This window comes from Amphiura filiformis, chromosome 1 (assembly GCF_039555335.1).
Source record: "Amphiura filiformis chromosome 1, Afil_fr2py, whole genome shotgun sequence".
In the NCBI taxonomy this organism is placed as follows: domain Eukaryota; kingdom Metazoa; phylum Echinodermata; class Ophiuroidea; order Amphilepidida; family Amphiuridae; genus Amphiura; species Amphiura filiformis.
The window spans coordinates 77,657,656-77,771,865 of record NC_092628.1 but is presented as its reverse complement, the minus strand read 5'-3'; the positions used below and the strand labels follow the sequence as shown (position 1 = coordinate 77,771,865).

Here is a 114,210-nt window from a genome sequence, read left to right as displayed (position 1 = left end):
TACTTGATTCGCTTGTGCCGCCATTTGATTATTTGACTCATCTTTAGATACTATGTCGCGGTTACTCAACCTGCGGATGATTTTGTAGTACATTATAGTGCTCACAACTAAGGCAATCAAAAAGGGAACACTCTGAAGAACTTCCGCCATCACGTAGGCTTCCTCTATTGCAGGAACACAGAAACTTACAGTAGATGGAAAGTTCTTGTACTTGTCAGAATCAGGCCATGTAACACAGAAAGTGTCACGCTTAGACCATCTACTGACTACAGAAGCACTTAAAATCATACTTGATATCCAGTCGAATGCAATTATCTTTAGCGTGCGAGATATGGTGTTGATACTTCTATGATGAAAAGGCTTGCAAATTGCTAGGTATCTTTCCAAAGTTACCGAGGTTACGATACCAATGGAAGCAAAATAACATGTTAATGAAATCCAGAAAATCATCCAGCAATGTTTCCATGGAAAATCATTACGAACTGGAGTAAGTAAAAGGAAGGCCAAATATGTACAAATAGGTAAAGTTATAAACAATATGTCAGCTATTGCCAGATTAAAAAGATAATAATTGGTAATAGTATGAAGTCGTTTTACCTTGACTACTGCGAAGAAAACCACCATTGCCACAAATTCCGATACACAACACAATCGGGTTGATGACTCGTAATATAAATAACTCTTCTCCAGTAAGTAATATTTCTTCAGCGTCTGTAACTTTTGAGAGATTCATTTGCGGCAATTTTTCACACATTTTCGGCTTCTTGTCACCAAATGTAAGCTCGTGATAAAATGTGTTGTTTTTATTTAGATAAATGCCTTAGCAAGTAATAAAAATGACGAGCAAAATGTTTTGAGGTGTTCTATTTATGGACGTTTCGTCTGTCCGTTATGGTTCGTCAAGATATATTCTGTCTTAAAAATGGTGAACGTAATAAATACGAATTACAACTAGAAGAAAGACGAGCAACCAAAAGTATATTTTTCTCCAGAAGTCAGCATATATTTTTAGGAACGTGCATCTGTTGAAATCAGCTAAACTCTCATGTCATGTGTTTTTAGAGGAGGTAAATAATAATACTCCAGTTGCTAGCAACAAACGTCTGAGATTTGACCGATAAACTGAGTGGTTTTATGATGGTTTTGAAAGAACAATTTGGTTTATTATGTAAGAATCAATTATTCTTCACAACTGGCGGGCCATGTATTGATATTGGATAATTGATATTTGATTTGATATGCGTTAAAATTTAATTGATCTTCAATGGATATGACAAACAAATGAAATTATACCTTATTGTTATTATTGAAAGGTCTTTCAAATAATTGAATTACACACATTGTTATAAAGCAGAGATATTCTTTCTCGACAAACGGAAATAATCAACAAATGTACACAATGACAAGAATAACATTGCCTACAGATATTTTTGATGATTTACTTTATGTCTTTACAATAGTTATATTTTCGTGTCAGTAAAGATAATTAAACCAAGTGGAAGTGTAATATTTTGCTACAGTCAATGACAATAGACTACCAGTTATCGTGAAAAAGATCCCTATAATCAATTCGATTATAACATTACTTCTAAAATTAATTTTGCAAATACACACACACTGACCAAAAGTAATCAAATATCTGATAGATGCAGAATTCGGTAAATTGTAAGTTGAACCTTCATCCAATATCCTGTCGTATTCACGAACTAGACTTCTCCGTAGTCCACTTGCCTATTGTGCATACTCTGGCTATACGCCGTAGAAGTGACGTCATAATCGGATTAACTACCACAGCAATAGACGAATACAATGTTTTGAATAGACCGCCCTGCACTACAAGCAGATTGCACTAATCACCTGTGTATGTCAGCAAACATAGATTGAATACAATACCACTCTTTTTAAAGATACTTATCTTACAGGTGCGAGTGATCAGATCTATGGTTCAATGCTACTCCTCTTTTCGCCAAACGCCAAGTGTTTCTGGAATGATGCTAAAATAAGAAAACTTTTAATGCTAATTTATTGCACATTCTAGGGAAGCGTGGCTACCTTTTTTAAATAGCCGAGTGAGAGGGTTTTCAATGAAATATTTTTTGTGTCAAAATTGAAGCATCCTATGTATAAAAGAATATATGAATATCAAAGTAAATTTAGGTAAACAAATCCAGTAAACTACTCACGTCTTTAGCTTTCGCCATCTCGGATGATGGCTTTCTCAAAAGTGACTTGGTTCACTGCTTCTCCCGCGGAAAGCGGCTGTAGCCTCATTCCCAGAGTGTGATGGTACAAGCAGTGAGTCATATACGTGATCTAGAGTGTATGAGCCTATGTCCCGGTTCATGGTGGCGGCCCCCTTTCTCCTGATCCATATGGCCTCCCTGACTTTTCTTTTGAACTGATTCGCTTCCTTGTCAAGTATTGTAGCTCCCTCCCAATCTATAACATGGTTGTCGGCAGCTACATGGTCCGTGATTGCTGACTTGTTGAATTCTGTGGTAGATTCTTTCCGTCTTGCGCGGGTGTACTTCTTGTTTTCCGCTTTCTCTGCATCTTTCTGGTGCTCTTTTAACCGTGTGCCAAACGCTCTCCTGTTTCACCTATGTATGATTTTTTCACAACCCTTGCAGTCAATGTTATAGACCACCTCGCACATCTGGTTGGTTTCTCTCTTGTCTTTAGGGTGCACTAATAAGCTCTTAATAGTGTTATGAGGTTTCATGGCTGTTGCGATTTTGTGCTTCCAAAAGATGCGCTTAAGCTTCTCTGAGAGGCCTGCAACGTACGGTAAAACTACCATACCCTTAGACGGGTTATCATCGGTGCTCTTCTTTGAACTGTTACTCTTGATCTTACTTGTTGACATTTGCTGCTTAACACGGTCCATTGCCCACCTTGGATAGCCACAGTTTTGAAGCGCGGTTCTGATCTTCTTTTCTTCTTCCTTTTATCTTCCTCCTCTGTCACTATGCTATCCATTCTGTCAAACAGTGTACGAATGACCCCGAGTTTCTGATGTAGGGGATGTTGTGAGTCAAAGTTCAAATATTGATCCGTGTGGGTTTTCTTTCTGTATATGAGAAGCTTTATGCTGCCATCTTGTTTACGGACCACTAATGTGTCAAGGAACGGTATGCTACAATCCTTCTCCTCCTCATACGTGAATTTAATATTCCCCGTTTCGTCCACCATGAACCGGGACATAGGCTCATACACTCTAGATCACGTATATGACTCACTGCTTGTACCATCACACTCTGGGAATGAGGCTACAGCCGCTTTCCGCGGGAGAAGCAGTGAACCAAGTCACTTTTGAGAAAGCCATCATCCGAGATGGCGAAAGCTAAAGACGTGAGTAGTTTACTGGATTTGTTTACCTAAATTTACTTTGATAACCAAACCAATCCTACAGATGAAACTGTTCAGTGAATATATGAATACTTTTAGTATTTACTACACATCATATATACTGCGCCAATAAAGTATCCTTACACTTGGAAAAATAATCACAATTCCCAAACTGAACAATATTGGGGTAAATTTGTTTTTATCTAATCCTGCACATTATGACACCACATTGAATCCAATGTGACTTCAAGAAGCAAAGTTACAAGCATTTGATAAGACTTTAAAAGTCACAAACTGGCCTATTCAAAACTCCACAGACGAGACATCTGGTTTGAGAGTGGTGACACCACTGGTGAATGGCTAATTTATGCGTTTGGCTTTAATTTAAAACAAAAGGAACAAAAGAAAACTGAAACAAAAGAACTGACAAATAAAATGAAAGTTATGAAAAGTACAGAGAAGTAAAAACTGAAGTAAAAATTGCTTTAAATAACGCTTCATTGAAGAAACTGTATTGTCTCTTTGTTTCGCTTGTTGGAATCTTTTTGCGCCTTGTATAATTTTACAAAAATTACATTAGACCCCGCCAAAGTTTTTATGGTAATCTAATCTTTTATTTCCTAAAAAAAATTTGAGGTCTAATGTGGATTTTCATATATAAGATAAAAACATCGAACGTGTATACAAGAAAAATGGTAGGCTCCACTATTATACTGATGTATAATACGAGCACGTGCCCTGCGAGTCAAAATCGATATAATGTATTGTCCATGTAGAGGCCCATTTATTTGTCGGATTTTTGTATGTAGAACACGCAGTTAACAACAATTGAGCGCTATTAATACACATTAATGTATTTAAGCAAATAAAATTCCAAAATATGGTACGTTTTCTGCCTTTGCTTGTCACGTGGTAGGCCTATGTTGAAGTTCCGATTATATGTTCAAATAATTTTCAAAATGGATACAAGAGTAGTGGCCGAGCGGTCTAAGGCGCTAGGCTCATAGAGTATCTATGATAGCGGCGCGCGGTGAGTTCGAACCCCGCCTCTGCCAAACTTAATTTTACTTTTTTTTAATTTCATATTAGGGAAATGTGGCTGGGAGAATGTATGTATGGCATGGAGTGGTGTGGTTCAATGTATCGGTACCGCGTGAACGTTGTAGTGCAGGGCGGTAAATTCAAAATTGTATTCATCTATTGCTATGGTAGTTAATCCGATTAACTACGTCACTTCTACGGAGTATAGTTTACATTTTACATTAAACACCAATTTGTATTAGTTTGTGTACAATTGATAGATTTTCAGAACTTATCTTTTCATCGCCGTACTCCCTCTGTTTGCTATTTCGAGTTCGACCGAATGCGTTCACTAAGATTAATAACATTTTATCGAATATCGACTATGGCATAGTCTTATAAAAATTTATGAACAAGATAATAATACCATTTGCACGAAATAGGTAAGATCAGGCTAATCAATGGGACGGAAGGTATCACTTGTAGTGACATCATGGTCGTATTGAAATTCCCTGGACAAGGAACTTACTATTAATTGTCTCGTTGTAACCCGTACGAAACTCGGGGAGCTGATCCTGGTTGCGAAGGTTATTTGTGGAATATCTAGGGTGTGCGCTCGTGTTGCAGCAAAGTCCCTGAATTGTTGTTAAATGGTTTATGGAATGATGTGGACCGTAGTGGTCAGCGACAACCTGTAAAGTGTGCTGAGGCTTGTGGATCAACGTCTAGGCGTTGTGCCTGTGCGTAGCGCACTATAAATCACTACACTTTTTTTTTTTATTCCAGTGCTTTTAAAACAAATAGTAAAGATGCGTTTGATCAAAGAGATGAAGAAGATTTTAATCCACAAAATGAATGGTCTCCAATTGGATTGATTTGGTTTTGGCAAGGTTGCAGGAAAGGAGCTACAGGAAAAGATATGGAAGTGTTGCTGGACAAAATTATAAGCGTCTTGAATGAACAGATTTATACGTGTTGGGAATATTTTAAAACTAGTCAACAACACTCCCTTTTGGAACCGAATATTTCAGAGAAACCATTCTTCGTCATCACCGGTGTAATGCTGTTGGTGGACTGACTGATGATTCTCCAGTGTTTCTAGATGTTGTTGACGATGTCTTTTTTTGTCCTTTGTGATGGTATTTCTAGAAGAGAATCATATATTCTAGAAAGATATCGGCCCCCGTTCCTATTTAGGCTGGGCTGGTCTCTTGGTCTCTTTGCCGAGGCAGGCAGCAGGAAATTCGGATCTGTCCTATAGACGAATCCAACGAGCCAAGTGATGATCATTCTGCCATTACTGCAGGGGTCCCCGGCGTCCCCGGCGCACCAAACTGGTGTTGTGACTGCCCATTTGGGTGGATTAAGGCCGCATAAAAATGGATGTTATATTATATTGTGTTGTAAACTTCCATCATTCTTTTGTCTATATGTAACACGGGTGATGAAATGCAGTTCATATATAATTCCCGCCTAGGCAGCATCATTTCACATTTCAGCTATGGCTGCCATTGAGGTGTAGGAATGCGTGAAATTGGATTCGTCTATACATGATGCAGTCATGTCTACAGTAGAATTCATCTCGACCTTTGCAGGACTTAAACCCCATTAAAAGCTATTAAACCAAGATAACACTCATTGAAACAGCTCAACTGATTAAATCGGATCTTCTCTGGTTGTGCACATGTGTCTGTTTTATATGTGCGATATCGCTATGAGGTGCTATAATACAGCTTCAGTTGGGTAACTGATTATAAAGGAAACGCAAGTAAACAATGGTATGTGGACCTTTGTTCACGACCTGAGACAATGGCCTGCTTTTTGTTAACCAGCATTCTTGAAAATGAGCAACATAATGATTGTTGACTTAACACGGTTTGGAAATAATTTCTTCATATTTTTGGTGTTATCTGTCGTTTACATATCCTTCCTAAAACACAAAAGTGCGACTATTTCCAAACACCTAAATTAGCTAAAAATTTAGGACATGTTACAAAACTATATTTTCTAGAATTTCATAGAATAGTTTAAATGTAGCTTGTACCGTTTTTTTGTGGCATCCTTCAGAACGGAGCGGTCCGTTACCAATATAGCTCAATATTTTCGGTCAAATCTCCATTCAATTAACACGGGGAGTTGGCTAGCTATGAGCTAGCTATGCTTTGCCCTCACTCATATTCTACGAAAGTGCGACTATTTCTGAACATTTAACCTAGCTGTAATTTTAGGTCATGTTAGAGAAATATATTTGCTAGAAGTTTGGAGAATAGTTTAAATATTGGCCGGTTATTTTTCACACAGTGATGTTAACTAGGCAAATGCAATATACTTCTAACATACACTATTTGTAAAGGTCGCGCGTCAATGGTGAGAGCACTGTGTATTGTGTATAGGAAAACGGACAGTAACTGCAGTATGATTAGAGACGTGTATAACTTACGTACACGACAAGGATAATGCCGTCAGGTACGCCTGAATTGTTGTCCTTCTCAAAGGACTATAATATTTTGCAGTAAACCTTTGACGAGAGCGTATTTTAAGCGTACATCACGTATTTACTGCGTTGCCGCTGCACTGCGTTGTCTACTGTTGCCGAGTGGAAATTTATGAATGAACTTTGCTTCCGTATGCGTAGTTAGCTCAGACTTTGCAACCAGACGGTACTACGCGCACGTCAAAGGTTTACTGCAAAATATTATAGGTTGAATTAGCGGCCACTTTTGTAAGGTAATAGCGCCACATTTATCATAATTTCACTTTATATATACATGCAAGATGGAGTTCCGTGGACAGTAAATAAAATGTGCTGTTTACTAAAACATGTCGATCATTACAGGAGCAACGTGAGCTTTAATATAAATTTAAGCCGACTACCACATACACTGAATTTGATATTTGGCATTCCAACTTCCTTGGTTTCTTCTTCCTTAGTTTTGTCCTTGACATGATCTTTTTCTCCTTTCCCTTTACTTTTCTGTGCCTTCCGTTTTTCGCTTTCCTTATAACCCCCCCCAAAAAAAACCCCAAAAAACAACAACAACGATGCGGTAGATACGCAATAAGACATATTTGAACCGCAATGTGTGTATCTTTAGATCTTGTTGCCTACTTGCACTTTTGCTTCATGCCATGTTTAATGTGAAATGACAATGTCAATTAAAATTGTCATTAATGTAAATTAAGGTACTTTTGGGTCTGGTAGATATAAAGACTGTAACTGAAAATGAACGTATTTTGTGTTAAAGTGAACAATAAAGTTAATCGAGAATGACTCTTGAGCTCATAGCATTAAAAGAAACCAACTAAAATGCAAATGCGTTAATTCTTCTTTACCCTGTATATTGATAATAAGAATAATGATTACGCATCATTAATTTGATCGTGCGCTAGCTTGTAATGTTTTAATGTTTCCGTGTTCCAGTTTATTGATGCGTATAGTAAGCCTCTTCCCATGCTTGTTTGATTATATTAGGCTTTCGGGTAAGCATCATTAATTGATCTCGTACACTGGTATGTAGTGTGTTGTTTGTACTGTTTACCCTGACTGCTCATATCCATAAGTACCCGACTTGAGTAGGGTCTGTGCAATAATTAGCCCGGGGAGGGGGGGGGGGGCAAGACAATTTTGGCGAGCCGAAAGGGGCCAGGCAAATTTGGGCCAGCCGAGGGGGGGGGGCAAGCGATTTTTGGCGCACATTCATAGGGCGCCTTTTTAAATAAAACGCTCTGAAAAGGATTAGGAAAACAGTAAGGAAACGCTTTAATATGCAAATTTTCCTACTCACTTCGCTCGCAACATATGTGATGCGATCAAGGAAAATCAGTCGGAACTCGGAAATATTGATTTTGAGATGTAGCCAAACAAAGGAAATATTTCCTCTTGTTTTGGAAACCCTTTAATTGCTATATTTCCTCTTGTTTTTGAAACCCTTTAATTGCTTATATCTTTGGAACTGGTTGTTCAAGTTCAATGGGGTTTTCTGCAATTCAGCTTTGTAAATGCTTTTTACTATCCTGTAAGAAACTGCAAATTTAATATTTCCGAGTTCCGACTGATTTTGCTTGATCGCATCACATATATCTAGACCATTTAAGGTTTGCAAATTGACATCCCAAAAATTTGGCATGTGCAAGAAGGGGAGCAAATATTTTATGGCGGGCCGAGAGGGGGACAAGCGATTAATTATTGCACAGCCCCTTATCAAGGACAGTCTGTAGTGGTTAGAGCGACAAGCGAGAGGTCTGGGGTTCATGTCCCCGCACAGGCAGGTATGTCCGGAGTTTATACTCTGGTATATCTGCCTATCTGTGCAATCAAGACCAACATTCTTACAAAACTATGATATGATGTGCTAAAGTAAGTTAGGAAATATCTTTCATTTGCAAATTATGTTACTTTGAAAAGCTACAAAATTTACCCCAAAACAATCTCAAGGGCGAAGTTTAGTCTTATCAAAATCGAAAATCGTACATTAAACGACTAAATTTCACACCTAAGTTTAACATCAGGATTTAAAATAACAAATATAATATCAAGCATTGTGGTTTTCTTCTGATATTTACTGAAAGAATGTACATTACGTATTGCTTTTTATTTGGCCGAGAAATTTAATTTTAAAGGGAAGAGATGTAGCTCACAATTTCGGTCATTTCAACTCCGATCGATGCAGTGCCAAATCAAATGACCTTGTATAACAATAGCCAGTGAGTGAATAGCGTTCTGAGTGAATTAAGTGTAAGTTATTTGATTTTAGAGTTCATCCAGGCAAAATTTCTTTAAACAAAAGATGACATTATACATGGGCAAAAACCTCTTTTGTTCAAATTTGATCAGGGTCGTGTTATTAAAAGCAAATCCATGAGTATGAGATTAATTTTGTCTATATCTTAAATTAAGTCCAGTTCAGAGCACATCTTACGACCCATTTATTATGCTACAAAAAAAGCTTTTAGACCTTGGTTTATTCCTCACATAAAAAATACGCTTAACAGTGAGAGTGATAATTAAAAACGTCTCTGCATACAAAAGCTGCCATATGAAATTTTATTGTATGTCGAGGTTTGAGAGCCAGAAAGCCTCAACTCACAATCACCTGCTCCCACAAAATGAGCATAAGCAAAATGAGAAAACAACAGACATCGTGGAGGAAATATTAATTTTTGAAGAAAAAAGCAAGGAGCCAACTTTATGCTCATTTTGTGAGAGCTGGTCATAGTGAGTTACGGTTTTCTGGTTCTGAACCCTCGATGTATAAAATAGCATTGCGATCTGAAGTTCAGAATCAATGATCACCATTGTTGTTGTACATGTCAGAAGTTCTATATATCTTTAAAAATTAAAATCGAGATTTATATGTGTTAGAGGTAAGTGAAAGTTTTAGGTTTAAGAAGCCCAAAAGTCCAAATTGTCCGGCACTCCTCGTTCTCCCATTTATCCCAGTGGCTGTCAGAATACTTTGTCATAGTCCGCATCTAAGCCATTCTAGACATCTTTTTATGAATACAATATCCTAGATATAAACACTTCCCAAACAGTAGTTACTCCCCTTTATTTCGAGCCAATAACTTAAAATCTATTTGTATTTTACAGGGGACAACAAACACATTTATCCAACTAAACTATTGTTGCAGTACAGATAAACGGATTTTACGATGGACATACTCTTTCCGCAGTAACAAAAAACATCTTTGAACATTTACGCAGTTGTTGGTCCCCTGCAAATACCTTCAGATTTGACAATTATTATTCTATTCCATGTTTTGCCAAATGAAAAACATTGAAAATTTACCTACCCATTTACCTGCCCATCACGTTTTCTTGCCCAGCGACGTTGGGTAATTTAATTATGCAGGGGATGCAACATTCACAGTTGCACCTCTTTCATCGTATGCTTATAATACCGGTATTGTATTTTTGTTGGTCATTTTGACTGATTGATTGATTGATTGATTGATTGATTGATTGATTGATTGATTGATTGATTGATTGATTGATTGATTGATTGATTCATTGATTGATTCATTGATTGATTCATTGATTGATTGACCCCGTCCCCATTACCTATGATACCTGGGTTGTTGTTGCACTTGTGTTCCTTTTAAGAACATTATTCAATGGTTAGTAACATGATAATGCTTACATTATAGGGCATTGCAAGACATTAGGGAGTTTGCGATTTTTACGTGGAACGTGCATGGTAACGGGATTTAACATCAGTCCAGTCCTAGTGGGTCCACTGTAAGTATGCCCTCTAGGTGGTGATATCTATTCTGAATCGGTCAATCGTAATACTGATATCGGGTACACATAACACACTAATACTGTGATTTGATCAACATTTCTTGACGGGTAGCGTAATAATTATGTTATACATCCTAGTCAAAAGGTTTAATGACATCTTTGATTTTTAAGAGGAATTAAAATTCAAAATTGATTACTGTTAGAAGATTCATACCATAAACTTTCAAAAATAATTTAACAAACTTAACCAGTAAACCTTTCTTCTATTTCACTTTATTTCTATACCACCCTGGACGTCACTGCCCATCGCAAAATTTCCCATCGCTTCCTATAGACGAATCCAACGAGCCAAGTGATGGTCAGAATTCAGTCGGCCATTACTGGGTCCCGTCTGCACCAAACTGGTGTTGTTACTGCCCATTTGGGTGGATTAAATCCGCTTAAAAATCGATGTGGAATTGTATTGTATTGCATTGTGTTGTAAACTTTCATCATGCAGTTTAATATCCCCGCCAAGGCCACATCATTTTAGCTGGGATAGACCTAAGGGGAGACCCAGCTATGGCTGCCATTGAGGTATAGGAATGCATCAAAATGAATTCGTCTATATAGCCAGTCCGCCTATGGTTGCTTATTCTTGCACTTTTATTCGTTACCATGTCCCATTTGACACGTTATTTAAATATTGGTCAATTAAGGCTATAAACACATAATCACCAGACATAATCATCAATAATGAAGAAATGCAATAATGAGCACGCTCTTAATATTAAAGGCATCATTGTATGTTTATCCTTGGTTTGTTTCTGTACTCAGCATGAATAGTAGCAAACATGGACACATACTGTATTTCTAGACGTTGGTGTTTTATCTGGAGTAGTATTATTTTCGTTCTCATACAATGTAAGTATACATGACATAACTTATTACTTTGCTTTGTACTTTGCTTTTTAAGTATGTTAAAGTGACCATTCAAAAATGAATGCTATAATATATATGCCTGCTGATGTTCCGTGGAGAAGATGATAATGTTTTGGACTGCTCTGTGATTACAAATAGTATAGTGTATTGAATAATACAGTTGGATTTAGGTAGGTTTTTTAATATGTTGTTAATTTCTTTGATGTCAATCCAGTTTTGTAATTGTAATATTTTTTTACGTTTTCTCTTGTTTTTTTTGTTGTTGTTTTTTTCTTTCTTTTTTCATTACAATTATTTTATTGCGCAAATTCAATTCAATCTAACTGTAGGCTTCTCCGTATAGTCCACTTTGCCATACTTTAGCTTATAAACTCTGATTTCTAACATTTGCGGTTGGCGTTGACTGATTTAACGTTGTCAGCAATTATATGATCATGATGGATGATATTGTTCAGCGCGATCCAGAAACTGGATCGACGCTTGTGATTGGTCGTCCAGATCTCGTGATGATTTAAATTCTCCATAGACGTGCTATTACTACTAATTGAATTTGTAAATAAATAGATGGACTCGTTTATAAGCAGGTGTGTTTTTAGTTAACATGTTATAGTATGACAATAATAATAATATTTGTACTTATTTATAGGTTGCAAATGTTCACCACATCGTGCTCTGAGGAACCATTTACTGCAGGATTATGGTGTAAAAATCAGACCAGTATACCGAACTCAGACTCGAACCAATGTGACATTTAGACCTCTGTTTGTTAATCTAGTTGAAATGGTAAGCTAAAAGATGGCAATAATCTGTCATTATTGAATAAACCTATGTGATAAGATCAAGCAAAATCAATCGAAACTCGGAAATATTAAATTTTCAGTTTCTTATAGGATAGTAAAAAGCATTTACAAATCTGGATTTGGTGGGGTTCTAAAGATATGAGCAATTAAAGAGTTTCCAAAACAACAGGAAACAAAAGGAAATATTTCCGTTGTATGGTACGGCTATAGACGAATCCAACGAGCCAAATCATGGTCAGGATTTGGTCGGCCATCTTTGGGTCCCCGCAACACCAAAAAGCCGCTTAAAAATCGATGTTAGATTATTTTGTGTTGTAAGCTGTCATCATTCTTTTGGCTACATGTAAAACGGGTGATAGAATGCAGTTTAAAATACCCTCCAATGCCGCATTATGTCACATTTTAGGTACGATTGAGCCGACGGGGAACCAACTTTGGCAGCCATTAAGGTATAGGAAATTGGATTCGTTTATATCTCAAAATCAATATTCCTGAGTTCCGACTGAATTTGCTTGATCGCATCACATGATAATGAATTATATCATATGAAAAGTTTTGACTCCAAAACGTTTCTCTTATAAATGCATCTACGCACAGTTTCCACCTCGATACATCCGAGTACACATAAATTTCCAGCACGGCGAGAATGAGCACTCTGTGCGTTATACTACACGGTTGAGTGCATAGCATTTTAAGAGCTGTGTGAGATCTAGTGGAAAATAAACATCTGAAGTTGGTTTTGCCAAAACATCAAGTGTTCCTTCATCCAATCAGAATTTTTTATATCGAACGAAAGCTAACACTTCCCCCTAAAAACACTCGTCAACAGATGTCGCAATTCAATTTTTTCACAAAGAACGACGTCCAAGTAGATTTTGATTCATTGAAATAATATTATTGCCAAAGTTATAAACTGTGCTCGCATTTTAAAAGATCGCTATTTTTTTTTTACTTTTCAGGACATCAAAAACCAACAATTTACACTTGCATCAGAAGTGAAAACAGTAAGTTTGTATTTACTAAATTGTCTACGGTGATCATCTCGAAATGCTACAAATAAAAAGATTACACATTTATTATACCTTCTAGACAAGCATTTTTACTAGATTTATTTCTGCGCGTACAATTATTCTATTTCTTCATGTCTTCATAGGTTTGGAAAGATGAATTTCTGACATGGAACACCACAGATTTTGACGGCACCAATATAATATATCTTCCTGCAGAAAGCATTTGGGTGCCAGATATCACATTGTTTGACAGGTATAGCTGGCTTTTTACTAATTTAAAAGAAAATATTTATTTTTTAAATCTAATTTCATAAGTGGCAAACAATTTTAAACATCAACAGTTTGTAGTTTATGTAGAAAATATGACGTAATTATTGTATTGAAAGAATTTGAGAACCAGATTAAAAATGGACCTGCCTGTAAGCTTTATGACGCGATCTACATGTAGCAGGTTACAGTCTGTTACAGATGTTCGCTTTAAAGTGAACAATAAAATAAACTTTTGAGCTGGAGCACTAAAAGTAACCAATAAAAATGCTCCTGGTAGTCAAGACAGTAATGATTTTGTTGCGTGAAATATTATGCCATAGCCCTGTTTAATCTGACTTTTAAAACAAAAGTGACATTAAAAATGCTTTCTGTTACAGTTTACAGATACTCAAAAACAAAAACTCTTATCTTTAATTCTCTGAATAATTTTTTTCTCCCCGGCTTCCGTATATTTCAGCCCAGCTTTCGCCCAGTACCTGCCTGACTCCAAGGTAGAAATTCATAACGATGGGACGGTGTATTGGTTCTACCTAGCGATTTTTACCAGTCGTTGTGCCGTATATGTTAAATGGTTTCCCTTTGATACACAAGTGTGCATAATGTCTTTCACATCTTGGACATACAGTGGAAAGGAGTTGGACTTATCTCCTGATTTGTCAAAGGATGGAGCTCAAAATAAGTCAGTACATAATTTATTTAATAATCATATAGATCATCTTATAGTTATAGTACACTACTAACATTATTATATTCCGAAGATGGGTTCACATATGTAAAATAATCAAGCAAGATCAGTCGGAAGTCGGAAATATTGATTTTCAGATACAGCCAAATGAAATACTTTCTTTTGCTGTCTTTTGTTTTGGAAACACTTCAACTGTTCATATCTTTGAAACTAAATGTTCTATTTCAATGGAGTTCTGCAAAAATGTAGCCTTATGCATGATGTAGAAACCTGTAAATTGAATATGCCCAACTTCAAAATGATTTTACTTGATCACACCACATATAACAGATTGAAAGATTGAAACCACGTAGGCTATACGATAAAGACGTATGTAAACCAAAGAGTACAAAAATAGAACAATAGAACAAAACTAACGGGACCAGTATACAAAACTACTTGACATCACTGTTTATCAACAAAGGCGAGGGACTCGTCTATCGATATGCTCGAACGAGCCGCTACACTGTTCAATGGCTTTCCTGTACTATAGACCTTTTTCCCTCTTTCCCATCATGCACTATTCCAGGGGGGTATGAGTGTCGCAAAATACATCATCTCCCCGGGGAGTACAGAGTTATGTTCATCACATTCTGGAATACGGACATTTCGACTGGTGCCTTCATCACAAAAAAAGGAATCCCCGATAATGATGATAATGGCGCCACCGTCACTAATACCTTTCGGGGGCAAAAAACAACATTTCTATGCCTTATGGACATGGTGTATTCACCCAAAAAAGTTTCCTGTTATTGAAACCTAACTTTGCATACATTTTATAGACCTAATGGTGAAAAACTGATGACGGGACACGCAGTGATATTTTACCGGCATCCGTTTCACTTTTTTTTCGGAGTTGAAAATAAAACGAACACAAAATCTCTTACACAGATGTTCTGCATCGCTCCGTAACTGCATCACTTGTGTATTCAATTATTGCATAATTAGTAACATCGATGGCCTTTACGATAATCCGCATATATGGAATCAGTATGCCCATATTAAGACAAAATAATTGCAAAGGCCTGGCAAAGACCATCGGATGCACACGATCTATGAGGTTGATGAACTACGTCATACCCCCCTGGAATAGTGCATTGTGGGATAGAGGGAAAAAGGTCTATATGAAATGTGGCGGGCGATTTAAAATGCACGTGTCCTTAGCAGACTACGATGCGTACGCACACTGCAGGGCAAAGAACAATTGAAATTGCCATAATGCGCGCGCATACTGCCGGGCAATGACGTCAGATGCCAAGTGGTCTAAGAATATATATATATATATATATATATATATATATATATATATATATATATATTTTAATGTAGTGAATTTATTATTTACATCATCATTCAATACAGAACTGTTTCGTATAGGTGTTGTCACACCTACACTCCTCAGTTGAATGAGAGCACAAGCAAAATATACCTGGCCATGACCTGGCTGGGTGGGCCAAAAACACAGCATTGAGCTAATTAAAGTGTCTATAAAAAGTTTGACATAAATTATGAGCGACTATAAAAGTCAATGATAAAGTGCCAATAAAAAGGCATAGGCCTTGGTAAAAGTCAAGGTATCAAATGTTACACAATAAGTACTTCTTCTTATGTCTACAAGCACTCACAAGTTCATTTCTATTATTAAGAGTTGAAATAAGTGGTTTACACATGATATAATATTTTTCAGTCAAGCACAAATTACATCTCTTTGTATTTGGAGAGTAGGCTTTGGCACGTGTGATTATTCTCCATGCAATTGAGTAATTAATATTCTTGTCCTTTAAAGACCATATATATTGGCTGAGAGTGGTGGCGTTACGTTGTTTTTCATTCTTGAATGAGCTGGTATGGCAGTTGAATCTAGTTTTGAATGGTCCTTCCGTTAGTCCAACATAAGATTCCTTTGTTTGAGTATCATCCCGAGTTACAGAAGCCTGATAAATGACTGATGGTGTAAGACAATTGCCATCTAGGGGCATGCGGATTTGCGCCTACAGTTACATGGTCTAGAAGAATCCGGTGAAGATACATTGAGATTAGCCTGAATGGATTTGTTATGTCCAGAAATGATCTGATGCACATGTTAGGCATGCAACTGTAGCTGATTTTTATGGTATTTCTGTTATATATATATATATAAAACAAGTATTTGTTGTAATATTTTCAATTCGGTCGATTCACAATACAATGTGCATCCAGCGCGGTTGCTGTGAGTGTCCTATAACGCCTGTCACGAGGATTATCTGATGTAATGTGATATTCTTGTTTGTCTCTGAGGAAGGTTAGTATCTGCTAGAAACGGTCTGATTTAATTACTTTGTCTACTTGTCCCTTGAAGTTCTGGTACTCTTCTATGATTTCTTACTAGTTCCCCCAACAAAGAGACAGGAAATTTCTGCTATCATATTCTAGGCATCCTCTTGTATCATCTTTAGATTTATAGTGTGATTTATACCACTTTCCTTAGATACACCATTACCTACTTTTTATTGCTTCAAAGGTGATAAGACCGTGTAGACATTAATAACGTTTTACTTATTACTCATTTTCGACAGCTATTTATACGATGGCGTTTGGGACTTGGTAGATATAGATGTTAAGAAAGTAACAGCCAACTACCTCTGCTGTGAAAACGATTTCTATATTTTGAAATATCGTTTGGTCTTCAAGCGTCAGCCTGCATTCTATATCAACTATATGGTTGTCCCTGTCATGTTACTTTCTGGTTTATCAGTGATTGTGTTCTTTCTCCCACCTGATATGCCAAGCAAACTACCGTTTTCTATAACGAATTTGTTAGCTTTGGCTATTTTTGAGAAATTGATAGCTGAAATAATTCCACCTGCTGCCACGAATAGCCCAGTAATCGGTGAGTAAAATCAAACAAACCGTAGCACTTTGATATGTTTTCACCCTGATATACCAGTGACGTCAACGCGTTGAGGCAGCAATTTCGCACGTGCATCTATGCGGCGTCTTTAAGTGCGTGCGTACACCGGCGCATTGCGCTTCCGCTAGCTACTTGCTGCTGCGCCTAGTGAAATGCGCACTGACGTCACTTGCACATCAGGGTGAAAAAGGTATAGACGATAGATTAAGAAATAATATTATACGATCATCAAAATAGTAAACTGCGCGCGTATCATCTATCGGAATTTGCAATGATTGTGATGCTCCTTCTAAGCGAAAATACGATTAACGGTCAAACCAAACGTACCCTCCTGTATTTCTGCTTATAACCCAATTAGAGGAATATTCCTTCTTTGAGATTGAATCTGTTTCGTGTGAATTGTAATGAATTGTAAAATTAACCAGTACAAAATTGCTACTACTGTTTCATTTCTACGTGGATACTTTTTTTACAATTAATTTTAATGTCCGTTTTGTAATTTCAGATTTATATTTCCAAATGATGATCATTATGGTGAGTTTATCAGTTCTTGCTACGGTGACAGTGGTAAACATAAGTAACAGATCACGTGAAGCTATCCCTGGCTGGTTGGAAACGTTGGTGTTAAAGTTTTTGTCGCGAGTTGTCTGCTTACACAAAATAGCCGAACAAGTTCAACAGTCTAAAAAGGTTCAGACGGATGTAAAAGATGAAGACCGTGCTCACATACGAGAGATTTCGCTTGCTGAAAAGTGGCGAGTGATCGCTGTAATAATATCGCGATGTTTTGCCGTGTTATTTGCAGTCATTATAATTACTTGTACTACCTTGATTTATTTATATATTAGGGTAAAAAGTCAAATAAACTTTGATAATACCTTGGGTGAAGAGAAGCAAAAATGGTTACAAGATACTTACTTAATTTACTAATTTTTTTTAATTATAAAAAGTGTAGAATATTCTTCTTTGTCAATATTGAATGTGCATATTATCTACAACAACAAAGTTAGCTCTTTTTAAGGCATTCAAATGTACGGTGTCACTGTGAATGAAACCTTTGAAGCTGTACAAGAGCAATACTGATTTTCTTGTACATAGACGTTGATGATCAATAGGTCGTGATCCAAGGTTTACGTGCCCAACACGCTGAGAACTTTGTTCTTGCACTTGTAGTTGAGTTGAAATAAAGTGCTAGGGTGCACCCTCGGAAATCAATTTTTAATCTGTATCTACGTCTGTAGATCGAAAAAAAAATAGGTAGAAAACGATAAGTTATGTTTTAAAAAATTCAAAAATTGTCCCATGGGGTTATCGTGTCGAGCACAAAGATCTGGGATCACAAACTATTGATCATCCAACTAAACTATTGTTGCAGTACAGATAAACGGATTTTACGAGGGACATACATGCTATACTTACCAATAAAACAAACACATGTGGATCAACGCACAGTGTAATTTACTCATTACCAGGCTGCTCATTACCAACTTCAAAGTAATGCGCCATATTGCCTTAGCTCCAAAGCTGCAGCACCCATTTTATCCAACAGTCAAATATGTTGTAAAATCACTCATTAACTTTTATGTTCATTTATTTTTCAGATTCAAATTATTGTTAAATTATTCAAATGCTTATATTTACCCAATAACGTATTTGAGATTAAACATTGACTTTGTTGTATATTTTACACCCTGCTACGATTGGTACACGCAGTCAGCAGTACTCAGCTGAGTACTAACGTTTATGCATGCAGCGCGTGCATAGCTGAACCCCGTTCCCACACACACACCCCCACACACAGCGGCCATGCGAAAGATGGATTTTTAATGTCACAAAAAACAAAAGATCCGCCAAATTTGCAACGGATCCGCCTCACAAGCTTCAGCGCATTCAACGCTACGATAATACACAATGTTAATTTGAGATAGAGAGTGACATTCATGATTACAAAAAAATAAATATTTGCAATTAAAAACTCGTGTTTTTGAACGATTTTGAATTTCATCAATGAAAATGCAGCGATGACGTCATTGGGTTAACGATTTTCCAACTGCTGATTGGTTGATTGCGTCACTGTCTGTGATCTGTGCATGCACAGTACGGTCCGTACGGAATGATTTTTCGTATGGGTAAAATACACTGTGCAACGGTAATAACATACCATACCCTATATCCGAATAGAAAATTTAACGAATAAAAAACTTCTCAAGAATCCAGTGGTTGTAAGCACTGCATTTGGCAAATTTAGCTAGTGTCACGAATTGTTTAATCTTTTAGATACTCCTAAAATGTGCACTTCACTGTAGAAATGGGGCCGGGGTTAATGCTGATGATATTAACTATCATTATATAACCTTTAATGACGAAATAAGCATAAACCCCTCAAATAAAGAAAGTCAGCACTTATTTAACCTGTCCTACACCAAAACCTGATCTTGTTATGATAATTTTAGTGATAAGGTCGTGTTTAGAATTTTGTTAGCTCCAAGTTGATACCAAATTTGCTAACAAACACTCCAAAATTGACAAAGATTGATACTTATGATTCCAAGTGCCGGTACAATGCGCGATTTATTCAATCTTTGTCAATCTAGAGCGTTTGGTAGCAAATTTGGTAGCAAATTGGAGCTAACAAGATTATGCACACGACCTTATCAATCAAATTGTAATAACAAGATCATGTTTTGGTGTAGGATGGGTAACATAATCTTTTACACGTATGAAATACTATCTAAATGAAATGAAATTGCCGAAAGGTTTTGGCAATATTATTGCTTACGGTACATTGTTGCAGTCTTTTCAAGAGAAAATCGAATATTAATAATTTTAATAATTGTTTATAGTGCTCGTTCTCTCCACAGATATAATGTATGTGATAGGGAAGTAATTAGACGCCTCTGTAAACTGGTCATCAATCTAGCTTTTCAATAATTAGCGCTGATGAGTTATTCTGAATTAAATATATTTAGCACACATTTTAAGAGTAAATTTGTATTTGCATTTCCTAGTATATCCTTGGTAGTATTTACCAATAAATACCCATGTGTCCCATCCGGTTAATTAATTTACACACAAAATAACTTACCAGCATATCATATTTATTTCTTTATTTCTTTATTTTTAATTTATGATACAGCATAATGTTGGCCTTCATTTGATTTTTTTCACTTAAATTTGACATTTAGATCAGAAGTTAAAGTTTAAACAAAAGCACAGCAATAATGTTTCATCTATACAAAATGTATGTTGTATTTCTTTTGTATTGTATTGTCTTTAAAGGTGCGATATTCAAAAAAATTATCTAAACCTTAATATATCCAATTTTACTGATGTTTGGTCCAGAATGTTTATTTCTTGATGGTGGTGACAGAAATAAGATTTTTATCCATCTCATTTGCATAATTTCGTATAAATTTACAGATTCATGGATTCTAAACATAATGTTTTAGTCACTTGTCATTTCGCGTCATTTTAAACTTTAATTGCGCGCAGAATTTTACCCATAAGTACTCGTCCGATTTTGCATGAATATTGAAAATATAACGTCGGGAAGCGAATCAAAAATTTATTGGCTTTCTGGTTGAAAATTGCCTAAAAAACAGAAATGTAAGAAATGAACAATTTAGGGGACTTTTTAGAGCTGAATTATCAAAATCAACGGACTTTCTGAACTTCATTATGGTCAAATTTAGGGGCCTTTTGGAGCTGTGAAATCCAGAAGAGGAAACATATCCGTGTGGTCATTTGTGTTATGTTACCCCCCCCCGCCCATTGTGGGGCTATGCGGCACAGTATTGTCCTCGGGTGGGGGCGTATATTTATTTGGCAAAAATCCAGGTCTAGCAATGCCCCCTAACGATCTTCTAGATACACCCCACGATTTATACGACCCGTAATTTTTGTATGTCAACAAATGTCATGATTCCCGGCATATTTGAGAACACCCTTCAAAAGTAATTGACAGCCCTAATGTCAATGATATTCTGCCCAGATCCAGTCCCCTAAGCCTGAACGCCGAACACACAGGTCAACCAACATGGAAGTTGAGTTTCCCTTCCCCCGGCACATTGAAATATTAGAGAGCTTGCGGAATGAAGTTACTGGAACTTTAACGGCAACTTCAAAAATATCGATTCGATTTCACGTCAGATTGGTTTCTGTACCAACAGCGTCTTGTTGTTTAAACTAGGCGAAGTGTATCAATGGGTGATCAAAAGAAGGGTATGTAAAAGCGACTGCATCAAATTTCTCCCTTTTGTTTGCTGAAGTGGTTTGTTGGTAACACTTATTACAATAGGCGCTTAAGCGCGCTTCAGACTCCGAGTATTGTACGTACAATATTGTATGTACAATATGTACGTTATTTAATCTATTGCCATTCTATTTCCAGTAATGTTTAAGTTCTAACGAATGTTTGATGACGAAAAATCGATAATATGTTACATACAATATCTAGCAGAAATATATTATCGATTTTACGTCATCAAACATTCGTTAGAACTTAAAACATTACTGGAAATAGAATGGCAATAGATTAAATAACGTACATATTGTACATACAATATTGTACGTACAACAAAAAGTCTGTATACTGCTTTAGTTTGAATAAACATGGATTACATCTCTTGGCGATGACCAATGCAATGGGAATTAGGCCTATGTTATGAGCTATACGCTAATATTATACTTCTAAACATGTTTCAATTAAATATTCTTGTGATATGCCTATATTATTGTCCCGGATTATTATAATAAAAGCTCAATTATTATTCCAGTAAACGTCAGCTTTGTCAATTTTATATTTCCATCAGGACACAAGCCCATTTTATCTGTTTCCTCTCCCTATCCCCCCCACCACCACCATCACTACCTCTCCATATCATCCCCTCCCTCCATCTATTCATCTATCCTCACTTTCCCACTCCCCAGTGGCGTTGCCAGGAGTTTTCTTTTAGGAGGGCAAGGACTCCTCTTTGCATTCTGATCGAATTAAATATATATCCCCGAATGATCCTCATTTTGTTCTTTAAAAACTTCCAGAATTTTGAATTTCAACCCACATATTTCTGGATGCTCCTTTTCTGACATTCTTATTTTTGTAACAAATAGGCCTCCTCTTTTAATAATGAATAATTTGGTTGACATACAATACCCATAGGCCTATAATATGCGTATAATAGCGTGGCACATGTTAGACCAGCTTTCTGCTGAATTGGGGTACATAATGTAGGCTTAAATGAATAAAATAATAATTAAATAAAATACCTGAACAGTACAAACATATTTGGTTATATAGAGGTGTAATTATAAGACACGCAACGTTGTAAAAAATGTTCACAGTAGCTGCAATTCGCAGAAGTTCACTACACTGCTGGGTCGCGTAAAATCAGTCCATTTTACTGGAACTTAATCCCCTTGGCGTTGAAGTCAAGCCAAAAACTTGGTTCCGCAAGCTGATTTGGTGTACGTCATGAGCACACACAAATGTATATATATCAAGTGTGACGTTTGGAACAAAATTTATTTTGATCTAATTCAATCAGTAATTTTTAGCATCATGTGGCATGTTTTTTACCCAAACCAAATTAGATTTCCAATAATTGGTCTATTAACTAGACAATACATAAGTGGTAATTATGTAGTCTATGAGGAAATATGCAAACCATTGTTTTAATGGTGACATCCCGCTATCTCTAAGGTCCGCTATCTCTAAGGTTCGCTATCTCTAAGGTTCGCTATCACTAACGTGTAAAGTCTATGGAGATCAGAATCCCGCTATCTCTAATAGAGAAAAAGGTTCGCTATACCTAAAAAAGGGTCCGCTACTTCTAAGGTTCGATATCACTAATTTAGAATAAGGTTCGCTAGTTCTAAGGTTCGATATTACTAATTTAAAATAAGGTTCGCTATCACTAATTTTGAATAAGGTCCGCTATCACTAATTTATTGAAGGTTCGCTATCTCTAAGGTTCGCTATCACTAATTGCAATAAAGGTCCGCTATACCTAAGGTTCGCTATCACTAATTTTGTTTAAGGTTCGCTATCCCTAATTTATCAAGGTTCGCTATCTCTAAGGTTCGCTATCACTAATTTCGATTAAGGTTCGCTATACCTAAGATTCGTTATCACTAATCTTAAATAAGGTCCACTATCTCTAATTTTAAATAAGGTCCGCTATCTCTAATTTCAAATAAGGTCCGCTGTCTCTAATTTTAAATAAGGACCGCTATAGCGAACCTCATTTGAAATTAGAGATAGCGAACCTTATTTAAAATTAGAGATAGCGGACCTTATTTGAAATTAGAGATAGCGGACCTTATTTGAAATTAGTGATAGCGAACCTTGGAGATAGCGAACCTTAGAGATAGCGAACCTTAGATATAGCGGACCTTATTTAAAATTAGATATAGCGAACCTTAGGGATACCGGGATTGTTAAAATTAGAGATAGCGGACCGTATTTTAAATTAGTGATAGCGAACCTTAGAGATAGCGAACCTTCAATAAATTAGTGATAGCGGACCTTTTTTAAAATTAGAGATAGCGAACCTTATTTACAATTAGTGATATCGAACCTTAGAAATACCGAACCTTTTTCAAAATTAGTGATATCGAACCTTAGGTATAGCGGACCTTTTTCGTAATTAGTGATAACGAACCTTAGAGATAGCGAACCTTAGAGATAGCGAACCTTAGAGATAGCGAACCGTAACCGTTTTAATTATGACGTATTTTCATCATAATTTACGGCACACTATAGATTCTGGCGTTAACTTTAACTTCAAGCGGCTTTAATGGCAGAGTGGTTTTGAATACATAATCCTCTATAATCCTCTAGACGTTAAAGTTAAAGTTAAAGTAACTCCATTTCGCAAGCTCTCTATTGATACATATCCCCAGCGAACACAAAACGTTTTCGACATCATTCGCAAAAGGTTATAAAAAGTCGGGTTATATAAAGGGTATATTAAGAGTATAAAACGGTTTCGTAACCTTAAAAAACATGTTTTGATAATCTACTGCTCAGCAAACAACAATGATAACATTTCAAACGTTTTCATGACCTTTATATAAACCGACATTTAAATGTTATTAAAATGTTTTGAAAAAAAAACATTTTAAGAACATTTCTGTGTTTGCTGGGTTCAAATATTTTAACATAATGTTATTTAAGTATTGACAAAATATTTGGCAAAAATGTTTGCAAAAATAGTTTACAATAACATTTTGTGAAAACATTTAAAAATATTGTTGTAGTGTGTTTTCATACAAAACGTTTTAAAACGTTATCATGACCTTTATATAACCCGACATTTTAATGTTATTAAAACGTTTTTACCTAAACCAAAAGCCAAAATATAACTTATTTAAAACGTTTTTAAAATGTTTTGTGTTTGCTGGGATCAAATCAATGATGTTCATGCAATGTCGTGTATTCGGGCATTGGCATGAAAAATGATTGTATTTGTAGTATTTTTATAAGCTTATGTTGCACTGCTAGTACTGGACTGCTATGCCAGCTGCACTTGATATGTTGGCAGGGATGTTATAGAGCTTTATAGCGATATTCTTACTACCTGTACCCTTCTATTTCAATTTTATAGTAGGATAATTTGGAATTGTCATGTATTGACATTGAAATCATTCAACATGTTCAATTTTCTTCTCATTTTTCTCACAAAAAAAAAAAAAAAACCTGTGCATATCAGCTGTCACATCGCTTCGTCGGCACATGAAACGGAAACCTGGAAGTGGGTGTCGAATTGTGAACTGCTTCCCTGCTCCTATCCCACAATGCATTTCGTGCCGATTTCGTGTAGAAAGCCCATGCGATTAAAAAAAAAACTTTAGTTCTCTTCACGATTTGTCAATATTAGTAAACAGAAAATAGTCCAAAGATATTTCCTTGATTTAACAACCATATTTAGGTGAGTTCTGAAAAAAATTTGGAGTCGTCGACCAATCTCTGATGGGCCATTAAAGGCATGATTGAACAAACCCGGCTCTCATTACTTTGCGATGGTAATCAGCATTAATAGTAGCTAACATGGACAGAATATATAGACGCATGCTTTTCATCTGGAGTGTTGTTATTCCTATTTTGATTCTCATCCAATGTAAGTATGACATTAACATTTTCATGTGATTTCTTATTACTTTGATTTGTACCTATTTTGATACAGTGGCTGATATATGCTGCCTAGTTCTTCCATTGAGAATATAATGGAAGATGATATGATTCAGCGTATGTGCAATAATATGTTTTAATGTGTTCTTTAAATATGTTTATAATTCTTTTGATACAAATCAATTTTCTTACATTGATATTTTGTTTGTTTATTAATACAGTATATGACTGGTGCAATATATATGCTTCAAAAAATTAATGTTTTGCAATTATTACATGATAAATCTGCAACTTTAAAGGGCATTTCGTGATCCACAACCTCACCCCTACCCCCCACTTTTCTTTTTTTTAAAGTTGAGATTTTTGATACCACTGGATACCTCTGGCTACATAATGTTAAGTACCACAAATTTTTTGCAGATTAATTCATTTAGCAAAAATATCGTCAAATTTGAATTTCGTTCTGGTATACCAGAACGAAATTACAACAGTGGTCTATGGAGCAGTGTAATACGCATAATCATGCATAACTCGCAAACGCAAAATCGGAATTAACTGAAAGTTTGGGAGTAAGCTTTTTTCGTGGATATCTACTGGGAAAAAAAGCGGATGCTAGGATCACGAAATCCTCCTTTAATTCCTCTACTGTGACATTTGATATCAACTTTGCATGGGTCATTCATAATAGCATATATTTCAGAATGTGGTAGAAGGAGGATTAACAGTAGCAGTAAATGACAATAATAATTAATTATCATTCTACTACTTTCTAGGTTGCAAAAGTTCACCTCATCGCGCTCTAAGGAACCATTTACTGCAGGATTACGGTATAAAAATCAGACCAGTAAATCGAACTCAAACACAAACCAATGTCACCTTTAGACCTCTGTTTGTCAATCTAGTTAAAATGGTAAGTGCAGATCGAGGTGTCAATTATACATTGAAGCCATGTTTAAACATTTGCTGAGGAGGACGCCCTCAATATTATTTAAAATACTAATTCGTACATGATTGTAACGTACTTTTATATACTAACGTAACACTGTATGTTTATGGCGTACGGGATGGTTATGTAAATCAGACATTCATTATATTTTGTACTTGATGTGAAATTTTTGTAGCAAATGACATATATTTCATCCTTTTATAACTTTCAAAAGAAATAAAGACATTATTACTAGTTACTTATTATTACTAGCAAATTGTAAACAATAAGTACGTCAGTATGGAAAACACGAAAAACACATTTAAAGGAGGATTTCGTGATCCTAGCATCCTCTTGTTATGACATTTTTCAGTAGATATTCACGAAAAAAGCCTATTCCCAAAATTTCAGTTGATTCCGATTTTGCGTTTGCGAGTTATGCATGATTATGTGTATTACACTGTTCCGTAGGCCACTGTTGTAATTTCGTTCTGGTATACCAGAACGAAATTCAAATTTGACGATATTTTTGACAAATGAATGAATCTGCAAGAGATCTTTGGTATATACATAAACATTATGTAGCCAGAGGTTTCCAGTGGTATAAAAATCAGAAAAGGGGGGGGGGGGTGAGGATGTGGATCACGAAATGCCCTTTTAATTAATCATTACCGGGATCATTACATAATTAGCTAATTTTTGCTGCTGAGACTTGGGAAAATAAAGGAGTACATCATTAACCTGAAGCCGACGAATTACCGTTATACAACCTAATTTTTGTATTTTATGAAAGTATGGATCCTTTTTTACCAATGTATGGAGTTTGATGACTTTTTTAACACTTTCCCCTTGTGAGATAATCAGGACACATACATGTACCTTTATACCAAAATTAGCGTTTAGTACAATAGTACCCGATTCCACGGTTTTAGAGCACTTTATGGCCATCTGCTACTAGTCTATTCCTGTGACATCTTTAAGAATGTGTCCATGGCAACATAGCCGTCGTGACCAAGCTCAATGTTTTTAAAGGCATGAATCTTTGCATTGCCTTGGTTATCTTCAATATGCCTAATGGTCACGTTTGAATATTCTGTAAATATAGTATAGCAAAATATCAATATGCATTACACCAGCAAATCTGCGCGTAATACACAATCTTTTAATCACGTCGATTTTGCCCTACTCGTATTTTTACAATTAAAATTGTTTTATTGTTTTAATGCACTTTACATGCTTTATGTTATTATGTTAGAATTTGCAATGTATTGACATCACATTTTATGTGTCTTTTGTATAACAATTTGTTTATACGATTTACGTAGCGTCCCAATTAAAAAGGCACCGCCACACGCACAACCCCCCCCACACACACACACACACCCCCACCCCCCCCAACCCACACCCAGACACACACATGTTTCTGTTTGCCAGCAACCGTGGACATTATTTATTGCTATCAAAAGGAAGACGTCTGAATCAACATTTAATAGACAAACCGAGGACCACAATACGATATATGCCTACCAACTGAGGTCGCTATTTTTAATACACAATAGCGGACGTGTCTCTAAAATGCATTCGGCATGCAATTGGGGCCTATTGCAGACCTCCTCAGACCGAGGACGGTGCTCGTATGCAGGTAATCCACAGTTTAAAGTGAATATCGTGTATGTGCCTCTCTCACGCACACACACCCAACCGCCTTTACTGCAAAAAGACCCAACTGCAGAACACTATAGAAATCCTTGTTAATTTCCTTGTCTGGTTGACAAAAGTTGTTATCCCACATCCCCCTACCCTTTGCATTGCGTGACAATATTGCATAAAACATCATGATTTGCAATACCGTAATGTTATTGTCACAATTACAAAATGTCCTGGCATTTTGAAAGACCACTAATTATCACTGCCTACTACTTTTCAGGATATCAAACACCAGCAGTTCACACTTGCATCAGAAGTGAAAACAGTAAGTTTGCATTTACTAAACTGCCTACGGTCTTCACCTCGAAATGCGACTAATAAAAAAAATACACAAATTGGTCTCCCGTGTCCCGCATTTTAATACATTCTATTGCATTCTATTACGTCTTAGGTTTGGAAAGATGAATTTCTGACATGGAACACCACAGATTTTGACGGCATCAATACAATATATCTTCCTGCAGAAAGTATTTGGGTGCCAGATATCACATTATTTGACAGGTATCAGTTTTTTCACTACTTTTAGAAGATAAGTATTTTCGAAATCTACTTTCATTTAAGGGCAGAGTAATGGGAGAAAACATGGACCTTTTCGAGCTTCATTATTTCTGAATTGTATGTCCAAAGAATATAAAACTATACATTTTTGGAAAGGAAATGAGTCAAGAAATCCCATGGTGACGTCAGGTTTGTTCAAAAATCTCAAGTTTTTGAAAAATCACAAAAATTCATTTTTTTACCCCAATTTTTTTGTGAGAACTTAGAAAAAAATCCGTTCGGAGTAAAAACAATTCAGTTAGCTTTTCATGAAGAAGAGACATGAACTTAGGGAAGGTTTTTTTTATTTTTTTGAAATTCGTCTCTTTTTTCGAAATATTGAAAAAAACATGTGAAAAAAGCCATTTTGTCACTCTATTAAGCTAAAAATTGCACATAATGGTGTATATTTTTGTTTAAAAAAAATAATAAAAAAAAATGAAAAAACCTTCCCTAGACCTTGATGTACTCTAAAGGATAGTGCAAAAGTTAACCCCTTGCTTGCATATTTTTCGAGTTATCTTGTCACAAAAATCGCGCAATATTGTCAAAAGTGAACTATGAGAAATCGACGTTTTAGTAAAAAAATGTCAAAATTATGCACAAAACGTCCTTAAATTTTAAAACGGTAAGACTGTCACACTTGTAAACGCTGTATCTGGTGCATGGTCTAAATATGCATCTTTTTCAGTGCGCCAAAATTCAAAATAATTAAAAAATCTAAGTGGCATTTTAACTGCAAATTTTTGTTTTGTTTACACCACATTTGCTGGCGTTAACAACATACCGAATGCGCCTTGACTGCGCTGGACATACGCGCAGAGTTGCGCCGCGTCACGCGACACGAATCGCGCGCGTAATCACAATATTTCGCATTCGCGCATTTCTGACTCATTATTTCCCGCCAATTTACTTAGCTGTCTTGAGCCATGTGACTTTTTAGAGTTGAAAAGAGTGAAATTAATCAAGCAAAAATACGAAGAAATATTAGCAAGTTGTATTTTATCAGTTTTAAGTGAAAGAATACATCTTAGTGTTGATAAATATCAAAAAATCTCAAATTCGGTCGTGGACGAATGTGTCTTCCATTACTCTGGCCTTAAGTGGCAACTAATTTAAACATCAATACATGTAGTTTGTAATTTGTACAGAAGATATCACATTGAACAGAATTGTTCAGATTATTGATCTTCACGACGCATTCTAGTAGGCTACAGAAATAATGTACAATTTAAGACCTGCGCGCAAGAAGACCGATAGTCCACTTGGCCCCTTAACATGTATACACTAAATGGAACATGAAATATTATAAAACCCTAAGAAACTATACGTAACTTTGGTGTATACATGTTGAGGAGCCAAGTGGACTTACGGTCTTCTTGCACTCAATTGGTCTTTAATTGCATTTTCGTTTTAAAGTGAGCAATAAGATTAATCGGGCATAACTTTTAAGCTCCAGCAAAAATAGAAGAAAAAAACAAAAATGTTCCTTATCGTTTATTCTCTAAATTCCATTATTCCTGTTTCCGTATAAATTCCAGCCCAGCATTCACCAAGTACCTGCCTGACTCCAAGGTAGAGATTCACAATGATGGGACGGTGTATTGGTTCTACCTAGCACTTTTTACCAGTCGTTGTGCCGTATACGTTAAATGGTTTCCCTTTGATACGCAAGTTTGCATAATGTCTTTCACGTCTTGGACATACAGTGGAAAGGAGCTGGACTTATCTCCTGATTTGTCAAAGGATGGAGCTCAAAATAAGTCAGTACATAATTTAATCTTTAGATCATCTTATAATTACATTTCACTTTTAAATTACTTGCACTAATTATAAACAATTAACTTTACCTGATTCCGTATTTTCGTTACAGTTAAGGTGAGCCCAATGTTATGCTTGTGGGCGTGTGGGGTTGTGGTCTGTAAACGGGGATGTTTGCGCGGGTGTGGTGCATCGGGTGGTGCATTTCTTGTGCTTATTCAAAAATTTGAAAATAGACTTGTCCTTAGAGTATATTTCATTACGAGCCGTAATGACTCAAGGTCAAAATCACCTTTCCCAAATTCACACGAATGCGCTACAATAATACACTGTTTGATTAAGTAAACAATATCTTTAATTAAAAGTAAAATAAAATATGCTTGGTACATGAACAATAAATGCACATACAATATAATCACTCTTTTTAATTATCACTACTTAACCGGCAGTCTTCTTCTTTATTTTCTGCTGGACCACTGATGTATCCTCGTTCACTTGTTCTGCGAAAATCTATTCTTCTATGATTACCATACTATACTTTGATCAGCTCGTAATTGGCGGGAAATATTAGGCTTTTACCACTACGCCGAAAAATAGACCCACATTAAGAGTGATATAGCTGACCTGTCTGGTCTATATCGTGTTTGTTAAATAAAGTAGGCAAAGTATAGGACTTTAATTAATAATAACTTTCGACGAGTTGTCACAAGACAATTCTCAAAAGAAAATATATTGATATTAATTCGCGTTGTTATAAGACCCGCCGATTACGAACTAATCAAACTGTAATTCTTTTGTTTTGTCCTCATCTTAATAGTTCAAAAAAATCAAGTTGATATGCCGGAATATATCTGCTTTTATTATTCTAGGTATCCTCTTGTATAATCTTTTGTTCCTTGATGTAATTTGTACAGCTTCTTTTCCTTTCATTTGTACCTCCATTACCTACTTTATACATGTATAATTATATACAGACCGTGCAGACATTAATAATTACTCATTTTCCACAGCTATTTATTCGATGGAGTTTGGGACTTGGTAGATATAGGTGTTAAGAAAAAAACGGTCAACTACGCCTGCTGTGAAAATAATTTCTATATTTTGGATTATCGTCTGGTCTTTAAGCGTCAACCCACATTCTATATCAACTATATGGTTGTTCCTGTCATATTACTCTCTGGTTTATCAGTGATTGTGTTCTTTCTCCCGCCTGATATGCCGAGCAAACTACCATTTTCTATTACGAATTTGTTAGCTTTGGCTGTTTTTGAGCAATTGGTAGCTGAAATCATCCCACCTGCAGCCACGAATAGCCCAGTAATCGGTGAGTGAAATCAATCAAATAGTAGCACTAAACAGCAGATAAGAAATGCGATCATCAAATGTCTTTAAAGACATTTGATGATCGCACAATTTCTTATCAAGTATTAAAATACTTGCTTATCATCTATCGGAATTTGCAACGATTTATAAGCTCCCTCACGGCGACAAAATGTGATAAACGACCACACCAAACACACGACATGTAATTTAATGTTTTAAACCTAAACGCATGCCTATTCTTTCTTTGCAATTGAAGTTGCTTCGTGTAAATAATTAAAGTTCATTTCTATGATTCTTAATAATTACAGAGGTTTTATTGTCCCTTTTGTGCTTTCAGATTTATATTTTCAAATAATGATCATTATGGTGAGTTTATCAGTTCTTGCTACGGTGACAGTAGTAAACATAAGTAACAGATCACGTGAAGCTATCCCTGGCTGGTTGGAAACGTTGGTGTTAAAGTTTTTGTCGCGAGTTGTCTGCTTACACAAAATAGCCGAACAAGTTCAACAGTCTAAAAAGGTTCAGACGGATGTAAAAGATGAAGACCGTGTTTACTTGCAAGAGATATCGCTGGCTGAAAAGTGGCGAGTGATCGCTGTGATAGTATCACGATGTTTTGCCGTATTATTTGCAGTTATTATGATTACTTGCACCACCTTGATTTTTGTGTATATTAGGGTGAAAAGTGAACTAGTCTTTGATGAAGCATTGGACGAAGCGAAGCAAAAATGGTTACAAGATACTTACTTAATTTACTAATTATTTTTTCTTAATTATGAAAAGTCATGAAAGTGTAGAATATTCTTCTTTGTCAATCTAAAACAACAAAATTAACTCCTATTCGATTACCCCCATATGCATATAAAAAACATTTACACAAATAAGGTCTTATCTTTTGAACAGTTATGATAATTTATCACTTCTCTATCAACAACAAAACATTTTCCTAATATATCTACCATTTACACATCATGAAATGGTTTAAATGTGAGAAATTTGCATATTTCAACCATTTTAAGGCCACATTTTGCCCTAAAAATAACCCATCCATAAACTTGTCAAATATTTGCTCTGATTTCTTTTATTATTTGTAGAAACACGACAGTGTATATAAAACTGCATGAAAATACGATATTGATGTACTCATATACTTCAAAAATGTAAATCAAAATTTGTTTTCATCATATTTGGCGATGGCCTCATTCATTATTCATGAACTAATTTGAATGAAATTTACATAATTAATTATTAAACTTGTTTTTCTAAAAGCTTACAGTCCAAGCTTACCAATGGTTTGCCACTTAATGGTTTTTACCCAACCGATAACACTGCAACGCAGTAGTTAATATGATACCTCCACATCACTCGAATATACCACTTTCGTATGGGTTACAGTGTCCCCGTGAATTGTGAAAGTTTTGAAGCTGAACAAGAGCAATACTGATTTTGCTTGTACATAGACGTTGATGCAGTTGTAGTTGAGTTGGAAGAAAGTGCTAGGGTACACCCTGGGAAATCAACTTCTAATCTGTGTCTCCGTCTGTAGATTAGAAAAATATGTAGACAACGATAAGTTATGTTTTAAAAAAATTCAAAAATTAGGGGTTATCGTGTCGGGCACGTAAACCTGGGATCACAACATCTTTATTCAAAAGTTGCAAATCAAAACGCGAGCGAAATTGCTAAGCGTGATCAAGCTTGCTTGGCCCCTGCCGACTATTCCATGTGCCGGTACAATGCGCGGTGTATTCAATTGTTAATTTGCAACGCATACTGGTATCAATCTTTGTCAAACTACACCAGGCACAAAAAGAAACTCGTCAGTTATATTCATCCTTGTTGTTCAATAACTTGATACTTTTGGATTATTCTGAAATATACATTTTGTTAACATAACAACGATGCGTTCCCATTGAAAATCGTTGAAAATGCAACTTTTGATTTTGGGGTTTGAGGCTTTGAAGGCAAATATCTTGGTCAATTCTTGTTCGTTTTTCACGAACAGGGTGTCAAATGAGAAAGCAAAGTCCAATTAACAAAATGTTGATTTCAGAATAATCCAAAATTATCAAGTTTTTGAACAGCAAGGATGAATATAACTGACGAGTTTCTTTTTGTGCCTGGTGTAGAGTATTTGGTAGGAAATTTGGTATCAAATTGGAGCTAACAAGATTATGCACACGACATTAGTAATCAAATTGCCATAACAAGAGCAGGTTTTGGTGTAGGATGGGTTACATAAGTGCGGACTTTCTTTATTTGAGGTATTTATTTCAGTATATTAATATTTTAAATTTTACACGTATGAAAATACAATTTAAATGAAATGAAATTGCCAAAAGGTGTCGGCAATAACATTGCTTACGGTACATTGTGCACATACTGTGCGAGTCTTTTCAAGAGAAAATCGAATATTAATAATTTTGTTTATAGTGCTCGTTCTCTCCACAGATATAATGTATGTGATAGGGAAGTAATTAGACGCCTCTGTAAACTGGTCACCAATCTAGCTTTTCAATAATTAGCGTTGATGAGTTTCTTTTTCATGTCTAATGATGCATATGGGGCATGTCAGTGTTTACATTGGCTGGCATGCTTATTATTCCAGCAAGTGCAGGGATTGCTTTTATTTATTATTTATTTATGTATTTATTTATTTATTTATTTATTTATTTATTTATTTATTTATTTATTTATTTATTTATTTATTTATTTATTTATTTATTTATTTATTTATTTATTTATTCAATTATTCATTCATCTTTGCGGATCAACTAGTTCTCTTTTACAGATATTCTTATGGGAATTATATTTTAAGTTAAGTTGGTGTATAATGCGCTTTAAAAATGAAAAAGAGGGTCATAACAAAATCCTCTTTAGGGGAAACCTAAGCATGATTAGTTTCAAAAAATTAAAAAAATATCTATTTTGACCCATTTTGCCAATTTTGTTTTCTTTTAATTACAAATTTTGCATAATTTTAAGAGACTTAGTAAATGTCGTAATGTGATAATTTTGAGAGAACAAAATATAAAATGTGGTTCATGCATGCATGCATCAGGTACGTAATCACCCTATTAATTCGTATTATTCTCTTTAATTTGTATTATTATCATTTGTTCTTGTGCACAGATTAGTAATAAATATGTTTAAGTTCATGCTCGAATCGTACTTTGTTCTCAAAATTACAAAAAAAAAGTTTTTATTTCTAGAAGGTTAAAATTATTGTTGTAGCAGAAATATGGTTTTTATCAATCTCATCATCCATAAATTCGTCTACATTTACATAATCATGTATCAAACTGAAAATTATAATCTATGGAGTGGACTTACCATTTGAACTGGCGACAGTTACACATTCATGGTTTCTAAACGCTTTTTGAATCACTTGTCATTTTGAGTCATTTTAAACCTTAATTTGCAGAATTTTACTCATAAGCACTCATCCGATTGACTTAAATTTTTGAATGAAAGTTGACAGTAAATTTATCTGATAAAGAGAAATTTCGACATTTTTTTGCCTACTTTTTGGAAACGACGCATTTGCGTTAATGTACATAATTTTCAAAATTGTGCGCATCGGAAGCCCACCTATCGAAATGAAATCTTGATTTTTTTGCGTCATAGGATTTTAGAACACGTATTCATTCAAGTTTATGCAAAACAAGAAACCAACCAAAAGTGAGCAACGTCATCCTTAAAATTCCAATATGGTCAGTAGCTACGGTTGGAGAGTGCCAGACAATACTCAAAAGTCGTGAGAGATAATCTTTTATTATCATTTATGATGTGTGGCGTTATCGCATTTATGAACGGTATTGTAATATGGTATGTGGATGAGGCACATCGTCCACGCCAGGCAAAGAATTATTATGTACAGGCATCAAAGCATGTGTCTGCTGAGAGAAGCTTCTATTAAAAAACAAGCTTATAGAGCTTATACTCTTGCACTCCGCGCTCGGTGAGCGATTGGTTAAAAACCTATCATTGGCTATAAACCAATCGCTAATAGCTCATCGATGTAATTAATCCAGCTATGAATTTATTTATTTTTTCAAAATAAACAGGCTAAACCTATAATTGTCACTGTATTGTCAAAGATTGAGTCTTTCAATGGCCTGTGTAGAATACTAAATAAATTGATTTTATTCCTATAATGAAAATAGACTACATGTAGTGATATGATGGTGTAAGTTCTTTTGATATGATTATATACTCAAACCCTTAAATATTTACCGTTATTCTTTCTATTTGTACAAAAAGTTTGTAAGATTTGCAGTTGAATATATGCATGTGTTGAAAGAATATGATAAGCGTTACTGTGCGTATTGAAAACCCAACCTGCATCTTGAAAACAAACACTGACGAAAATCGAATTTTCTTGAGTTGGCAACGTTAAAGAGGATAATGAGCATACGCAGATTGTAAAAATGGCAACGCTGCATTCGTAATGGGGAAGAAGCGTGTATTTTTGTGGTAATCGGTGGTGTGTTAAGCGTGAGTCGATCGGCATATCTCGAATAAACTCGCCATTCGTGGATTCGTGGATTCGCCCTACTATCATGGCAATTTCTGACACGAAGATATGATATGTGTGAGGCCATGCCGCTGCCGACTGATGCCGCAGAGCGGCAGGTGAAAGCTAATGGTTTCAAACAGAAGTAGAACTTTCCACACACCCCACCCTTGGGACACTAGACAACGAGCACATCAGTTGCAAGAAACACCGGGGTCGAGTTCGACATACTTCAACTACAGGAAGTTCGTCTATTCTCCTTGGCCTGGTGGACACAGACTGCAGGTTTGTGTGGTGGACATCGGCGGACGAGGCAGGTGACGCTCAGGTTTGGAACGAGTCAGACCTCAAGGACGCAGTCCCACCGGCGAAGTGTCAATCCCTCAACCTGACCCCCTGCCAAAGGGCAATGAGGAACGGTATCCCTTATTTCTTCATTGGTGAGTAGAAGCATTATTTGGAGGACATAAGCACTGCACAGTAATGCACGTGTCCACTCACCTGGAATGACACTGTGGTTGGCATATTCCCTGTATTAATTGAATAACAAAATTATTACACATTCCAAATTGTAATATTTTATCAAAAACAACACTTAGAAAGTAAATATTCAACGACGGAATCGTTTACAATATAATCACAAAGTTGAACAAAATGATCTTCAGACTATTGTCAGATGGGATATGGCATGGTTTTTCCATGGAGGTGGTTTTTCATTCTTTCTTTCTATTGGATAGAAAATAGGTTGGCTTTGGAGCAAAGCTATGTTAGGGTTAACTGAGCCTATATTGAGTTTCGATAGGGGTTCGAACCCGAGACCACTCGCATGCCAACCACTGGTTCGGCGACACCTTGCCACGGGTCTAGGGCTTCGCTGGCCAGCGAAACCGTGCCTATATATCACTTAGGGCGATTGCGTCATCACACCACGGGGGATGCACGCACAAATAGCGCATATATCAAGTAGTATTTTGTAGTACTCAGGCGTGTAAGGGTTAAGATCTTGATACCTACTTGCACTTTTGCTCCATGCCATGTTTAATGGAAGAAGTGCACCAAAAATAAATAGTTTTTAAACTAAACATGCTAGAAAATAAGAAAAATGAAAAAAAAATCTAATTTGCATATTTAAATGGCGGCCATCTTGGATTATAGGTGTCGGATTTCAAAATAGCACCGGGACGCAACCATAGATGCTAGAGATGTATTTTTAAAGGAAAGATAAAAAAACAGCAAAAAAGTGTGGAATTTTTTGTAAAATGCTTCATTTTTTGGAAAAAAAAGTCCAGAAAACAATAACGCCAAAAAAATCCGATTTTTTTAAATCTGAAATATGTCACGGTGCGTCAAGACGAGAAAAACAAATCAAAATTCTACTTCCACACTTTTTATAAAGAACAAAACACACATTCTGTGACAATTTCATTTAAATCCATCCTTAAATGGCTTCCTGGTACTATTTTGTAGGCGCAAAATGAGAAAAATCCTAGAAACATCTAGAAACACCGTTTTAATTTTTTTATGCAAATTAGATGGCAATTCATTACATGTAACATGCAAGAAAGCAGGCAATTGATTTATTACAATTTATTGTTAAGATAACATGATAATAGCTTATTTGCTTTTTGAGAATTTTGGCAGTAACAATATTATATATCGCCACTTGAAAAATAATAAAATACATAATAAAAAACAATACATTTGATCGCGCAAGATGCTTCGCTTCAAATTGCAGTTTCTTGGGAATCGTAAGTGAGATTTTTGTGGAATAAAATTATGTGAAAGAGAAAAAGTCTGCTCTTTTACCTGGAATGACAATGAAATATGACTATGTTTGTTTTTGCTGCACTTTTTCCCTTAATGTGGAATGACACTTTGTCAATTATAATTGTCATTAATGAAAATTAATGTACTTACGGAGCACAGAATCACCAGATCAGAAAGAAAAAGCAATAATGGAAAAATCAAATGACGGGCACGACCTTAATATTAAAGGCATCATTGCACAAATCCGGCTCTCATTATTTTACGGCGGTAATCAGCATTAATAGTAGCAAACATGGATAGTATTTATAAACGTGTGATTTTCATCTGGAGTATTATTAGTTTGGTTCTCATCCAATGTAAGTATGGCATGAATATTTTCATGTGATTACTTGCTACTTTAATTTGTACCTATTTTGTTAAAGGGGTCGTTAAAAAGAGTAATGGCTGCTTAAATGGCTGCCTAGTTCATCCATTGAGAATATAAAGGAAGCACTGCTATGATTCAGCGTATGTGCAATTAAATGTTTTAAATATGCATGTGCGTTTTTTTTAATATGTTGTTAATTCTTTTGATATAAATCAATTTTCTTATAGTGATATTTTGTTCGTTTATTGATACAATATATGACTGGTGCAATATGTATGGTTCAAATGTTTTAAATAATATTTTCTCTTGTGGTTTTTTTTAGTCATTGCAATTATTATTACATGATAAAACTGCAGCTTGATTCTTTTGCTGTGACATTTGATATCAACTTTGGGTCATTCAATCATAATAGCATACATTCCAGTAGCTAGGAGAAGTGGCAATACTATGAGTGGTAGATGGAGGATTAACAGCACCAGTAAATGACAATAATTATTCTACTACTTTCTAGGTTGCAAAAGTTCACCTCATCGCGCTCTGAGAAACAATTTACTGCAGGATTACGGTGTAAAAATCAGACCAGTAAATCGAACTCAGACTCGAACCAATGTCACATTTCGACCTCTCTTTGTTAATCTAGTTGAAATGGTAAGCGCAGAGTTATTAATTATACATTAAAACCATATTGTAACATTTGCTGAGGGACCCCGTCAATATTATTCGATATGATTGTTAATTAACGTACTTTAATAAACTAACATACCCTGCAAAATCAAGGCTTTGGGTGCTGTATTGGAACAAGAAAATTTTAACACACGATCTGAATATTAGTCCAATGCTCTATACACTGTACGTTGGTCATAACACATCAAAGGAGAAAATTAGCGACATAGACGCTGAAATTAAATAGAGGCGATTTGCTTCGTTTTACCTCATTCGTTCGGCTTAGAATTAAAAGGGGACTACATCTCACAGTTAACACTAACTAAATCTATTTATTATGGATACGTTACCAACTGAAAATAAATATGAATAAGCACAGCAAACAAATCAAATTAATCTAAGAAACAATACTTTGATACAAACAATTAGTTTATATCACCAATATACCATAAGTATTAACTTAAATTTGCCTACCATGGCCACTCGACGTTTACACTTAACACTTGCCTATTCTGGTTCTTCCAGTCATTCAGATAGAGCATGGTAAAATGACAATTCGTCGGCTTCATTCCATAGTGGACCACGCTTAAGGAAAATCGAGTTGTGTAAATCAGACATTCATTATATTTTGTACTTGATATGTAGCAAATTAAATAGATTTTATCCTTTTATAACTTTCAAAAGAAATAAATACATTATTACTATATACATGTAGTTACTTATTATTACTATCAAATTGTAAATAATAAGTACGTCAGTATGGAAAACACTAAAAACACATGTCCCTATAAACCTTACACCGACTCGGCCGCAGTGTAATCTCGATGGCGTTACTTTTACGTCGGCTTATTCCATAGTGGCGTAAGGTGACCGTACGCCACTATGGAATGAAGCAAAGGTGATACGCCATCAGTAAAAAGTGACGTAAGGTGGATACGCCACTATGGAAAACACAAAATTTTGCTTTCTAACCATACGCCACATTTAATTAATCAGTAAATAATTGGCTAATTTTGTCTGCTGAGACTTGGTAAAATGAGTACATCATTAAAATAAAGTCAACGAATTATCGTACTACAAGCTAATTTTTCTATTTTATGAAAGTATGGATCTTTTTTACCAATGTACGGAGTTTGATGAACCTTTTGTGAAATAATCAGGACTGTCACACATGCATGTACCTTCATACCCAAATTAGCTTGTATTATTATTATAGTACCCAATTCCGCGGTTTTTAGAGCACTTTTTGGTCATCTGCTACTGGTCTATTCCTGTGACATCTTTAAAGCCTTAATGTACGATTTCCTTACAATTTATTATTCTATACTCAAAATGCTGAAATGATACTAGTAATAATTGTCGGGAAGGGTTTTTGTCCGTTATTTTGGCCGTTTCATATGCAGTTCTATAGGAGGACATAATTTCTTGAATTATGATTTTATATCGAACTTCACTCTGTTGACCTACAAACACAACCAATGTGGCTGATTCTTTTTATGTGCAAGTTGGGACATTGTGTAAACATTACAAATGTGCCCAACAATCAGGTCTGAAAAAAATTAACCAATTTCATATTATAAGATTATGGCTTTGAGATCGAGAACGTGTCCATGGCAACATAGCTGTCGTGACCTAGCTCAATGTTTTTAAAGACTTGAATCTTTGCATTGCCTTGATTATTAACATATTCCTAATGGTCGCGTTTGATTATTCTGTAAATACGGTATTGCAAAATATCAATATGCATTATACCAGCAAATCTGCGCGCAATACACAATCTTTTTATCACGTCGATTTTGCCTTACTCGTATTTTTACAAGAATTGTTTTTATTGTTTTAACGCACTTTATCTTGGAATTTGCAATGTATTGACATCACGTTTTATGTGTCTTTTGTATAACAATTTGTTTATACGATTTACCGAAGCGTCCCAATTAAAAGTAGCCCACACGCACACACCCCACCCCACCAACCCCTCCACACATCCCTACACTCCTGTGTCTGTTTGCCAGCAACCGTGGACATTATTTATTGCTATAAAAACGATGACGTTTGAATTAACATTTAATAGACAAATTGGGGACCACAATGCCGATTTTTTTCGTGTGTAGGGGTGTGTATGATACACAGTACGAAATACGCCTACCAATTGAGGTCGCTATCTTTAATGCACAATAGCGGACATGAGTCTCAAATGCATTTGGCTGACCTCCTCAAACCGAGGACGCTGCTTATTTGCAGGTAAGTCCACAGTTTAAAGTGTAAAATCTTGTAGGTGTCTCACCCACACAATACCCCCACACCCCCACCACGCACACCCACCCACCCCAACACACACCTTTACTGCAGATATGATAGAAATCCTTGTTAATTTCCTTATTTGGCGGACAAATACCAAAGTTGTCCCACGTCCCCCTACTGTTATCAGCACTCCATTGTCATGCGTGACAAAATTGCATAAAACATCCGCAAATTCAATACAATTGACAAAGGAACGACGCCAAATTTGATTTTGCTTCTATTTGATTTGAAATAAGGTTATTGTCACAAAATGTCCTGGCATTTTAAAAGATAACTAATTATCACTGTTTACTACTTTTCAGGACATCAAAAATCAGCAGTTCACACTTGCATCAGAAGTGAAAACAGTAAGTCTGCATTTGCTAAATCGTCAACGGTGTCCACCTCGAAATGCGACAAATAACATGAATAAAAAAATTACACATTTATTCCTCTGGACAAGCGTTTTTACTAGCTTCTATGTGTACAATTCCATTTCTATTACGTCTTAGGTTTGGAAAGATGAATTTCTAACATGGAACACCACAGAATTTGACGACACTGACACAATATATCTTCCTGCAGAAAGTATTTGGGTGCCAGATATCACATTGTTTGACAGGTATCAGCGTTTTTACTTATCAGTCAGTAGTGTGATTTAAAAGAAATAAGAATTTTTGTAATCTAATCTCATTTAAGTGGCAAATAGTTTTAAACATCAAGAGTTTGTAATTTGTACAGAAGATATCACATAATTATTAACAGAACTGTGGAACCAGAACTGAGAATGGTCCTACCTTTAAGCTTTATGACGTTTTCTAGTAGGCTACAGACTGTAACAGAAAAATAATGTACAGTTGTGTTTCGTTTTAAAGTAAGCAATACAATTAAGCGGGCATAACTTTTGAGCTCGTGCAAAAATATTGGGAAAAAACTAAATGCTCCTAATCGTTTATTCTCTAAATTCCATTTTTTTCCTGCTTCCGTATAAATTCCAGCCCAGCATTCACCAAGTATCTGCCTGACTCCAAGGTAGAGATTCACAGCGATGGGACGGTGTATTGGTTCTACCTAGCGCTTTTTACCAGTCGTTGTGCCGTATACGTTAAATGGTTTCCCTTTGATACACAAGTGTGCATAATGTCTTTCACGTCTTGGACATACAGTGGAAAGGAGCTGGACTTATCTCCTGATTTGTCAAAGGATGGAGCTCAAAATAAGTAAGTACATAATTTATTAAATAATCTTTTAGATCATCTTATAATTACATATCACTTTTACTTGCACTAATTGTAAATTAATGTGGCTTTACCAGATTTATTCGTATTTTCGTTACAGTTAAAATGAGCCCAATTTTGTGTTTATGATTGTGGGCGTATGGGTTTATGGTGTGTAAACGGGGATGTTTGTGCGGGTGTGGTGTATGCCTTGTTCTTATTCAAAAATTCAAAAATAGACTTGTGCTTATTCAATATCAGAGTATATAGACTGACAGATGGAACCATATTGTATACGATATATTGATGTGGGGAACAAGTAAGATACAGACAGAAACCAGAGAGTACAAAAAGCTTCAATCAAACAATATACAAAACCAACGGTTTGAGTAGATATACTGCCCTTCCGTAGGGACACATACGAAAATATAAAAAAAAACACCCAGCAAATACAAAACGTTTTTATAGGTTATATTTTGGAATTTTTGTTTTGGTAAAATATTTTAGTAAGATTAAATGTCGGGTTATATAGGCCCTAAAGGTCAAGAAAACGTTTGAAAACGCATGAAAACACACTACAAAAATATTTTTAAAATATTTTCAAAATATTATTGTAAAAATATTTTGTCAACACTTAAATAACATTATGTTAGAATATTTACAGTAAGTTATCACAAAACGTTTTTGAAGATTAGGGAAATGTTTCATACCCTTTATATAACCCGACATTTAAACGTTTTCTGGCAACCGTTTCTAACCTTAGCGAATGATGTCGAAAATATTTTGTGTTTGCTGGGCAATTAGTTGTGTAATATTGCCAATTCGATCGATTTTCAATACAATGTGCCTCCAGTGGTTTCTAGGGAGAGGTCAAAATACACAGTGGGTCATGAGACAACACCCAAAACCCGCGTAACACAGGAGCGTGCTATTGTGTGTTTAATTTTCAATATAATGGTGACGACTGCATTTTTAAATAGTAATTATGGTAGATCCATTCCCTATCTATTGACCACATGGAATCCTTTTGGAACTGTTTTCAACATTAGTATCATCACACTCGCGTGAAAATCCTGTGTTGACTAGTACGGCGATGTCGACCCCGGAGGTCAAAATCTGGCAAGAACAACCGCTGGTGGCGCATCGTATTATTGAGTCGCGAGAATTATCTGCTGTAATTAGATTTTCTTGTTTGTCACATGATTGTATCTACTAGAAACGTCGGTTGTCTTGTTTGCTTCTCTACCGGTCCCTTGAAGTTCTGGTACTCTTTTATGATTTCAATATTAATTCTTTTGTTTTGTCGTTGGGGCTATTTCCCAAAATCAAGTTGGAATACCGGAATATATCTGCTTTTATATATTCTAGGTATCCTCTTGTATCATCTTTTGTTCCTTGGTGTAATTTATACGACTTCTTTTCCTTTCATAAGCACCTTCATTACATACTATATAACTATATATAGACCGTGTAAACATTAATAACGTTTTACGATCACTCATTTTCCACAGCTATTTATACGATGGAGTTTGGGACTTGGTCGATATAGGTGTCAAGAAAGTAACAGTCAAGTACGCCTGCTGTGAAAATAATTTCTATATTTTGGACTATCGTTTGGTCTTTAAGCGTCAACCCACATTCTATATCAACTATATGGCTGTCCCTGTTATATTACTTTCTGGTTTATCAGTGACTGTGTTCTTTCTCCCACCTGATATGCCAAGCAAACTACCGTTTTCTATTACGAATTTGTTAGCTTTGGCTGTTTTTGAGCAATTGGTAGCTGAAATCATTCCACCTGCTGCCACGAATAGCCCAGTAATCGGTGAGTAAATTCAGTAGCACTAGACAGCAGATTAAGAAATTGTAAGACCATCAAATGTCTTGATGCTCTCTGATCATCTCTCGCAATAACGATTATTATTAGCTCCCTCTCGGCGACAAAATGCGATTAACGACCATACCAAACACACCAGCGCATGTATATCAATGTTTATAACCTAAACGCAGTCATATTCCTTCTGCTTCTTGTGAATTGTAAAATTTAATTTAACTCACATAAATTATATTGTCCCTTTTGTGATTTCAGATTTATATTTCCAAATAATGATCATCATGGTGAGTTTATCAGTTCTTGCTACGGTGACAGTGGTAAATATAAGTAACAGGTCACGTGAAGCTATCCCTGGTTGGTTGGAAACGTTGGTGTTAAAGTTTTTGTCGCGAGTTGTATGTTTATACAAAATGGCCGAACAAGTTCAACAGCCGAATAAGGTTTTAAAAGATGTAAAAGATGTAAAAGATGAAGACCGTGTTCACATGCAAGAGATTTCGCTGGCTGAAAAGTGGCGAGTAATCGCTGTAATAGTATCACGATGTTTTGCAGTACTATTTGCAGTCATTATGGTTACTTGCACCACCTTGATTTTTGTGTATATTAAGGTAAAAAGTGAAATAGACTTTGATAATGCATTGGGCGAAGCGAAGCAAAAATGGTTACGAGATACCTACTTAATTTACTAATTTTTCTTAATTATAAAAAGTGTAGAATATCTATTCTGCCATATCTATCTTAAATATGCATACTGCATAGACTTTCATCATTATCGGCTCACAGCAAAAAGAAAAGGGTATAATGTTTTAATAACATTATAAAAAGATTTTTGAAATCTAGATGCAAAATATCTAACATAATGTTATTAAAGAGTTGGCAAAATATTTTGCTAAAATATTTACCAAAAATATTTTACAATAACATTTTGAAAATGTTGTTGTAATGTTTTTGATATATTAAGACGTTTTAAAAGCTTATTCCTGACCTTTATATAACCCGATATTTAAATGTTATTAAAGCGTTTTGAATAAAACCAAAACGTGTTTAATAACAACACGTCTATAGCGTTTTAAGGTTATTTTTGTGTTTGCTAGGGGATGATCAATTAAGGTTGTAACTACAAAGGTTTTCGTGACTGAGAGAACCCTATTCTTCTACTTGTTGCAGTATAAATAAACGGATTTGCTGCAAAAGCAAACTTGATATTTATATATAGGAAAACAATGTTCTAAAAACATTGTTCCTGGTTGCATCCGCCCTAGTATAGATGTAGGCAACCATAAGCCTTTTTACTTCTTTTTGGTATTGGTAAGATGACTCTGAGTGGAGCTGTGTACTTGTTTATCTTAGCCAATCTGTGGTTCTAATTTTATTGTTTATGTAATTTTAATAAGTCTTATTATGATCACTTGAATATTAATAAATGAAAATTTAAATAAATGAAATTAAAAATATGTTGGAAAAGCAAATTCCTCATTAAGCACCTGTAATTATTTAGATACTAATTGCTTTATCATCGTGGGTTTCTCCAAATGAGTACCATGTAGAACACTTCTTTTTTAATTCAAATGTTGAAAGCATTTCCTTAACATTCAAAGGATTAATGTTAGCATTAAACAGTTTCATTTGTAGGATTATGTCATACAATTGGTGATTATTTGGTAGGCAAATCCAGTAAATCCGCTATGGGGCCCCATAGCACTCTAAGAAACTTACTTTCAAAAGACAAAATTGAACCCAACAAGACTTGTGAAGTTGTATATAACGTGGACTGCAAGGGATGTGACAAAACTTATATCGGTGAAACGGGAAGAGCATTCGGAACTAGATTAAAAGAAAATCAGAGAGACGCAAAGAAAGTAAAGTGCATAAGTTACACCAGAGCCAAAAGAAAAGAATATGTTACATCAGACCATATCGCACAAGAAAACCACGTTATCAACTGGGAGGGGGCAAAGATCACAGACAAAGACTCAAATCGGTTCACTTCACTAGAAGAATCCGCGAAGCCATGTGGATCAGAAGGAAGGGCGACAAAACCATGAATAAAAACTGGATTACACTGCTAAACCAATCAAGAACCTGTGGAAATGAGACTACCAAGTCCATTGGCTGGAAGTGCAGTGAGCCTGGACACCTGTGATCAAGATGGCATAACCGGTCATCGAAAACTCAGAAAGTGAGTACAATTTTACTGGATTTATCTACAAAAAAATCACCAAAAGATTAAGGTTAGGTTTTAGGATTAAGGTTTAAACATAAATTTAGACGAGGGTTAGTATTAGCGTTCAGATTATCGTTATGGTTAAGATCAGAGGTTTTGATGTCAATATTGCGATATGGTCGGTTCAAGTGTTTGGCATTAAGCCACTCATTGAATAACGAAGATTGCTGTTTCTTATACCATTTGTGACAAAAGGGCTCTCAAACAAATTCGGGAAACCTGTCGAACACATCATATATTAAGTAGGCGATTGGGTGCTTCATGCATTCAAGACTTCAATTAGCCCTGTCAGCAAGTATGGAATATTATTCCCCATATCAATTTGTAAGCGCTCTTCAGCAAAGCAAAGTCATAGTTCATTGAATTTACAACCGTATGGCAAAACAGGCGAAATCAGCCACTTTTTGCACAAGATTTGCAATTTAAATAGAATTGTCCATATTGCTAATTCTAATGTAGCTAGTATATAGCCAATATAAGTATGCTCTTTCATTTAATGACATAAAATTTGAAAAATATTGTAAGGAACACTTGATGTTTTGACTTTTAAAACCTTCATTTTGGTAAAAAAAATGTGCTTGGATAGCTAATGTACCACATTCGTCTTGCTATAACATTGAATTACGTTATCAGTTGACCTAATCTAAAAAAAAGCTGTTTTTAGGGGGAAGTGTTAGCTTTTGTTCGATATAAAAAAAAAAGGGAACACTTGAGGTTTGGCAAAAACCAACCACAGATGTCTATTTTCCACTGGATCTCACACAGCTCTTATGATGCTATTCACTCAACCGTGTAGCATAACACAGACCACGTGGAGACTAGACTCGCTGTGCTGGATATATCTGTGTACTCGGGTGTATCGAGGTGGAAACTGTGTATAGATGCATTTATAAGATAATCGTTTTTGTAGTCAAACCTTTTTCATATGATACGCTGTGATCGCTGTGAATTTTTTTAAATTAGAAGAGTGATTTTAAAAATCACTATACTGTGACGTAGCAATGTCGTTTAATTAGTTTGTATTGAAGATTCTGCACATACGAAATTCTGCGAGCAACGTAGAAAATGCACAAAATTTACACTTTTTACAATATACATATATACAAAATATTGAAAGTTAATGAGTATATTAAATGCACCTTATCAATTATTGTCCGTCATTAGTCCGTCATTAGTCCGTCATTTGAAACATTAGAGTAAATTAAGGTAAGCCACCAAAGTGGAATCATCTATAATGGATCAATTCAATTACAAGCATGCCTTTAATATATATTAAAAGTAGCATATTACAACTCCGGCTATCTTTAATTTGTGTCTGCAATCAGAATAATGAGCAGCAAACATGGAAAGGGTTTGTAGACGTTTGCTTTTTATCTGGAGTGTTATTGTTACAATGTTGGTTCTCATCCAATGTAAGTATGACATGAATATTTTCATGCAATTTCTTGTTACTTTTATTTGTACCTGTGAACAAATAATTGATACTTTGCCGCGTTATTCCGAACAATGCACCAACATATTAGTCGAATTTCTTTCTCAACAAATAATACGCAGTCGAATTAACCTACAATTATAGTAGCCGATGGATAGTGTAGCCCAATCAGTGCGGCGCAAGTAGTTTCTTTATACAGATAATCTTGTATTTTAAGTTGTATAGTGCTCTGTGATAATTTGATGCCGTAATGCGCTTAAGGAATGGGAGCATTAAAGTAGTGTTCTCCGAAAAGTTTTTCGATACAGTCATTAATTTCTCAAAAGTAAAATCTCAGTTTAACAAATAACGATTAAAATAAAAGCCATTATTTGCTAATTATCGTATCGTTATACATGTAATAGGTCATAATTATGATCTTCTTTATCTTTTATATGTCTTCAACGTTTTATATGTCATTGCTGATGTGTAATAAATGAAAAATTAAACAAATGAAATTTAAAAAAATATGTCGGAAAAACAAATTCCTCATTAAGCCCATGCTATTATTTGTATATTGATTGTTTTTCAATCGTTTTTTCTCTAAATAAGTACCATGTACAGCACTTCTTTTTAAATTTCAATGTTGAGAGTATTTCGTTCACATTCAAATGGTTAGGGTTAGGTGTTAGGATTATAATTCAAACTAAAATTTAGACTAGGATTAGTGTTAGCGTTAAGATTATCATTACGATAAGGATAAGACTAGGTTTTGATGTCACCATTGTTATGATTTTGCCCGCTGGCGGCTACCGTTGTTAAGTTGCGCCACATTTTTGTTCACAAATCATACGGATTATGTTAAATCTTAATGGGTCGGTTCAAGTCTTTCGGAATTTTGCCCCTCATTAAATAACGAAAATTGTCGCATTTGATTCCATTTGCCACAAAAGGGCTTAGATGCATATCCGGTAAACATGTGGATCACATCCTAAATTACGAAAGGAGTAGGTTACGAAATATACTACAACTATATATATCATTCTGACCGTCCAGAACAAACCAGCCGTAGATTCGGCCCGGTCAATTTTGTTTTATTTTGTGTTTAAAAAATATATATCATAAGCTTTAAAATGGTATATCATTTGACTTCGAACGATATCCAGAATTGAATCAAACTTGCCACACCGGAAATTGAGAATTATGAGTGCAAATCTAGCGCCTATCCGAGCTATCAAATCCACGATATTTGGTGAGGAAATAGAATATAATTCATAACATATCCGAACCGAACTTCTGGTTCTTGGCGTATGTACCCACAATTCCAATTTTGATAACACAAATAGATCGTTTTCTCACGATTTCGTCAGAAATAATGTACATGGATTTAGAACGTCAAATTTCAGGATGGTAATGAGAAAAGTATGATATATTTCATGATACCAAAATCTCATCAATAATTAGTAATATTGGGAGGGTGCAGCTATCGATCGGGTTATGGACCTATAAAGAACTTTTATGAGTACAATGCACCTTACCAATTACGGTCTGTCATTATTCCGTCATTTGATACATTGGAGTAAATTAAGGTAATCTGCTAACGTGAAATCATCAATAATGGATGAATGCCATTAAAGCGTGCCTTTAATTATTAAACTTATCGTTGTACATCTCCGCCAATTTTTACTTTGTGTCAGAATAATGAGCAGCAATCATGGAACTGGTTTATAAACGTTTGTTTTTCATCTGGAGTGTCAGTATTACAATTTTGGTTATCACCCAATGTAAGTATGACATGAATATGTGATTTCTTGTTACTTTTATTTATACGTATAATAAATATTTTTGGTACTTTGCCTAGTTATTCCGCCCAATACACACGACCCTTTGGGGCTCTCAGCAGACTTGTAGTACCCGCATCCGTACTCGTACCCGTACCCGTACTCGAGTCCCAATTTCCGTACCCATACCCGTACCCATGGCTCCGGACCTGTACCCGTACCCGTACTCATGCCCTATTTTGGCTTCGGACCCGTACCCGTACCCGTACTCATGGACTGGGACCCGTACCCGTACTCATGGCCTGGGACCCGTACCCGTACTCATGGCCCGGGACCCGTACCCGTAACCGTACTCATGGCCTGGGACCCGTACCCGTACTCATGGCCCGGTACCCGTACCTGTACCTGTACCCATGGATACGGGTACCATGGGTACGGATACCATACAGTACCTGCCTGCATGCATGTAAGAAAGTGAGAGTAGATCTACTCTCACTTCTCACATGCCTGTTAACTCCACTCATGCACATAGACATAATCAAAACAAATAGGTTACATTGATGGGGTTGGGTGGGGAGTAACACATGCATATGATGCATGGATCCAGATAGCAAGTGCCCTAAATTGTAGCCTGGCCCAGGGCCCTGAAAAAGGTAAAAATCTAGTATTGGCTACACAAAATGTACATGTATGCTATACACAGCCCAGCAAACGCAAAACGTTTTCGACATCATTCGTGAAAGGTTATAAAGGTTGTCAGAAAACGTTTAAATGTCGGGTTATATAAAGGGTATATTAAGAGTATAAAACGTTTTCATAACCTTAAAAAGCATTTTTTGATAATCTACTGCTCAGCAAATAAAAATGTTTTATAGGAAACGTTTACATGTCGGGTTATATAAAGGGTATAAAAACGTTTTAATAACATTCCAAAAACATTCTTGAAAACTTGATACAAAACATTCTAAACAGAATGTTATTTTGGGGTTGAAAAAATATTTGTCGAAAAATGTTTGCCCAAAATATTTTCAATAACGTTTTAAAAACGTTTTCATGACCTTTATATGTTTGCAAAAATAGTTTACGATAACATTTTTTGAAAACATTTAAAAAATATAATTTTTTACCTGGGAACCAAGGGAGAACAGTGCCAGTGCATTGATTGGTCACCCCAGGTTAAATAAGAAATAAATAAATAATTAAATAAATTGTTGTAGTGTGTTTTCATACAAAACGTTTTAAAACGTTATCATGACCTTTATATAACCCGACATTTTAATGTTGTTAAAACGTTTTTACCTAAACCAAAAGCCAAAATATAACAATAGCTTTGTTTATACCCATGTACCCATAATGGGACTCATACAAGTATTCGGGTCCCAATATCCGTATCCATAATGGGACCCGTACCCGTACCCGTACTCGAGTCCCAATTTCCGTACCCGTACCCGTACGTACTCATGGCTCCGGACCCGTACCCGTACCCGTACCCGTACTCGCACCCTGTTTTGGGTTCGGACCCGTACCCGTACCCGTACTCATGGCTTCGGACCCGTACCCGTACCCGTGCCCATGGTCTGGGACCCGTACCCGTACCCATGGTCTGGGACCCGTACCCGTACCCGTACTCATGGCTCGGGACCCGTACCCGTACCCGTACTCGCACCCTGTTTTGGGTTCGGACCCGTACCCGTACCCGTACTCATGGCTACCCGTACCCGTGCCCATGGTCTGGGACCCGTACCCGTACCCGTACCCATGGTCTGGGACCCGTACCCATACCCGTACTCATGGCTCGGGACCCGTACCCGTACCCGTACTCATGACGGGTCCCAATACTACAAGTCTGTAATAAGACTCTCAGTCTCAGCTCGTACATTAATTTGTCGAATTTCGTTCTAAACAAACAATACGCAATTAAATTAAGCTACAGTAATAGTAATGTATGAGATGTAGAAGGAGCAGTAGAATATATTCCAGAATTCCACCACTATTTTTTTCGGATCAAAAAATATTATCTCGTTTTCCTAAATGAAGCATAGCCAAATCATAATCCTTTATTTAGTTCCAACTGACAATAACATGGTGTGTGTTTTTGTTGTTGTTTTGGTTTGTTTTGTTTGTTCTTTTGCATATAAGGACTATTATTTCAAGTTGTTTTGTTTGTTTTATTTTTTTGCATGCTGTGGCAATCAAGCCCAAAGACTTGTATAAGGACTAATTCCAAGTTATGCAATTTAATTTTTAGAAAACAGCCTACATTTTTATAATCTGTTTCGTAACAAATTTGTAAAAATAACATAAAATATTTAAAACTCTTAGCCTATATTCAAGTTTGTGAATACTTAGATGTACAAAATTGCATGTTTGGGCCCATTTCCCCACAAATTGCAAATATATTGAAAGTGGTAACAGTAATAGTATATAAGGAAGACAATAATTTTTTTACTGCTCTGCAGGTTGCACATGTTCACCACATCGCGCCCTGAGGAACCATTTACTGCAGGATTACGGTGTAAAAATCAGACCAGTAAAGCGAACTCACACACGAACCAATGTCACATTTAGACCTCTCTTTGTTAATCTAGTTGAAATGGTAAGCTCAGAGATGGCAAGCAGTCATTATAAACATGATAAAAATTGTATATATTATTCTCGGAACTCACAGGTCACATGCCCCTCAAACTTGGTGGGTGGGTGCCCAGGGATGTTCTTAGCACAAATTACTAAACAGGTATGTTCCCCCTGAATGACGCTTATTTTTGAATCGCACAGCTCCGTAAGACCCCTGATTTTCACCAAAACAGACCGCTGAAAGACCCTTGGTTTTGACCGTTTTAGCTCTAAAGACCCCTAAATTGCTCATTCCTCATGACTTTTCCAGGCAATTTTTTAACCCAAAAGCAAAAAAGTACTTGACCTGATTTTGACCATTTGCAGCTCTGAAATACCCCCTTTTACGGGTATGTCATCAGCTTCCAAAGATCCACCATCTCCGAATTCCGGGGGGAAATACCTACCGGGGGTAGGTGTGACTTGGTCCGAGCCAAAACAAGTCTGCATTTGTTAGTGGTTGACTACCCCGGGGACATATTCTGGGAGTGTTCTCTCTTACATCACACATGCCAGTCTCTCGTAGTAACTTGTGAGTGGATGTATTAAAAACTAAAAGAACGACCTCCGAAACAAGACAAAATTGTCAAGATCAGCTTTGAAATTTTGTTATCTCGGTAACGTAATTACAGATGTTAACAAGATTCAATGGGCTTTGACCTTTTCTGCCCTTTTAGGCAATATAGCCAAATTAACTCGATCTTTCGATCGACCTTCGATGCTTGGTTGATCCTTATTAATCGATATGCATCTGTGGATGTACCGCGGTATCGACCAATACAAATTTACCAGTAATTCTGATTATTTATTCTTAGTCAGTGGGAGTGGTCTAATTCGTAGACACATAATCTGATTGGACAATCGCATGATTTCGGGTGCCGTCTATCAGGCCGTAGACGACCCCACGTCATCATGAGTGTTGATAACGCGTAACACTTATTTAAAACGTTTTTAAAACGTTTTTGTGTTTGCTGGGGTCCTGCGAAATATTCCGGAAACGTAGCCGTCGTGACCAAGTTTACACAATTGCTAAAAACTAGGGTATTGATCATGTTTTCTATTTCGACAGCTATTTGCGCATGATTTAAAAAGAGTGCAATTCCATCATGTCCATACTTCGTCGGTATTTTTCTTAATCAACAATAATCTTTTAATCACAATTACCTCAATCGTGTTATTTGTATCACTTTGACGTACCTTTATATTACAATTTGCAATGTGCTCACATTTTATGTGTCTTTTTGTTTTTATTAATGTTGTATTATTTTTGTAAACTTGAAATGAATGAATGGGTGGTATCGAAGAGCCTTTTCTGTAGCGTAAAAATTAAACAAGCACCCCACCCCCACATGCACCCAGCTAATACTTGTAAACGCACCCCTACCATGCCTACCTTTACCTCCTCACACACACCCCAACCCACCCCCACCCCCCACACACACACACACCCACCCCTACCCAACCCACCCACGCACACACACATACCACTCAGGTGTATTTAGTGCCAGCGGCCCAACTGCAGCGCTATATATCTTTTAATGAATCGCCCAATTTGGTTGAATTTCCTTTTCTGGCGTATAATTAGTGTGAACCGTTGTCCCTTTTCCGCCCGCCATCCACCAATTCAATAAATGCACAAAGAAAGACGTCCAAGTAGCTTATGCTTCATATACCATTAATATTATTTTGGTTTAATGTTATTGCTACACTTGCAAAATATCCCGCTAATTATCACTGTTTACTACTTTTCAGGACATCAAAAATCAGCAGTTCACTCTTATATCACAGGTGAAAACAGTAAGTTTGCATTTGCTAAATCGTCTACGGTGTTCACCTCCAAATGCTATAAATAAAAAAAACAATTCCCTATGGACTTTGGACTTTTACTAGATTACTAGACTTTGTGCTTATAATTATTATATTCATATCATGTCTTAGGTTTGGAAAGATGAATTTCTAACATGGAACACCACAGATTTTGACGATATTGACACAATATATCTTCCTGCAGAAAGCATTTGGATCCCAGATATCACATTATTTTACAGGTATCAGTTTTGCCTTTAAATAATAAACGTAGCAAATAGTATCTTTATGAATAGTACCAAAATTAAAGATGGGGTCACTCGCCTTTAACTTCTTATACCACTTTGTGTTAAGTAAATACTCCCGATTCCAGAAAAATAGAGCATTTTAATGTTGTATATTTCAAGGCGAAAGTGGTCGTTTTCTAGTCGGTATGATTAATCAGATGCAATACTTGATAGCGAGCATTAAAATAAACCAGTAAAAATACTTCTGGTAATCTGAACATCTTTAATTTCAATTTGTGAAATTCAATGCCATTTTGCTATTACACTTTTCTGCTTTCTCCCTGGTTTTCTGTACAATCCAGCCCAGAGTTCCCCAAGTACCAGCCTGACTCCAAGGTAGAGATTCACAACGATGGGACGGCGTATTGGTTCTACAATGCAATTTTTACCAGTCGTTGTGGAGTATATGTTAAATGGTTTCCCTTTGATACGCAAGTCTGCATAATGTCTTTCACATCTTGGACATACAATGGGAGAGAGCTGGACCTATTTCCTGACTTTTCAAAGGATGGAACTCGAACAATGTCAGTACATAATTTATGAAATAGAAATAATCATTGAGATCATCTTATAGTTGTTGTATGCTTTTAAATTACTGGCATTAAGGCTATATAGCCTGATTGGGACTATGCATTGCATACGATAATATTGATGTGGGGAACATAGACGTATAGACGTATGCAACTCAAAGAGTACAGAAAATTATAAATAACATACATATGACCAGTAGATATGACAAGGGTAAACAAAATGCCATCCGACTTTATCAAGTTGTCAGATATACTCCAATGGAAAAAAAACACGAAAAATTGTTAAAGCAGCAAACAATTATTTGCTGTTATAGTGTCAATTATCTGCTGAAACGTCTGTTGTTGTTTTAATTTTTTATGCTTATTTTGTTTACTTGCCCCTTGAAGTTCTGGTAGTCTTCTATGATTTTCATACGTATTGGTTTTGTTTTTGTCATACTAGTCAGGTGGTATAACGGGATATTTCTCCTCTTATTATACACATGTATTCTAGGCATGCCGGTGTATCATCTTTTCATACTTGGTGTGGGGAAATTCTTCCCAGTCAGAACTCTTGCGTCCCTCCGTTGCCTCCCCCCCAAATTACAAAAATGCCATTTTTGCAGCAATGTTGAGCACAATTTGATGATTTTCCCCCTAAAACTCACTTTGCCATCCCCTCCTCCTCCTCCTCCTGAAACAAATGCCTCGCGTCGCCACTGTTTGTACCGCTTCCTTTGGATACACAGGGCAATAATAACGGTTTACAATAATTACTAATTTTCCACAGCTATTTATACGATGGAGTATGGGACTTGGTAGATGTAGGTGTTAAGAAATTAAAAGGCAACTACGCCTGCTGTGAAAACGATTACTATTTTTTGGATTATCGTCTGGTCTTTAAGCGTGAACCCACATTCTATATCAACTATATGGCTGTTCCTGTCATATTACTTTCTGGTTTATCAGTGACTGTGTTCTTTCTGCCGCCTGATATGCCGAGCAAACTGCAGTTTTCTATTACGAATTTGTTAGCTTTGGCTGTTTTTGAGCAATTGGTAGCTGACATCATCCCACCTGCTGCCACTAATAGCCCATTAATCGGTAAGTGGAATTAACCGCAGCACTGGACGATGTGATCGTCAAATGCCTTAATTGCGCCCGTGTCATCTATCGGAATTTTAAACGATAGTTTTGCTCCCTATGGGCGTTGCTCCCTATGGGCGATAAACGTACAGTACACAAAATACGTGTCGCCTGTAATTCATTGCTTATGTATTAAAACGCATGCTCTATTCCTTCTTTACCATTGTTTGCAATTAAAGTTGTTTTGATTGATTTTTAATGTCTAAAAATTACTAAAAGAAGTGATAATGTCTCTTTGTGATTCCAGACTTATTTATATTTTCAATTTTCAGATTTGTATTTCCAAGTGATGATAATAATGGTGAGTTTATCAGTTCTTGCTACGGTGATAGTGGTAAACATAAGCAGCCGATCACGTGAACCTATCCCTGGCTGGTTCGAAACGTTGGTGTTAAAGTGTTTGTCTCGAGTTGTCTGCTTACACAAATTCAAAATGGCCGAACAAGTACAACACATCGAAAAGGTTCATGTGGATGTTAACGATGAAGAAATACGAGATACTTCGCTGAAAGATAACTCGGTAAAAAGTTTCGATTCTGAACGATTTTTTGAATCCTTTCATAAATCCATTTCATCTGCTTTGCCCAATATGACTTCAAACGATGCGAAGCCTGTTCACCAAGTTCACCGACGAGAGATATCGCTTGCTGAAAAGTGGCGAGTAATCGCTTTAATAGTATCACGATGTTTTGCCGTATTTTTTTCAGTCATTATGATTACTTGCACCACCTTGATATTTGTATATATTAGGGTCAATAGTGAAATAGAATTTGATAACGCCTTAGGCGAAGAGAAGCAAGAATGGTTAAGAGATACTTACGTAAGCTTTCAATAACTATATAATATTGAATGGCTTTAAGTGTGATTCAAGAATATATTTTTCTATCGAGTGCAATATATTCTTGTATCACACGAAAATAAGCCATTCAATATTATTATTATTATTTATATCAGGCTTTTGCTATGCGGTAAAATGAATTTAAGCTTACCTAACCACCGGGTTTAACCAATGTAATGTAAGCTTACCTTTTGACCTTCTTGTTTTCTGCTCTTTACTCTCCAATTTCGGAATAATTATATATAGGTTTATTTGTAGGCCTAGATGTGGATTATATTTCCTAAGCTAATCATCATCCAGAATTGTCGCGAATTAAGTTTGTAATTTTACTTGTTTATACAGTACGAAATCTCCTGTGAGCCGCTACGGTGTCTGTATTGTTGTAACCATGGTAACGCGCGACGCGTACGCGATATGCGTACAATATTTGAAAAATATTGTATTACATCCGGGTATTTTGCAAATATTGTACAATATACAGTTTTATTGTATCGCTCAAAAGCCTGATATAAATAATAATATCCATTCTTGTATGTCAACCTTGAACATGTGTAATGTTGAACATGTGTAACTTGAGCTCATTACAATTTATGGTGTTACACTAACTCAAGGGACTACCAATACTTTAAAACGTATGAACATAATAACAAGTTTTAAAGCGATAATTTATTCGGTGTTTTCCCATCTATGTCTGTTATTGGCTCCATAATGAATTGGGCCAAAACTTTTTTGTTCTATCTCCTTGTAACTATACCTCAAATTCTTCCTCCCATTGCTATGAATACAAAAACTAGAGATAATTGCGTTACGTATACATGAATACGCGACCTTAGTTATAGCAATTATTAAGGGCTGGGGTATGAACGTTTGGACAGTATTTATTGTGGGACATTAGAGCACATCAGACATATCGAATTGCATTCTGAATACGAAGAATGTCATTCTGATATCAAATAATTTTGATTTTTGAAATTCGCAATTTAATACACATTTTATGGCAAATCATTAAAAATTGATATTTTTGATATTTAACAGTACTTGAAGTAAACTTTATAAATATGATGATTTATACTTAAAGTGTATGTAGGTGGGATGAAAAGCCGACGATCAATTGAAAATTTTGACCTTTCGTATTGAAGATATGGATTTTATTCCCAAAACACACACAAAAATTAGGTCTTTTGGGGAAAAAAATCCATATCTTCAATATGAAAGGTCAAAATTTTCAATTGACCATCAGCTTTTCCTCCCTGCTACATACACTTTAAGAATATGTCATTAGATTTATATAATTTACTTCGAGGACTGTTATATATGAAAAATATCAAATTTTATAATTTGTCATAAAATTTGTATTATATTGTGATTTTCAAAAATGAAAATTATTTGATATCAGAAAGACATGCTTCGTATTTAGAATGCAATTCGATAGGTCTGAGGTGCTCTCATGTCTCACAAAAAATACTGTCGAAACGCAATAAACGCTCATTTTAGAACCCTTAACTATATATAATAGCCAATTAGCCCAGCTATCTACCCCGTAATGCATATATATAGCCAGCAGAAGCCGAAAGTTTTTTGAAAGGACCTTTTGAACTTGCATAATGCTACAGGTCAGCTAATGAATTGACCCTGTGATCCCTAGACCAATTCATATCACAGAGTGTTTGCAAAAAGTCGGAATATATCATTCACCTGGATAGAAAGTTTTAGTAGTAGTAGTATTTTATAAGTACTAATTATATTAATTAATGATTTAAACCTATGATCTCAGCATAAAATTAAGACGAACCTCAAATTTTAGGGTTCGGGATCAGTGACCTTTGGACACTTGGCCCCTTGACCCCAAAACTTGGTCGTACACTCTGGGTAACAGCAATGGGGGCCGATACAAGTCCTCCCAATTGATAGAGTGATTTGTAGAGGCCTCATGAGCGATGGTTGCAGATTTGTGAATGTCTGTGACAGACGAATTGCGATTTGCACGCGAAAATGGTCTGGGTTCAAAACAATTTCCCCACCACTTTTTGGTGCTCTTTAAGGCAAATCAAATCAAAAATGCCATATGGACGGCCATGCAATTTCACCAATGTACGAACTGGAGCAGGGAATCTCGAAAATGGTCTCCGCTTTTTGTTCAGGGGGAACAGGCATAAGATTCGCTCAGATAGACCTTCTATATAGGGAACTAAATGCAATTAACCATGCCTTTGGATTTCTCACTGTCATTATTTTCGCTTTGAGGTAAGGTTTGTATTAGTAGTGGATCTGTCTTGTTTGACTTTCTTGATTGGCCAATCCGCTACTGGTTAACGCTTCGTAAGCACAGTTTTTGTGTCCGCTAATACTCGCTTAATAACGCATCACTTCTGTCTAAAAGCATTCTAATATAAAGAATGGGAGCAAAACTGAAGATAAAGGGGGTTCCTGTTGCCTATAAAAGGAAACAGTCAGATGTGATGAGTTGCCAGTCGGTTGAAACCACCAGAGCAGTAGTGAAACACCACTAAAAATGTGAATTGTCATTTTCTTTGCGAATTTAATAATAACAATAACAATAATAATAATAATAATAATAATAATAATAATAATAATAAAAATAATAATAATAATAATAATAATAATAATAATGCATCTCATCTCATCTCATCTAACGATTAATTATTTAATTCTTGGAGCTAGTTTTGACTTGTGTGATGTTTTGTTTTGCTTTTTGCTTTTTTATGTCTTTTGTTTCTATTTCTGTCATATAAATGGGTGGTCAATGCCGGTCTTATTGGCCTTTCGAACATTCCTAGCATACTCGTTTCGTTTAATATTTCTTTGTACCCATGTGTTTAATCTAAATAGAACTAAATTAGATTGTAATTGTAAAAAGATTGTTTCTATGACGTCATAATATGAGCGCTTTTTTTTTTGTGATTTGTTCGGGTTTTGACAACCCTGGATAACCCAAGAAAGCCTCTATTGAAGCTTATTTCCATTGGGGTCCATTTGAACACCGGGACGGGTTGGGAACAGTCAGGGGTTAACACCCTACTCTTTTCGAAACTGGCTGCGAGATGCATGTACAGGTTTGGCTCTCTGTACACGGGACCGATGGCTTAACGTCCCCTCCGAAGGCCGGAGTACTTTCATGATTCATTTACCCAATTCTAAATGAACCATGGGGAGAGTGGAAGTCTGAATTTAATCTACTGAAGTGTCCAATTAATTTCAGACTTTTTTTTTCCAAGTCAATATCCCAGCAAATCGCCACCGCCTGGAATCGAACCCGGGACCCCATGCACTAAAGGCAAGTACACTAACCATTGCGCCACGCTCTCCAAATGGAGAGCAAAATTCTGGCTATGTACAAAAGTATATGAAAATTAATTTTAGGCTAAATTTACCCTGATTGTCTAAGAGTATTTAACATAATGACAAAGTTTAAAGCCCACCGATGTTTGATGATCGGTCCTACCCGTAAGGTGATGGGTTAGCTCACTAAAATGATCGGAAGGATGAATCTACGACTAGCTTAAGTCATCTGGGTCACTTGCCGGAAAAAACCTAAAAACACCCCATATTGAACAGATCTTTTTTTCTCAAAATAGCTAAAATAGCTCACCTTTGGGTAGCTTTCCGTCTGTAATTCGCTCTAGACTTTCTTCAGCCCCAATAAACACGTGGGGCGCTGTTGGATATGCTGAGACTCAGCACCGAGACTTAAAACACCCCCTTCGTAAGACGATGGATAGCAAACATGACAACGATGATAAATTTTGAAACAGCCCTTTATTAACATCACTATGATTAATTAAATAATGCATACCATATCTTTATTATTATTATTTTATTTAAAAAGTTTATTTAAAGAAAACAATATCATGTTACGTAATTCCTTTTTCTTCCATTAATAAAAGTGAACATTATATCTTTTAATTACAAGAAAATAATCAAATAATTGCAATAATTGTACCAACATGATGGAATCATTACTTCACAGTCATTATAAACATCCAAATTAACATGAGATAATAGGGGTGTCTCATATCCTTGGTAATAATGTCCTTGATTTTGGTGATTTCAAATGGATCCAATGTTATCTTTAAGAAGAGGCGAGCTATGCAATAAACACCAAAACTGATTAGTACAATCACATTGATACATGTTATATTGTACAATTTGATGCTATTTACATCTTCTGATGCTAAATTGTGCGCATATAATAATAATCAATTTTAAGCTAACATATTTCAGACTTGTGCCTCCAGTTAAATTAATTGTGACCCATTCCTACAAAAACTGCAACATAGCAATATTAGATTGATATTTTGGTATACCTGTAGCGATTACAAAATAATGTTTAGAATGAGACATTATTTGCTTTTTAACATGTATATTATCTACAATTTGTAAAGAGTTCTTTAAATATTAGTGTCAGTGAAATTCTTTGAAATACAGCCATTAATTTTTAAATACATCCAGCACTTTAATACTAGTGGTATGTGTTTGTTACTATCTCAAAAGTTACTCAGCCGATATGTGTTCTGTGTTTTGTGGAAACGGGTCACTGTAAATGTATAGTACCTGTATATAACCGATGGTGCTTTTTACCCAAATGTATTAGCAAACAAACAAAGCACTATGATAAGGATATATAATAATGATAATGATAATAATCAAAATTTAAGTCAGTATTTTACGTTTTGACTAAGCTCTTTCAAACACCTTATTTAACATGTTTAAAATTAATTAATAAGACAACATAAACTATCTTGAAAAAGTTACGTTACTGATAACTTTCTTATTTACAATATAAGTGATGTTCGTATTCATCGTAAAGATGAATGTTGTTCATTCTTGATGGAAACATTCTTAACTATTGGCTAAATCTATCTCGCTATATTAAATAAGGGCATCAAAATCCGAGTTACAAACACAATTTTGAGATGATTAATACAAAAAACTAATTTACAATATCATTTACGATCTCACATCTAAAATTATCTTAATAAAATCAAAATTTTACAACGCGAAAGTGAGTACAAACTGCATTTTCTGTCAAGATTAAATAGGCAAATATTAGTCAACTACCATGATTACAGACGTATCTCATTCAGGTGAACAATGAGGGTATTTGTATTTCATTGCATATAGTATCTTTCATATTCATGAACAAAACGTCTACAGATACTTATAATGTAAGGCCAAAAAATGTTTGTTTGTCCATAGATCACCATAGACAAGTTGGGTCGGTCGGTCGGGAAAAGTGGGGTTTTTTTTCAAGTACCAAAAGTATAATGTGAATTGTTTTTATGGAAAACACTCACTGACCACAGAATTTCCACCAAAGACAAATTCAAAATAAATCCTAATTTATTTGACATGTACATGCATGGTAGACTTAAAATACCGTACTGCATTTTTAAGTTCAACAATGTTTTACTGTCTGTTCAATTAGCTTAGTTGTGCAGACGCTGAGGATGAAAATACGAAATATCAACCAGGTACGTGGGAAAAACATGCAGGAAAATGGTATTATGCAACATTTCTTTTATATTTTCAGATTTTGAGCGAAACGTTATGACATTTTGGGGGAAAACGTAAAAAAAACATTATTCAAAAAAAAAAGTTGTACGGTCGGGACTGCTGAGACGGTCGGTCGAACAAGGACAAGCAAACATCTTTTTTTATCATATTTGCTCAAATGTTTATTTCTATCTGAAGCAAATGTAATCATTTAAAATCATAGCGATAAATAGAAACAAGTCAAAACCAATGGGAGTAAAATTGTGGCGAGTTTTGCTTTTGATTGGTTGCCAGTACCACCAGATCCTTCATTAAATCTCTCTCTGCCAGTGCATTTGAAAAAGTCAACTCCGACGCTCTTTGGACCTGCAATCCTGCGAACGGCGTTGTCATCAAATTTGTAATAAGTCGAGCCTTTGAGGAAATACGTAAAGCCTGTATGTTGGAAAATATAAAAACAAAAGATTGTATTAATAACAAAATGAGAGAAAGCTGCAACATTTTATCTTTTCTATAGACATTTGTCCGGTCATATTCTGCATTACTGGCTACTTGTTTTCTTGTTGTGTTTTTTAATAACGTATACTTTGCTTCACCGTGAGTGTTTTCATACTGCAGTTACTGTCCGTTTTCCTATACACAATACACAGTGCTCTCACCATTGACGCGAGACCTCTACAAATAGTGTATGTTAGAAGTATAGGCAATTGCCTAGTTAACGTCACTGTGTGAAAAATAACCGGCCAATATTTAAAGTATTCTCTGAAATTCGAGAAAATATAGTTTTGTAACATGTCCGAAATTTTTAGCTAATTTAGGTGTTTGGAAATATTCGCACTTTTGTGTTTTAGGAAGGATATGTAAACGACAGATAACACCAAAAAATATGAAGAAATTATTTCCAAACCGTGTTAAGTCTGCAACCATTATGCTTCTCATTTTCAAGAATGCTGGTTAACAATAAGCATACTATTGTCTCATTTCGTAAACAAAAGCCCGCGCAGTATTGTTACCTTGCGTTTGCTTTATAATCGTTCACCCAACTGAAATTATAATACTAGCTCATTGCTCATTGCACAGGTAAAACAGAAACATGTGTAGTGTGGATTTAACCAGAGATGATCTGATTTAAAACAGTTAAAAGATATTGGCAGCTTTAATTTGCGTTTTATTTGATGCAAATGTGACACGGCATTCAAAAGTTACGCTTGATTGAGGCTAAGTCATTTTGCAAATTTTTCGCATAATATCAATCACCAGTTGAAAACAATATATTACATAAGAATTGCATTTCTTATGTTTATATCATGATATTGTTTTTTCAAGTGGCGATATATTTAGCATATTTGGGGTTAAAAATAAATTGTTGCTAAATTAATGTCTAGAAACACAATTTAAGTGAAGAAATTAAATCTTACAATTAATTGTGATGTTTATTATCAAGAAAATATGCGCAATTGAGGTTTAATTTAATGACTCAATTTTAGTTCTGATTGACACCCGCCACTTTTACCGTTACATTTTGGGATATTTCTTTTTAATTAACTCTGGCACAAATTTTTTCTTATCAACAAAATAGCAATGAAATCACCCCAGTGGTCAAAGTTCTATGATATTAGTAGTTAGTAGTGTATATCCATCCAAATGTACTGGCCAGTTGGAGAACAGCACAGCTTGGGTGATGGGTGCATTGATAACATATCCAATGTTGATGATTTTGATGGGGAAACTCAAACATAATATCTTATTCTGAACTTTTATGGATAAAAATTAAAAATAGTTAATACTGAAATAATTGATTTCTTAAACACCACTTTTGTCTTTTCAATGATATGACGTAATTTATACATACTAGGTACTAGTATTTAACAATGTATCCTATTTGACCTGTACTTACAAAAAGGTAGGTAGTTATTTCATTAATCTATTAAATTAATTACTCTAAAATAAAATGCTATGTCAAGAACAAAAGAGATCTCAAAATATCTGTATCGATTGAACCACACAAAGGGCTTTAGTTGGGGGTAGATATGTTTTAATTATATTCGACTCACCTTTAGCCCCAAATGAAGCACCTACATTGCCAGGAATGTTAACCCAGTTAGGTGTAATAGGTTTAGGGTAGCCTTTGTCAACACGTCCACGTTCTTCGTTGAACCTATAATAGTCATTTCCGATGAAAAGGTATGGCATATTGTTACCCTCCCAAATAACGGCCGCGTCAACCTTGGTAACTTTCGCTGAAAGGCCAATCTCAGTAAGAGCACCTTGACGAACAAGACGAGGGCCTTGGAATTCGTACCATCTTTTTCCTTAAAGAAATTAATAAAATTGACAACATTATCATCAACAGGAAATACAAAATATAAGTATTTTGTCTGGCTTACTCTTGCTTTCTTTTTTATTTTATTTTTTACGCAGCTCCTGTGATTTATCTATCGTCTACCTAGCCATACAATCATATATTAAGCGCTCTACAGAGAACACAACGCTCTACAATGAAAAACATAATTATATTTGGCATAATGTTGTTTTCATACTTTCTGCCGCTTGCCGCTGAGCGGTGTGACGCTTCATCATGCCGCTTGCACTTAACTACAAGCGGAGCGGCACACCACTGAGCGGCAGCAGCTTGACTAAGTGAAAGCCACTCTTGCCGCTCAGCACCGCTCCAAAATCGTATTTTGTTCTCATACGTCCGATTTAATTCTCAGCGGTGCTTAGCGCCGACGCGGCAAAATGGTGGAGTGATCGATATATCGGCTTGCCGCTGGTCACGGCTAAAGCGTTTCTGGTACGACTGCGCAGTGAAGTAAAATCATCTTCAGAGCGGCAAAGCGGCATCCATTCCGTCGCATATCAAACCTTGCATTGCACACCAATCTGAAGTGTCCAACTTTGTTATGTTATCTTTTTCAATAATTGCCAACATAATGAGAAAAATACCTACAAAAAAAAAAACGACATTATCTGTTGCTTGCATAACCATGGCGGCATCAATATTTGTGGGGGCATTTTTCCAAGTAGTTGTGATTAGTTTTGGAAAACCATCCAACGGTTTGAGACTGTCATCAAAGCCCCAATAATTGGCTCCTGAAAATGTAAACGACATAACCCATTTAGAAAAACGTGTAACACTTGCATACATCATCATCATTATGTTAACAATATCGCTCCTTTGTAAACAAACGGGCAGTCCCATTTACTCTATATGGTTGGTATAAGTTAAGCCTTTACATTAAATGGTCGCTAATGCATTGTGCAGCCTGTATCAAATTGATTGTTCTCAATCTAGGATCAAGGGGTTTTGAAAAATGATCGAGTTCAACACCTATGTCTACCAATCTGTGATACCATGAGGTGTTAGTATAAACACTCTAGATCACTGCTAGGGGGTTGTGGACTCCAATTTGTAAGGTACGTTTTTCGCTAGAGGTCATGAAAGGTCACACATGGGTAAAAAAAGTGAAAAATCACTTAACTACTCGTCTGATGATAAGGATTAAAATAAATGTATAGTTAATCTACGACCTATCGTTATTATATTATATAAAACCTCATTTTTAGGCTAAATGACACGGTTTTGGTTCCACATGGATCAAAAATAATAGCAAATTGTTTTTGTAGCTGAATAGAATCAGAAAAAGTTGAATAGTTTTGCCTATCTACTCCTGTTCACTTACTGAGGTCAAAGGTCAAAGGCCATTTGGTGGCCATAAGCCACTGTTGATCTCTGACTTTCATTGCATATAACAAGTAAAGTAATTGGTTTAGAAGGTAAGATCTATACCGTTTCTATGTTCTTATATTAAGATGAGCAATTCGCCACCATTTTTGTCCAGTCACAGTAAGCTGGAATTTTAACCCCCGTACAAGCAAAAACATTTCATCTTGCTTAAACATGAGGTTTTTGTAGAATAACTCAAACTATAGATATCACAAACTATACATTTTTTGTTCTTGTCATCAGACGAGTAATTTGATACTTCTTTCAATATGATCGAAGCATTTTCAATTTGTGACCTTTTGTGACTTCTAACGGAAAATGTACCCTACCCTTCTAAAAGAGATCTAGAGGGTCTGTCCTAACACCTCATGGTGTCACACATTGGTTTACATGGGTGCTGAACTCAATCCTTAATTAAGGCTCATGAGATTTAGCTCCTAGGCTATTTGAGAGAAGCCTATTTTTTCCAAATATATGGGATCGTCGTGAAATGACTACAAATTTGAATACCCTTTGTAACATTAATCGCCAAATTAGGTGGATCTTATGTTGAATATTTGGGTGTGGCAGTAATATAGTCCACAATCCCTGGACATTGCATGGAGAAACATAATTTTGGTACAGCCTGTAATGGTTTGCCGTTCCAAAATAAGAATTCCATTTATTATAGGTTAATAAATGCGTATCATTTGTTGTGAGTGAAATTGTACAAAATAATACACGCATCAACGTCTCAGTACAAGTGCATTATTTTATACAATTTCTCGAGCAACAAGTGATATGCATTTATTTAATCTATTTCATACACGAAAAACATCCGGTGATGTTTGCTATTTTTATAACACAATTGTAACTAAAAATGTTGGAAAATGCAAACAAATATGAATGGATCCACCCGCAATAAAAATGAACGCTGCGAGTACTACGCGGAGTTCGCGCCCGTGCAATTGTACAACATTTATGCACGGCTAGTAATTTACTACCGTTTGCTCATATTGGTTCGCACTATCTGGGAGTGTATGAATAAAAGGTAATACACCTTTGATTATTTGTTTGATATTTTACCTGGAATAAGTATATTTTTCCACCGTTGTTCATGGCAGCTTGGAAAATTGTTCCACAAGCATCTGGTCCTGTTGGTCTGCCTGGTGGTCGTGGGTTGGGTCCAGGTCTAGGGCCAGGACCGGGTTTAGGGCCAGGACCGGGTTTAGGACCAGTTGGGGGCTGAGGTCTTGATACTGGTGCTTTACCTGTAGCATTATAAATAAAGTATGAACAATTGTTTCAAATCGATTATAATTTCACGGTGACTATCGCACGTTTTATATAGTTTAAATAACACTTAGCTCTTTTTAAAAAACTTTTTTTTTTTCAACAATAAAAAAGCATAGCACAAGCTTTGTAAAGGAATAAGTAAAGGAATTATGTGTTTTTTTGTTACCATAAAGTCTCTGAATTCCCTTGATATCGTCAAGTGGTAATTTGAAGTTTCGTTGATAGCCTTGGTAAAAGGGTGCCATTAATGCCTTTGGATTAGAAGAATGAGCCAGTCCTAGACTGTGACCAAGTTCGTGAGCTGCCACCAGGAACAGATCGGTACCTATTTCATGTTAAATAGAAGCAAACTATATCAGTCTTAATACAAAACAAGTATCACTATTATATACATATTGTATACACGGCACAAATTATTCTTAGAAGAATTAATTTTGTACATAATTACTAACAACATTTATACAGACGGTAATGTACTGCATTAATTAACGTGCAATTGTAAATAAATTGAGAATTTTATCTACACTATAATGAGTTATTGTTAATTACCTCTGTAGCTCTTATGGGAAAAGGACTCGTTGTCATCAAAATGGGCGTCTCCTCCAATACCCCTGCCTGGAAAATACGCATGCGCAAGAGTTCCACCTCGTCCATCAAAAGGATATCCATCCCCATGATCTCCTCTTGCAAACTGGATATCAATATCAGCTGAACCACGAGTTACCTGTCGGAATTTAAGCGGTGTGTGATCCGACCATGTTTTAAACGCCGTCGCTAATGCTTCACGTACTTGGCCCTGTGATAAATCCGGTGTGTAGTTCAATATTCTAAAGAAAACAGAACAAGTACAAATAAGCATCTTTACATCCCAATGGTTTGATAATTTTAATCATTTTTATTTTCATTTTTAGTAATAACCTCTGTATAAAATAAGTTTTATTTTTTACCCTCTTTCCGCTTTCCAATACCGAGGTTTGCCTGTTTTTAAATTTTAGCTTATTTCCTTTTAGTCTCTTTGATTTTGGTTGAAAAGATATAAACTATGAGCAGGAATATCTTCATGAGCAATAGTGTATTAAATTACATTCATAATAAAACAATTATTGCATACAGCAATATGTATGATAACTATCGCGCAAATCACAATCAGGTTAAATCACTTACTTGTATGATATATCTTTCTGTGGCCATTTTTGTCCGGCTAGTGCATATCGCCTCCTTCTCCTCACTAATTGAGCATTTTTTCTATCACCAATAAAGTCTGCTACTCCGCACCTAGGAGCCTTGATTTTAGCCATAGTTTCTGCATCTAGCTTTCCGGTTCGTGGAATCCCACTAAAATCCTGCATTTCTTCAATAGCTTGTTTAATATCAGCAGGACCGGCCATTCTAAGAGGTTTAGCTCCATGGAAATAGTTATACTTTTCAAGGAAGCTCTGAAAATAAACCAAAATAACAACAATTACTATGACATATGTAAAAGGTTTTCTCCTGGGGATACTTTACTTTGTTCACAACTTTTTCTATATCCGTCGCCTTTTTTTCTAATCGGCAATAGAATGGAAAACAGAGAACAATACCATTCATAAAATAAATATTATTCGATAATTCGTGGTCCGTTTTATAAATCAAATAATCATTGCAATGTCATTGCCTCATAGATACTTGTGGTTGCTTAGACAGTACATATCTATATAAATTCAAATTAGAAAGCATTTTCGAAAATACAGGAATGTGGTCATACATGATTAAATATAACTTACAGTACCAAAAGACTCCACATGTTGTATGGTGACTACATGTTTAGGTCATTGGTTCAGAAGAAAACAGAAAATTATCCATCTTTATCAGCCAATGAGAAGAAAATATAATCTGAAATAAAGAGTTTTCATTGTCGTTCGATCGTTTTGAACCCCTTTGTCCATTGCGGTTTGTAATTAAATGAAGAAATAAAGACAGATGTTCTGCTACAAATAGGGATGTCTTAAATTCGGAACATTTGATAAGTTGATAAGAAGCTGATACATTTCCGACAATGTGAAACTTTTCATATGGCTTTAAAAAAATTGTCAGCAAAAGGATATTTGAAAATTTCTACATTTTGAAATACCAGATAGCTAAGTGTTATCCTTACTCGTATAAAAGTGTTAAGCGTAAGCATACAGACAATAAAAGCATGAAAATGTTTGTTAAAAATTGTGTTAAATTGGAAAAAAATAGTCATTAGTATGCAAACAGATAATATTATTCAAACAATTACAACCAATGATCAGACAGCACACGTATGAATGTTAACAGGGAATCTGTAGAGAAAGATTAGATTAAAAAGCACAATTAGCAGAACAACAAGACAAAAAAATGGTTATAGATAAGCAAGATCTCATGAATGGCATATTTAAACATAATTATTATCAAACATACAATGTATAACTAACTTATGATATTTGCTGTTTTTAATTGTACAACCTAAATTACAAAAACAAAACTAATAAAAAAAAGTATGAACACTAATCGTCACTATAAAGTGTCGGCGCATTATTTAAGGAAGACTGTGGTAATGACATGGCATACAATGAGTTAAGGTTAGTCAATGTGTTTTTCAGTTGCTTCAGTTCAGTTGGGTGTGGTTAATTAAACGAAACAGCAGGCAGAAAAGATTTTTTATAATGTGAATTAACAGGCAACTTTGGCGACATACATGACGAAATTAGAGCATAGTTGCTTGCATTGTGCTTGAAAGATTTTACAATACCTATTACGTAAAGTATTCAATGGGATGTGAACAGTCCAGTATTCAGGGCTAGGATACTTAATTCCTTCTAAATAGAAAATAGAAATACTGAAGTATTTTGTAACATTGCCTGTTACCAAACCAATGGTAAAGGTCATTAGTCTCTCCAACACTATATTTGCGAGTCAATCGTTTCAGAGAAATCAGTGAAAAGAGTTGTTCGCTGGTAAATTAATAAAAATTTGCAAACATTACTTTAGTTCAGAAATTCTATTTATTTGATAATAATAAATGGTTTACTTATTGGAAATACTTCCGTCTGGGTTATCTTTTATTTAAATATTCAAGAATAAAACAATATTGCTATATTAATTATATATTATGTAAACATAATAAAGAAGGAAAAGTCATGTTTGAAAAAAACTATTTACATCTTTTTATGATGCTATTGATACATACACACCCTTCTGAGTTTTACATTTTGTTATCGCACATACCAGAAATGATAACCTGAATAGCATAAACTTTTCAGATTGTTAATGACCGACACACGAACAATAATTTTTTTTTTTCATATTTAAATATATCGGCACTATCCCTCACAAGTTTTAGGGACTGGTTGTCACACCGAACATGGAGAACCATTGCTTTGAAGACATTTTGTAAGGGTTTGGTTCTTGTGTTAAGTTAAATTTGAAGCTACATACACAACTCCAACATACATAGTATAGAATTATCAACATCATGACAAACAAAACAGAAAACGTACCATATTTTAGGATTTTCCCTTCTTAAAATACATCAAATAGTCACTATCGAAGTCATCCGGATCACTTTGTTATCAATATGATATTTTAAGACAAAGTATTTTTGAGCACATCAGACACACCGAATTGCATTCTGAATACGAGGAATGTCCTTCTGATATCATATAATTTTCGAAATTCTCGATATAATACAAAATTTAACATTTAACAGTCCTGTATGGACTTATGAGGTTTTCGACGAATTTTACTGTAGACACTTATGATGCGCTTTACCAACCAGTTAGATAGTCGGTTTTATCCCGTAAGGTGATGGATTAATAATTTTATCACTAAAGGGTTAATCTACGATTAGCTTAAGTAATCTGGGTCACTTGCCGGATCAATACACCCTTCCCCATCCTGGAAAGAGGAATAGAAAACATGACAACGATGATTAAATTTCGAAACAGCCCTTTATTAAAATCACAATGATTAATTCCCTGCTGCACAACATGTATTATTATTATAGTTTATTTAAAGAAAACAAAATCATGCTATTCATCGTAATTCTTTTTACTATCTTGAATAAAATTATATTTTTTAATCAGAATACGAACACAATGTTGAATTACAAGAAAAGAATGAAATAATTGCACATATTGTACCTCCCAACATTATGGAATCCATTAGTTTGCAGTAATAACAGACATCCAAATTAATATTAGGTCCAGCAAATTTATATCTCTTTGTAATAAGAGGGTGTATCATAGTCCTGGTAATAATGTCCTAAATTAATAATGGTGATTTCAAATGGATCCAATGTTGCCGTTAAGAAGGGGCAAGCTATTTAATAAACACCAAAACTGGTGAGTACAATTACATTGATACATGTTGTATTGTACAATTTGATGCTATTACATGTAGCATCTGCTGATGCTATATTGTGTGCATATAATTAATTTTAAAGAGGACGCTCCACAAGAGCAGTTATTCTGGGGTGAATCAAACCTGCCTGGTTATCAAATTAATCAGTGACAAGGTTATCTCTGAATTTTACAGGTGCTAGTTGATGCAATAATATTAAAACATCAATTAGCACCTCTCAAATTCAGAGATAACATTGTCACTGATTAATTTGATAACCAGTCAGGTTTGGTTCACCCTAGATGAACACCTCTGGTGGGTCTACCTCTTTAAGCTAACATATTTCAGATTTCTGCCTCCAGTTAAATTAATTGTGACCCGTTCCTTAAAAAAACCTTTTAGATTGATATTTTGGTATACCTGTAACATTAGTTTTTACCATGTAGACCTATGTTCTTTGAAGATATGTCAATAATTTGTCAAGAGATCTTTTTCTATTATAGTGTCAATGAAATTCTTTGAAATATAGCCATCAATTTTCAAATCGATCCAGCTCTTGAATACTAGTGGCATGTGTTTGTTAAGTTTTTATCTCAAAAGTTACTCAGCCGATTTTTGTGGAAACGGGTCACTTGTAAATGTATAATCCGTGTATATAATCCTTGGTACAATAGCAAACAAACAAAGCAGTAGTATAATAATAATAAATAATAATAATCGAAAATTAAAGTCACGTTTTGACTAAGCTCTTGCAAACACGTTAATTATAACCTAAAAACATAAATTATCTGGAAATAGTATATGTATAATTACACAAAGTTACTGATAACTTTCTTATTTACAATATAAGTGATGTTCGTATTCATCGTAAAGATGAATGTTGTTCATTCTTGATGGAACATTCTTAAGTATTGGCTAAATTTATCTCGCTATATTAAATAAGGGCATCAAAATCCGAGTTACAAACACAATTTCGAGATGACCTATTCACAATATTATTTGCGATCTCACATTTAGATATAATATTAATGAAATCAAAATTTTACCACGCGAAAGTGATTCAAAACTGCATTTTCTGTCAAGATTAAATATGCGAATATTAGTCCATTACCATTCAGGTGAGTAATTTTATTGCACAAATTGACATAGTATCTTTCATATGAACAAAACGTCTGAACTTTCTGACATATGGATTGTCATACTTGGTCAAAGTTTTGTTTTCTACAATAAATGTGATTATTTAAATCATAGCAATAAATACAAAGAAGTGAAAACCAATGGGAGTATAATTGTGGCGAGTTTTGCTTTTAATTGGTTGCCAGCACCACCAGATCCTCGATATCTTCCTGACCCAGGGCAATTAAAAAGGTCAACTCCGACGCTGTTTGGACCGGCAACCCTGCGAATGGAGTTGTCATCAAATTTGTAGTAAGTCATGCCCTTGATGAAATATGTAAAACCTGTGGTAGAAAATAAAAACAAAATATTGTATACAACATAAATAACACACTTTACTAAAAAGCTGTATTTTATAAAACAAATTATAGGTAATAAAAGACTAACTAAGATATCATACGTGATATCTTCGGAGATACGGTTTCAAAACCAAACTTTTAATTTAAAAGAATATGACTCTATTTCTTTAGTAAAAGGTACAAGGTCAATGTATGTAGTTTAGTACGGTTTATTGTCCTTTTTTTTTTTAAATAGTTGCATCGATTGAACCACACAACATGATCGGATGCTAGTACATAATGGGGATATGGTGGTAGAAGGATGGTTATTCTATTCGACTCACCTCCAGACCCAAATGCAGCACCTACATTGCCAGGCATTTCAACCCAGTTAGGTGTAATAGGTTTAGGGTAGCCTCGATCAACGCGTCCACGTCTTTCATTTAACCTATAATAGTCATTTCCGACGAAGAGGTATGGCATCATGTTACCCTCCCAAATAACGGCCGCATCGATTTTGGTAACTGTCGCTGGAAGGCCAATCTCAGTAAGAGCACCTTGACGAGTAAGACGAGGGCCTTCGAATTCGTACCACATGTTTCCTTCAAGAAGAGAATAAAATGGATAACATTATCGTCAACAGGAAATACTAAATACAATGATTTTGTCCACCTGTTCGTCTTGGGGTTTTTTTTTAGCAGGACGGAGCCATTGGATTTATCTATTATTTGGCATAACACAATATTCAAACAAACAACCTCTATCCCGGCGCTTATCAACACTTGCACATCAATCTGAAGTGTCCAACTTTGATTTGTTATAATATCTTTAATCACTAATGGCCAACCTAATGACCAAATACCTACCTTTGAAGAAAACGACATTTTCTGATGCTTGCAAAACCATAGCGGCATCAATATTTGTGGGGGCTTTTTTTCCAATACGTTTGGATTGGTTTTGGATAACCACGAGATGGTTTGAGATTTTCTTCAAGCCTCCAATAATTGGCTCCCTAAAATGTAAATGACATAAGCCGTTAGAAAAACGTGTAAAAATGTCAGGATACGTCAATTAATATCATCATTATGTTTACAATATCACTCCTTTGTAAGTGGGCAGTCCCATTTACTGTTAATATGGTTTATATATTCAAGCTTTTTCTTCAAAATACATGGGATTTACAGTTTTTCCTAGAAATTGCATGGAGAAACATAATTTTTACACCGTCTGTATTGGTTTGCAATTCAAAAATCAAAATGCTTTTGATTTTTTGTTTGATATTTTACCTGGAATAAGTAGATTCTTCCATCTAAGTTCATGGCAGCTTGGAAGATTGTTCCACAAGCATCTGGTCCAGTTGGTGGGCGTGGGCGTGGGTTGGTTGGCGTGTTGGGTGGTTGTACTGGGGGATTAGGGTTGGGGTTGCTGGGGTTGCTGGGGTTGCTGGGGTTGCTGGGCTTGTTGGGGTTGCTGGGCTTGTTGGGGTTGGTTGGTGTATTCGGTGTTTGAGGTCGAACTGGAGCTTTTCCTGAAATGTACAAACAAGTATTATCATCATAATAATAATAATAATTATCATCATCACCATCATGTTTGTGAGCAGTGACGTAGCCAGGGGGAATAAGTGTCATTAAACATTGAAATGACCAAAAATGGGACTAACATTAACAAATGGGGACGACAATTTGGCTCAGCTGGCTACACTGCTATTTGTGAGTTGTGTAAGCAAGTCCAGTTTACTGTATAAACTGTACTCTATGGAATTAGAACAAACGGATAGAAGCAAGTGTAAGAATATACTAAGATTCGTAATCGAATTTGGAGGTAAATAGAAGGTTTGTCTCTCAAGCCATCTTTACGCGTAGCCCTATGAGCTCAGTCTTGTTTTTAGGCTTTTGTTCAGTTATTAAAAACATGGACGCGTAACGCTGAACAACGTGAAAAGTGGGCTAAAAAAACACACACCAAACAATAAAAACAATCCGCGTAGCAATTAGCTTTGTTTTCAAAATAAAAAGCATAGCACTAGCCTTTTTGCAATAATGTTTGAGAGACGAACCTTTTTGTGGCCTAAAACAACAACGAAATTCTTTTGTTACCATAAAGTCTCTGAATTCCCTTGATATCGTCAAGTGGCAATTTAAAGTTTGGTTGATAGCCTTGGTAATAAGGTGCCATTAATGCTCGTGGATTAGAAGAATGAGCCAGTCCAAGACTGTGACCAAGTTCGTGAGCTGCCACCAGGAACAGATCGGTACCTATTTCATGTTTAAGAAAAGAAGCGAACAATGTCATTCTACAAAACAAGTATAACATTTGCTTACATATTGTGTGGATGGCAAAACTTATTCTTAGAATTAACTTTGTACATTTACTAATAACCTTAATAAAGAAAGCAATGTTGTTAATAAATTAGTTTTTAATCTACACTATAATGAGGTATTGTTAATTACCTCTGTAGCTCCTATGGGAAAAGGACTCGTTGTCATCAAAATGGGCGTCTCCTCCAATACCCCTGCCTGGGAAATACGCATGCGCAAGAGTTCCACCTCGTCCATCAAAGGGATAGCCATCTCCATGTTCTCCTCTTGCAAACTGGATATCAATATCAGCTGAACCACGAGTTACCTGTCGGAATTTCAGAGGTGTGTGATCCGACCATGTTTGAAACGCCTTCTGTACTGCTTCACTTACTTGTCCCCTTCCTAAATCCGGTGTGTAGTTTAATATCCTGAAGAAAAACAGAACAAATAAACAACTTTCCATTCCTTTGGTTTGATCATTTTCTGGGTAATTGTATGTTCAGGGAGCGATCGTTATTTACGACAGGGGGGAATGGGCATTTTGAGGGGTGAACCCGGAAATTTGTTTGGGTCTTGAGGGGGGAACGCGAAATTTTCCGTTGAACCAGGATGGGGATTGTTAAATTTTAAATGGAGTAATTCGGAAAAACAAGGGGGGAAAGCGAAAATTTTCAGCGGACGCGAGGGGGAACGCGAATTTTTTTGTCGATATTTTTTCCAAAACGCCCATTCCCCCTGCCGTAAATAACGATCGGTATCTTAGTAATAGCCACCTCTGTATAACATTAAGTTTGATTTTAAATTCCCGCTTATTGTTTAAATTGTTACTCTCCTTTTCGCTTTCAAATGCCGGAGATTGCCTGTTTTCAATTTTTGCTGATTTTCATTTAATCAAGGTTCTTTTGGTTGGAAAGATATAAACCGTAGTCCTAAATACATGTATCTTGATGAGCAAAAATCTATTTACATTCATAATAAAGCAATTATGTTATACATAAGGACTGTCATGCAAATCACTTACTTGTATGTTAAATCTTTATTTGGCCATTTTTGTCCGGCTAGTGCATATCGCTTCCTTCTCCTCACTAAATGAGCTTTTGCTCTCGGGCCAACAAAGTCTGCTACACCGCACCTAGGACTCTTGATTTTAGCCATTGTTTCTTTATCTAGCTTTCCGGTTCGTGTAAGCCCATTAAAATCCTGCATTTCTTCAATAGCTAGTCTAATATCAGAAGGACCCTTCATTCTAAGAGGTTTAGCTCCATGGAAATAGTTGTACTTTTCAAGGAAGCTCTGAAAATAAAGCAAAATAACAACAATTACTATGATATATGTAAAAAGTGTTCTCCTGGGGATTTCCTTTAGTTTGTTCACATCTTTTTCTTTTCCGTCGTTTTTTTCTAATAGGCAATAGAATTAAAAACAAAAAACAATACCATTCATGGAATAAATATAATTCGATAATTCGTGGTCCGTTTTATAAATCAAATATTATCATTGCAATATGATTGCAATATCATTGCCTCAGAGGTGCTTTTAGGTGCTGTAGTACTAATAATACGGCAAAATAATTGAAAACAAAAAACAATAACATTCATGGAATAAATATAATTCCATAATTTGAGATCCGTTTTATAATTCAAATGAAACAAAATATTGTCATTGCAATTATCAATTGTGGTTGCTTTGACCACAGTACATATCTACAAACTTCAAACTAGAAAGCATTTTCGAAAATACAGTAATGTGGTCATACATGACTAAATTTAACTTACAATAACAAAGGTCTCCACATGTTGTATGGTTACTACATGCTTAGGTCATTGGTTAAGAAGAGAAAACAGAAAATTATCCATCTTTGTCAGCCAATGAGAAGAAAACATAATCTGAAATCAAGAGTTTTCATTGCCGTCCGGGCGTGTTGGAACCCTTTGTCCATTGTAGTTTGCAAGTACCTTTAATCGGCGCAGAATAATGTCGATATAAGGATATCATCAATTCGGAATTTGGCAATAAGCTGATACATTTCCGAAATTTTAGCAATGTGAAACTTTCATATTTGCAGCATTTAACACATTGTTATCATATGAATTAAATGTGTTAATTTCTTGATTTTGAAATACCAGATATGTAAGTGTTATCCTTACTCCTACAATAGGGTTACGCTTAATAATCATACAGAAAAATATATGAAAACTCACAAAGGTAACAAGATTGTTTGTTAAAAATTGTGTTAAATTGAAAAAGAAATTGTCATTAGTATGCAAACAGATAATATTAGTCAAACAATAATACATCCAATGATCGGATTAGATGTATGTATATTCACAGAGATTCTGTAGAGGAAGATCACATTGTAAAGCACAATTAGCTGAACAACAGGTTAAATGATACTAAATTAACAACAATGGTTATAAACAAGCAAGAGCTAAAAATTATGAATGAAATATTAAAACATAATTAATCATCAAACACACAATGTACAACTAACGCTATATTTGTTTTGAATTTCTGTTTGTAATCGTCTCTGGGGCACATTTTACAATCAACACGTAACTAATCACTATGGGGTAGATGTGAAATTGTTAAAGTGCCGGCGCAATTATTTAAAGGAAACTTTGTATTCTTTTAAAATTATATTACCAGAAATATTTCAGGTAACAGACATGAAAGATGATATGTATAATAAAGTTTATATTCGTGTTTAGTGGTAATGCCATGACATACAATGATTTAAAAATAACAAATAGCTCAATATCATCTTTTATCCATTCCTTCTTTATCAATCAATATAATTAACTAACTGAAATAAAATAGTACTTATTCACTCAAAAAAAAAAATCTGTTATTGACATATTTAGTATTTTGATCACAATCTGCACATTTATTTCCATCATTGTGATCATTTGTGTGAGGCCGGTCGACTGCATATCCGTCTTTACACGCTTTTCAATACGGAAGAAATGCTAACCTCTCGTGACATCATCCAAGCAGCAAAGTTCATTTCCCATTGAAATGCGTGTAAAGACGGATATGCAGTTTACCGTTCTGGTGTTGTTAAGAGTTAATTAAAAGCAACATGAAGCACATCAATACATTATAAAAAAATCACAAACACATCTACAATGACTAATAATGAAAAACCTGCACTTATGACGATACAATAGTTGTATTTACAGGATAATTTATTGCACGATATCTTTGCTGTCAAAGTACAGGTAAAGAATAGAAACACTGAAGTATTTTGAAACCATGGACTAATGAGATACAGACGAACTCCAAACAGTCAAAGTCTTAGCATCACCTGATAATGAGGGCCGATCGTTCAATGAATTGCGACAAGGGAAACAGCTACGCACATACCGCGTATTTTTACGGTCTTCCGCGTAAGCGCGAAGACAGGCGACGCTTTATCACGTATACGCGAAGACACGCAATGCCAGTGTGATTGTTAGATACGCACGATCGAATAAAACACGAGGACTTTGACTGTTGGAAAATAGTCTATATTGGTAATTTATTGCACGATATCTTTGCTGTCAAAGTACAGGTAAAGAATAGAAACACTGAAGTATTTTGAAACCATGGACTAAAGAGATACAGACGAACTCCAAACAGTCAAAGTCTTAGCATCACCTGATAATGAGGGCCGATCGTTCAATGAATTGCGACAAGGGAAACAGCTACGCACATACCGCGTATTTTTACGGTCTTCCGCGTAAGCGCGAAGACAGGCGACGCTCTATCACGTATACGCGAAGACACGCAATGCCAGTGTGATTGTTAGATACGCACGATCGAATAAAACACGAGGACTTTGACTGTTGGAAAATAGTCTATATTGGTAATTTATTGCACGATATCTTTGCTGTCAAAGTACAGGTAAAGAATAGAAACACTGAAGTATTTTGAAACCATGGACTAAAGAGATACAGACGAACTCCAAACAGTCAAAGTCTTAGCATCACCTGATAATGAGGGCCGATCGTTCAATGAATTGCGACAAGGGAAACAGCTACGCACATACCGCGTATTTTTACGGTCTTCCGCGTAAGCGCGAAGACAGGCGACGCTCTATCACGTATACGCGAAGACACGCAATGCCAGTGTGATTGTTAGATACGCACGATCGAATAAAACACGAGGACTTTGACTGTTGGAAAATAGTCTATATTGGTCTATACCCTAGAGTAATAAACACACAGATTGGAATTTTCCACGCCTGTGCTTTCTAAGCGTACTTGAATTCAGTTTACGCCGGTACATCGTTCAGACCTGGCGCCATCGCTCATCATACGCGCGAAGTTTCTTTTGTGTACGCTCGCGTTATTTTTGCTATTTTTTAGTTTGCTCACGCGGTACATGACTAAGCGTCGATCCCCATAGGCAATATGCCATGATTCCGTGGTGTGGTCTATACTGCTTCAACATAGAAGTACAAATCAAATCTGTGGCATCAGGGGTCGCACTGCGTGTTAAAAATCGCGACGCATAAAGAGGTGCGCTCGGCAAGTGCAACACGCATTGCACTGGAAATAATTATTCTCTTACGTCCAGTTTCCGAGGTCTATTTACTTTGTACTTCTTAGTTGACGGACTATATGTTTAAAGTATTGTCTGGTACCAAACCAATGGCCCGGGACCAATGGTATAAAAGTCATTAGTCTTTTCAACACTATAATCAACTTTTGTGAGTAAATAGTTTCAGAGAAATCAGTGAAAAGAGCTGTTCGCTTGTAAATAATTATGCAAACATTGCTTTAGTAATTAATTCAAATATTCAAATTTATTTGACAATAATAAATGATTTACTTATTAGAAATACTTCCGTCTGGGTTATCTTTTATTTAAATATTCAAGATTAACACGATATTGCTCTATTATATATAAAGAAAGAAACACGTTGTTTGAAGAAAAAAAAGCTATTTACATCTTTTTATGATGCTATTTGTACATACACGCCCTTTTGAGTTGACTTAATTTAATATTACATTTGTGATCGCATATTTAAATATGCCAGAAAGGATAAGCTAAATAGCATAAACCTTCCAGTTTGTTGAAGACCGACACACGAACAATGAATGTTTTTTCATACTTACTTTCATACTTTATACCATATACCGGCACTATCTCTCATAAGTTTTAGTGTATGGTTGTCACCAAGATCATGGAGAGTTATTACTTTGAATACATTTTGTCAGGGTTTGGTTTTAGTTTTAAGTTCCAAATGAATGCTCAATTGAGAAGTAAAATTGAATAAAATAATAATGATGATACTAATAATAATGATGATAATGATGATGATAATAATAATAATAATAATAATAATAATAATAATAATAATAATAATAATAATAATAATAATAATAATAAAAATAAAAAATAATAAATAAATAATAATAATAAGAATAATAATAATAATAAGAAGAAGAAGAAGACGACGAAGAAGAAGAATAATAAGGAGGAGGAGAAGGAGGAGGAGAAGAAAAATAAAAATAATAATAATAATAATAATAATTAACAAAAATTATATAAATTTAAAAAAATAGTCTGTATGGTTCATTCGTCTCTTTCTTTCAATTTTGTAACAAAGTTTGGTGAATTTTGCATTTGCTTCAAAACTGAGTGGCTTAATCCATCGTCAAAGAAAGGCACATACCGATATTGTCATTTAATTATAGTAATAAATAGAACACAGACAAGACAAATGGAAGTAGAACTGTAGCGAATTTTGCTTTTGATATGTTGGCAGCAGATCCTAGCCGAAAACTCCTTCTTCCAGTGCATTTGAGAAAATCAATTCCAAAGTCTCTTGGACCAGCGACTCTTCGAATGGCGTTATTGTCGAATTTGTAGTAGCTATGACCCTTGATGAAATACGTGAAACCTGTAAAAAATTGGAAAATAAGTTTCCTGTTTACCTTTGTGGTAATAGAAAAAGTTATCCAAGTTTGAAAAAACAAACAAAAGAGATTAACCAATGTTAACTCAGTTGAACTTTTTAACGCTCTTTATCACTATAAACATGATAAACGTCACCATCCACTATTCCTATGAATCCATTGCTTAAAGACCCATTGAGTGATCCCAGCGCAAGTGCAAATAATTAGAATTGTTTATAAAGTGCTTAAAAGTGAAGGATAGGTCATTCAAATTGTCATTTGGTATTTTTGAAATGAAAAATTTGGCAAAAATGAAGAAAACAGCAGTATTGACGAAGTTGAAGCCCCATTCAAATACATGTAGCTAATTTACATACTGTCAGTATATAAATTACAGATTCATGTGTAATGCCTTGTTTTGCCTTAAATACACGGCTTTCTGCTGAACCACTAGCAGTCTATATTAGCACATCTATGATAATGACAAACATACCAAAAGCTGAATTTTGATTATTTTTACGATCGTCCAGATGAGCAAATCCATGAATGAGTCTTTAATGTTAGGCAATTTAAATACCTCAAATAATAGCTTCTACCTGGATATAAAGTACTGTCATTTCTCCCTATGTATTTTTCAATTGGATGTCACTGGAATAATGTTTCAACTCTGATCAAATTGAATTCTACAAACACAGTTTTGCGGAGTTCCATATCTATATTTTACCTTTAAATCCAAATGTAGCCCCTACATTGCCTGGAATGTTGACCCAGTTAGGTGTAATAGGTTTAGGGTAGCCTTTGTCAACATTTCCTCGTTCCTCATTAAACCTATAATACTCATTTCCGACAAAGAAGTATGGCATGCTGTTGCCGTCCCATACAACGGCGGCGTCAAGTTTGGTAACTGTCGCTGGAAGACCAAACTCGCTCAGGGCACCATGACGTAGAAGACTAGGGCCTCGGAATTCGTACCACTTGTCCCCTATAAATATGGAGAGATATAGGTAATTACATTAAAGGCAATTTATACTTTGAAGAATTTAAAAACGGGTCTCAATAATGATAATACACAACTTGCTATATTTCCCCCCATATTTGCTTCCGGTACTCATGGTATTCATTGTCACCGGTTGCACAATCAGTAGGAAGGAGTTTCTTATCCTTCTTCTGTTGTTTTTTTTTTTAAATAAAAGTGTAAATTGTATATCAGATATGAGGATCATAATCGACAGCAAATGTTAATTTATCACAGGAACTGTATGTCGATGTCTGCACCTCCTACACAAGAAATGGTTTAACGAGAAATCTGCAACGATATCATAAATTTTCTATTCTTAAGGGGGTACTACACCCCTGACCAATTCTGTGCCTATTTTTGCATTTTTCTCAACAATTATAGCGCATAGGTGACAGGTAAGATATGTATATTATAGGGGCAAAGACTTACTTGTCACCAATGCGCTATAATGTTTGAGAAAAATGCAAAAATAGTCACAAAATTGGGCAGGGATGTAGTACCTCCTTAAGTGGTATAACTATATCGTTAGTGACAACTACGATATAGTTTTAGAGGTACCACGAAATAACAAATTTCTCGGAAACAATGTACAGAGAAACCTTTGACATTTTTACTATCTGTTTCACACAATGTCAGAGCTCATATGCAAATAACGTTTTATTGATTTATATAGTGGTATTGCATTTTGTCATTACATTTGCAAACAGTTAAATGGAGGAATGTACAGTTTCATGGAATTTGTAATATATTGTTATTGACTCCACTATTATACAAGGCAAATCTTTTTACCTATCGCTTGTGATTATTCATGTTAGAATCATTATTTGCATCATTATTTTTATTTGAGACGCATAAAGTGCAGCAAACTCTCTTATTGGTTACTGGTTTCTGATATCCAAGTGCCTTTTTAGTTGTGTCGGTCTTTAGATACATCTGTACAGAATGTGTGTTATATGACGCCATGATTTCTCAAAAATGAAAGAATACCCACCTTTGAAGAAAACTACATTATCTGTTCTCTGCATCATAACAACAGCATCAATATTTGAGGGTGCATTTTTCCAGTAAGCTGTGATTGGTTTTGGATAGCCAGCAGACGGGCGGCCATTTTCTTCAATCCTCCAATATTGAGTCCCCTGGTGACAAATATATGTGTGAAAATGTATTTATATTGCCAGTTGAAAAACTGAAATATTTGAATTGATTATTATTATTAGTCACGCGTTTCCAAGGAGCTAATTCGTGAAATTACACGATCAATTTTGCTGCACAGTAGTCTCATGTTGTTCCGTCTTTGCATTGTATAGTAAGACCAACCGCTATGTAAAAGGTCACTCTCTACAACCTGTTATGGCAGCGAGGAGGTAGTCACGTGCGTATTTATAAAAGCGCAATTTATAAATGTATTAGATATAACTATTAGGTATCTTACCTGGAACAAGAATATTCTACCCTTATAATTCATAGCAGCTTGGAATATCAGTCCACAACCATCTGGTCCTGATGGTCCGCCTGGTGGTGCTGCTGGGTCGGGTCCTGGTTTAGGGCCAGGGTCGGGTTTGGGGCCAGTTGGGGGCTGAGGTCTTGCTGGTGCTTTACCTGAAGTATGATAAAAAAAAACAAAGAAACGATAACAATGTATTCTCACGAAGTATGTTAATTCGCCGATCGCACGAACATTTCAAAACGAGGTTCTCCCCGAAAGGTGCGTGCTGTGTGTGCGTATACGCCTGTTACAGAAACAAAAATGCACATTTTGCGCATGCGCTTGCAGGGAGAACTTCGTTTTGGTAGCAAGATGGCGGATCCGTGCAAATGGCGAATACGAACATGATGAGTTGCCCTATAATGTCACCTGTTTACATTAAGGACGCCCTCTGTTGTTTCACATAAATGATATAATACAAAGTGTCTGCAGAGGCCTTGCATGTTTTTATCGATTTGCTCCAAACAAAGGATTTGAACTGGTGTCATTCACCGTGAAAATGGCGTAGTGCAGTCCATTCAATCAAATTTTGTCATCAACCTATTTGATCTTAGTGCATTATGTTATGTGTGTGAGACGAACTGACGCGGTAGATTGAAATCATGCTTTTGTTGAATGCATTTGGGTAGTCCGCCATATTTACGGAATGATACGTTATATCCACAACCTCAACCATTCAATCAAATTTTGTCATCAACCTATTTGATCTTAGTGCATTATGTTATGTGTGTGAGACGAACTGACGCGGTAGATTGAAACCATGCTTTTGTTGAATGCATTTGGGTAGTCCGCCATATTTACGGTATGATACGTCATATCCACAACCTCTATGGCATACCACATAAAATGTGTGGTTTTATAATTTTGTGATATTATGTTGCTTAATAGCACCTGTAAGCAAGTTTGGTATTATTTGCTTTGAAACCAGAGTTAATCCAAGTAGAGAAAATTAGCCCAAATATGACCCATTCAAAAATTTAGCATTGGAACCAAAAGTTCAAAGGTTAATCCGCTGTAACCCGTAAGGCAAAAACTGCGCCTCGTGGCTAGGTTAAACTATAGCTTCCAATTCCTTGTTTCAAGACAACAACAAAAATATGACATTATTATTGGCTTAATCGGACAATGTTATATAAATGAATTTGTACAAAAGTTTTCTGACCTTGAACCTATTTTGCTCACAAACGAGGAATCGCACAGACATATGAATATTTACGATTTTGCTTGTCATGATTAGCATAATATTTTGATATATTAATCATGAAGATTGGAGCATTTTGAAATTCTCCCTTGTTGACCTTTGACCCCTCATATCTCAAGTCGCCCATACTTTCATTTTTTACATTATGCAGTTTTGTGTTCTAGGGAATTCATTGACCATATCTACAAACAGTCAGTCTCAGCATCACCCGATAACAGTTTAAATACTGTAAACACTGATCGCAATGTGACAAAATATATATAATGATACCAACAGCGGGAGTACTAAATGTAAACACATGCCAACTCACCCCATAGCCAGGTTTTCTGAACGGGGGCACAAAGTGTTGAATGCATCGAGAAAAAAAATATGATATGACCGACGGGTGTAAATTGTTGATCCCAAATTGTTTCGCGGGGACGCTCAAGAAATAGTGGGGGAGGACTGCCGTGCAGAGATGGCCTTGTATTTCACAATCTACGTAAAATATTTGCAGGATTAATCCTTGTTTATTTTTGCACTAGAATACGCCAAAGAGAAGAAACGCATCCCAGATAGATTTGGGCAAATATTTCTTACCGACGGATTTCTGGGGGAAGCGGCCCACCGAACACCCCCCACCCACACCCCACCCCCCTTCCCCACCTCCTGTTACGCTGAGCTCATCTATATAGAGAGATAATCAAACATTTCAGTGACATAACTGTTCTAAAGTTTCGAACCACTGTGATACCATACTTACCATAAAGCCTTTGAATTCCTTTGATATCATCTAAAGGCAACTTAAAATTTGCCTTGTAGCCTTGGTAATAGGGCGCCATCAACGCTCGTGAATTAGATGAATGTGCAAGTCCTAAACTGTGTCCAAGTTCGTGGGCAGCCACTAAGAACAGGTTGGTGCCTTAAATTAACAAATTTAAGATAATAAAATCAAACCCTATTGCTGCATATAATACAGCACAATAATTATTGATTACGTCATCACTAATTTGGCATATCGAATAGCAGGAGGTAAAATACTTTTGTCCGTGTGCTTTTCAACTTTCCTCTACTCTATAAATAAATAAATAAATAAATAAATAAATAGATAAATAAATAAATAAATAAATAAATAAATAAATAAATAAATAAATAAATAAATAAATAAATAAATGAATAAATAAATAAATAAATAAATAAAAAAATAAATAAATAAATAGATAAATAAATAACTAAATAAATAACTAAATAAATAACTAAATAAAGAAATAAAGAAAGAAAGAAATAAATAGATAATAAAATATAATACTAGTAATGTAAATGATAAAAACAAAATAATAAAAATAAAATAATAATAATAATAATAATAATAATAATAATAATAATAATAATAATAATAATAATAATAATAATATTAATAATAAAAATATTAATAAAAATAATAACAACAATAAACACAACAACCACAATAACAATAATAATAATTATTATTATTATTAGTGTTATTATTATTAGTGTTGTTATCATTATTATTATTGATGGTGATTTTTTCCATCATTCAAAGAAATCGTACATCACATTGGATCTATTAAAAAATGTTTAACCAAAGACATGCATACTTCCTAATTTCATCGAATATTTACGCTACTATTTATGTAGAAATATATCACCATATCTCTTACGCAAGGAAGAGAGATAAAGTAAAATACAATTGCGTTTAAAAGCTAAAAGGCTTGTTATCGCACAAATGGTTAAGTTAAAAATCTACAAATTAAATGCGGTAGTTAATATTTATTTATGTTTCAAATAAATGCAAATAAAACATCAGGTTTGTTATTGTTCAAATAATTACAGATTGATTATAGTTGGTGACTTTTTACCATCATTTCACCACAAATAGTTTGGTTTTGTAAAAACAATCTGTAATTATTTGCAAATAAAACAATTAAGCATGCATTCATGAGCGATGGGTTTAATTTTAAAAAGCAAAATACAAGCATAGAATGACATTCGCTAGTACCTAGTGTCTTATTTCATCATTAGAATTTAAAAATGTACAAGCTTAGAATAATGAGTGATAAAAAATTAAGAAAGTTAATTATAAACGTAGGACACATGAATGTTGGAAGACATGCATAATGCGATGAAGTTTAATATCGCACGGTACCAGCGTTAATGTTGTGAATTATTTACGCATATTATTGATTACTAAAATGCGAACAAAGCGAGCAAAATAAGGAAGCAAATGGCAATAGGTTAGCATGTCATCAGAGAGCAACCAGCTTGCCTCTACATACCTCTCTGGCTTTTGTGTGAAAAGTGCTCATGATCATCAAAATGGGCGTCTCCACCAATTCCTCTGCCTGGGAAATACGCATGCGCAAGAGTTCCACCTCGCCCATCAAAAGGATATCCATCGCCATGATCTCCTCTTGCGAACCGAATTACGATATCAGCCGAACCACGGGTCTGCTCCCGGAATGTAAGGGTGTTTGATCTGCCCACGTTTGCAAAGCACTTGATATGGCTTGTCGTTGCTGATCCCGGGATAAATCGGGTGTGTAATTTAATATTCTGAAGGGTAGAAAGAATTTACAATTACATTTCGATGTATTTTAGGAAGATTTTCCGGGATTAGCAACACGTAAGTGATCAATGACACACATGGGCATTATCTTCTTATTCGTTTGCCGTTTCAGTCAGGTTATTTTGGTCAGCAAAAAATATTCAAGCCATCACGTACATGTTGTAAACTGATAGCAAAACCTTCCTATCACAATCATGTCATGTTCTTTATAAATCTATTGCATTCCGTGAATAACTCCAAGCATTTTCCTTAATAATTACTTTTTTTTTGCTATTCCAGAGATTTCAATGTTAATAGTTTGCATTTATCTTAAGTAATTTTGAATAAATGTGGTTTTCTTATCAAACCATATTGATGTCAACACGTAGAAACCAATTAATGCGATTCACTGTTTCGACTGAAGGCATGAGCGAAGCACCTTACTAAGTATATTCAAGATTTTCTTGTATGGATCAGATCGAAAGACAATCACTTCTCCTGGAAATGGATGGAGCATTATGAAGCATTTGTTACTACGTGTTCCATTCCATTTACCTGTAAGTTAATGATTTTGTGGCCATTTTTGTCCAGCAAGGGCGTATCGCCTCCGTCTGACGAGATGAGAATTTTTCGTACACCTACAAAATCTGACACACCACACCGGGGACTTCTCATTTTAGCCATAGTTGCTTTGTCTAGGCTTCCGGTTCGTTCCACCCCACCAAAATCTTGCATTTCTTCTATAGCTTCCTTCATATCTTCAGGGGTTTTCAGTGAACGCGGTTTGGCTCCATGAAAATAGTTATATTTTTCAAGAAAGTTCTGAAATTTAACAAGATACGGAACAGTTAGTTTGAAAACTCGAATAAGATCGTTATCTATAAAACGATCTTAAATAAATGTTATCAATGTAGCTCAACGATATAATTAGAAGAGTCTTTAAACTTTATTCATTTCAAATACGGATCTGCATTCACTTCTCCGAGACAAATGTCTGTCTAAGCATGCAGCCTTTCTCTTCCAATAAAACAGAGAAAGCAGTTATATGATTACAAATTAAGCATAAAATACATACTTTATGTCGCATACAATTATTAGGAAACATATAAAATGCCAACATGCATCAACCAACCAATCAATCAATGTTTTTCAAAATCGATACATCAACGAACAATCAACCAATCAGCAAAACCAATTTAAGTTGTCAGCCATATACATACCAACCAAATCACGACAGCAGCAGAATGCACTCTATCATAGGTCAGGTACACTTTTAAAGCAATGCAATAGTAAAAGACTCAGCCAAATAAAAAACAAACAAACAGGAGGAGCATATTTGTATAAACAATTCGTAAATGTAATGATTTTATTGCACATGGATAATAATCATATGTTTTACATAATATTGCTATTATTTATATATTAGTACGATATCGTTTCTTTGAATATTCAGAACAAAAATAAATTCTGATAGAATGCTTTCTACCTAACACTTGTGAACAGCATTTGTATCTTTATACTAGTATATTCCTATAAAATAATGGACTAGAAAAGAAAATATATGTCCCTTTAAATCTCAAATCTTTTTGATTAAACTGACTTTATACATATAAATTCAACTTCTCATTCCGATTAGTATTATATGAAAATAAACAACAAATGTACACCTCAAAATATTGTTGGAAGGAAAATCTTGAGAAAAGTATCAAGCTCTACACCACCATATATATCTCTCCATTTTTGAACAAAACATTCCAATGAAATAACTATTATTTTCTGCAACCTAGTTTTAGTAGTTTCTAGCTTTATGTAGTAATCACCATTAAAATACTTTTGTGGATTATTTTTTATTACATTTTTATTATCCTTTTAATATATTTTAATATAAAAATAGAGCGTGAACTTCTTATACATAGATGATGAAGTTACGGGCTATCAATTATTTTATCATTAATAGTGTCCTTTCCGTAAAAATTGGATGGAACATTGTTATAGTTTATGCAATTTTTTTCAAATAAACATTTGTATTTTTGGATTTCAAAACATCTAATCAAGTCTAATCTCTACAATCCTACAAATGCATCTATTTCAACATTTGTCTCATCATAAAATGTACACATGCATTTCTTTGTTTCCATTAATTTCTTAAAACAAGTCCAAACAGCAGCCAATCTAGGACGTACCACATGCAAATTAAACGGGTGATTCGTTTCTGCATCCATTGTATTAACCTGGGATTATAATTGACCTTTTCGGTAAATCCCATAAGCCTTTGCGAGTACACCTGAGATGTCGTCATTTGACGTCACGCCGACTTCCAATGTGCAGTAACGATGTTCGCTAAACAATGTTCGCATCGGCACTGACGTCAAATGACGACATTTCAGGTGTACTCGCAAAGAAACTTTTGGAATTTACCAAAAAGGTCAATTCAAATCACGAGCACTGATAAGTAAACGATTGAATGATCTTCTAGGTATGTTTGAATAATATCATGTGCACAATGCAATAAGTTAGGTATACTCTTTTACATTGTTGCCTTTTTGCACAAACAGAAAACAAGGTAGCCTTTTACTTGTAAACAGATGTAGATAGTGGTCGTTGAGGGTGCTACAACGCCAGTTCAGTTAGACGTCCAAGTTTATATTTGTAACTTTCGCCCAACGTGTTGATAGAGTGTTCTGGTATCCAATTATGGCTCCTTAATAAGGAGCACACCATTGGATTTCCAGGGGTATGAATGGAAGTTTTTTGAAAAACAAAAATTTCGCCCACTAGTGAGACGAAAACAACACTGATGAGTACAAAATCGCTACCCAACTCTGTGTAAAGGTATACATTAATGTTGAAAATCAAAAAGGTGGCGAAAATAATTCTGCCCAACCCAAACTCCCATGCTCCCCCGTAATCAAATGGTACATCCCTAATCAGTGCTCGTCATCCTCAAAACTTAGGACACTTAAAAGTGTCCAACACCTCAATGGTCAAGAAACAACGGTTTCCTTAATACACTGCATCATGTGATATATCCCGTATTGGGTGCAACATAGCAAAACGAAATGTTTTCGTTTAACTGTTTTATATTGCTCTAATATCATAAAAGCAATAGGTATCCAAGAGTAAAAATCAAGGAAAATAGAACTGTTGTAAGTTGTGCGGTATATTTGTCGACCCCGCTACCGGCTTTCAAGTTCATTGCTCGAAGAAGGCCTCTTCTGACTCTGCAGTTTAAGACATCAGCTCCAAAGTCCCGTGGACCGGCGACTGCTCTTACAGCATTGTTGTCAAATTTGTAATAACTTTGTCCTTTGATAATGTAAGTGAAACCTGTACAAAAAAGGAATTAAAAACCATTTTTGAGCACGGTACACACATTAGGTGTTATTTATCATAACTTGTTTTAACCTGGTCTTAAATAAGTGGCTTCCATTCTCTTTGGAAGGGAGGGTCATGAATATATCGGTGACTGGAGTCAATTTTTATGACCCTCTTTCGAGGATTGAACAAATTATTCCTTGTCTCGTGGAGCGCGCAAAAATCTTGATTGTAACTATAGATTGTGCACACATTTTGATTGTTTTAAAGTGTAAAGAAATAATGCGCAGGTAAAGCGCGAGAAACTTTGGATAGTCACAAACCCTTAGTAATTTTATAACTGGTGTAAAAATTCAATGCCCCCACCCCGTATATTCTTGACCCCCTAAGAAAGCACCTATTATATCACTCATACATAAATTCTAGACAGTTCATTGGTTGATAGCCATTTATCATTTTTACCATCAGCCTCTCCGTGTGATAGTTTTTACCATCAAAGCCCTGCGCCGTAGTGCGCCTGCGCCAAGCCGTATGCTGTCTCTTAGCCTCGCCGATTTAGATATGGGGTGGACACCAAAATGTTGAGTATGTCACGGCAAAACATGGTGTTTATGTTGATGAAAAAATGCATTCCCTATCTTAAATAGTATTTTTGAGCAACAGAATTAATGTATGAGTGATATAAAATAAATATTAACTGTCTTAAATTCGTGTAATGGTCGAAATATAATCACTCGGTGAAAGATGTATTGTTCCATTCCACTCGCCGTTCCGGCTCGTGGAACGGAACAATCCATCTTTCACCTCGTGATTATATTTCGACCATCACACTCTTAGACAGTTAATATTTGTATAATATACACTTGATATAAATATAAAATCCTCAACAAAAGTTTGAAACAATTACCTTCTTCACGCATGAGTACACGTCTTGTAAATGTAGTGGGGTCTCAAACAGAATGTGCCAAATTAACCATTATTTGGTGCAGCAAGCTGCAATACCATATCTTCACAATCTGGACCCTAATGCAATCCTTCAAAAGATAACAACGATCTCCTCCACAGAACCAGGGTAGTCAACGACTACCTACAGATTATGGGAGTAAAGAGAATGGAATGACCTGCCATCAGCCAAGACCTCAACCCTGTTGAACACTTGTGGGACCAGCTTAGTCGTGTTGTGCGTGCCAGAGTAGCCAATGTAACGCCATTGAATGACCTGCAACGAATCCTAGTAAAAGAATGGAATGCCATCCAACAGCAACGTGTGACTAGGCTGATGAGGAGCTTAAGGAGGAGTTGTCTGGCTGTTGTGGCTGCGTATGGGTTTTCCACCCGCTATTGAGGTTAGTGACTAGTGTTGTTTGAGCACAGAATACTGAACAATTTGGCACATTCTGTTTGCGACCCCACTACATTTACAAGACGTGTACTCACGCATGAAAAAGATGATTGTTTCAAATGTGGTGTCATTTTAAAGGGGAATAAAGTATCTATCCATTGATATGCAATACGATGATGCACTATGAGATATAGAGGCTTGAAAAAACTTTCCAAACTTTTGTTGAGGAGTTTATTTTGATAATACTCATCACCCGGACGCTTTGTAATGGGTAATTGTAATCGGAATTCGATCTGTAATGGGCAGATGACACTGCGTGCTTAGAGCGGACATTTCGCTTTCTTCATGAATTCTGTTAAACAGTGATGACAACTTAACTAGCTTATTTTGCCAACTTATTTCTGATCTTAAACAGTAAACCATCTATAGCTCATTCTGTCACAAGTCTACTTTATATAAACTGGCCTCACAAAGAAACTTATAATTTTTCACAAGGTCATATCTAAAAATCCTGTCCATGAAAATGAACAACAAATACACACAGAATTACTTCAATACTCTACTCTAAACACACGTCCGTAACCAAGTAGCTGTCCAACTGACACAACAGCAAAATGCACTGACACGGAACAGCTTTCTGGACCACATTCACAGGCGAATAATTGGCACCCAGCAAAAGAAATCTATGAGAATGCGTACAAGATCTTTACACAGGGGATTATTCCATTTACTCACAGATTTCTTGTGTTGTGTGCCAATTGTTTGGCTGTGATTGTGGTTCAGGAAGCTGTTCCATGTCAGTACATTTTGCTTTTATGTCAGTTGGACAACTGTTTGGTTACTGACCAGTGTTTAGAGTAGAGTATTGAAGTAATCCTGTGTGCCATTTTGCTTCATTGTTATGAACAGGATTTTAAGATATGACCTTGTGAAAAATTATAAGTTTCTTTTTGAGGTCAGTTTATCTTAATTTGATATCTATTTAACCAAATATGTAAACGTCCAGGTCGAAACGCTCGTAAAGTCGGCCCCTGGTCAAATTTGTTTTCTTAAAGATTGGTGTTTGACTGGACTAAAATGAGAAACATGTCGGACAAATATTAGGGACATATGAATACAACTTCTAGGCATATTTTGCACTGTAACTCGAAATACAATTTGCTGACTTTACGAGAGGTTTGAGATGGATGGGCACATATCATTGCAAAAAGTTGAGTATGGAAGCCTTTCTTCTAACCAAAAGTCTTACAAAAATACTGGGTTTTAGCTAATTAAATCCACCTTCAAACCAAATTCAATTTCAATAAGTATGAAAATAACTGTTTATGAATAACCTTGACCAGATTTTTTTCCACGTATCTTCCTTACGAATACTTCTAAAAATGGGTATCTGCATCCGTTTACTCATCATGACGCATTGTATATGTACAACACTCTAAAGGTAAAGGTTTGTTTCATTTTGGAAGCAAACTCTAAGTAACACTCTAAGTAAACAAAAGTAAAATTTACTCAATGTTGAGTAAAAAGGGAATATGGCAACAAAATGAGTCATATGAAACTCAATATTGATGATATTTTACTCAATCCGAATCCAATTCAATCAGCATTGAGTTCGGTTTACACATTTTGTTACACTGTTCAACTTTTACTCAACAGTTGTGTAATAATTATTTGCAGTGTATGAACCAGATGTATACATTTCCTGGTTCATATTGCCGCCGCCCTAAAGGTATACTGCTGCCCAGCTACTCCCTTGGTACTCTAGTGTACCCGTGTGTGTACTCTAGAAATAGAAGTATACACATCGAAATCCCCTCTACAGTACAGTAGCCAGAAAGTAGCTGGGCAGGATGTACCTCTTGGATAGGCAGCAATAGGAATATAGCAGTGTATATGGGTGGAGTGTGCGGGTGTGTGTGTTTGTTTCTTTGTTTTTGTTAATTGCTCCTATAATAGAGTTATATATTGCAATGTATATAGTTTACAAAATAAATTTAATTTTCGATGCGGGGTTTCCGTGGCTTCGATCTAAGGTATTCAGGACGAATTGTGTACTTTACAAAATATTGTATCAATCATTTTACAAATAATGACTTTCATGAAGCAGGAACAACGTGCATCTCAAATAAATGCTATATGTGACCGTACAGCACGAATGAGCCGTAAATGTCCTCAATTGTATTCTGAGTTACAGTGTAAAATGGGCATGAAGGTCGTATTCATAGGTACCTCAATTGGGTGCTACGTGTACCTCATTTAATGAGATACACGTAGCACCAAATTGAAATACCTATGGATATGACCTTCATGCCCATTTTACACTGTAACTCAGAATACAATTGAGGACATTTACGGCTCATTCGTGCTGTACGGTCACATATAATTGAAGGCAGAATTAAAAAGACTACATGTAGTTTGCGTCTGACGTCATCTGTCAATTAAACTCGAGCACGGTTTGTTTACAAGGTTAAATACCACTAATTATGTATTACACGGGTTTCAATGGGAAAATGGCTAATTTCGGGTGGAATTTTCTCATATTCGGAACTCTCACATGCCACTGATATCAGGTGAAACTATATGAGTTAGATGCCAAATAATCAAAAACTCAACATAGGTTGACCTGAGACTTTTCTTGTTTTAACGCACTGAACCGTAAACACCTAAAACTCAACATAGGTTGACCTGACACTTTTCTTGGTTTAACGCACTGAACCGTAAACACCTTAAAATGGCAGCGCGCCCTCGAAGCTGAAAGTTACAATATGGTAGGGCGAATATTCACTAAAAACCGAAACCGTGCGTATGAATTTTGGTACTATTACAACAAAAATGTCATATAATGAGAGAAAATATACCATTTGGAAGCATCAAACCCTAAAAAGTACTTTTTTGGCTATATATATAACTCGATCAATTTCAGCGATTTTAATGCAGTCAAATAGTTACCCGTCGTATTTCCATGCATCACCCAGGCCTATTAGCGGCATTTAACCACAAGTGTCGTGATGATAAGTCGCTGAACGCGGCGGTAAAACCGGTCGTCTTATTCTTAATTTTTTACCTTCAAATATACAAACCATCTCAAAAGTTAGGTCTTTATAGAAGGAAACTTTCTTTCCCGAAGGCACCGTGTCAACAATGCCTAGAAAAGTTGCATTTTGCCTTGTAAAAGTACGTAATATTTCGCAATTTTTAGCGATTCCTTTTCTCTGATCCGCACCAGAAGAATCGACCTTTTACGCGCTATTAACGAATCAAGGGTCGTAGGGAGATTGATTGACACTGAAGTCAGACACAAACTAGTCTTTTTTTTTTTTTTCTGTCTTTAATTATATATAGCTCATGTCTAGTAATACACGTCAAATAACTTACAACTAAAATACACATTAACAATAAATTACATAAGTACAAAGTAAATAAACATAATGGAAAGTCTGCTTACCTTGATATCCAAATGCAGCATTAACATTTCCTGGAATTCCGACCCAATTTGGCGTAATCGGCTTTGGATACCCTCGATCTACACGACCCAAACGTTCGTTATATCTGTAGTAATCTCTTCCAGTAAAGAAATAGGGCATATTATTTGCTTCCCAGATAAGGGCAGCGTCAAGACGTCTTACGTTCATCGGAAGACCCAGACTGGCAAGATCTCCTTGACGGAACAAGAATGAACCTCTGTACTCGTACCATTTATTACCTGGTAAGAATAAAGCAAAATTTACGTCAATTATTTTGTGTGAAATAATTGTAGTTAATATAAAAGTGAATAGAGGTTATCCATTTACTCATATGTGACTTAGGCGCCGGTTCCTGTAGTATTCCTCATTTAGACCAATCCAATGCATGGCCTCGGAGTTACCTGCATGACTTTGGCGGGCTATTTTGAAACAGTCATGGTTGCACATGCAGGTACTTCTTTTGAAAGTCCTATACAAGGTATAGCACTCGCTGATAGGATATGCAACTTTACAGAACACGGATAACCTCTTTTGACCTGCACATTTATAACTTCTTTTATAAACACATTTGCGTAATGTTATTTCCCAATAGAAAGTTCAGTCAAAACGGCATCCAGTTGTACTTGATCGTTAGGAAACACAATTTATCAACTTTCATTCACAACGTTGGCTCTTATCTAGGCCAAAGGATACTCTTCACAGAGATTCATGAAGTTAACACTTCTTTCTAGGGTCTATAAAACAGACAGATTTAGAACATACCTTTAAAGAAAGCCACATTTTCAGTTGACGGGAGTGTGATTGCAGCATCAATATTGGTAGGCGCGTTGATCCAGTTGCTTGTAATTAGTTTTGGATAACCAGGTGGTATAACTCCATTCTCTTCCATCATCCAGTATTGACTTCCCTGAACGAAAAGATATGAAAAGAGTAGATATTAGTTAACAAGTTTGCGCGTTTTTAGTGAGGTAAGAATTCGTTTACATTGAGCAGATAGCCACACGACTTGACCTGTTCGTAAGGGTGAATTTATTTCATATGGGTGGAATCTCGTTATTACCTATAATTTATGCGCCATTTTTGATCATCATGCGCACATAAGTGCCTTTTACTCGTTATAAGTTTGTGATTATTAAAACACTTGCAGGTACACAAGAAATGAAACGCAACTTAATGTTTGTTTCATGAATGATAAGAACTATTAATGGATACTTTTTTGAGTGGACACTCATGAGAAACAACCATTGATATTTTCAATTTCTTAAATGTCTTGTTGAATTTACCACATAATCAATCCGAATGAAATAATTGAATAGAAATATATTCAAGGTCGTATCATGTCACTCTTATAGCTGCACACGGTTGTTTGATGTTTTTCAAACAAAATATCATGTACAACCAACCAAATTTTAGGCTTAAACAGCTAAATGTGATATCATGCTAATGTATACAGATGCTTTTGAGCCATTCTCAACTTAAATTTACCCTCTTTTACAAAATTATTCACTTTTATAGCATTTTTATAGCTTATTCCGGTTAAAAAATGTATCTATAAATGACAAAATTGGTGGCGCTATTTAGTTACTGGAAATAACTTTTTCAAGCTTTTAATACAAATAACTCCTTTTATTGTTTGATAAAATATGTTTAAAAAATGTCCTTGTTGCTTGTTTCACCTATTCTAGCTGTTTTAATGGCAGTATTAATCACGTACCCCTTGCAAATAAAGAAATATGATTTAGGATAAACAGCGCCATCTATAGTTTGCATTTAGTTAATAATGAATCCAATAATTCTATATACATCAAACAACCGTGTGCAGAATGTGATAAGCTTTGGATTCATTCTATTTCAGTTTAAAAGGATTGATTCGAATACATTCTATTTCAGCCATGTTTAATTTCCAAAGTGATTTTCCGTCAACAAGCCTTCGTTTGAAAATTAAATGAATTGAAACAGATATAATAACGAATACTTAATTCAGCAAATAATCGACGACGAATATAGGGAGTATGAATCAGGCTTAAAGATGCTTTTATTTATTCTTAAGTGTATGCCTTTGTAACTTAATGTCTATAAGCAACATCGGTATTACAAATTATGATTTATTCACTTATTACTGTAATAATGTTATAATTACACTAAATCATTGGTGAGAAAACTATTTTTTATTCTAGTAAAACATTTGAAACAATATTTTGTACGCCCAAAAAAACAGGTCAGAGTTCAACGTGCACCAAAACTGTACCACAATGCATTGCTGATTTTAATGCCGATTTGGGTTATAACCTACCTGGAATAAATAGACCATGCCGTCGAAATGCATTGCTGCTTGAAAGGTTGCAGCACATAGATCTGGACCCTGTGGAGGTTGTCCTGGATTGCCTGGTCTATGTGGAGGTAGTTCTGGATTTCCTGGTCTATGTGGAGGTAGTTCTGGATTTCCTGGTCTATGTGGTGGTTGTTCTGGTCTGCGAGGAGGCCACTGAGGCCAATCTGGTTGTCCTGGTTGTCCTGGTCTTTGTTCTGGCCACTGAGGTTGTTCTGGTCTTTGTGGTGGTCGGTTTGGTGTATTAGGGCGACTGGGAGGTTTCGGTTTATTTTGAGGTGCCCTTCCTGTTTAAGATACAGTGTTGACAACAAAACGGTACAACATCCTTAATTTAGGTCTAATGTGAAAAACATAACAATGACAAACAATTAATAATGTACGGGTTGTAAGCCGTTAAAGCCGACTGTGTTTTTAAGGGATCTAAAATGAGCGTTTATTGCGTTTCGACAGTATTTTTTGTGGGACATGAGAGCACCTCAGACCTATCGAATTGCATTCTGAATACGAAGCATGTCTTTCTGATATCAAATAATTTTCATTTTTGAAAATGACAATTTAATACAAATTTTATGACAAATTATAAAAATTTGATATTTTTCAAATTTTTGATATATAACAGTCCTCGAAGTAAATTATATAAATCTAATGACATATTCTTAAAGTGTATGTAGCAGGGAGGAAAAGCCGACGGTCAATTGAAAATTTTGACCTTTCATATTGAAGAAAAATCCATATCTTCAATACGAAAGGTCAAAATTTTCAATTGATCGTCGGCTTTTCATCCCACCTACATACACTTTAAGTTTAAATCATCAGATTTATAAAGTTTACTTCAAGTACTGTTAAATATCAAAAATATCAATTTTTAATGATTTGCCATAAAATGTGTATTAAATTGCGAATTTCAAAAATCACAATTATTTGATATCAGAATGACATGCTTCGTATTCAGAATGCAATCGATATGTCTGATGTGCTCTAATGTCCCACAATAAATACTGTCCAAACGTTCATTCCCCAGCCCTTAAGCATCTTTTCATAAGTATGACAGGTAGAAACTTTGAGGCGTCTCTCTCGATTGAAAAGGCCATTTACATTAAATTTGAAAGAATTAGTAAACACAAGTTCCTGTTTTGTTCTATATTTATCTAAAAATGATATTATTCATAACGAGTCACCTCATAAAATCTTTCAGCAAATGTATAGACTATTACCCCACGGAGAAACCTTGCCGGATTTATAGTTGCAGAGATTCCGCAAAGAAAACGATTCGATTCAAGTCAATGACTTATCAGGTATGTTTATGTTTGATTCGATTTTACCAGATATTAATTACGATACTTTTGCATAACATAGTATGATTATTCCTTAATCATGTTAAGCGTTTTACATAGACTTGACTAATTTATTTGAACTGAATACCAAGCAAACACAAAACGTTTTCGACATCATTTGCAAAAGGTTATAAAAGGTTGTCAGAAAACGTTTAAATGTCGGGTTATATAAAGGGTACATTAATGGTATAAAACGTTTTCATAACATTAAAAACATTTGTTGGTAATTTACTGCACAGCAAACACAAATGTTTTACAGAAAACATTTAAATGTCGGGTTATATAAAGGGTATAAAAACGTTTTAATAACATTCCAAAAACATTTTTGAAAACTTGGTACAAATTATTCTAAACAGAATGTTATTTTGGGGTTGAAAAAATATTGTGCAAAAAATGTTTGCCCAAAATATTTACAATAACGTTTTTAAAATGTTTTTACAACCTTTATATAACCAGACATTTAAATGTTATTAAAACGTTTTGTAAAAAACATTTTAAGAACATTTCTGTGTTTGCTGGGTGCAAATATTTTAACATAATGTTATTTAAGTGTTGACAAAATATTTCGCCAAAAATGTTTGCAAAAATAGTTTACAATGACATTTCGAAAACATTTTAAAAATATTGTTGTAGTGTGTTTTCATACGAAACGTTTTAAAACGATTTCATGACCTTTATATAACCCGACATTTTAATGTTATTAAAACGTTTTTACCTAAACCAAAACCCAAAATATAACTTATTTAAAACGTTTTTGTGTTTGCTGGGTAGTTCGGCCAGATCATCCCCTGTTGACATGTTAATGATTTTATGCAAACAGTCGTTACGTAATTATAACAAATTGATGCAAAAGTGCTTTATTATTCTCGGTGATACAGGAATATCCTATTATTTGCTTTAAATTGCATAAAACCCGCATTATCGTCTGGCTATCAGTTACCAAACATCTCTAAAAAAAGGTATTAACCGGTTTCGGAGAATGACGTCATACATCAATGCATATGGACTGTACCATATTGCTCATACAGCACTAACTGCTCTTACACTTCAATGGTTACGATTTCGAGAGTCCCAGAACAACAATTTACTCACTAGAATACAAATTTGAGTTTATATTTGTGAAAAGGGGTTAATATTAACATTTCCATCCAAGCGATTTTGACATTCTGTCGGCGCTTTCTTCTTGAACTCAGGAACACAAGAACTCAAGCGCCTGGACTAGCCTGGACTAGCAGGTGGTATAGGTCACGCGACAAAGTCAGGAAGTCGCGAACACAAGCCGTGCTTGAGTTCTTGTGTTCGTGACTTCCTGAGTTCAAAGTCAGGAAGTCGTGAACTCATGCGGCGCTTGATTTCTTGTGTTCCTGAGTTCAAAGTCAGGAAGTCGTGAACACAAGCGCGGCTTGTGTTCACGAGTTCCTGACTTTAAAGTCGTGAAGTCAGGATCTCAAGCGCGGCTTGTGTTCACGAGTTCCTGACTTTAAAGTCATGAAGTCAGGAACTCAAGAACTCAAGCGCAGCTTGAGTTCACAAGTTCCTGACTTTAAAGTCATGAAGTCAGGATCTCGTGATCCTGTGTTCCTGACTTGAAGTCAGGAAGTCAGGAACTCAAGTGTGGCTTGAGTTCACGAGTTCCTGACTTTAAGTCAAGAAAATAGGATCTCGAGATAACTAACGTTAAAATACCAACGCCGTAAAAATTGAACAGATTTCATGAGTTCTTGAGATCCTGAGTTGTCTTAACTATTTCTTTATTTTGATATCTTTACTTTCTCTTTATTTCAAACTGGCTAAGTCAGGAACACAAGAAGTCGGGATTTGTGATCACAAGATACTGACTTCTTGCGTTACAAAGCAACCCGCGTGGCCCTTAGTTACTTCCGTATATTTTAGAGGTGATTGGTAACTGGTTATCAACATGTGAATTTTGTTCGTTATGAACAATTGCATCTAAAAACGAAGGTGATTTACTCACGTTTTAGTGACGTTTCACCACTACGCTAGTGCTTTCATCAGACTGTTAAAATCTACATTCCTAAAGAACTTGTTCAGAGATTTTGTTATCGACATGGTATTAATGTTACGACTTACCATAAAGTTCTTGAATTCCACGTACATCATCGTATGATAACCGGAAGCCTTGTTGATAACCTTGGTAATATGGCGCCATTAATGCGTTTTCATCGGACGAATGTGCAAGCCCTAGACTGTGTCCAAGTTCGTGGGCAGCAACAATGAGCAGATTGGTTCCTATTTGTAAGAAATTACAGCAACGTTATCACGGTATTTGAAACATAATTGATTGTGGGGTAGGCTTTTACGTTGGGAGTTCATAACAATTAGAAAGTTTTTAGCGGGTTCGCCGTCCAACAAGTTTAGAACTGACAGTTCTAAACTTGTCCGACGGCGAACCCGCTAAAAACTTACTGATCATAATAAAGAGGTTGTGATTTCCAAACGTACGTTTCGTACGCACGTACATCTATTCAAAATCCAGTCACAAGAGAATGATTTTGAATAGATTGTACGGGCGTTCGACGTTTTGAAATCGCAAACTCTCTATTATGATTAGTAAGCTTTTTGCTTTTTAGTGAATAGTACGTGCGCTATTTCGGCCTTGCGCTAATAACCCGGGGCTAATAATACCTCGTAGGTCCTACACTCTACTATCTCGCTGCTATCGAATATTTATTATTTGATTTGAAAAAAAGCATCAGTTTTAAAAACCCAGGCTATAAAACTCTCCAATCTCTCAATATGTAAGATAAAATAATAATTCTTTGATCCCATGTTTTTCTTTAGCTTGCATTCATAACGCGAAGTATGCGATTTTGAAAGTAAATAGTTCTTGTCTATAGTTATTTATTTATATTATTATTATTATTATTATCGGTATTTTATTTTATCACATATCGTGACCAGATGGCCAAATTACATGTAAAATTACAATTCAAACATGCATATTAAAACAATAAAAAAGATTGAATACTTTAAGAACTTTTAAAGACATCAAAAACAATTGCACACAAAATTTTGACTTTGACCAAATATTGCACAGGCATTGAAAAACATCAAAATATATACTAAATTTCAATACATGACAAAAATATTATAACCATGATAACATCCACACCAGACTATAAATAAGACATTCATGGCACTGAAGAACAACCCCAAGAGCAGATTACTGGTTTAAAAGACCAACGTGGGATAGGACTCAGCCGAAAGCGCTTGGTCCTACCACGGAATTGGGAAGAATTGTGATTGTTACGCAAATTGCAAATATTTTGTCTATTTTTGAATAAATCGCATGGTAAATTACGTTAAAATGCATCTGAGGTAACCCATGAAGGAATTAATGAAAATACATACCTCTATAAGAATTGTGTGTAAAGTATTCGTCGTCATCAAAATGTGCATCTCCACCAATGCCAGCGCCCGGGAAATACGCATGTGCAAGAGTTCCACCTTCTCCATCAAAATCATAACCGTCCCCGTGTTCATTCCTCGCGAATAGGATATCAATGTCAGAGCTGCCTCTGCTCGTCTCAGTAAACGTCAGTGGTGTTTTATCGGCCCATACTTGCAATGCGTTTTTCATAATTCGACTCACGTCACTTTTGGGCAAATCTGGTGTATAATTCTTAATGCTGAAGAGAGGAATAAAATGTACTTGGATTTAATCATGGTCAACAACCATAACAATAATTATATAATGAATGGAAACAACTTTCTCTCGACCCAAAAGCTGACAGTAAAATTGTTAACTTGATTGTTGGGAGTGGCCTTCTTTTCCTTGTTCTTTGTCTTCAAATCTGTTTCTCACTTCCCTTTCCATACAGGCCAGCAGGCTTATATAGGCTTTTTAGCCTGGCTTGAGTATTTTGTTTGAGCCTGGTCCCATCAGGACCCAAGCGTGTCTCCACACGGAGCGACCGTTTACACAAACAAACTGGACCGGAAGGAATTTGTCATAATAGAAATAATTATAATTTATATTGTTTTAAGTGCAATGTTGTCAATCAATTTTTTTAAAACATTTTTCCGCTCATGTTGTGGTTCAGACGGCATCGGAAATATTATGCACCCTTAATGAAGTCAGTGCTTTTGTTTCTAGAAGGCGCTTCATAATTTAAAGATAGCATTTGCTCAAAAACCTGAGAAGACTTTTGATTTACACGATCGGTATGATCTGTGCCGACCATTGTGACCAATTAACAACTCGGTCGATTCATAATACGATGCGCCTCCAGTGTTTGCTGGGGGAGAGGTCAAAATACGCAGTGCATAATCATGTAATGGGAATAATTATGTCAACTTCTAAAGCCCGCGTAATACGAATACAACACTGGAACATATTGTCATTGTGTGTTTAAATATCAATGATCTTTCAAGCGAATGCGTAGTAGTAAAATAATTCACCATTGTAGTAAATCCATTTTCTATCTATTGATCACACGGAATACTAGTACTTCGTGGAAGTGTTTTCTACATTCGCGTGAAAATCCAATGACGGCTAGAACGGCGATGTCAACCCTGGAGGTCAAAAATTTGTATGGAAAGAGCAACCGCTGGCGGCGCATCGTATTGTGAATCGCCAGAATTGTACAACTTAGCCTAAATTTAGTGCTTGCATTTTACGCCCGAGTACAAAGAAACTATGAATATTTATTCACCCACTTGATAATGTTGAAGGACAAAGGGGACTATCTGTTCGAAACCTAAATGGTTGCTCATTATGATTACACTCATATCATATTATGCTTTAAGGGGGGTACTACACCCCTGTGGTAAATCTGTGACTATTTTTGCATTTTTATCAACAAAATAATAATACACTGGTATCAAAAGTTATGTATATTATTGGGGCAAGGTTTCCAATTACCACACTGCAATTTCAGTAACTTACGAAAAGCGGTTCAGTATATATGATAGGAAATGAGGTACATCCTAGCGGTACCTTATTTCTTATCATAAATAAAGAACCGCTTGTCTTCGGTCCCTGAAATTCCAGTGTAGTAATTGGATTCCTTGCCCCTATAATATACATAACTTTTTTTACCAGTATGTTATTAGTTTTGAGAAAAATGCAAAAATAGACACAAATTTATCGAGGGGTGTAGTACCCCCTTAAGGTTAGTAACTATTTTCAATTATTTCGATTTGATCGTTCGCAGCATCCTGCGAATGGAAGTGAGATTTGGCAAATATTGCATTGATCATTTCATATAGCGAGCGTGTAGAAGGATTCAAATATCACAGATATACTTTTGTACTAGGTCCTGTGGTTCTTGAGTTATGTTGTAAATAGGACTGAAACCACATCACCTTCGTAAAACGTACATAACTCATTATAAACAACTAATCAAGCAAGTTTTCAAAAACTTCTGCAAAACATCAAGGTGTTATTTTTCAATAATATATTGATATAGACAATGAAATTCGAACTTTTTGCCTGCCTCGATCAACAATACTTAATCAACCCTTAGCACACCTCAGACGGTAATAAGGCCCACGTTACCTGTATTTCAGGGACTTTTTTGACCACTTCTGCCCAGAAAGTGCGTAGCGCTTCCTACGTCTCACAAGCTTTGAATTCTTTCTGGGTCCAATAAAGTCCGCTACCCCACACCTTGGACCTCTTATTTTCGCCATGGTCTCAGCATCCAATTCCCCAGTGACTGGAAGCCCCAGAAAGTCTTGCATCTCTTCGATAGCTTCCTCCATATCGGCAGGCTCCTTGAGATTCAGGGGCATTGGCCCATGGAAATAGTTGTATTTTTCAAGATAGCTCTACAGAATAAAGAAAGAAATCAGAGTCTATTCAATAATTTTGGTTTTTTAAGTTGCTAAATGACATGCTATACCATTTGTCGCCCTGATATGGCAGTGCTATCATTGCGTTGAGGCAGCTGTTTCGCGCGCGAATCTATGAGGCGTTTTTTAGCTCGCGTATGCTTACGCCAGCACTTTGAGCGAACGCTAGTGATTTGAAGCTGCACCCAATGATATACGCATTGATGTCACTGTCACATCAGGGTGAAAATGGTATATCAGTAAATATATTGTGCAATGTATGCATACGACCGTTCTCATATTTGCATTTCCTATGTCTTTAAGGAACATTTCTTCATCCACGCAATATTTTATTTTCCTAAACAGCATACATAAAACAATCCAAAACAAATAGAAATAAATAAATAAAACATAGTATGATCTACCAGTCGTCTGTTTTGCTCATTCCTTTACTATAATCACAGATACTGTGCCATAATGCAATACTTTCATGCACACGTCAGCAAAACATAGCCGTTGATATAAGCATGATAAGCCAGGCTTCAACTTCTGTTCACATCTCCTTGCCAACTATTATATTACCTGCATTTCTACCACTATATCTAAGCTATGTCTACTTGATCTCCCATTCCTCTACCAGGCAGCAGGTGTCGTCAACATACCTATTGAAAAGTTATGTCTTGAAACCGATGCATTCCGCAATGTTTCATCTTTATTCACGAGCGAAGTTACGTAATGTTACTATGTCAGCGGAATCACGCGCTTGAGTAATGAATCACGATCGAAACAATCATCACACAAAGTATATGGCACTTGAAGGCATACCAAAATAGCGTGATCCGGTAACCAAGAGAATTACGTAACCACTTCGATGGTGAATTGGCCTTGAACATTGCCATGATTGCTGTAAGGTAGTTGTGTCCTTCATTTAATCTTCATTCTCGTACTTGGCAGTGGTCTGTGTAACGTTCATATTTCCTTAACCCCTGAGCACTACCTGCCGATCTAACATTGCCTCTGATTGGTCAATTACATGATATCTTCATTTTAATCAACAATCAGAATGGAGTTTTGCAAATAATTAACCCCCATTTTTGTGCGTGGTGAAATTATTCTAACAATGTTCCTGATTGGTCCAATTGATAATGAAAACTCCTTTTTGACCAATAGGCAGGTGGTTCTCATAGGGTTAATTTTGTGCCTGATTTCCTCTTCAATTTATTTGCCATTATGTGCATCCATTCATATAATCTCGGTGCATCAGATGTTTATCAATGGTCGTCTATCTGGTATGCATCGCTAGTCCTAAGGTTCACTTGTCCAAGAATAAGTCTCTCTTGTCCGAAAAAAAACCGGTTCGTTAGTCTGAAGCATTAAAAGGGTTTGCTAGTCCGAAAGTAAGGTTAGTGCTAGGTTAAGGGTTTGGATTAGGTGTTAGGGTACAATGCATTAGTAAACTTTTCGGACTAGCGCACCTTTAATAGGATTAGCGCATCTTTCTTTTGACTTATGAACCTGAGGACTATGTAGCGGATGTAGACGGTCTATTATCACAACTTTTTTCACAATTTTTTTGTTAATTATGTTGTCGCACCAGCGTTATTTTGATGTCAATTGAAAATGCCACCGTCTAGCAAGATTGTCTTAATAGATAAAATGTCCCGCTTTCAGAAGTCTGTTATATCCTTATTTATTGATCGAACATACCATTCAAATATAAGTCGCCCGATTTGAAAGATCTTGCGTTATTTTCAAATGCAATAAAACTATGGTCGAATCTTTGTACGCGTTTATGTTTAATATTAATATTTTTATGTTTCACTTTTCGCTAACTAGCATTTGATCAGGTCAAACCAATATTCCTTTTTTAAGTTTAAAATTTAAGTGTTATTTCTACAAACACAAGAGCAGGCGCTCAAAAACATTGACGTAATCACACGTGCTGTCAGTAATATGGGCTTTCAGAAACGAACCGTCGTCCGTGCAAAAGAGCAGAATGTATATACATATTTTCCATAAAACCCAAAATCTCAAGATATACCGTACATGATAGTTACAATTGTCTACATAAATTATACAAATGTATGCTTTTCTCTCTGATAGCTTTAAGTTTGGACATGTTGGACATAAACTTCTAGATCCCAATCGGACGACCTATATTCTGATAAGACAACTGTCTTAAAGCCATATTATAACATTTTCAAACAAAATAGATTAACATTTCTTTGCCATAAAATGTTAGCTTTTACTGTCAGATATATCCCTTTTATTTTTGAGCCGAACAACTACGGCAAAGCAAAGAAAATTGAATTTACTACCAGCGCACATGTCGCCAATACGTACCACTCCTTCGGTCATGTTGTGGTACGACCCTTTGTTGTGTATATCACCGTCCCGCACGCCGTGTACGTACTGTGTGTTATGAACATCGTGTATGCGTTCGACTTATAATTCCATCGTAATAATAAAGCGCCGGATCCGGCGTTTTATTCAAAATCTCGGATTTTGACAAAACTACAGCACCTAGAGTCTTGATTTTTGCAGGGTATATTGGTTTAATAAAGCACAATTTAATCGTGTAAAAAAGGAATTTTAAAAATTCAGTGAGGGCGTCTTCCTCAGCAAATGTTATAATATGGCTTTAATTAAAATATCCATACGTTTGACATCTTGGTTTAGGAAATGTGGGCGTTTGGAATGATCACTTCCAACTATATAACCAAAGCATTTAACATGTGAAATCAGGCACAAATTAAAGGAAACCTGTTAATTAGCAACATATGTTGGGTTAACCAAAGGTTGTTTTAGCTACTGTGAGGAACCTCTGGTCTATCACATGTCACATAGAGGTGCACAAGGTAATAGGTAAATTGATTAACTAATATCCGTAGGTAAAAAGGATATAAATACTTCAATGCAAAAACTACCAATGGTTTTAAATATGTGCACACAAGACCACTGTATTATGCCTCAACTAAGTTAAGATATGTTATTTATAACTGTGGGCTTACCAGATCTTGGCCTGAACTGCCAGACACCATGTCTTTCTTTCTCACTGTAAATGGCGGCGTCTTCAAACATCTGGAAAAGTTTCATCTTTCAGAGTACTTGCATTAAATGCCTTAGATTACGAAAGCTAATCCATGGCAATTAATCGATCAATCGGTCTGTTGATCAATATATCGATTGATTGGTTGGTTGATTGATTGGTTGATTAATTGGTTGATTAAATGATAAAAGAGAAATACTCTGTTTAATTAAATAAAAGAGAGGAAGGCAATGCGTAATGAAACATTAGGGCAATTGAGATAAAAAAAAATTGCGTCACATATCGATCAAGAATAAAAAAGCAGAAACAGTAAGCTGCAGATTAATGTTACATATTGTAATTGTATCAATCAAGTCGATACAAACTTCAAAAACAGTAAAGGAATTAAAATTTTGAAGAATTTTCACGTTAGTACGTTACTTTTTTGCCTATTAATCATACAATCTTATCCACAATATTGTAAAGTACATTCGTTTTGCAAAATTTGGAATCGCAGTAACTTTGGCCAAAAGTATTTTTGTGGACATAGGACAGGTGCGTAGGTGGACCTTTATGCAATCTTTGGAATGTTGCATTAAGGTCATGTCTTTTCAGTTCAGAACAAGATCATATGATTATGTGAGCTTAATTTTTTATTTTTATTGCTTAGTTGACATTTGAAAGAATCTGATTAATGACAAGTAAGAATTTTCTATACAATGTATGAATATTCATATGAAAGCAAGTTACGCTTGTAAATTTGCTTTTGTTGTATGTTCAAGAAAGTTGCCGTTTTATAATGGTCTATTATAATACATCCAAACATTTTCTTTAAAAATGTAAAATATGTGGGCCTAGATCAATAGAACAACACAAATGTTTCCCGTTCTTGGACATATTTAATTTTAAAGTTAGTTTATATTTATCTTTACTAATAACTCTATCATCCCTTTGAATTCATTTCAGAATCGTGTCCAAAACGTTAAATTCTAGATGACTGTTTCAAATCTTACAAAATATTTTTCCCTTAAAATATCCTTCCTTAAAGGATCTTTTGATTAATTGGCCATCCATTGCGTAGACAATAACGATCTAAGGCTTAAACGTAGGATGGTTTTCAGGTTAAAAAATTGTTTTCTACGATTTTAAAATAGTGACTTAGACTTTAACGTGTTGACCTTGAATTCGATTCTAAAACATGTGGCCCAAGTTAACACTGCATGTTATATGTTCTATTGATATCATTTGCACCTAATGTTCTTGTTGATCTTGGAAGAAAAAAGATCTAAAATGTAACTAATTAGAGATAAGTTCGACGTTCTATCAATTCAGCTATGATTCAGCTGAGAGATAGCTGTGATATAACATCACATCTTTTTGATGTATATTCTTTTGTTATTTGGCGAAATAGCGCCTAACAGGTGCAACAGTGATCACGTAACTATACAATTTCAGATTATTGTTCTAATTTGACTAAAGACACATAGTCACGCTTAGATCTAGGGTTTTATACCGTGTAAACTATAAATAACCTTTGTCTATTAATACTTGCAATAATGCTGATTCTTCCGGTGTTAAAACCTAAGCTAATTGGAAAGATCTTATCATTGCAATCACAAGAATAGTAAAAGTCTACAAAACATTGCCAGACACAAATATTTCATACTTTGCCTGTAAACTGTTATGTCGTTTGCATATTCAAAATAAATTTGGTTGCATTTTTAACAACTTTTGTGAATAGATAGGCAACATAAGATTGAAAAGCAAATGAATGCTTTCCTATTATGCATATTTAGAAAGGTAAAATAGCTCACTTTTTAAACATAGCAATACTATATCATTTTGGATTTCTCAATTTATATATTGAACAGGAATTTACAAGAGCAAACAAACAACATAAGCGATCCAAACTGAATGTTAATTTCTTTAGGAAACAAAGAGGCCCTGCAAGAGTTGTTAATCATTGAATCCGTTCATTTTGATACAATATAAGGTTTGATTCTTTTAATAAAATTTCACATGTATCATTTCCCCTGTAAGGACGATGACTCAATGTATAAGTCTGTTATAAATCACAAATTGTGACGTTCGCACTAAATATAGATGTGCAAGTTTTGAAAATATGCCAGATTTTGTCAGCTGTGTAGATTAATGCTGTCTTGTTCCATGTTTCTCTCATATCACACCAATATAACCCGGGATATAACCCGTATTAATTAGGGTTGTCTCATTATTATTATATGTTACTGTAATGGTGATTTGTTAATTAGTAATAATCCTCATCTTAAAATTTTTTATTTTGGTAACATGACAGTTAGAGAATTTATGTTCAACTGTGCTTCCTCGTGAACATTTTCGAATTCTAATAATTAACAATACAGTTTAGCGGAAATTACGATTTTCTTAATGAAACCATTATTTTCGTGCAAATTATTTTTAATGATTTGTTAATCTATTTAATATGAAAGTTCCTCTATAGAATAACATTAATTGCTTAAACCTATGATCGCAATAGACGAGTCAATTTAAGTAAAATAATGGGCGCACCTAGACAAAATTAGAACACGAATGTTTTTGCTTGATAGTGGCTCTAAACACCCTCATGAGCAGCATATCCAAAAAGGATATAGGGGGAAAATGGTAATTTGCATATTTCCAAAATGGCCGCTAATGTAGGGCTCAAATTTCAAAATTGGGCTTAAATATATGTAAATTACCATTTTTCCCCTGTGTCCTATTTTGTCCTTTTTGGATATGTTGTCCAGGAGGGTGTTTAGAGGCTGGCAAGCAAAAACATTAGTGTTCTAATTTGGTCTAGCTCAAACACGAAATTCACTCGTTTACAAAGTTTTGGTCAAAACTTAGACTTTCATCAGGAGACTACCAACCAGAGTAACAAAGTTAAAATATCAAAGTTCTCCAATTTTGTCAAAATATGTGTCAAAATCTTTGTTTTAATATAACAATTCAAATAAAGATAATTTTGAACAATCTAGGATGTTTCGTTACCTACGTAATGCATCAAAATAGGTCAATATTAATAAACTTCAATTTGTACTTGCTCTATTTTGCTGTTTTACCTAGGTAATGAAACATAACTCAAGAACAGTACATCCTACATGCAGAAATGGCCAAACTACATTTTCTGAATCTGTATGATACACCCCCCCCCCCCCCACCCCAACCCCATTTGAGGGGGTCGGACTCACATAAGCATATACGTGTATTCATAGACATCATAAAAATGGTCACAAGTTCACACACAGCCATGGTGTTTTCAAAGCCGATAAACTTGTTAACTTTTAAGGCGGAATTCGGAAATACGTCATTAATTAAAACAGACCTTGTATCCCTTTCCCATTAAAGACAGCACGTGGATTGTCAGCTGCAAAGAGCAGCAATTTTGAAATGGAAAACTTGGCAATAACCTAACGTTTTTGGTCCCGTTTTGACCATAATTTCCTTTTAATAAGTTGAGTCAGCGCGACCTTTCCTTCCAATTAAGTTCAACATGTAACGCGCCTTTGTTTATTGCAGTTTCCACAGTTACTTACATCATAAACCGAACTTTAATAAGCAGTCATAGATAAAATAATTGTTAAATAATAATAAAAACAAAAATATGCAAAGCAGGTGTAGTTAAACCAAACAAATAACGCTGAAACACAAATCCTGCAGAGAGCGAAGATAATGATCAATTATACGATTACACAGCTTAATGATTAAATTCATTATTTTACTGTATGTAATGTTTTCTGTAAAATAATAACATTAACAATAATAAATGCTAATTTCATACTCTATTCGCTAGTAACAAGCGATTGATAACTAACCTAGTATATAAGTTGAAGCGTTTAGTTGCTGCGTAAGAAAGTACACCTCATTGGCTGTAAGTCGACCGCTCGTCGCTACAAACTGAAGTATGAAATGAGCATTTTAGCTTATTGTCTTCCTGTACCTATCTATTGAATTATGAGTAAATAATGGTAAGGTTAGTTGATATGAGGATCCCTCAGGAAAGGGAGTCATGTTTTCCTAAATTGCTTAACCGTAAACACTACTTAGAGATCGTCACTGATCTTAAGTTATAGTTGTTAAACAAAAAGATTATATTCTATGCATGATACGATGATGCTGTATCTTTGTTTTATTACTCCCGCTGTATAATCACTAATTAAGGAAAAAACGGTAACATCCTGTAAAAAGAAATACACCTGTTTACATATACCTGTACATAAACATCAACCTAGTTCATATGAGCTCATATGACAACAATAATTAGTTTTAGGATGTTAATAAAAATGCAAATAATATACACAGATATTCATACTTTATGAGTCCTTCAACTCATTGCTGATATTCACCATGGTCTCTTCATCTGTTTCTTGGTCTTCTGACTTGCTGATTATCATGATGACGAATAACAGTTAAATGGGTTGAATAGAATAGGGTTACACGAGACACACAATGGACTGAAAGATAGCAGCTAGGGTGGAGATAATGAGTGGAAAACAAAAGGTCAGCTTGTTAAATGGTTAGCAATGGTGAGGTGTGCGTGGAATGGAATCGAGTTACGGATAACAAATAGCTTACCCTAAACCATGAAGAATTATGACAATTTTCTCGGCTGAAATGAGTTCACGAATAAAATAAAGACGTATATATCCGAAGCCTTCAAATATACCAAGATTATTTTACGTAAAATTTACCTGTGCTTCTTCAAAATCCATTGGATCAAAATCATCATCATTGCTATTTGGTACAGGTGTAGACAAGGTAGACTGGGCTAAGGTGTATGTCCATGCTACACTTAAAGTGAGCAACTTTAAAATATATTCTATATACCGCATTGTTAATGATAGTTCCTCTAGTAGTTCCACAAATTTCTAATAAAGATCCAGCGTTTCATGTAAGTCCAATTCAAATGGTAGATGCTATGTTTAGTTTTCAGACGCTGTAGGAAGTGAAGATGGTTTCATGTCCGAGTCCACTGTTTCTTACACTAAGTTGAAGTTAAGTGCATGAATCTGTGGCTCGAAGTGTTCTTGCTTCTTGCCCTTCACCGGTAAAGTTCCTAACTTAGAGCCAGAGTTGCCAGCAACTGGTACGATAATGTCACAACCCCTCTTCCCCCGATAGCCTGAGTAGTCATGCTGACTCAGGAACTACTAATTACTTTGAACCAATCAACAACAAGCAAAATTCTATAAGAGCGGATGCGCTGTCTTTAAATATAATTTTTAGACTGAGATAAAATTGGAGTCACGGAAAATCTGGTTATGGACCGTTCTTATTTTTCAGCTTTTATTGCTAATAGGACATGTATATTGTTGGCACGCCTTTCTTTAATACAGCACCTAATACTATAAATTGACTCTTGAATGTAAATTCATACTTAATTAAACTTTGATCAAAATAAGAAATATGGGATTTTGCCAAACTGAGTTCATATGTTTTTGGCAAAGTGGTATAGAGTTAAATCCTGAAATAGCTGGATAATTCACCCTTGGCATACAGTGCCTATTGTTTGTTGGGCAAGATCAAGACATGCATGTATGTACAATGATGATAGAGGGTAATCTTTCGACTATTAACTTAATGCAATTATTGTTGATTTCTTATTTTATTACTTTGGTTAAAACATATACAAACACTTTACGTTCACGCGTGAAAAGTTAATTTGGATAAGTGTATTGCATGTAAGTTTGTATCTGTTTTAGAACTCTGTAAAGCTTTACTTATTTATTGTCCACTTCAACGGAAAAAGTGGAAATACGTAGATTTCGGGAAACATAATATGAAAACAGTAGCACTATTTGTCATATGTAGACACCATTATAGTAAAATAAGAATTGATCATAATTGAATTACTATATCTTAACAAAAATAAAAGAACAGTTTGTGTTGTCTTATATTTAACGTTTAACAGAACATGCAAGAGTCGACATTTGACAGTTTTTTGACATATCAAATCTGACAGGTTAAA

The 114,210-nt window shown here is 35.4% G+C and overlaps 5 protein-coding genes and 2 long non-coding RNA genes across 7 annotated transcripts; 4 read left to right on the top strand and 3 right to left on the bottom strand.

Annotated features, from left to right (window-relative positions):
• The first annotated feature begins 30,068 nt into the window (after positions 1-30,068).
• On the top strand, positions 30,069-32,327 carry LOC140167006 (uncharacterized). Its single transcript, XR_011860912.1, has 3 exons — positions 30,069-30,284; positions 31,293-31,606; positions 31,943-32,327. It is a non-coding gene; the product is annotated as an uncharacterized lncRNA (long non-coding RNA).
• Positions 32,328-38,183: 5,856 nt separating this feature from the next.
• LOC140163126 (neuronal acetylcholine receptor subunit alpha-9-like) lies at positions 38,184-44,251 on the top strand. Its single transcript, XM_072186505.1, has 6 exons — positions 38,184-38,247; positions 38,770-38,906; positions 41,525-41,569; positions 41,714-41,823; positions 42,200-42,421; positions 43,930-44,251. The coding sequence occupies exons 1-6, from the start codon at positions 38,184-38,186 to the stop codon at positions 44,249-44,251; spliced, it is 900 nt and encodes a 299-aa protein (XP_072042606.1).
• A 3,521-nt stretch (positions 44,252-47,772) lies between these two features.
• On the top strand, positions 47,773-54,080 carry LOC140166999 (uncharacterized). The gene is made up of 4 exons (XR_011860911.1): positions 47,773-47,888; positions 49,585-49,671; positions 52,128-52,264; positions 54,034-54,080. It is a non-coding gene; the product is annotated as an uncharacterized lncRNA (long non-coding RNA).
• Positions 54,081-54,225: 145 nt separating this feature from the next.
• On the top strand, positions 54,226-57,013 carry LOC140166991 (neuronal acetylcholine receptor subunit beta-3-like). Its single transcript, XM_072190474.1, has 4 exons — positions 54,226-54,329; positions 54,677-54,898; positions 55,674-55,987; positions 56,302-57,013. The coding sequence occupies exons 2-4, from the start codon at positions 54,819-54,821 to the stop codon at positions 56,862-56,864; spliced, it is 957 nt and encodes a 318-aa protein (XP_072046575.1). The 5' UTR covers positions 54,226-54,329; positions 54,677-54,818; the 3' UTR covers positions 56,865-57,013.
• A 3,252-nt stretch (positions 57,014-60,265) lies between these two features.
• On the bottom strand, positions 60,266-64,697 carry LOC140153778 (stromelysin-3-like). Its single transcript, XM_072176634.1, has 2 exons — positions 64,436-64,697; positions 60,266-62,816 (listed from the first exon to the last, which is right to left on the bottom strand). The coding sequence occupies exons 1-2, from the start codon at positions 64,572-64,574 to the stop codon at positions 62,599-62,601; spliced, it is 357 nt and encodes a 118-aa protein (XP_072032735.1). The 5' UTR covers positions 64,575-64,697; the 3' UTR covers positions 60,266-62,598.
• A 6,617-nt stretch (positions 64,698-71,314) lies between these two features.
• On the bottom strand, positions 71,315-113,362 carry LOC140163116 (uncharacterized). Its single transcript, XM_072186494.1, has 15 exons — positions 112,934-113,362; positions 88,169-88,435; positions 87,345-87,621; positions 85,811-85,969; positions 83,814-83,980; positions 83,373-83,517; positions 82,088-82,345; positions 81,160-81,368; positions 76,503-76,774; positions 75,632-75,909; positions 75,278-75,436; positions 74,465-74,706; positions 74,045-74,190; positions 73,523-73,780; positions 71,315-73,184 (listed from the first exon to the last, which is right to left on the bottom strand). Exons 1-13 carry the CDS (start codon positions 113,072-113,074, stop codon positions 74,092-74,094), a joined length of 2,673 nt encoding a protein of 890 aa, XP_072042595.1. The 5' UTR covers positions 113,075-113,362; the 3' UTR covers positions 71,315-73,184; positions 73,523-73,780; positions 74,045-74,091.
• LOC140153768 (stromelysin-1-like) lies at positions 88,947-108,399 on the bottom strand. Its single transcript, XM_072176624.1, has 8 exons — positions 108,208-108,399; positions 104,922-105,193; positions 102,773-103,050; positions 101,492-101,650; positions 98,028-98,350; positions 96,497-96,641; positions 95,716-95,973; positions 88,947-90,940 (listed from the first exon to the last, which is right to left on the bottom strand). Exons 1-8 carry the CDS (start codon positions 108,235-108,237, stop codon positions 90,708-90,710), a joined length of 1,698 nt encoding a protein of 565 aa, XP_072032725.1. The 5' UTR covers positions 108,238-108,399; the 3' UTR covers positions 88,947-90,707.
• Positions 113,363-114,210: the final 848 nt, after the last annotated feature.

Excerpts from the sequence above, each read along its gene's own strand:
- LOC140163126 (XM_072186505.1), top strand. The coding sequence starts at position 38,184 with ATGGATAGTATTTATAAACGTGTGATTTTCATCTGGAGTATTATTAGT. Across the intron at positions 38,907-41,524 it reads TTGTTAATCTAGTTGAAATG|GACATCAAAAATCAGCAGTT; the intron begins GTAAGCGCAGAG and ends ACTACTTTTCAG. Across the intron at positions 42,422-43,929 it reads AAGGATGGAGCTCAAAATAA|CTATTTATACGATGGAGTTT; the intron begins GTAAGTACATAA and ends CATTTTCCACAG.
- LOC140166991 (XM_072190474.1), top strand. The coding sequence starts at position 54,819 with ATGTCTTTCACATCTTGGACATACAATGGGAGAGAGCTGGACCTATTT. Across the intron at positions 54,899-55,673 it reads AAGGATGGAACTCGAACAAT|CTATTTATACGATGGAGTAT; the intron begins GTCAGTACATAA and ends AATTTTCCACAG. Across the intron at positions 55,988-56,301 it reads CACTAATAGCCCATTAATCG|ATTTGTATTTCCAAGTGATG; the intron begins GTAAGTGGAATT and ends TTCAATTTTCAG.
- LOC140153778 (XM_072176634.1), bottom strand. The coding sequence starts at position 64,574 with ATGCCATACCTTTTCATCGGAAATGACTATTATAGGTTCAACGAAGAA. Across the intron at positions 62,817-64,435 it reads TGCTTCATTTGGGGCTAAAG|GCTTTACGTATTTCCTCAAA; the intron begins GTGAGTCGAATA and ends TCCAACATACAG.
- LOC140153768 (XM_072176624.1), bottom strand. The coding sequence starts at position 108,237 with ATGGTGTCTGGCAGTTCAGGCCAAGATCTG. Across the intron at positions 105,194-108,207 it reads GCAGTTCAGGCCAAGATCTG|AGCTATCTTGAAAAATACAA; the intron begins GTAAGCCCACAG and ends TTTATTCTGTAG. Across the intron at positions 98,351-101,491 it reads TGGAATTCAAGAACTTTATG|GAAGGGCACCTCAAAATAAA; the intron begins GTAAGTCGTAAC and ends TATCTTAAACAG.
- LOC140163116 (XM_072186494.1), bottom strand. The coding sequence starts at position 113,074 with ATGCGGTATATAGAATATATTTTAAAGTTGCTCACTTTAAGTGTAGCA. Across the intron at positions 75,437-75,631 it reads TTCCCATAGGAGCTACAGAG|GTACCGATCTGTTCCTGGTG; the intron begins GTAATTAACAAT and ends AACATGAAATAG. Across the intron at positions 74,191-74,464 it reads GAAGAATCTACTTATTCCAG|GGAGCCAATTATTGGAGGCT; the intron begins GTAAAATATCAA and ends TTTACATTTTAG.